The sequence below is a fragment of the Coturnix japonica genome, chromosome 1 (genome assembly GCF_054131305.1).
Source record: "Coturnix japonica strain WE chromosome 1, WE-NBRP24, whole genome shotgun sequence".
NCBI classification, from domain to species: domain Eukaryota; kingdom Metazoa; phylum Chordata; class Aves; order Galliformes; family Phasianidae; genus Coturnix; species Coturnix japonica.
Window position 1 is genome coordinate 59,147,271 of NC_140663.1, and position 144,179 is coordinate 59,291,449.

The 144,179-nt window shown below is 35.9% G+C and overlaps 1 protein-coding gene and 1 long non-coding RNA gene across 3 annotated transcripts in view; one reads left to right on the top strand and one right to left on the bottom strand.

Annotated features, from left to right (window-relative positions):
* Nucleotides 1-5,499: 5,499 nt before the first annotated feature.
* IGF1 (insulin like growth factor 1) lies at nucleotides 5,500-61,075 on the bottom strand. Of its 2 annotated transcripts, XM_085522136.1 has the most exons (5): nucleotides 60,767-61,063; nucleotides 58,259-58,329; nucleotides 56,242-56,398; nucleotides 22,859-23,040; nucleotides 10,960-13,534 (listed from the first exon to the last, which is right to left on the bottom strand). In XM_085522136.1, exons 3-5 carry the CDS (start codon nucleotides 56,390-56,392, stop codon nucleotides 13,475-13,477), a joined length of 393 nt encoding a protein of 130 aa, XP_085378262.1. In that variant the 5' UTR covers nucleotides 56,393-56,398; nucleotides 58,259-58,329; nucleotides 60,767-61,063; the 3' UTR covers nucleotides 10,960-13,474. The 2 variants fall into 2 exon arrangements, with proteins under 2 accessions (XP_015723060.1, XP_085378262.1); XM_015867574.3 differs by lacking the exon at nucleotides 58,259-58,329 and having other exon boundaries at nucleotides 5,500-13,534; nucleotides 60,767-61,075.
* Nucleotides 61,076-137,745: 76,670 nt separating this feature from the next.
* The window catches only part of LOC107316289 (uncharacterized), a 19,339-nt gene continuing 12,905 nt past the window's right edge, over nucleotides 137,746-144,179 (top strand). The window contains exon 1 of the long non-coding RNA XR_014936513.1: nucleotides 137,746-137,808. This is a non-coding gene — a long non-coding RNA (uncharacterized LOC107316289). The remainder of the gene's footprint in view (nucleotides 137,809-144,179) is intronic.

A 144,179-nucleotide genomic window follows, 5' to 3' on the forward strand; every position in this document is an offset into this window, starting at 1 on the left:
TCTCATAAGGTAATTATCTGTACTAGTTGCTGTCATTTTTTCTATGTTACATTCAAATTCTATGGCATGTCACCTTGTTAATATGTTCAGGCTCCAGTAATTTGAGGAACCATGTGACACATATCTAAACTGAGTGTTTTAGAGAGACTTTCACCATAGGGTACTTTGTAATTACTGTTATGTTTCATATTTCACGGTCTTGAATTTGGTCCCTCAGTTTCCTGAAACTGCTGAAGTTTCAGGAAGAATCTGAACTTTTCAGATTTATTCTTTTCCCAAGTATACATGGCTGGATTTATGCTCAAATTGGATGAGTAATTGCAATTTGTGTTAGTGTGTGAGATGGGTAGTTAAGAATCCAATGTATTATTACAAATTCTTGAATGCTTCTTTTAACCAAATATTGAACAGAGTATTTCATAGTTGGAGAAACATTCCAAGTGGATGTTTCATTTGATTGTTCTGTTGTTGACTTGGTAGTTTTATGAACCTTTCAAATTATATCTTGCATGTCACATTTTTACTAGCCTTTTGTGCTGCTGGATAATCCCTCATCTACATAAAATTGTTCTGCATACATCCATGTCATTCTAATAATCTGATAACTTTTACAGTCTCTTGAATTACTCTCTGGAGTTCAGAATCTATTAATCCATCCAAAAACAGGAGCAAGTTAAAGGGGGTTGTCTTCAAGTTATTCTCTTTTAAAATGGAATGAACACAGGACTATAATTTTTATTCCCATTGCTTTTATCGCCAGGCCGTAGTTCTCTACAGTCATGATCCATGAGGGTTTAAAATGTTTCCTTAATACAGAAGTATTAACACTTTCAGTTGTTAGCTAGATATGTTTGAATACAAGAACTTTAGAATCTTGTCTAAAGTAATAGGAAATTTGTGGTGGAAAAAGAGCATGATTCTATGATTAAGTCACCTTATTTAAAACATCTGAAAATCACTAGAATTTTTAAGAAAACCATTCTATATCTTAATATATCATTGTCTTTGAGGACATATATTCTTGTTTTAGTGACTCATTGTATAGATAACAGGAAAAATTCTTGTAATGAAGGATAGTAGGATGGAACCTGCTGGCTACTTGCACTAAGCAGAAAGGAAAGGAGGCTTTAGTATGCATCTGAAAACTCTGTCATTGTCTTTTGCTGTGGAGAAAATATTTTTGAACAAGGCAGAAATATAACAGCCTACCCTCTTGCTTTGCTAGTATTCTTTTGGCAGTAGTGAAGGTAGAGCTATCATAAAGCAACACTGATGCTAGGTGTATCCGAATCAAAATTAATTCTCAAGATTCAGAAAGTCAGAGTCAGAAGTCATAAGATGCTGGAGAAAACAGTGGTGGCATGAATTACCTTTATTTTCTAATCAGGTTCAAGGGAAAATCTGACACCAGTAGGCTGTATGATACTGGGGAATTTATTTTTGTCCATCAAAAAATACAATGAAAATACTGTCATTCATTTTTCTTGAGAGTTTTAATGAGCAGATTTTGGTCATATTCTTTGGAAATTTTGAACTTTAAGCAAATTAATTACTATTTTTGTGATGATGGGAAGCTTGAAGGAGTGGTGGACACTGCAGAGGAGGACAAAGGTTCTTCCTCATGGCCTAGACTTACTGTCTCACTCAGAAACCAGAAAGCATGGAAAATGCTCTCTTGTGGGGTTCCCTGAATGTACAATTGCTAGAGCATGAGGGATGGGGAAAGAATGTTTGGCACTAATATTTTTGTACAAATAAACATGCACAAACATGAATTCTGTTTCAAAAAATTAGCAAATATGTGGGAGTGATGTTTTTTGTACTGGACAAGGGAATAGAAAGGAAGAAGTAGTAAAGTAACAGGGAAAAGATAGACAACATAAAAATGGTAACTAGCAAAAAAAAAAAAAAAGAATCAAGGAGTTTGAATCCTTGCAAGGCAAAAAGAAATAGAAAATAATGAAATATAGGAATCTTTAAGTTCAGTATTTCTTTGAAAGGCATGCAGTAATTTAAAATCATTACTTACAGTGAGGTTTGAAAGTATTATTAAACATTGCTGATATTGTTGAAGAAAGTAAAAAGAATAACTGCAGAGAGAAATGAGAATAAAAGACATTGCATATCTTTCTGTTGATGTAGCAAAGGGCATATCATAGAATAACAGAATCATAGAATGATTTGGGTTGGAAGGGACCACAGGAATCATAGAATCATAGAATTATGGAATTTTAGAATGGCTTGGGTTGAAGAGGACCACAATGATCATCCAGTTTTAATCCCCCTGCTATGTGCAGGGTTGCCAACCACAAGACTAGGCTGCCCAGAGCCGCATCCAGCCTGGCCTTGAATGCCTGCAGGGATGGGGCATCCACAACCTCCTTGGGCAACCTGTTCCAATGTGTTACCACCCTCTGTGTGGAAAAACTTCCTCCTAATATCTAAACTAAACCTTTCCTGCCTCAGTTTAAAGCCATTCCTCCTTCTTCTATCACTATCCATTCTCTTAAACAGCTGTTACTCCTCCTGTTTTACATGCTCCCTTCAAATACTTGAAAGCCTCAATGAGGTCTCTCTAGGGCCTTCTCTTCTTCATGCTAAACAATCCCAGTTCCCTCAACCTTTCCTCATAGGAGAGGTGCTCCAGCCCTCTGATGATCTTAGTGACCCTCCTCTGGACTCCCTCTAAGAGCTCCATGTCAAGTGGATCATCAAGTACCAACTCCCCTTGCCATAGGCATGGCCGCCACCCTATCAATCTGATACTAGACCAGGTTGCCCAGGGCCCCATCCAGCCTCATCTTGAACACCTCCAGGGACGGAGCACCCACAGCCTCTCTGAGCAGCCTGTGCCACGCCACACCACTCTCTGAAGAACTTCACACCCCCCTCCGACATTCAATCTAAATCTTCCCTCCTTGAGCTTAAAAACATTGCCTCTACTCCTATCACTATCTACCATTTTGTAAAGTTAATTTCCCTCCTTATATTCCCCTTTTAAATACTGGAAGGCTGTAATGAGGTCTCTTTGCAGCCTTCTCCAGGCTGAAGAAGCCCAGCTCCCTCAGCTCCTTTTCATAAGAAAGGTGCTCCAGCTCTGTGATCATCATGAGTTGATGAATGAATATATATATTTATATTATATATATATCAATTGACATACAATTCATTGTATAGTCAAGTACTCATGGGGGTATAGTTATAATAATATAAATTTTATTTTTTAAATGATTTAAAGGGGACTAGTTTAAACGACAGTGTCTTGACTTACTGGATTCCTTGGGGAATGGCAGGTTTAGTATATCACAAGTTCAGCTATTATTAAATTACCTTGTGATTACAGATAGTATTGACACTAAAATAAAAGAGAGAAAATATTCCCTAGTGGATAGTGCAGATCCTGAGAATTAGAGTCCTGAAGGGGTTAACGGCTGCCTGAAGACAGTGCGTTTTAATTCAATTGGTTGTTATATTAAAGGTTAAGAACAAACACTCCCCAAACAAAAGACCGCCACCAAAAAGAACCAACAACGACAACAACAACAAAAAACCCCACAACCCAGTGGTAAACTGGAAATCCTGCTTTCATCTTAGTTTAATCTCATTTTGACTAACATATCTCTTCCATTTCTATTGAATTTCTTCTGTACATTTTGGTTGTCAAAATATAGAAATGAGAAATTACTTCAGAAAGCCAGCAAAAAATCTGTATATTGCTCATATTTAGTGCAGCATGTGTAAGTTGTTATAAACATTAATATCTCTGTCACCTTCTCAGTTGGTAAAACATACTTCTCTGAGTTAACTTGCTTTCACTGAGACAGAGGATTGGCTTAGAATCATTGCTAATCAACTTGATCTAAAAATAATGTAACAGAGATAGAATAAGTAAAAATATAAATTCTTATATAAATTCTTAAGTCAAAGTGAAGGAAGTGTGCTAATAAAGATATTTTTAACCAATCAACACTAGTAGGAAAACACTGTAAGAAAATAAAGGAAAAAGCCACATGTCACTGAATAAAGATTTCTGGGAGGTGGGGACAGGGGGAATTCAGTTTAAATTCACACAAAACATCAACTTTGCATTTACACTATAAGAATTTCTTCCATGATGTTCTTTAACGATGCTGTTGATAGTGCTAATTCTTTCCAATTACAAGAGTCCTTTGGCCACCAAGCAGGAACTGATTTGTGGACTGATTTTCTCTTTAGCTGTGACCCAAAACCAAGATAGGGCAATAAATAAGACAATTTCCCTCTAAGCCAACATGAAGGCTTGGTTAATTTGCAATAACTTTTTAATCAGAAGTTCTATGAGTTGACCTACCTTTGTCTGAAGACAAGCACAATTGAAGAGAAGAGCTGGCCGCTGAGGTTTTAGTATTTGTGAACTATTATTCATTTTTAGACTTTTTCTTTAACCCTGGCAAGGGTTTTTTATTTTGATTGTATTGCTGCATGATTGGAAACTTACAGTAATGTGTGTGATACATATGATTAATTTTTTATAAAATTGTGGTTAAGTCTACAGGCAAATATATTTTAAAAATGTTTTACAGCCATGCTGCCAAACCCACCTGCTGTTATTGCCTCTTTTATCTGCATCTTGTCATCAGATGGTAAAGAATATTTTTCAGACTGAAATCTCTATAAATTTCTTGAGTACTATGATAAGACGACGTGAGTTTTGAAATGATTGTCTGTGAATATTTAAATAAAAAACAAAGAATTTTGAGTGAATGATAATATTGTAGGGGTTGTACACTTAGAGAATGTGCACTTAAATTCAAGAGTAGTTATTATGTCAACAGAGTTAATATATAAGAATATGAGAAGTTTGAGTGAAGATGAGATGGGGAAATGAGTGCAGGAAACTGTTTCTTACTGTAGCCAAAATGAATGTCCAGGGAAAAACACTAGAAGAAGGCAATATGAAGAGAAACTTTCCTAATCTCAATTGATTTATAATTCAGGAACTTCCTGAGTCCAACTCTTTTGTTGTTTTTATTTATGTTCGTAGTGGTTAGGCTATCCACAAGCATCCCAGAACCATTGGTCGGCTGGCAGGGACTGTGTATGTAAAGCATTGCTCACAATAGAGAAATACAGAATTACAGGGCAGTTAAGTCAAGTAGACATATCCAAGTTCTTGTGACCAAATGGGATACAGCAGAGATGCTGCATTTAGTTCTCGTATAGCAAGAAGCTTTGGGGTGAGAGATTATACACTGAAATTCAGATACCTATTAGTTCCTGTCATTCACTGATTGTTCATTTTATCTATAGATTAAATAATTTCTTCTACTGACCCTTCATTTTTTCAAGACTCTCAAGCATGTAGTTAACTTTCTGTGTCAGTTTTTGCTTTGTAATGAGCCTTACTCATTGTGTTCTGGTTTTGTTATATTCTGAGAACTGAAATTTGTGTGGTAGGGAAGAGAAAAAGAAGAACGAAAACTACTGCAAAATCAGTGTGGATGAGGAATTTTCAACACATTTTTTTTATTAACCATAATCCTTTATTAGACCTCACAGAGGTGTAAGCTATACATACAAATACATTAGAAAGATACCCTCTTAACAGTAATGCTTCACATTTTGGACCTGATACCAAGAGGGCTGCGAACATTTCAGTACATTCTACAAACCAAAGGGTGCATTAGCCTTTATGTATACAGAGTGACAAAGCCCTTTACTGAAATCAAAGTAGATAAAAGTGAAAAATCAGTCAACTACCTCTTCCAACCTTTACCTACCATAAAAGCATATAAAAGCCTTTAAAAGCATGAATACACTATTATTTATGGAACAAAGTTTTGAGTTGTAGACAGCTCATAGAGACAGGGAAAGAGAATGATCAAAATGACATTACATGAACTGCAAACTAGCAAAAATTCTCTTTTTTTAAGTTTATACATATTAGGAGCTCTGTTTTTTGATTTATTGGTCATTACTAGAAAAGCTTTTAAGTGCTAAATGGGGAGAATAGCGCAACAAAGACATTGTTGAGGTATTTGGGGGATTCTGCAACACGATGATGTTACATACACAGTATGAAATATTATTTGTCATCAAGTAGTGACATTGTATTATGAGTAAGCACAAGAAAATTAAAAAAAGAATAAATCCAGTTAGAACTTTAATAGAGAGTTTAAATTGTTTTTAGTTAATGAACACTTAACAATTGTCACTGTTTCATTTTAATGACTTGAAATGTTAATAGTAGCGTTATTCAGTAGTGAAATCAGAAATTCATGTATCCACATTCATGCCTGCATCATTGAAACCGCAGTATTAGACAGGATACCAATGCAAGTCCAACAGCAAAGGAAGGGATGATAGTTAATTTTTCTATTTGAAAGGGTGATCTCTGAAATTTAAGTGCCACTGATCTCTTCAGTTAGCGCTTTTTGGTGTCTTGTGCAGATAATTTGGTAGGAGAGGAAGCCCATGTGCTGTTTGATGATCAGCACCAGATGGTGCTGCTTCTTCTAGTTTGTTTCCAAAAATTTTGAGGGTTGATAAACATTTAATATTCAACCTATGGACTCCAAGAATTAAGAAACTGTAAAACAGGACTATAGCATTTTGACAGAAGCAACGTGAAGTATCGTACTAGAGGTAAAGCTGTTTAGAACGTTATCAGAATCAATATGCTTTCAGTGGAGAATCTTATGACACTAATTTAATGAGGCAGTTTAATCAGGCAACTATTATGATTATACACTTTTAACAAAGCTTTGTTATTTCATCTTGTAATGGATTTCTATAGAATTCCATTGAGCTAGTTCCTTAGAAATGGTTATAAATCAAAAGGTAAGATTTATCTACTGATCTACTGTGTCATGCAGTGTAGCTTGCATGTGCTTTATTATATTCAAACATGTTTCTAAGTGGAAATAGCGAAAAGTGTCATATGTAGAATTTATATTGAGTCAATTTTGAATTCTAATCTAAAATTTTAAAAAAGAATTATATTTAGGATAGAATTTGTGTCTTTGGATGAAAAAAGTCCGTCTTGTCTCTTTCATTGGCAGCACTTTATTGGTCTTTTTTGCCTTTGATCACTGCAGAAGTGAATTTTTCATACCGCTGACCAGGTTAATGCCAGTAAACCAGAAATAATGGAATATACATTTGATTTTAAAATTTACAAAGTTAGATATTTCACTACAAAATATAAATTTCACATAATTAGTTGTATTTATAGTTATCTGGTTAAACTTTTTCTTTAACACGACAGTACATGAAGTGTGATCTTATTCGCCAAGACAGAGGACAGTCCTGTTTGTTCTGCATTTATTTTGTTGTTGCTTCCCAAGCAATGCGATGGTATTAACACATGTAAAATGTAGTAAGGTGGAATGTCTTTGATTTCATTTAAAAATGGTTCATACCTTTACAATATGAAGAAAAATAATCTTTCAACCATGTTTATGCTGTTTTAAAAACATCTATCAAGTGTGAATATAGGTATTGTAAATGGATATTTATAACATTAGTTGGAAAGAGTGTTTAGCAGCAGAAGTATAACACTGATGATTTTATGAGTTTTGTGAGCCAGGGTGGCAAAATACAGAATCATTGAAGAATACAGATATATCAAAAAAGTTATAATTTTTTTTTTTTTTGGTATATATGAATTTATAGTAGTAAGTCTTTTCCGCTTCTGAAATCACTAAGGGTAATACAGAGAAACATATATTCTACTTTTAAAGAGCATCTAATTGATGAATAATAGAGGAGATATTAAATGACAAAAATCTTAATACCTCTCTGTATCACATGTTATTCTTAATTTGAAAGGATGAACAGTTTAAAAAAAAACCTCTCACCTGACAGAAGTCATACAGAGAAGGATGAAACAAAATTCTTAAGTTCATATTTGAAAATAAGGTACTCAGATTTTGTATTTTACACCCACACTTAAACAGAAAAATAGATTTGCTTGATGACAGCAGAGAAGTGTCTCATGATATAAAAATCACGTGATTTCTTGAGGTGTGAAAAACAAATGTTGGATATAGCTCGTGACACCCATATTATACACTGTTCTTCTAAAATTAGACTCCAGTTGGATTACTGAATATAATCCATGCAAAATATGTTAAAAGCAAGAAATTCAAATTTTACTTGAGAGGAAAAAGAATAAAAACATAATATACGTGCCCACACACGTACACATACCCACATTCTAGTAACTTATAGATACACACATATATATATTATATATGTGTGTATACATATGCACACACAAATACACTCACCCTTTATGTAACTTAGATAAAATTTCCTAATGTAAGATAAGCATCAGGGAGGTCCTTCTTGTTTTGGTCTCTGATAGACTGGTATCTCTTTACTGTACTATATGTAATCAAATTTCAGATATTCTTATAACACCCTTCATGTAAAAAATAAAAGATTTATATCAGATACTGTGCGTGTGGACAGTTTGAGTCCAGTAGAATATTATGATGCTGTGACAAGCAAAATGTATAGTGTAGGATTAGAATGAATAAAAACTTCGTGTTAATGACTGCTTTACTTAATGTAATTTCCATGCATGAATTGGATAATTAGTAATCTCACCAAGGCAAATTCTTATTTGTGGATTGTTCTCAAGTGGAAAAATTTCAGTCACTCAAAGGCCTCATCTCCTCCTCCTTTCTCCTGCTCCCCAAATAAAATCAAGGTGAAGCAAAGCAAAACAATCCCCTAAAGTAACAGGCAAATAATACAAATTCTTTTCTAGTGGTGTTTAAACTAGATTTACTGGGGAAGGAGGAGGGAGGAATTAATGTTTTTTTGTTTGTTGGTTTATTTTAAATATAAGAATGGCATTTGGAAGACTTGTTTTTACTGAATGGTATCCTTAAATGAGGGACCGGCATAGATTGAGTCCCCAAATAAATTAGTACTATTCCTTTTCAAACTAAAAATAAAACATTTTAAATATATTGATTTTTACCTTCATCAGAAAATCAATAATCTAGCTAGCCTACAGGTTCTAAGAATCTCTACTTGGGTTAATCTACCATCATTTAAAAAACAAAACAAAACAATGAAATGTGTAATTTTGCACATTAGGATGCTCATAGTGACCACATGAACTTTTTTTTTTTTTAAAAAAATCACACTGTTAGCCACGTATTTCAACTTTTTTTCACAGTTTGAAACTGGTGAGAATTAATAATAGCAACAGTTTCATTTAAGAATATGTTGTTTCTTCATTCCTTGATAGGGTCAAGTTCATTTTTTGTCCCGCTTTTTAAAAATAGCTACTCCTGTGAGACATGACATGAAAAGTAATCAGCTATATGAGAAAGTAATCAGATATAAACAGAAACTTGCGTTTAATAAGAATCTCAATCACGTAATGCTACTGACTTTAAGCCAAACTCAGCACTGATTTCAGTCTAGAGTGTGTCTTAAAAATCTTAATTGTAGTACAGAATTTTCAGTAATCTGAACATATTTTCAGTCCTATTCATTGTTCTTTGACTTTAAATGCTTTTCTTCATATGTGTTTCAGATTTGAGAAAAGATTCAGAACTGCAGTCCAAGTCTATGAATTCTTACATCATTTTTACTCTACTTTCCTGCTCCATCCCCATTGATTTAGGATTTCTTTGCCATTTTGGAGTGAAAAAAAGTTGAAGATTTATGGCTAGTTGTATTTCTATTTTAATAACCATACCTATATAAGTGTCATTTTCATACATTAAAAAAATATTTACGCTTTCTTTTATATTTTAGTCAAGTACTTTCTTAAACAAAACAATAGCACCACTTTGGCATTGTTGGCCAAATCAGTAAAAGGTAAAGCAAATATACATGCATTTTTCTGATCTTGTCTTCCCATATACTTGATTATTAAAATGGAGAGCCAGGAGGACACAAAGATTGACTTAGAGTCTTTATCAGTCACTGTTTAGCACCGATGCTAACTCAAAACCTACTTTCTGGAGGAGGTGGAACTGGCTGCTAGTTACGAATGGAATTGAATTCTTTAAAGAAAACTGTGATTTTCTTGTCTCTCTATGTTAAACAGTTCCAATCAGCCTCATATCAGTATTTCATCCAGATGTGTGTATATGTAAATACATTTAGAGCAGAATGTTTATTAATTTTCCATTAAAAATCTTAATGATTATTGTTTTTGTGGCTCAAATTTTTCTACCTTTAAAGAGATATATTAACTTCAGAGGGTTTAGAAGTCCTTTTAATGAGGCTTAATTCACTTTTAGATCTGCACTTTAGTACATTCTGTGTAGTAATTGAAGTTTTATGTCAGTTCAAGAATGTAAAAATGTGTGACTTCTGTCATGTGTATTACGTGACACAGAAGGATGGGGAGTGGGATTTTTTTTATTACTTAAGTGATTTATGAGAATAAACTATATCTAGTAGAAGCACTGTTCCTAAATATCTGAAGTGCTTTTGAAAATCTCTAATTAAGAAATATTTCAAGTCAGACTACTTTGTACATTTGGGAGGGAGATGTTTTGGCTTATACTTCAGCTTCTCTAAGCAGCGGATTTATTGAGATTATTAAGCTAATGCAGTCCTTTTTCTTTCTCACTGACTGGCATATCATGTGCTGACTGCCTTATGACTGGAGAATTCTTATGCAATTATGCATACCCCATCTATGGATTTCTCACCTCGACAGTAGCAGATCTAGCCTCTATTTTGTGATTCCAGTTTTTCTCTAGTAATGCCAAGTGTTACCTTTGAAGTTAGAAACTATTCATTATTAAAGCTATTATTCGAGAATTGTGATTTGTTTAGACAGTTGTCAAATTCTAATGTTAAATTTCACTGTCTATGAGAAGTATTTTAGATTATAATTTATCAGCAGGAGAAATATGGTGACATGAATGTGACTGCATGAATCACAAGATGAACACAAAATTTGGAGTAACTTACAGAAGTTAAATGACAAAATTCCCTATGTTTTTTTTTTGTTTGTTTGTTTGTTTTTTTTATTATTTTGAGAAACTCAGATCATTACCTCTGAATCAACAAGATGATATTTATAAAAAACTTGCCAACCACAAATTGTTTTTGTGCTCATATCTTTTCACCCTCCTGTCTTAGAACTTCAGAGCAGTGGAGATGGAAGGAGTCAAGATATGCCAAATGGAAACATGACATATTTATGATTTCAAAATAATGTCTCATTCTTAGCATGCATTTAAGAATTCTTAGCAACCATTTAAATTGGAAAAAAAAAAACTTCGCTCCCACCAAAAAAATAAAAAAAAAAATAAAAAATCCTATTAAAACCATGGCTGATAAAAGATTCGCTGCAATTTTGTATTAAGTTTGTGGTAAGTAATGTAGGTTAGCTTCCCCATCTACTTCTTTGTACCTGCATTTTTCAACATACCTGTCACAGTCAATGACAGCTGTGGCTGATTCTTTTTATTCATGCACTGTTCCATTTTTACAGTGTGATGGTAACCTATTGTGCACATAGACATGCTTTTCATAGATGGATTTAAAGAATTACACGGGAAAATATTGCACTTTTCTTGAAAGAAATATGAAACCCAAATTTCCTAAGAAGAAATAAAGTGGGAACAAGCAAGGAATTTGTGACACTTTTAAGACCTACCTTCCCTGTCTGGTTCACAGGGAACTCACGATGAACTGTACAATATATAATCTACTGAGATTCTTCTGTGTTTTAATCAATTCAGTCAGCTCCCATGAATGTAGTAGAAGGTGAGACAGGTTTGAGCCTTTAAAGAGAAATATTGCCTTTACAGATCTGATCTAACATCTTCCTAATTGCTCCCTTCGTACAGTTCTGCACATGATGGAGCAGTGCATTTTCCCCAGCATTCTCTATCCTTCTCTCATGTTATCTTATTGGATTGGACTTGATGATCTTTGAGGTCTTTTCCAACCTGGGTAATTCTATGATTCACGCTATCTTATTTTTCACTCTAGGACACTGTTGGCTATCTATCCATCTTCACTGCATGGTTAATCTAGCACTGAATTGATATACAAAAATGGATCAGAATAAAGTGTTATTAATGTTAGAATCAGTGCATTACATACCAAGTTTATATGTCAGATGTTATCTGGGAATATATTAAATGTCTCCTACAAGACTGTATGAAAAGCCGTTTTAAGTAGCAGTTTGTAGGACATTGTGGTTTATCTCTCCTTGAAAACATTCTACACTGTAATTTGGTGATTAGCTTAGCTTTTCTGATACACAGAGAGATGCAATGGGCTGATTAACAGCTGCTGATTAATTTGGTCACATTAGATTTTGGGAAGAGTTAAAATGGCAGAGGACCTGATTAACCCTCAGTTATATTTGAATATAAATCTGGTATTTCAGAAAGATTAAGGACTCAATGTGCTACTCTTTAAAATTATTTGAGAACTCTTTTATTAACTGTCTTTCCTGAACCTAGTCATCTATAAATCTGCGTGTCATGTAACTAGGGGAAAACACCATCATTCAAACCATAACCATTTTAGTAATTTAAACCAAATAATCACAAAATTATTTTATTATTTAAAATTCATATATCCATATTTGCTTTTACCTATTACTATTTGGCCAGACCCTTTCATATAACAAACTACAAAATAGCACCGTTGTACTATAAAACAGAGATTTTTACATACTGTTTGATATATGTGTATTACTGATATGCTAAATTTTACATACTGCATTATATGGAGGAAGAAAAGTTACCTATACTGTTGCAAACAATTACCTGGAAGAATCATTAATAGTTTGAGAGCCTATGTTTGCTGTAACTGCTTTTAAAAATCTTTTGTCTTGCAAGTTGCAGTAAACTGCATCTTTGCAAGAGAAGGAAAAATGAAGCTGTCTTAAAACAAATGTATCTGTAACCCATATTCTGTCAAAATGTCACAGATGGAATTAATGGATGTTCAAAACTGTATATGTTACCTTACTGCTGCTGTTACTGGGAATGTCAGACTGTGCAAATATGAAGGGGTAGACAAACAATGTTATCAGACACTGTAGAACAAACAGCCTGTTGCTTGTATAGAAGTGCAAATAAAAAAACACCACTTAGACAAGGCTGATGAATGACTCCAACAGCCAGTGTTCATAGGTTAATTTAGTGCAATTGAATCCATCAAAGGCCCATAAATTTGTAGGCTTTTGAGGAGCACAGGACTTTTAAGAGATTTTGTGCAGGACATCTAAAAGAGGTTAACACGCAGTAATATATCAACCACAAAATTTTTTAGCTTTTAGCTGGTTAAAATGTTCTGTTTTCTAAAAGACTTAATATTGGAATGTTTAGTTGCATTGTTCACTGGGAGAATGCCCATTGGTTGAGATTGCATCAAGCTTATTAAACCATAGGTTTTTTTTTTAGTCTTCCAATTTTAACAAATAATTTATTTACAGCAAAGTATCCTGCAGATGGCACATTCATTCTTCATTCTTGTGGATGGCATGATCTTACATTCTGTAGTTTCTGTTTCCTGTGTTCCCTCTACTTGTATTCTTCAAATGCACTTCCTGAAGATATTAAAAAAAATAAAAAAATAAAAAATAAAAAGAAAAGAAAAGAAAAGAAAAGAAGTTATTCCAGATAGATTTTAATGCTCTATATGACCACACAGGTTAGTAAGAAAAAAGTTATCCTAAATGCTAGAATTTTTAGAGCTCTTCTACCAGATCACTCAGAACTTGACTACCTAAAATTTGTACTGTAGTTTTCCTGTTCTTCTGGGTATAAACATCTTGATTGCTGTCATTGTTGATCTGAGTAGTTGCAACATAACTACATTTTGCATTTTAATGATATTTGGAGAAAGTCGGCCAAATGGAAGCTGTTACTTTGGAGCATTTTTGCAGAAGAAACCTCTATATACAGGAACCTAGATGGGCTTAGACAGACAGTTAGGTGCCACAAATTTTCTTTCTTTCAGAACAAGGACCCTTGCAAAGCAGGATGCAAGGGGGCCAATGGAACTTTAAAGTTGTGTTTGTAGGCTTCATGGAGCATTCTGGGCTTTGGTACCCAGTGAGCAGGTTTTCAAAATTACCAGGGGGAATTCTGCTACCTACATGTTGCATGAGCTGCATATTAGATGTGTAGGTAAGGTCTTTTTTGGCTAATGTGGGTTCACTGCAGGAGCAGCAGCCAAATAATTTGTATTCTCTTAATCAGAGTAATGTGACAAGCAAATCAAGAAGCCTTTAAAATGAATAATGCCCTCAGTTCACTGTCTTTCCATATGCAAGCTAGTTTTTGGAAGCACTAGAAGCTGCTCTATCCAGTTTTTGGTATGATTACTTCCCTTACCATGCTGGTAAATATTAGCTGGACTCCAAACTTCCCGTTTTCTACTGGACTAGATGCAGAATTGATAAGTGACTTTTTATTTTTATAGTCCTCATCAGAAGTGAAATTCTTTGTGAACAGAAATTGTGGCTGCTGTCACAAGAATACCACAAAATACAAAGTCATACTAAGTTAAGGCATATGTATGGAGATGTGCCACTATGCTGTCTTCTATTTTAGCACTAGAAAAAGAAATGTAACCTTCTCTGAAACTTAAAAAGTAGTGAAAACATCTGATGGACAGAAGGAGAATACAAGCTAATTTGGTGTATTACAGTATATATAAATTTTAATGATTTCCTATACAAAGTACTATTTTATATACAACTTTTTACTTTGCTTCTGGTATCTTTTAAATGTAAAATCAGAAACTGATGAAAGATTACAAAACTTTAGTTCATATACAGCTTATTGATTGCCATTGGTTTTGGATTGGGTTCTGATGGATACATGTTGAATTATGCTTTTTAGAATATATAGAAATACCAAATCCAGTGAAACCAGCAAGTCCCAAATTAACTATATGACCAAGCAATATCATTGAGCTAAACTTAAAATTATCATCACTGACAAGACAAATTTGTTAACAGTGAAGTATTCATGAAAAAGATATTTCTTTGCTAGAAATCTTCCTTTATAGATGTTCTTAGCCTAAAGTACAATACTGAATGCCAAAGAGATTAGTTATCTAGTTCTATCAATTCAATAGAATGTGGGCTTACCTCAATCAAATTTTACTAATAGTTATAAAATAATTTTCCTAGAATGGATTGAATACAGAAACAAAAATTTAAACTAAATTCAGCTTTTCCAAAAATTATTACCATTATACTATCACTGATTGGTTGTTTGTTTCTCTCCACCTTTTCTAAAGCTACCTTTTCTTTCTCTAGTTTTCTCTCATTTACACTTAGTTTTCACCCTAAAGTACTAATTCTGGATTTTTCACGATTTTCAGTTATACTATCATTGTAGCACTTCACATGAGTTAAGGATCCTACTTCACACTACAAGTGTTTTATGTAATGCTATTATCAGTGATCTGGATCAAGAGATCAAGTGCATCCTCAGTAAGCTTGCAGTTGTGAACAAACTGAGTGGGAGTGTTGGTCTGCACAAAGGCAGTAGGCTCTGCAGGGGTACCCAGATGGGCTGCTTGATAGGCTGTGTCCAGATGTGTGACATTTAATGAGACTGAATGCTGACTGCTGCACTTGGGTTGTAACGACCCCATGCAGCAGAGCGGAGCTGGAGTGTCTTGAAAATGCATCTAACAGAAAAGAACCTGAGCAGCTGGATAGCAGCCAGATCAGGGGCCAGCTGTAAGTTCAGGTCTTCAAGAAAGCCAGTGGTATCCTGTCCTGCATCAGAAATAGTGTGGCAAGTAGGACTAGTGATTACCTCATTACATGACCACATCTCAAATACTGTGTTCGCTTCTGGGCTCCTTACTACAAGAAGGATTTTGAGTTGTTTGAGTGTGCGCAGAGAAAAGCAATTAAGTTGGCTAAGGGACTAGAAAACAAGTGTTATGAAGAGTGGCAGAGGGACCTGGAGCTGTTTAGTCTGGAGAAAAGGTGGCTGAAGGGGGCATTCATAGCTCTCTACAGCTACAATGAGGAGAGTGCTGGTTTCTTTTTTCAAGTGATAGTGGAAATGGACAGAAGTTGAGACAGGGAGGTTTGAGTTAGATATCAAGAAGAACTGCTTCATGGAGAGGTTGATTAGACATTGGAACAGCCTGTCTAGGGAAGTGTTGGAGTCTTTTCCTTAGAGGTATTTAGGGGGTGCGTGGGCATGGCACTGAAAGATATGTTTTGAAGATGGATCCCAGTATTTCAGGTTGATGGCTGTGCCTTGATGACCTTTAAGGTCTTTTCCAACCTAGGTTCTGTGATTCTATGAAGTGCTTGTATTGTAATAATGCACTAAGAAGATGGGAATTCCTTGACTCATCTGTCTTGTTTTTCCCTCATGGCAACAAAACAAAATAGCCTTGTTACTGCTTGAGGAAATTTTACCAGTATATAAGAAAAGAATTATACACTGTATCCTGTTTGCAACAAAAGTCATATATTCTTAAAGGCTGCACACTCATCATCTACAAGGAAAGTAAGAGCCTTATTATGAAAAACAGCCATTTTCACTTCAGTAATAAATTCTCTCAATTAATGTTGTTGTCTGACTTCAAAATTGCTTAATCACTGAAATAAAGCAAGTACCATGATATAGCAAGCTTTCAGTTACAGCTGTTAATATTCGCATGTATATGGGGAAAGAGCTGTCACAATACCCAGGCTAGCTTTGAAATTGAGGGAAGATGGCAGGTAGCTTTTAGAACAGTTTCTCTTCTGGAATCAGCATTTTGATCCATAAATAGATTAACGTGCATGCCAGAAAGTACTTTGACACATATAACACATTTTATTTCCAAGTATGCAATGTTGAGACTAATGAAAACAAAATATGAATGCCTGAATCAGGATCAGAGATCTACATTTACTCTAGTATACAAAATCTTGCCTAATTTATTTGACTATGAAATTAAGTAATTAAAAAAGATTTTTGTGTGTGTATTTGTTTGTTTGTCTGAACTTTAAAGCTGATATTTAGATATAGACAAATGTAATAAGCATTTTAAGATGCCAGTTGCAAAATGTTAACTTTGCATAAGTCACTTTGTGAACAGAGAAGTTCAGACTTTAAGCCTACCACCTTAAGCATGGATATTTGGAGACTTACGGATAACAACAACCTCAGTGACAGTAAAGGTCATTTAGCTAAGATGAAATGTACTGGGAAGCATGCAACAGCATTCTTATGCTATTAGGATGGACTTCCAAAATTCATATTGGCATTAAAAGATCTCTTGCTTTATTGGTAATAAATGGAAACTCTAATGTTTGTAGTAACACACATGATATCTTAGCTACGGACTCTCTAAGGTCTATTTGAAAGTTTTCTGGTTCTGTGGGCAGTGTGGTTGGTAACAAAATAACAAGGCTGGGAAGTAAGCAATGGGAGAAAATTTTCTGAAGTGAAGAGGCCAAGTCCTTCTATCTCTTACACATAAAAGTTCCCGCGCTGGCTCTGGTAATGTAATATGGATGTAATACGAATTAGGATTAATGCCATTAAGCATATTTTGGTCTGTAAATGTATCTGTGAGTTGATAAAGAGCCAATTACGAAAGATAAAGCCAATCTTAGTAAGATTAATGAGAAATCACGCAATACGCTTTCTGTTTTCTGAGTAAGATTTTCTTAAAGTAAAACCATCATATTTTCACTGTTTCTCAGTCCCATTTAGTATGTTTAAATTCTGAAGATTAAATAAAATCTGAAAGGATGTTGGCTAGTACTTGATCTTTTGAGAGAACCCACTTCCTTCTACTAGTTTGCTGTTAATACATTTGTGTACTTTCAACATATAAATACTAAAGAATAAGGAATAAAAATCTGAGGAAGAGTAAAATCATACCACGTACATCTCTTTGGTCTTCTTGCTTAGGATGGAAGGGAATGGCACTTAATTACATTTATATTTTTCCTGTTCTTTGTCTAGTGAATTTTATAATCAGCCTTATCAGTGCCAAATTCATGTTAAAATAAATAGAAGACAGGGAAGCAGTCTGTGTAGTATTGGCCTCAGTGTTGCAGTGGGATGTAAAATAATTATGTTTCTCTTACCTAAACTGACCAGAACAGTTGGCCCAAACATATTTATTATTATCATTATTATTATTATTTTCAGTCTAAACTTTAAACTGAAAAGCAAGTTCATTCACCTAGTTTTCCTTAAATAACCTATTGGAGAAAATCAATTGAGTTACTTGTAGTTTGCTTATTTAATGACATTTCTGTGTTTCTGGTGAACAGCTGCTATACTGAGGAATCTGAATGGTCATGGAAGTATATTTTAGAGGACATAATTTGAATAAAGATTATATGGATAGATCCTATTCTATTTCAGTTTGTCTTTGAAGGTGAATTGCCTTTGTAGATTGTATTTGGGGGAAGAGAACCAACACGTAAAAAGTACACAGCTTACTGAATTTTAGACAGATACATTGGTTTTGTATAAATTCGTCTGATTGTTACATCTACATATGATGGCTACTCAAAAAGCTGTTTTTACATTTTCTCATTGACCAACCATTGTCCTGTAATAAAAAATAATAGAAAGTTACTTTCTTTTCTGTCAGCTATTAAGCGTTTAAAAAAAAAGCTGATGCTTCTCTATGGACTTTCATGTACTTTAGCCTGGATCAGTTGTTCAGCACTGGAGAAAATATATTTAATGTCTCAAAATGCCTCTCAAATTACAAACATTTTTTCATTACAGACAGTTGCTGACCCAGAGAGGTTTGGTGACCTCTGTAGGCTACAGCTCAAAGGATATCAAATATTGCAGGGAGTTGGGGTGATACTTCTTTTGAAGTAGGACACATATGCTCTAATGAGAGTTTGGTATCCTTCAGATAGATGTCTGAGAAGGATATTTGATTGCTGGGCACTACAGAAAGGACATGTTTCTATAGTTCACAACTTCATTAAGGTCGATAATATTGAAATTCATACTCTGAGTTATCCCATCTGGTTCATGAGAGACTTTGGAGTGGTTAGCCTGAGGCTATAGCATTGTGCTCTTTCATTTCTCTGTGCAAGCAAATATGCATGTCATTGGCTGTACCAGTTTAAGGTAATTTTTTTGCAGGCTGACTGTAAAAGAGCAATTACAGAGATATTGAAAGCTTGGTATCTAACTTAGATAGAGTTAAGGTTGAATATGTGCTCCATTGTATACAGCAGCTATGGCAATAATGAGGCACTTCTAACTGCATTCTTCGTCTTTCTTTTTTTAAAATCTGTAAAGTATGCTGTATGTAAAATATATGTAATATAAGTGTTTATTACTTAGCTTTCAGAAACTTTCATATCTGACTATGAATAAATGCTTTAGAATGGAACAAATAACAATCCCAAAGAAAAAAACATCTTGGTTTTTTGCTAAACAAAAAAACCCAGAAAACTCTACACCTACATTCTCCATAATTGGATTAAAACTCATTCGTGATGCTAGCCTTCTACCACCACAGTCATTTTTGGTTTCCCAGGCCACATAAATCATTCAGTTCCTGCCTCTGTTTATGAGAGAGATTACACAACATGTGCAGGGCAGTCTGGGAATCAGGCCCAGCCAGCATGGGTTCACGAAAGACAGGTTCTGCTTGACCAACCTGATGTCTTTCTATGGGAGAGTGACCCACCTTGTGGATGAGGGAAAGGCTGTTGACATGGTCCACCTAGACTTCAGCAAAGCCTTTGGTGCTATCTCCCACAGTACTTTCATGGGGAAACTGATAGCCTGTGGCTTGCACAGATACACACTTTTCTGGGTAAAGAGCTGGCTGGAAGGCTGGGCCCTAAGGGTGGTGGTGAATGGAAATAAATCCAGATGTTATCAGTCATGATTGGTGTTCCCTACGCATACATATTGGCTCCTGACCTGTTTAATATCTTTTTTGGTCTGGAAGAGGGGATTGAGTGCACCCTCAGTAAGTTTGCAGATGACACCAAGTTGGGAGGAAGTGTTGATCTACCTGGGGATCGCTGGGCTGAGGCCAATAGAATGAAGTTCAGCAAGACTAACTGCTGGGTCCTGCACTTTGGCCACAACAACTTCTGGCAACACTACAGGCTCAGGGAGGAGTGGCTGGAAGAGTCACCATCCCTGGAGGTGATGACTAACAATCTGCATCAGTTTAGCCTATAATCAGAACAACCACCTCCAATGTAGTAAGTTTACTGAGATTCTGTTATTCCTGGAAATTAAAACTACACTGGAAGAATGAATAACAGGAGACACTGATTGTGTACAAAATCCAAGAATGAGAACAACTAATATTACAATTAATCCCTCCTTAGATCCTGTATCTAAGTAAGAATTTACAGAGTTCCTATACATTATCTTATATATTCTTTCTGTATGTTTACGATCTACCTCATATACATGGAAAAATAATCAGAGGGAAAATACTGTAAAGCAGAAAAAAAATATTCAACTTGAAACAAAATATTTTTGTTAAAATCAGTAACATATCAATACAGAATTAACTAAATATATTCATCTTGGAAGAACCTATGCAAAGAAAAGATATGTGCATTGCATTGTCTTTCTTCAGTGGAGGCAGTTACTGTTGCAAAAAGAAAGAGTAAATAATAACATGGAAATATGTACTAGAGTTTTTCAATGTATAAGTTTTTTCTTCTTGCATTCTATTTCTTCTAACTATATGTTCCTCTTATCTAGCATAAATTAGAATTACAGTTTCTCCTACTCCTTTTGTATTTTTGTTTCTTCAATCTAATTTTATCCATTAACAGAGATGAAGGAGAAATTTAGTTTGTTTTTCCCATAAGATTTCTAATATTTTATTGCCAATTTCCCATTGAGAAGCATTTCTGGTTTTTTTGCTTCAGATCATCTCTTTCCTCCTTCTCCTGTACGTTTTCTTTATTGGTATTCTCTTCTTTAATAAAAATCTTTTCTCTAATTTTATTTTCTTTTCCATTTTCTCAAAACTCTGTACTTCATAGTTTGTTCATTTCTTCAGTATTTTTCATCTTATGAGACTCTTTAATCTAATTCCCTTCCTTATTTTTTACTCGGTTTTCATTTCTTTTTACTGTCCTTTTCACCTCTTGTTTTTTCTCCTTTTTGTTTCCTGAATGCTGTCTGCTGTAGCTAGTTCATCTCAGTTAATACAAATTTGCCCTATTTTTTCCCTCTTAAAATAGAATATCCCAGATTGGAAGGGACCAACAAGGATCACTGAGTCCAAAGCCTAACTCCACAGCGGGCAGCCTAGAAGCAATATCTAAAAGCATTGTCCTAAAAGCTTCTTGAAACCTTAAAGTCTGATATCTCATCTCTTCTCTGAGGAAGGGAATACCCTGGCACAGAGTATTCGTTCTCAAACACCTCTTTATCATCTAATGTGCAAAGGTGCAAGGCCTTCTGGCTCTTCCAGTTTGTGAGAGTGTCTTCCTGCACATATTCTTAAAGGGAAAAATAAATCTGATTAAAGAACGACATAATTCCTTGGCCCTCTAAGGAAAGTAGCATGGAGATCTATCATAAAGCTAACAGGTACCTTGTCTCTTTTCACATGGTGTTACAGTACATTTTGCCCATCACCCTCGTAATAAGTATGGGAAGAAGTGCAGAGACTACAGGCCAAGCTTGTTTCCTTCTTTCTCCACAAGCCTTAGATATACGTGTGCCTTGATATGAATAAATTACAGAGTTTTTCTGTCCATAGTTGTGTTCTACATATGTTCTACACACATTTGCGTGGATCTTCTGAGATGTTCATGGCTAAAGTGATGCTTCTCTGGAAGGATCATGCAGCCATTACTTTAAAAGGTTGAAAACCCTTAAGTAAGAGCTGGAAAGGATTCTCTTTCTTTGGTTATTTTGTGGAAGTGAAGTGACACTAGAACAATTACAGTTGTTATCTAATAAAGATAATGTTGAGAAAATTAGTACATAAGACTGGTTTCCTAGTTTCTTTGAAATCTTAGGATTTCATACAGTTTAATTCCGCTTAGGAAAAAGTTTTCAGAAGACTGTAGGAAAGGGACAAGCATATATACAGGAGAGACAAGGTCAACAGCAATAAGATATATCATTGTAGGTTTACAGAAGATAACAGATAACACGTGAAACAGATGCTCAGAATTCAAACAGGAGAGATAGTTGGAAGAGAGCTTAGTGGCAGCCTAGTCAAAGATGTGTTGGCTGAACTATAGGCTCTGTTGAAGATAAAAGAGATTTAACTATGTGTATGTTCAGTATCTACTACAACAGAGGCAGATGTCTGAGTGCTCTGAATTCCATAATTATACAAATTATAACAATGAATATTTACAATTATTGGAGAACACACATATTAAACGTTAAATAGTTAAAATGAAGTATGTAATGACTGGAGCTAAATTATCAATTTAATTTACTTCTGGTAAATAAAAAGAAAAAAAGAAGCCAAAACAATGATGAAAGAAGAAAATGATTTGTTCATTAACACAGTAAAAAGAATACTAGAAGAGCTCTCAGTCACTCAGTCTGCCTCTTCCTTAAAGAAGGATGAGTATTTTCTGGATAAATGAGTATTTAAACACTCAGTGTTTGATTTCTCTTTTGAAAGAGGTTTTAGGTGCTATTTATGATCAGATGACGTAAGTACTTCTCAGTTAATACCCAGAAGCAGGATAAAGCCTGCTACAACTACTAGCTTAGCAATTGCAGGTTTTTATTCAGCATTCTGAGAGATGAATCTGCTCCTTATTTTCTACCATGGATGCTATTTTCCCCAAACCTGGTACATCTCAATGTATCTAGTAGCAGAACACATCAGTTGTTTGCAAAGTTACCAGCCTTGTCATAAATTTCTTTTCCTAAAATAGAGATTTTTGTGTTTTGGCCTGGCCTACCTTTTGTGCTTTTGGCATATCAGTGTGGCGCTGAGCACGTACAGAGCGTGCAGATTTAGGTGGCTTTATTGGAGCACAGTACATCTCCAACCTCCTCAGGTCACAACTCTGGAAGCAGCATTCATCCACTATCCCCTTGTGGTGTAAGCGTCTACTGCTGGATCCATACCCTGTAGGCTTACCTATACAAAACACAAATGGAAAGTTTTCATGTTAGACAGAAAGTGCAAAGATCTCAGCAGCAATCACATTAAGTTGCATTATTTTTACCTGAATTAACTATGGTAGTGGTATCTATGACTATGTCCTTAGATAAGCACTTTCAAAGATACTCCTGGAAATGGCCAGCTTTGACCTCTGTCTATGAGTGGTTGCTGTTTAAGCATTTAAGCAAATATGTATCTTCTTATAAAATTATTATGAAAATATTTTCTTGAATTATCTTGGCATTGAAAATGGAGAGGAAGTAAGCCACGCCCAGGCATTTGGAGGACTTGCAAAAGAGATGTATCCTTTAGTTTTTAGACAAAAGCTGGTCATTGTATTGATATAGGTAGCTGATGATTAAAGACAATGTCTGTGCAGTATTTTCAAGTATTTTCAAATGAGAAACACCACATTAAGCCACAGTGTAAAGTTAGAGTACACTCAAAAGGGAAATGAAAGCTGTGTACAAGTACATAGGTTATAAGATCTGCAAGTCCAAAAACTTGCAGGAGGAAATAAGCTAACACAGTAACTAATGAAATGCAGCAAGAATAGAATTGTGGCTGATGGAGCAGGTAAAGACAGAATAGTTCATACTGTATAGCTTTGCACAGAATGGAAAACTGGACTAACATAACATGGTCTGTCCCATGTTTTGTGTTTATACTGGGAGTCTGTAGAAAATATGTTTTACTACATTTTCAGCTCCAGTGAAGAGTTAAACTTTGATTCACAGAACTCTCACACTGTCAAGGATTTCTGATTTCTTTACTAACTGGAGTTTTCACTGACATATTATGCAAAGATTACAGACCCGTTATTTCCAGGGCTTCTTTGGATAAAGCCCAATTGGATGCATAGTTGCCCTTCTATGACTCTAGAAATGAATGAACATTAAATTCAGAGAAGAAACAAAATAATTTCTGTCTTACTACAACTATTTTTAAATTCTGGTAGAATTTGGTTTCAGACAGTAAAATTCTGAAAAGATTAAATGTTTTGTTTTGACATATTCAGCATTAAATGTTTCCATGTAGACGATCCACATTGGATAAAAACTCAAAATATGGGGAAAAAAAAAGAAAAAAAAAAGAAAAAAAAAAGAAAAAGAATAAAAAGGAAAGAAAAATCACAGAAAGAGCCAAAAAAATGAAGTAACTCAATTCAGTCAGATCAACATTTTATTTTTTTTAATATATTTTTCCTTTTCAGTTTTATCGCTGAGACCAAAACTCTGTTATTCAGTGTTTGGCAGGGAGTTCAGCTTTTAGAAATGACTGAAGCTAAGTACAGGGAAAGGATATATCAACAAAGATGAAAATTCCATTTCTCTCTGAGCAATTCTTATCTCCTATACAGAAATTCTAGGTTAATATCCATGATTCTGGCCTGCAGTTGTCAATTTGAAGACAACACTGCATTTTGCAGTTCCCTGTAATTAAAACATATGTCCACTGATGAAGAACCCATGAGGCCTCAGTACATCCGTAAATGAAAAGACCTCTAGTTGTAAAGTATGTCTAATATTTCAGCCAGCAGTACAATCAACTAAGAACTAACCATCCTCATGAGCTTTGTAAACCCAGACAATAGGTTTTTAAATGTCTTTTTTTCCAGGGACTATAAATTAAACAAAAACATGCTTACTTGGTAGATTGCAATTCACTGAGGGCCTCTATACTGTACATTGTCTGCTAAAAATTATTTGTTTCATAAGACTAAACAGAATAGCATGCCAGGAGTATGTTACGGTAATGTTTTGATTTGTGAGTGTGCATTGTTTTCTGTGTATCACTGAAAAGTATTATGAATAGGAAGATAAAGATTTGTTGTTGGATTTTTTTTCCAGACTATTTTCACTCACTGAGTTATAAGTTACAATTTTTTCACTGGATTTTTATTTTTATTTTTTCCTGGAGCCTATTAATCAGATTGTCTAAGCCTAATAGTTTTAAAATTTAGCTGTCATGATAGCATCTGGAATGTCATTACTGTGTTGGATACCCAGAGCTCTCCCATATTTTGTCTTGCTCCAATTTAGAACATAGAAGGGCAAATTCTGTGATTCTATGAAATTCTGTTCCTTTTCTTAATAGATCCTGCTGAACTGCAGGTACAAACTGTTGATTAGTTAAACATTGTTTTCTCAGTATATCAGTCTTGTATGCAAGCACGCTCAAAAACTTCCTTCAGGATTTTTCTTTTGAGTAGTATTTCATAGGAGTTGACAGGCATGTAGATTGGCTATTGTACCCTTGTAATGCTACTGATAATAGTAGAAATAAGGAGGAACTGTTCATTTGTTGGTTTCAGCTGGCTTATCATGAGCTTTCTATCTAGGAAATAAGTTAAAAAAATCTGTCAAGCCAGTAGGAGACGTTTAGCTCTTCTTGGAACTGTACAGATGTGAGATCCTCTTGACATTCATACTAAACAGATATCATTATATCTAGGTGACAAAATTTAAGGTCAGTAAGATGAAGTATTTCTGCCAGGAACTTCCAAAAGTTATGTACAGAAGCTGATACCTGAAATCTTCCTCCTATGAGAAACAAGACCTCCAATACCTTGAACCTGTAAAGTTGTTTAGCAAAGCAAATGTCCTTTTTCATTATTGAAGCCAGTTATTTACTTGGTAGAGCATTTACTAGGGTAGTTTTCCTTAGTGGAAAATTTTGATCAGAATGTTCTTCCAATAATGACTAATGGCTAATAGTGGCATTTTTATGGGTTCCATTTCTACATGAAAATGTTATAAAGGAATTAATCAAGCAAATGTTCTCAAAAATTTGCAAAATATATTGTTTTTTAACAATGTTTACTTTTAACTTTGTTGTGATTAAACAAGCCAAAGAAGAACTGGTTGATGGAGGTGATATTTTAAAGTTCTTTATCCATTTTATCAATCCATAATTCTTTCCAGTTTGTCCAAACTGAGCATACAACATAGCTGTTGTTTTGACATTTTAAGTTTAGATCAATTATATAATTCAATGCATTCTTTCCTCAATTATCTTTTAGCGCAGTGGGATATGAGGCATTCTGACAATTTATCAGTATTATTTTGATTGTGAAAGGTGTAACTTCGTATGAAATTGAAACTGGTATCACCTTCACTGCTGTTGAGAAGATTAGACAACATAATAGATAAGAATAGGAAAAATTGATTATTTTTAATGTTGTAATCTCGGCTCTACTTTGAGCAATACCTAATGCTTACATTAATTAAAAATTAACAAATTTGAAATTGTTATTGTGCTTTATGTAGTGCAATATATAATGTTATTATGGATAAAGATGAGATGAAGAATTGCAAGGAGCTGTGATAACTTCTGTGGGTCTTATCAGTATTTGTCCTATACTATATTCAGCAGGACAAGGGAGGTGATTGTCCCCCTGCACTTGGCACTGATGAAGCTGAATCTCAAGAACTGTGTACAGTTTTGGGGCCTTCACAACAAGAAAGACACTGAAGCCCTGGAGCGTGTTGAGAGAAGGACAATGGAGCTGCTACGGATCTGGCGCACAAGTCTTAGAGTGGCTGAGGGAACTGGAGTAGGTTAGTGTGGAGAAGAGGCTCAGTTCTGTATAACAACCTGAAATGAATCACAGAATCACACAGAATCACAGAATTACCCGGGTTGGAAGGGACCTCAAGGATCATGTAGCTCCAACCCCCCTGCCCAGCAGGGCCACCAAACAAAAAATAAATGAGTTTATGATGAGGTGGGATTATCATGTTCTCCCAAGTAATAGAGATAGAACAGCAGGCAACGGCCTTGAATTGAACCAGGAAAATTTTAGATTGAATATCAAGAAAGGTTTTTTCTCTGTAAGAATGTTGATGCTGTTGTGGATTCACCATTTTTGGAGGTACTCAAGAGCCATGTGTATGTTGCAATGCATGGTTAGTGTGCATGGTGGGAATGAGTGACTGGATGAACTTAGAGGTCTTTTACAATCTTTATGATTCTATAACTCTGTGATTCTTCTAAAAGGACAGCAGGATTAGATAATCATTATCAAAAGATGTACTTAGATCTAAGCCAGTGTTCAAGCTCCTGCAAAGTAAATTGTAGTAAAGCACTTATTCAACACTCAGCACATGCCCAAATGCCCTTCTGCATTATGACTGATTTAACAGAAAACTTAAGCTGTAAATTAAAATCCATATGAATAAATAAATGGTTGGGAGTTCTGCACATTTTATATCAGTATTCTGTTCCTTAATTTTTGATGATATTGTCTTAAAATACTGACTGATCCTGCTGTGTGAGTATACTGGGCACCTATATCATTTTTTTTCTCATATTTCTCATATTTCTGACATAATTTCAGTGCTGCCCTCCAGCTGTTATCAAAAAAGTTTCTTATATTTACTCAACCTTCAAAGTGCTGCCTGTGGACTTGTAACAATCCTGGGCATTCCTTTTTGCTGTTGTACACTGATTTCCTTGGAGGTTTTTTTTTTTTTTTTTTTTGTCAGTTTCAGGCTCAAAAGAGATTTCATCTTGTGTAGGTCAAAGTTTACTTAATAGAATTTTTGGCTTTCATTTAATCTACTGTACCGAATATGTGAATATTTGTTTCCATGTGCAAGCAGAGACAAAGTTTAGTCACACTATTCTGAAGTTCACTGAAGGCAGGCCAAGTTGCAGAATTCCAATAGTTAAACAGCTGGCTTCTGTACTAACAGCACTTCCCTTTGAACAATGCAAAGCCACTGTAGTAATTCAGTAGGTCTTATTTATGTTTGATTTGTTTGTTTGTTTCCCAATCCCTAAATATTTCATTGATGCTTCTGCTCTACTGACAGTTTCAATGTTAGAATCACTGGTGTAGGTGGATTGCAAAAGTTTCAATTGTCAAACTAACTAGACATTCCTTAGAGAATCAAAATCCACTGTTGTAACATTAAGAGGAAGAAATTACATGTGAAACAGCCTAGAATGAAGAGAAAACAAAACAAAACAAAACAGTTTTTGAGAACTTCAGAAAGAACTGCGGTAACGTGTCCTTTAGGTTTTCTGTGACTTTTCATTTGCAGTACCTTTCAGTGTCTTTTCAGGCCCTACAGTAGAACTTAGGAGTGGTATTTAGACTGTCATTCAGAAATAAATGTCACTCTGAAAGGCACTGAACTATGTTCCTCACTTGCTAATAGTCAACTTTCTGCTATAACTGCAGCATTTAAAGTAATGTAAAAAGCTACTGACATATTAGCATACTGTGGTATTGTATGTAATTTTGACCTGAAAAACATGAAATGTTTCTTTTAAAATACCAGGGTGACATGTTCTGTGCAATTTTGAAACATCAACAGCAGCTTTTTGTTTGTTTGTTTGTTTGTTTTGTCGTTTTCATTTTTTTGATTTTTTTTGAGTGTTTCTTTAAAGTGGTATGATACAAAATTCTTTTTCTCATTTATTAGTGTTTATGCGGATGTGTGTAAGCATACCGTGGAGCAGTAGTTCAGCCACAGAGATCTTTCTGAACCTGAAAAATAAGGATGAGAGTCTATACTGCTATACTGTGATGTAGTAACAGAACAAGAATGTCCTTTGCACTAGATCCAGGCTGGGAGCTCATAGTTGAAGCATTCTTGACTTCTGTTTCCTCACTGCCTCTTTGAGGCTAAGCAGATAAATCTCAGATTTCATTTTAATTATCTTCTTTGTCTGAAAATTAGAGGTCAAGTTTAAGATAGACAATAGGCTGGTGTGTCTGAAGAGTGACTTAGTCTGTTTGGGGGACATTATTAAAAATGAACTGTTCTCTGAAAGGTGTTCTTTATTTCACTACAGAAAAAGCTACCTGATCTACTCTAAGAGTATTTATGCAATGTCTAGATAATTGAAGTAAAGTAAGATGATTTGCATTGTGATTTGTCCTAAATCACAAAACATGCATTGCAGGTGGACTGCAAAGCCATTTTCATTTATTTCCATTTTAGTGATCAAATACGATGACCCATATTTGTTCTAAAAAGCAGTTTAATTATGCATCTCCATGCCTCTTGACCTATGCTCTACATTTATGTATTAAAAATAAATGCATATGCAAAGTAATAGATTGTTGATATTGCTTTTCATCCGAAGATCTTAGACAAATGGTTCAGTATTATATCAATAATACTTCCTGGGAGCGCTGTGGAATTCCTAATCAGAATCTGGAAAATTATAAGTCAATGTTCAATCAGCAGGAAATGTCTGTATTTTGATACTTGTATGAACTAGTGAAACACATGCTCAAACTAATAAACAAGCAAAAAACAAATGCTGTGACCCTTCCTGAAGTCCCTTAGCAGAAGTACCTTATGATTTAAATTTTTCAAAGTAGGCATTCTGATTTTCATGTAAATATTTTGCATGCATTTTGAAGCTACAGTATTTAATATTTAGCTTCCACTTTCCTGCAATGTTTTGTTAGTGCCAAAAAATAATTATGCTTAGGCTGATTTTTGTTTGTGTTCATCAAAATGAGCATATATTAGCATTTATAAATGCTCAATGAATGATGATCTAGCTCTGAAGTCAAATTTAATATGCATGAGAATAGAGGATAAGCTTTATCAGTATGCACAAGTGAAACTTTATGAAAGCATGTGCATTTGTTAATATTGAGATACTGTATGAGAGTTACTGCTTTGTAGAATACTCGGTTGTATTAATTACTCAGTCTAAGACAAGAAGGTCTTTGCTTTTTAACAACCTTGCCATTTAAAATACTAGTTGGTTAGGACAGCAAAAGCATAGGTGCTCAATTAACACTCTTCTGTAAGAGAAATCTATTAGACCTTGACTTCTTGGAGAATTTTCTCTGAGTAATCAACATTTAGAAATTCATGTTAGGGAAAAAATCAACAACAACAAAAAAGAGAGAGCCCTTTAACATTTCAAGTGGATAATAAAAGAACTCTTTGACTTCAGTGAAATTGGTTAGCCAACAAATGTAGATTTATTCAAAAAGTGATCTTAATTTATCTCTCTGTGATTATCAGCTAGTCTGCCACACTGTTGAAGAATGTTTTTTCCCCCCTCCTCTGGAAATATGCTTTCAGGAGCAATTTTATTCTTCAATATTTTTTTAAATTATATGCATATATATCCACCCCTAAACTTATTTCCCAAGTACAGCAGTTGTAGCAATTTTCACTCACACATATTAAGCAACTATACTCCGTTCTCTTCATAGAACTGCTGCTTGAGAGGCCGTTAAGGGTACAAAGCATGTGGTAGACCCATAGAGCCATTATACTTCACACGGTAGTTGCTAAGCCAGATGCAATGTGTAAAGAGAAAGACCTACAGTTCTGTGAAAATTGCACTGGAATACGAAGCAGAAATTTTAGAATTTAGAATTCTTTTGAGGAAAAAAACAAAACAAAACAAAACAAAACAAAAAACACAAAAAAACCCCAGAAAGAGTGGGAAACAGTATAATGTATTATTTTACACCAGTTCAGTGCTCTGGAGGGCGAAATTGTTGCCAACCAAGCACAATTTACAAGCTTACATCAGATTCCAGGGCTGGAAAGTGCAAGATGCTGCCAAATATCTATATACTCTGGCAAGGGAAATGCTTTGCCGGACAGAAATTCACTCTTGCAGGAAGGGGCAGGTTTATCAAGGTTTAGGACAAGATAATTAGAAACCGGGAGGTCATTGTTACATTTGGATATTTCCCACTGTAGTGCAGCCTGGAGTACAATGGTAATACAGTCGTCCATCTGTAATGAGCACACATTCCTTTCTTTTCTTTTCTTTTCTTTTCTTTTCTTTTCTTTTCTTTTCTTTTCTTTTCTTTTCTTTTCTTTTCTTTTCTTTTCTTTTCTTTTCTTTTCTTTTCTTTTCTTCTCTTCTCTTCTCTTCTCTTCTCTTCTCTTCTCTTCTCTTCTCTTCTCTTCTCTTCTCTTCTCTTCTCTTCTCTTCTCTTCTCTTCTTTCCTTTTCCTTACTTTTCTTCTATATGCTCTCACAGTAATTAACAACTGCTTACCCTTGAGCCTAGTAGGAGAATGATAGATCATGTTATTACCTACCTACCCTTCTTACCCCATAGCCAATGCAAAACTCTGATTTATTTTGAATTTCTAAATGAATAAGAATGCAAAAAGCAAAATTGGGTGAAATCCTAGCACACTGATGTCATTAGGAAATCTTTTACCTTCTCCAGGATTATGAATCACGTGCTTGAAGTTACTTATGTAGAACATAATCCAAAATCCATTAAAATCAATTTTAAAACTTCCATTGCCCTCAGTGGGCTCAGCATCAGGCTGATAATGAGTGATCATTTGATTTGCCTTCCAGCCATACAGTTTAGTGAGTAAATACTACCTTTGTGGCATCTGGACAGATTTGCAGGTAGTGGATGTAATGTGATTTGTTGAAGGATGCAAGAACAAAAGTATTCTGATGTACAATATGAAACAGATTGACTGCTTCTCAGAATTAGTTCCTCTGATTGCACAAGAAATGCAATGTCTCACAGTGTGTAATCAGGATTTTATCAAGGTACTCTTTCTCGGATGTATTATGAGAATTGAAAGCAAATAACAAATGACAATCAAGGTACTCTTATTTCTGTGTTACCTAGTTAGAGGCACAAGGTTTGAGTGTCTTTTGCATAACAATGAGACTAAACATCTCCTATCTCATGTCTTTCAAACTATCCACGTGTGCAACTATTATCATATGCTACCAACTGGCAGCAGTCCTTAAAGAGTGTAAGCAATTAGAAGCAGGCCACTGTCATCCAACCTATTATAGAGAAAGATGTCAGCAAGTTTCCTTCCCTTATTAGAAACAAATGTGACAATAGAAAGGAGGGAGAAAGAAGATGTCAGCAAGGGCATGACTTGCTTCTCACACTAGGTTTGTATTTCTCTAACACAGTTCACTTCAGTGCCTTTTGTCTATTACACAGTGTGTTACAGAGCTATAGGCTCTGATTAGTAAGATGTTGCCAAAGGCTTTGTCAGCAACCATCCAACCTTGTATGCTGTTCTGTGCAGTAACTGCGAATAAGAAATGAACAAGATTCAGCCTTGCACCTGTGCAGTAGTTTTTGTTCATAGTCTCTACTATTTAACATTTCTCTAGAAGTCAGAAACACATTATGTTAGAAAAATAAGCAACAGTAAAATACGTTAATGCTTTCAATTGAAGTCTAGCATATATCTTTCTTACAAAATATATTTTAAATGTTAAATATTTTCCACGGATTTTATGTTTTATTGTCTGCTGCTTCTGAGCTACTGATTTTGTTTTATTTGTTGATATTGATTTGGAAAATTTCTAATGACCTGGACAAACTAACCTCTGCATTCTGAAGGGGAATTTAGACAGAAAAATTTAAAGTCAGATTCTTTCATCTTCACTGGTGTTAAACAGTATTTTATCCTAAATTAAGTGAGCACTTTGCAGAGGAAGGTGTTGCTTAGTTTCAATAATATTTGTGTGGTCCATCTATCAGTTATTTGCAGAACAGAAGGCTGTGACAGTGATAGGAATTGAACTTACATCAGCATAAGCACATTTGGTCGAAATCTTAATCATATACCTGTCTTCCATTAACTTTAAGTCAGTAGGGAATATAAAAATAATCTAATCTTGAAAGCAAACATTCCTTTGAGGTCATGATGCTCCTGCTAAGTTTGTCTAACAAGATAAAAGAAAAAGTGAAACTTTCCAGCTAATTACATAGCAATTAGGGAGTGAGGATGAAGTCACTGTGAATTCACCTTTAACTTGCACTGGTTCTCTTCTATCCTTAGTGATTTAATACTGTGAGAGGAGTGGGAAGGTAAGTTCCAGTGACAGGGACAAGAAGCTAGTAGTGAACAATAAGTGAAACTGCTCTTACTCACCTTGACCACCCAGCCCACCTTCTTACCACAGACCTACAGACTGTACGTAATCAAAGTAACACACACACACAGTGCAGGGAGAAATACACTAAAACTGTGTTTTCTGTGGGATCATTGAAGATGGCACTGTTTATAGGCAATAAAGATACATATGAAGCAAATATGTAGTACTACTTATACAAGGTTGAAAATGACCTCTCTAGTCACAATTTCTAAAAGAGACTGCAGTTTTCTAAGAAAATGTTTTAAAGTTCTCATTTGCTGAGTTTCTATGGCTGTTTCAGGGAAGTTCAAAGTTTAGAAAAGTTCATTTCCATTTAAAGAGGTTTTTTTCTTTTTTTCTAAGTACCAAGAATTCTTTTACCATTTCCTTTCCAAATACTTTAAACTTGATTAATGATTGAAACCTCAGCATCAGTTAAAGATGTTTCTTCGGTGCTTCTCGTATTTGGCTGTCATGTCTTTTTTTTTTTTTTTTTTTCCCCCTCTTTGTTCTCAGCGTTAAATTGGAATATTATCAGTATAAAAAGGCTTTGGTAATGTTGAAGTTTTAATCTGAAAAGACCCAAATTTTGATCCTAATTCCTTCTGGAACTGATCTGGCTTCTAAATTTCACACGCTGCTTTTAAAATCTCACAGATTTCTTTTGAACCACAACTTTGTGCATCCACAGGCATTTAAGCAGAGGAATTAATTTCATGAGAAAACAAGACAGATGAGAACGTATGCTTATGATATTGTAGACTTCTTAGTTTATCTTTTTGGTAGAGTAATGTGTAAGCTTAGAAAGCTGTGTCTACAAGATCATTCTTCTCAACATGGCCAGTGGCTTTGTACACCATGAGATCCTCTTCATTAGGCTGAACATATTTTTCCTCAGGAGCTGTACTGTTTATGCGAAAAAAGAAACAAAAACCAAAAACAACATTCTGGAAAAATGAAAAACACCCCACCTACTTGTCTTGAGCATACTTGGCTATTGGAGGGCTCATATGGTACTCTCACAGATCAGAACAAAAAAACAAGCAATTCTTTTGAAGTATATTTCTAAAGAATTCCTTCAGTCTCTGTATTGGTCATTATAAATCACAACCATTTTTAATTCTCATGCCTTCAACACCAGCATGTCCTTGAAACAATAATAAATCTCAAAACTGGAAAGATTTTTTTAAAAAGTTTTTGATTCTCTGAGAGTGTAGATTCTGAGTTGTGTCTGAAGGTATTTCTTGGGCAGAAGTATTCAGGTCTTTTCAAATATTATTGTTGTGACCCTTTACCTATTCTACAGTTGCAAGCTATTATTTGTATCTGAAATTAATAATCTAGTATTCAAACTTGACATTAAGAGTCAAGCTGTAGACAGGAAAGTGGGCATACCCTATAGGTACTCTTTGCCTTAATAAAATCACTAAATTTTTAATATAACTGCTCTTATGTAGTGCACTGTAGATAATCCTAAAATTAAATCTGATATTGATATACTTAATGAAATTGAATAGCTAAAAAGCAACAGTTCCATACCAAAAAGCTGTACTCCTTGTAATGCATTCTTTTGCTTCTTCTGTATCCTTTATACAACTAAAGGAATGAGCTAATGTCCAGGAGATATTAAGTCATTTTCAGGTATCACATATGAAAAGTTAGAAAGTATTTTTACAACATATTCAAAGTTACTTAATTTTTTTACACCCAAATTTCTTAATAAAGTGAAATAATCAAATTCAATTTTGTGATTATACATGCAATCTTCTGCACTTTTAGCAGAAAGTGCTTTTTTTTTTTTTTTTTTTTTTTTTTTGTATACTCAAGAGTGTGGATGCAGATTCTGACAGCATAGTGTTTCTCTCTCAGTCATCAAAACTGCTCAGAGTTCCTTCCATTCAGAGTAATTTTTGGATAAAATGTGATCATTGCTCTCACTGAAACTTTGGTCAAAATGTATACCAAATGAAAGTTCTCTGTGGTTTGGGAAAGTTGGATTAATTTTTTCCCCTTGTTTTTCATTTTTCATTCCTCTGAACTCCTTTCTGCTAGCCAAAAAAGGAGGTGCCGAAATAAACCAAGGAGGCTGCGCAGCCTGGCCGGAGAAGTTCAGCAAGTTTAGCGAGTGTGGCTGATTCTGTGAGGTTTCCAGCTGAAGGGCCTTAGCCATGATGACACTAATTCTGCAGAACTCAATCTTTGTGAAATTCAGAAAAGTTTCAGGTTAGCATCCAGAATAAAGTCATAATAGGAAGTGAAATAAAGTCAGTTTGCCTAAAATGAGTCTGTTTTCTCTTCTAAGTTTCTAAATGATCGTCTAAATTACATCTCTTGTGATTTTGCTTAATTATTTGCAATCTATCCTCATCTATCATTTGCATATGCTTCTCCTACAATACTTCTTGTCTTCTTTTTATGTCACTTAATAACTTTTCTAATGAATTTCCTAAATTCATTCCAGCATTCTAGGTATCATTTGTTTATGCCTCTAGCACTTAGACAGCATGTCATTAAGTAAGTTGTTATCAATTTAAACTTCATAATTGTTTTTACTTTCCATCTAGTATCATAAAATGGTTATACAGTCAACTGTGATCACTCTAAAGATTAAACCACAAAAAGAAACTGTTGTATACAATTTTCTCTATAGAACTTAAGTGACCCTTACATTACTTGTGGACCAGGTCCATCTAACATATCTCATTTAGAATTAGTGATGATAAAAAGCAATCAACATAAACATCATTTTTGCTGTTTTTTTTTTTTTTTTCTTAATCTTAGTGATGCAAAGCATAAGCCAAAGTTTGATGAGGGAAGTAGTTACACAGTATTGACCTGTATGAGACTATTTGCTTGTCTTTCTTTGTGTACATGAGTAGCAGCTATGCTGGTCTGGTGGTTGGCAACCCTGCACATAGTGGGGGGGGTTGAAACTAGATGATCATTGTGATCCTTTTCAACCCAGGCTATTCTGTGATTCTATTATTATTTGAAATGCCTTCTGTGGTGACATCTATCGAAATTATTTAATTAAATAAAGGATAGAGAGAAGGAACTGTTGTAGTGAAGAGGTATCATAGAATCACAGAATGCCTTGAGTTGGAAGGGACCTCAAAGCCCACCATTTCCAGTCTACTGATGTGGGCAGAGCTGCCACCCCTCAGCTCAGGCTGTCCAGGGCCCTATCCAACCTGCTCTGAGAGACTCCAGGAATAGGGCACCCACATCTTCTCTGGGAAGCCTGTGCCTGTTACTCTGGCAAGCTCTGAGCACTTTGGTGGCCACCAACCACAACTAATCATTACTTCTGTGTGCCATGACACAGTAGTGGGACCCATATTTTACAGACTGAAGGAAATACTGCTCTCCCTGCACACTGCAATAGGTTTCCTGACAGTATTTGGATCTTGGACTGCAGTGGCTCAGTTGAAAAACAAGAAGTGAAAAGAAAGTTTAGTTGTTATAGGAAGGCACCTCCATGTGATAATTCCATTTCAGAGTGGAATTTCAGGTCATGACCTGTAAATATAGATTCTACAATTTGAAAATTACATTCATGGAGAATATGAGCAAATCAGGAAGTAACACTTCTCTGATATTTTTCAGGTACTCTGTACTTTGGCCTCCGTTCCATATTATTATCTTCTTAATTGTCTGAGCAGAAATTTCTTAATATTAATCAGGCTAGGTTTTCTTAATTTCTAATTTAAATTAAGCATTGTAGTAAAGAGTCATCAAATGTCTGTGTACTATGGTTCATTAACCCTTTAAGAGTTTCTAAAGTAACCAAAATATATTCTGTGCAACTGCTTGTGTGGTAAATAAACACTGTTGTCTATTCAAGTAATGATATTAGAAATTGCTCTCCATACACAGAGTTCTGTTGATATTTTAAAATACTGCTACTGATCTGCACAGCTTAAGCAGTTAAGCTCTACCCTGCTCTTTGTTAGCTTCATGCTTTGGAAATGTCACTGGAGTGACAGCTGGTGGAGTGAAGGCAAAGAGCAGAGAGGAAGCGCTGAAAAATGCTTGGAACATGTTGCTGTACTGCAGAGAGAAAAGATAACAGAAATACTGAAAACAATATATGGCTTTTAAAATCTACAGTTTGTTCTGTCTGGTGTAAAAGTGAGGACTGGCTGTAAGGAAAAATGCATGCAGTGAGCGGGATATTTATCTGAACTCCTTGCCATTCTTCAGTAATGCAGCAACAAGGAAGATTATCCTACTCCCTACTCCAGGATGACGTCATTGTACTGATAAGTAGGACTTAGAAAAGGTTTATGTTCTCAGCACTAGAATTAAAAAATATAATGCTCTTTTTAATATAATTATTTCTAGATCTAATAACTTTCAATGTTTATCTTGCAAGATCATTAGGAAATTCAGAAATCATTTCTCCTTGGTTTGAGAGAACAGGAGAGGGGTGATCTAAGGATAAACATGCTCCCTGTTAATAGTATTAACTCTTCCACTGTACCACATCTGGAAAGTACCTACAGTGTTTTAGTCCAGTACCCTGTAAAGAAAGTGAAGTCTTTAAAAAATCATATGTACTGTTAACATTTCAGTGTTGAAACTGGTAGTAATTATTGAGTAATACATTTGTTTCCTAGTAGAACAGATGTTATTAATTTATTATTTCACATTCTAAATTTTCACATTAGACACCATACTGGCTGAATGAATGAAAAAATGAATGATAAAATATCTCTGATAGAATACTTGCTCTTTCCTTATGTTCCAAAGAATCTAAGCATTGTTGCACCATGTCCCATATCTCACTCAGACACATTTTGATTCACTGCTTCAAAAACATTGCTGAAATATTTCCAGAGTTCTACATGGGCCATTCGTTCATTATTGTCTCAGTGCTCTGGTATAATTATGTAAAAATCATACTTAGCGAATGTTGAAGAAGAAAAAATGAGGATTAGCTCTTCTGGATATGGCATCTGGTAAAGCTCAAGCTTGAATCAGTGAGGGGCAGCCCAATCCCTAAAGAACAATTCATACTGCCTTACTGCGCAGTGTATGTAAGTGTCTGAAAATTAAATAATTTTACAAAAGCAAACTAAATATCCCACAACACTATAAACAACTGAGCAGCAAAACCAAAAGTCTGTTAATCACACACATAAATTATGACTGTTTGGCACCATAACATTGACAGTGGCACTAATTGCTGGAGCAGGCAGCAACACCTAAATTTTGGATTGCCTGACACTCTCTAATATTAATCTTTGCCTTAAATTTGTTAAAATTTAACCAAACCCAAATGTCTGAGTTCCAGGTATTTTATATTTTAGCTCTTTGATAGGTTTTTGTTTTTCTTCTTTTAAAAGATGGGAGAAAGAAAACAATTGGCTATTTTCTGACAATTACAGTAGAAGAAAGCCCCTATGAAAAATTAATCCCTTCTTCTCTTAACTGTATGGCTGTCTTATTATGTAGCCCTTTTGTTTCCATGTAGTGAAATGCTCAGGCTTCCAAGGTTCTGAACCTTATCAGTAGAGGTAGATGTAAATAGTTATCAATCTGGTGTAAGTATCAGTTCAGTTTTCCAAAAAATTAATTTGCCACAATTTTTGCTTTTATACCTGCCACGTGACAATCTTAAGAACATGTCATCTGGCAACTTTTCTGTTTCTTAGAATGGCTGCTGTCGTTTCTTTTTTACTTCAGCAGTAACTGAAGCAGCCTTCCAATACTGGCTTTTCCCCATCTGGTAGTTGAGGGGAGCTTTCTCTTAACAAAGATTCTTTCTAGGTCTTTGCTGAGATGGAAGTTAAGCAAGATGTGGCTACTTTGTGGTTAGATGGACTGGTGTGAGTACTTCTAAAGAGATCCTTCACAGACTGCTTCACAGTCTGCACCAACCAGGGCTGCAGGACTGATTCTTATATAGCTATCCTCCCACATGCAATTGCTAACACACGGTGCAATCACTGCTCAACCCTGATATCATAAGAAAAATTGGATGCAATTGCAAGTGCTGTGCGTTTGTGAGAGGAGAACTGTCCTTGAAACCTGGTTCAAACATGATTCACCCTCAAAGGAATCAAAGTCCTAGTTCAGGTAAGGTAGCTGCCAAATACAGAGCTTTAATAGCAACTTTCTAAGTCCCCTCTATCTTAATTTATGTTTTCTTCTGATCCATCATTTTTACCCCTTTTGATATTAAACTTTTTCTGCCTTGCTTTTAATGCTTTTCTGTAGATACTTTTTCTCACCTCAACCTCTCACTGTTTCTCGTGCGTGCAATTCTGATGCATAATGATTTTTTAAAGCAAATATTCCACAGTAACGACTCTTATAAATGAAAAATGGAGATTTCAAAACTTGGACTAACGGATCTTTTCATCCTATCAATCTTGTTTTCACAAATGTCGGAAACTTTTGAAGAGTTTCTATTAAATCAAAAAGAGTAAAATGTTTCTCAAATGATTTTCCCAAATCAAAATTACTTTGCAATTAAAAAAAAAAACACAACAAACCTCCAAAGTTAATTAACACAGTGTTGACCTCAAACTAACAGATAGCCTACCTACAGGGAAGTCACTGACTTCAGGGATGTTAACCTGTTGGGAATATTGATGAAAACTGGGCTAGAAAAAGAACGTGCAAGGCAAGTAGGCTCTTCTCTGAGGCAACTCTTGATTTATTGCTTCATCTCTGTGTTAGTGTTGGCAAAATGTTGTGGAGAATGAAAAGAAATTGCTTACTAGGCTCTACCACTTTACTGAGAGGATGCGAGAAAAGTTGTGTGAAGAGTGGAATGTGTGGGGAATTAGAGTGAGAGCACAGTATTTTGTCACTGGCAGATGTCTGCTGGGTTTTACCATTTTACTGGGGTGGTACAATTCAGTTGTTATGACACATCCAGGATGAAAAACAGAAAACACAAGCTGAAGGCTTGGAGAAAAATAAACGATTCTGACTCAGAACTTACACCCCAAAGTAAAATGAAGATTGAAATATTGCATCAGTGTGCTTAGCAGGAGCAACCTGGAGCACACATGAAGAAATGAGCTCCCAATTATTTGAAGATTTGCACTGATCTTCAGATGAAGAGGGTAATATTGGAAAGCCAGTATTCAGGTGAAAGGATGATTATGGACAAATTGCAAACTGATCTTATGTTTTTTACTGCCATTTTCTTCTATGTATACTTTTGTTCAGAGTGTAGTCAGCCCCACATCTGATTCTGCTAAAGTCCAAGGAAAAATGTTTCAGTGCCTGGAAGTGTTATGGTTTTACTTGTTTGGCTAGGAAAGTTGGTCTCATGTAACCTCTGAACCCTGTGCCATATACTTGCAGTAGGCTGTGGGACCTGCTTGGGTGATCTACTTGCTGTTAAGTTTTATATAACTGCTTAAAAAAGGTTTCAGGGATTCTCTGCAGTAATATGACATGTATTAACTTCCAGAAGTAGCCAATTTTTATCCCTATGAAAACAAATGTATTTTTACTGTATTTACTGAACTGTTCTTCTAAGTCAAAGAAACTGTTAATTGCAATTTATTATCTTTATTGCAACGGGTAATTTTGCTTAAAATTTTAACTTTTCCAGAGGTTGAGTTTACCTACAGGTGAGCTTCTAAAAAGTAGTGTTTGGGAAGATCTGAATGGTGACCTTAATCTGTGGATTTTAAAAACGTTTAAAAGGTGAATAAACATCATTGCCTCATTTTCACACGTGGTGAAAGTAAGACAAATACAGATAAAATGGTTTGGTCAAGGTTATTTAAGTTAGCTAATGCTAGAGCTAGAAATAGCCTTAGCCCTCCCAGCTGCTTTATTCAGTCTGTCTAAAGGGTGTTTCATCTGTGCTTTGAAATATGAAAGGTGAGAGTTTACACTTCTAGTGTTCAGAATTCCATTCATGGATTACTCTGAAAGAGACTGTGATAACCATAATTGTGTACTACTGGACTCATACTTTTTAACATCTCTCTGCTTCTTTTTGTGGATGCAAAACTGATAAATTTATTGTATACAAATGAGAAACTGGATAGCAACAAGATCATCTTAGGTAGCTTAGAAAGAAATCAAGTGAATATGAGTTTGATATCGAAAGTAATACAAGTCCAGTAATCTTAAGCCCTTTAAACAGTGGTTATTTCTACATGTTGAAAGACCAGATGTTTTTTTTGTTTTGGTTTGGTTACCATAGATATCCAGTTGCTTTTGTTCATACCAAGGAATCTATAATTCGGTCTGTCCCAGATGATGGTTTTGAAAGGGGCACATCATTCCTTACCTTTTGAAAGGAGAACCTCAAATCACTCTGAATAATATACAGCATTAAGGGGTTTAGTTAGCCTTTATTTTATATTATTTAATTTTCTTATGAATAACAGAGAAAGACACTGTTAGTGTCTCCTTAGTGTATCATCAGCATCTACATAACAACTTCATAGATGACTGTGATCTCACAGATTCTGTCAGGTCAACACAGTGCCTCTGAAGTGCTATACTGATACTCTAGAAGGTTGGGTAATGGGTAGCACCAGACAGTCCCTGCTGTATGTCATTTGAAGCAAACAATACACTTCACTTCCTTTACAAATACCTGGCAGCACTGAATTCTGTTTATCACCAGCCACTTGGCAATGAAAGCACTGTTCAGTGCATTGCTGATGCACAGCAGCAGCTCTGGAATATGCGCAGCTCTCAGGAATGAGATGATTTTTGCAATGGCAGCAGATGATGCTTTGGAAAGATGCTTAGTTTTGAAGAAAAGGAGATGAAGATTATATTCTGAGCATCTGTTCTCCATTGCTTGTTGTTGTTGGGCCTAACCTTTATGATGTTAATTTGGCTGTTTATGCATACCATTTACTCAGCTCTGTAAGATCTTGATGGCATTTGTTACTACGTGCATTTAGGTGCACTTTGTCCTAGTTGTACTGTGAAAGTTCAAACTTACTCTTGTCCATCAAAATGATTGGGATTAGCTTTCCTTCCAGTTGGTGATTCCTGATCATTGTTTGACTCTAGACTTCTAGTATTAACATTGGCTAAACAACCTTTACATTTTTTCTCCCTCCTGAAAAATATAAAGTACTCATATTTCAAAATAAACCTCCTGATCTGCCCATTATTTAATATCTGACAGTTGAGATTTTAAGCTGCTGAATGCACACATAAAGCATTTTGAAAAGTGACACTGAGTTATGAGGTTGTGAATTACGCAAGAACATGATGTCAGCCTTCTGATTGGAGTCATGGTATTTAGCAATGTTCCTTGGGCAGGAAAGTTCACACACAGAAGCCTGTCCAACAGTTCTAAGAATTTTATATCTTTTGAAGTATTTAATGTATTTCTGTACGTGTTAAAGCACTGGACTTCCAAACCCTTGTTTTGGTTTTCCAGTAATCTCAGTGAACTCAGGGTCATTGAATCACATGCTCTCTCACTGGCTGCACTGAAATCAAGTGGCCAGCAGCTAAGTTGCAGTAGTTTAAATGTGTCTAAAATGAATTCAAAGCAGTAGTTTAAAAGAGCATTATGGTTCTGCTTGCAACACAACATATGTATGTGATGGAAACTATAGGGGTAGAAGTGGTTCAAAGAAAAGGTGGATTTTCAGTACTGACTCAAAATAAGAATAACAGGACTTTCAGGTTTCAACTGCCTATTTCATCCAGATTTTTTTTCTGTGATTGTAGTTGTTTCAGTAAGAAAACAACCTGTTGTTTGTACAGAATTACATCAAAGTTTTCCTAGCCATCTATCTGTATTTTGAGACGATGAGAAACCAACAAAACTGGCAATATAGAAGTGACACACTCTCGTTTCCTTTGTCTGAAAATGCTCAGCCAAAGGCAGTTATGGACTTAACCAACAAAATCATATGTACCTGTTTAGATTGTTCAGAATTAACAGTTTTCCTACTGCTGTTTGCAGTACTGGTGATAAAGCGTGGGGAAGCAGGAAGAAAAAACAAATTGTCAAATACCGTGGATTTTTTAAAATGAGATTACTGTCCCTTGGCAGCACAGGTTGACGTGAAAAACAGTTTATTCATATATGAGAACTACAGTGGTGGTCTCTCCTGACACTCACACTGTAAAATTATTTGAATGAATTCCCATCCTGTTGGTAGACTCAGAATACTAGCCATGAATGGATAAGCCTAATTTATGTTGCCGTTACTGGAGACAGGAAGTTACTTATTCCAGCTAGAGGCTTAGCTTGCAACTCTGAGAGGTGTTTCCATAACCACAGCACACTATGAATTTTTGCAAACAACCATAGGGCTTTTCTGTACCAACTTGCTTCAGCTCCTACATTAGCTGCAAATGTTTTATATTCTGTCTTGTTTAAATGTATTCATATAAAATGACATCTCTGGACCAAGAGATTTCCATCAATTACAATTTTAGATGATTTTGCACAGAATTCTGTTTATCACCAGCCACTTGGCAAGGAAAACTATTCCTGGTCAGTGCTTTGCTGATGCACAGCAGCTGCTCTGGAATTTGTGCAGCTCTCAGGAATGAGGTAATTTCTGTTGCCGCAGTGGCAACAGAAGAGGGTAATGATGCTTTGGAAAGATGCTTAGTTTTGAAGAAAGGGAGAGGAAGCTTAGGTTGCTTTTGATTCTAAGTCACTTGTTAAAAGTGTTTTGTTAGTTCAAGTAGAATAGGGCACATTTCCCCTGTAAAAAGGAACAATGCTGCTTGACTCTATCTCTGGGTGAATATCAATGTTATTGTATCTTGTTTTGAATATACAAAGCACGAGCAAAAATTCTAAAATTTCGTTACTGAATCAATCTTTGCCATCTCCCTTCGGAAATACAATTAATAGGTCAAAAAGCCTTATAAATGCTCATAGAAACAAGTAATCTTCTGAGAAGTAGTATGGTGCAATGCATTTCTCTGAGCATAACAAATACTTCTGTGATGACCACTCCAGAAGAGTTTATAAGAAAAATATTAATTCTTTTTGTCTGTAGCATTTGGAACTTGGAAATTAATAGGGCACTAGACCACCCATTAGATAATGAAGAAAAAAGTAAATATTTGACTGGTTTATTCTTTCTCTAAAGAAGCATGCATCCCTGTGTAACTACAAACACAATTTTTATTTAAAAAATCTGTGACATAGTGTAACACTGGTTGACCTGTGACCACTTGAAGTGACAAAATTATGGCTAACATTTCCTGATTTTAAGGGATTTGAAGAACCACAGTTTCAGCCACTAGATTTTTCATTAAGCTCTTCTGTTTTAGCGACTGTACCTATTTAAAAATGCATTCAATTCATACACTCCTATATGATTTGTGGTTACACAAACTAATACTTAAAAGAATCTCTGTGAATTATCTTACTCCTTATAATACAGTGCATTTAACATTATGGTGACAAATTTAGTTGCTGTCAGATGCTCTCATTTCATTGGAAAATGACAAGTGCCTGGAATTTCAAAACAAAATCTCACGTGAACATAACTTCTAAAGAATTCTGAGAGATTTTTAATTACAGTTTCCAGTTTATAGGATAAGCCAAACAATAAAATATGAATTGTCAAACTTCCTGCAATGATTATTACTTTTCTGATGTTCAGTCTTCATCCTATAATAATGTTTGTGATCCACATTCAGACTTTGGCATCTTGCAAATAAGGTTAGTAGAAAGGTAGAATTCATAGTCCTTATTAACCACTGTCTGTTCCAGAATGCATCTTTTGATTACTTATTCAAATTCAGCCTTCATTATTTTTAGCTCACTTGGGAAATTATTAGCTTTCATCTGATGCCTCACATACTTATGCTAGAAATAAGAAGATTTCATCCTAAGCGTATTAGTATGTTTCACGTCAGAGAGGAAGCTAAGTCATTATGCCAACTCTTATTTTAAAGGGCTTTTGATAGTGGTAGCTTTTTCACCAGCATTCGATATGTTCCACAGCTCAAGTAAGGTAAGTAGTTAAAGAACCTGACTCCTGTTTCCAAAATCATTACAGTGACTAAAACCACAGGTATTTGCCTAGAAAGGGACTAAAGAATTGTCTAGGACCATCTATCATTTATTTCAGTGGAAATTTAGATTCATGCTTTCTTCTGAAAATCTCTTGAGTATCTATCTGCCTCTTCATTGCCTACTAAACTTTGTATATATGCTACATTTCCATTTTAGAGTCTTCCAAAGTCTCACTGAGTGAGACTATTTTGAAAATAGGGTATAAACTATTTATTTTGAAAATAGATCAATAGTTCTAAAAAGTTATGTCTCAGTTTTTTAGATGTGGGCATTTAGATGCCACATAACCTAGAACAGTTAAGGCATTTCAAGAAACACCTGAAACAAACTGGTAATCTTAATAGTTTATGTCCCTTACGACTGGTAGATGACTTTAAAAGTATGATACAAATCTCTCAGTTAGCTTTGTAGTGCAACTGCTTGATGTTAAAATGAGCAGTTTCCTGATTTGCATTTTCCCTTTCCTAATCAGGCACAAGAAGTACCTATGGATTGCATAAGATAAATAATATTTACTATTTTTATGACAAAGGGGAAAAAATATCAAAATTTTAGCTGGTAGATCTTAGGAAAAACATGATTGGTTAGAAACCTATGGGAATCCAGTAAAGGGAAAATATCTGTGGTCCAATGATGCTCAGGGCTAAAAGGCCCAGGAAAATCAACGATCAGTGTTTTCTCAGGTGAATATGATTAACTCCCCAAATTAACTTACACTATCCCCACTGCACTGAGCCAAAGCCAATTGAAGTTAGCAGATAACCTTGAGTCAATTGATTCCTAATAGTGGACTGTAAAGTGAAGGAACTCCTGAATAAGGCTTGGCGGGATTATTTAGAGTCACATACTAAAACAAAACAAAACAAAATGATAGAAAGAAGTTGTTTGTTTGTTTGTGAAGCTTTTGTTGTTGTTGTTTTTGTTTTGTTTTTGTTTGTTTTTTATATTTTGAGGATCAACTTCCTCAAACCAACATCCGGACCTGAACATCAGAATTTTAATAAAAATACATGAATATTGTTTCATTATTTTTTCCCTCTAGTACCATATTTCTTCCTTCCTTATTATACTATATAACAGCTTTTCTTTCACAACCTTTTTTTTCCTGCAATGTGAAACTGCAGATACATGCTTTTTTGATATTACAAACCTACAAAAATTAAAACCAGGGCCCTTCCACCTGTTTCATAAAGATAAGTTAGTTGGTTATTTGATTCTTGATAGGGGCTTAATATCTGATTTATTTAATAAATTTTGGTCATTTCACAGATCTGAGATTCACCTGTTTCATAATAGAATATAAATTTATGTTTGAAAAGAGCAGCAGACAATAAGAATATCATCATTTATAATTTCTGCTCATGTTGTAAGTCTTCTTAGTGATAACAGGAAATAGATGTCCTACTGCTTTCAAAAACTAAAATATGATTATGTAGCAAAATTATAGTTGTTCACTCAAAGCCGTTAGAGGTGCTGTTACAGAATTTTGTTTCATTGTTTGCAAAACAAAAATATCCTTGTTATCTTTTGAACACATTAGTTATACTACTCCAGTTTTTGAAACAGTTCTATCTTCAGATAGCTATATTATCTACTATATATAATTCCTTAAATATAGACAGAATTTTATGAGTGTTTGAGTATATTATACAAGATCATTTGAGTATCTTATACAATATCACCTTGCATGACTTTTAAATGTAGAAGTCAATATATAATTGTGAAGTCAGAGAACACTATAGAAACAAGCATGGCCCCCATTTTCAACCATTTTCCCCAAAGTCTGGGAATGGTATAGTGCATAAACCCTGGTTTTTGTTTGTTTGTTTTGTTTTTATGCAGTTCTCTGAATGCTTTAAAATATTTCATCTTAACAGACTGTCAAAATCCAAATGACCTACTAATTCTTACTCTCCTAGCTGGTTTGGAAATTTTATCTGTTTCCAGTGAAGTCATCACTTTAAAGATTATGGAATGCAGCTATCTCTGGAGTGGTCCTATAGAGTTTCTGTATCATCTTGAGTGAAGGGAGAAACTCCGGTGAGGGTGGTAGAGGGGCATTGGGCTGTTGATTCAATGCAGTGAATGGCTAACTACTTCAGGAAGGGTTCTTATTTATTTCAGTTGTGTATTTGCTTTTAAAGTTGATCTTAAAACATCACGAGTAGTTGTAAATTAAGCCTTCAAACTGTCTGATTTATCACTGAGTATCTCAAACCTGTGCTTGAGCATCATTCTGGAATAATTCTCCATCTTGGTACTTCATACATTTCATTGGAGAAACGACTTCTTTAATGAGGTATGATTTTTGTGTTTAGGTATCACTCCAGGTTGCAAATATTGTTATTGTCAGAAAACTGCTGGTCCATGCACATTCATAGCACTAAGAATGAATCACCGTGAATAGCAATATAAAAAATTGTTTCATTTTTTGTTGCACGGAGTGCATCTTGCCTTATTATGAAGGGAATAAAATATGAAGAAGTATTACTTATTTTTCATAGAATAAAATCATAGAATCATTAAGGCTGGAAAGACCTTTAAGATCACCTAGTCTCAAAACACATGCAAAGTGCTTGTCTTTCAGCTAGAGGTTTCAAGTTTTACTCAAATCTTACTAGGTTATCTACAGTTGTACTCGTTTTCCAGAACATCGCTCACAGTAAGAAAAATCCAGTTCCTACATGAATGATCATTAGCAGTTAAGTTAGCAACAATATTTGATATGGATAAATAACAGAGACATAAGAAGCTATTCTTTTCGAGTTTCAGAGTAAATAATGGATTGAACTGAATACAAATTCCTACTTCAGTGTTTCTCAGCAGGCTATTACATACACAGCTAAGACAAAGGCTACTGAATAAAAGTTAATAGCCAGAGCATAAAGGATAAAAGTTTTGGCACTTACCCAATGAAGATGGAAAAATGCTTTTTTATTAGACCTCGTTAACTGCAGCCATGAAACTATTGCTAATAGATTGCAGATAAAATGTTGCTTTTTATTTTTTAATAGGTTTTATTTTTTAATAGGAAATGTATTAATACCATATTTTCATTATCAACACCACTCTTAGTTCCCTTTTATAGATTACCCAGAGTTCTTCCTAAGGAGAAGCCAGACATCTGTCCGGTGAAGGATGTATTAAACATATCTATCATGGGGAACCTTGAGGCAGAGAAAGAACAAGGGGAAGCCCAAGCCTGACACAACATTCCTGTATGATACTTACAAATACACCTTAATGTAGGATTTAATGGAGAGTCATTATTCCACAAACTTAAATAAATTAATGGTGCAGTTGCCATCACTTCCTTACTTAATTTAGAGAGGAAGGAAAGGTCTGTGCTATGGCATATCCATAACTTACAGAGAGCTCTGAAAGCTTCTGACTCCGTTCACCAATTGTAAAATGAGCTTGGTAAGCTCCTCAGTACAATAGCTCATTTAAGAGACTGGAAGTAGATGGAGTAAATGTGAAGAAGAATCTCCTTCTGAACTGGATCAAAGTTTTTTAAATCTTGATCCTTCAGAAAGGTTCAGTCTGTATTTGGATAAATGAAAATGATACATTTGTCACAAATTGTCAAGGAAGAACGTAATTTAAAAGAGACTTTAGTCTGAAAAAAGGCATAAACAACAATAGAATCATAAATCAATATATATGAGAACCTTTCTAATACATCTATTCTCGATAAGAATCACAGAGGAATAACATCACCAATTCTTCCTACACGTTTATTCTCAAAAAGAAGAGGAAAAAAAATCAGCAAGAAAAAGCTTATATTTCTGAATTTGAAAATGTAAATAGGGGCATAATGCAAATGATTTTAGTAATATATCTGTTTTCATTCAGTGCCCATTGATTTAGAGTATAAAGCCAGAAACAATTAGGAAAAAACATAAGTGTTCTAAAAGCAAAGATGAGTGGTGTTTTTGGGTTTAATATTAGCTATATATTTCAGAAATAAACATGGCTTTTATTCAGGACATTTATTTGCCAATAATACATCTGATTAAACTGGGAAAATTAGACATACTATCAGTAGCTTGCTCCCAAATTACACAAGAAGAAATTAGATACATTTTCAGTAGCTTGCTCTCAAATCTCTTCAGTCTATGAGTCACCGCATTCTTCCTGCCAAACTAAATATGTCTGTGAAAGGCTGGAAACTTTAATGGAAAGAAACATAAAACTTGAAATACGTAGGAAAGTTTTTTCATGGAAGACCTGTTGACTAGTAATTCAGGAATTCAGGGGTTGTAGAAACAAATTATTACACCTTACTTGACTACAGCAATTTCAAGGTATGAAGTATATGAATTTTAAGTTTACTATGTTAACCTAAAATAATTGTCCTTATTAGCTTTCACGCAACCTGAAGTAATCAATAAAGAGTTACAAAAAAAAAAAAAAAAAAAAAAGCTATTAAAAATTCATTGTAATAGTAGAAGCTTTTATTCAGTCATTTTGATGGGTCTGAGTTAAAAGAAAACTTCTGTATATTTAATGTATGTCTGCAAAGAAATCTCTCCACTGTAATTCAGGAGCCTTTTATGCAGTACCATAAAGTCATCAGAGCTAATTAGGAATGTTTTCTTCTTTTCAGATTACAACTTCTTCTCTGTACCATTTTCCTCACAACACTTACACTTTTTCTACCATTTATAAATATTCTTTAAAATAGCAAGGTGTGAAGAAAAGAGTTTGTGTGTGGCATATTATGTCCATTACCTTGGTAGTAATAATTACTGATAATGAATATTCTGTTGAAGTCAAAACAGTTTTCAGTATTATCTACTTTCCTTAGAAGCTGCTATTTATAGTGGCTGGGGGTATTAGTTTGGAGATGATAGAAAAAGTTAGGAAGTATTGTTAGAATATTCATTTTCTGAAAGAAAACCATTTTGTTCACAGAGCTGGATTGAGTCAGAATGGTCTGAGCCAGCCCATTCTTTTTCTGCTTACTCACAGCATTGTGTAAATTTCTGCTCATCAAGAAACTGCGCCAATACTATAAACAAATAATTATATATATATATATATAAAAATCATACACTTTCAGGTTTGGGAGTAGGCCATAGTTTTCTACAGAAAGTGTCTTAACAGGATGCTTTCTCTACTCCTACACTTACATGGGCATGTAAGAAAGTGAAAGGGTCTTCTTTGGCAGTTGTTTTTATTCTGTAGCACTTACATTTCATAGATGAGAAAATGAGATCACAGCTGAATTTCAAAAAGAAGATGAGAAATAGATAAATTCCCTGTAGAGTCAGAAAAGAGAAAAATGAGCCCTATCAGGTATAACTTGATATTATTTCTTTGACGTAGAGTTGTTCTAGTTTTTACTAACAAAGGATTTGGTATGAGATAAATAAACATGTTACATTCATTTCTCTTAAGACCACTAAAAGCACATTAGATTTGACTATATTGGATACAGTTAGAAAACACAAGTGTCTAAAACTTTTGTCTCCTTCTGATACAAGCTTATCTAAGGAATTAAAAATAATTCTCTAAGGAATTCCACAATAATTTTCCAGGAATTGGAAGTAATCAGCAAGTTTAACTACAAATTGTTGAGATAAATTTGGCAAGATAAGCTCACCTTTGTAATACTTGAAGATTCTGAAAAGAAGACAGTATTTCACAATTCTCATTTTAGTAGAGTAAGAAAATTGATATATCCTATTATTCTAAAAGTTATGGGTTAAACAGTGTGTAATGTACAGTATTTTAGTTGAAATAGGCAACTTTCACTTACAGTGACAGTGTAGGTGTGCTCCTTTTTTTTGGTATTTTTTAGAATGAGAAACAAATTAACTGTTGGTACCCTTTTCATTTGTTGTCATATTTTTGATCAGTTCAACTTGTACAGTAGGCAAATGTTGGCATTTGAGTACAATTTTATAAATAATTTCAGAGGCATTCTTTTTCAGAAAAGCTCTGAAATGAAAATAACTTTAGGTCTACTTGATTTTCAGTGGTGTGAGAGAGTTACGAACAGATGTGGAAGAGCTAAAATGCCAAATAAGCTTTAGAGAAATGGCTGTATGTATTTCTTTCATTGAATGAGTACTTGCTATAAATTACCTTAGATGCTCACGTAGAGAGGTATTAATTTAGAGGCTGTAGTTCCAGTAAAGTGAACAATTTTCTTTGTGACAGTTCCTGCTGTTGATCAAATATTGAGAACTCATTATTAATACCAGGACAAATGAAGATGTCCACATGCAAAGTTTTGGCATAAAATATATGAACTGAAGTCAGTGAAGGGATTTTTCTTGGTATTTAAGATTCAGTGGAAAAGTAAGAGGGGCAACTATGCCAAGAATAAATGCTGGTCTTGCCAAATGCTTCTTTGAGTGATTTTATCCAACATGAGACTAAACACTGTATTAAATATACATATAGCTAACTGCAGTTGAAGAATCAAATTTCAAATAACAGCTTTCTGTGATTTGAGACCCAATTTGAAACTTTGTCTAGTGCATAGATAAAGGCAAACTTAAAATGCACTAATATGTCCCATGTCTAACACCTAATAGGGACATATGTAAATTGCACTTCTGGAGAAACTACACTTACTTGGCTTTAGTAACCAGGACTTATTTCAGAGATGTTTCAGCATGAACTTTTGATCAATGGCTTGCTTCCGCTCTACTCAAAATTATAAGTATTACTGCAGTCCCTCATGGTGAAAAGGCTGAAAGGTAATGAAATCCTTGGGGACAAAAAAAGAACTAGTTGTAAAGGAGACTTGTACACAGAGTCTAAATTTTGTCTGTGTTAAAAACTAAATCCTACTAGACTCAGTCTCTCATCTATGGATAGAGAGAGCTGAATTTCTATTATTAAAGAGGGAGCTTAAGAATATTAACCTCACTAAATTAAGCCTAGCCTTTTGGAGCCCCTTCAAGTCATTTTTAACATGGTAAATAAGAACAAAATTATCTTTAAAATGGGCTTATTTTCAGAGAATTTACTCAATGGTCAACATAGCGTACTCAAAACATCAATCAATTAGTTGTTTGTACAGCGTTACCACTTTGGAAGCCCCAGCTGTCTTTTGCTTTGTAAATGTGTCAGAAATAGTATCTATAGCTCTGGTTCCCTGAGCACTGATACTCTGAGCTTGGTGGAATTGCACCTTAGCTCCTTTCCAGTCTACAACTTCCATGTAAGATGTAAGGAACCCAAGGATAAAGATTGAGGAATAGATTGAAATATTCCATGGATGCAGGATGTGGACATGGATGAGGCATGTAGCCAAACCAACAAACTTAAATTAAAAACACTCTCAGATCTTGCTGCATAGACATAGCCAAGATAACTAATATTTTTTTGCACTAGTCTAGGACTGTCACTGACACTGTGAACTCTATGTCCACCACAGCTTTTCAGCACTCCATTCCTGTTCTGGTAACATTACAGTTCCTTTCAATCGGGGACACACAGAGGAGCTAGAGATACATAGCTCCTACAGATATGGGGTAGTTAAAGATTCACACTTGTAATATAGAAGCCTATGCTAGGTCATTCTCAATTCTCTGAAGAAAATAAGACAAACTATGTGCTGTCAGGTTTCTAAATTCAGCTCCTCCTTTTCTGTGCAAATGATGCTTTAGAAGATTCAGAAGACTAATTTTAATTCCTGAAGTTGATTCTCTGTGCTATAGCTCTAAGTTACCTCTGTCATTTAACCTGGGCTTTAAAGGTTGGAGTGATCAAAAGTATCTAAAGAAATAAGTGAGCTGTTTCTTTATTGGCATTTGCATATACTGTTAGCCAAATTGCTATCCATGTAATGGGAAAGGAAAATACATATTTTCAAAAGAGAAGAAACTAAATGAAAAGATAATATAGTATTTTCTTGTTAGAGCGTAGTGCACTTGCTGGGTTTTTTTGTTTGTTTACCTTAGGAAACAATGTGAGCTGGAATGAATGTCCGTCAAATTAAATAAAATTCAACATACATGGAAAAAATAATGTTTTATTTTTTTGACTAGAGTAAGAAGTAAATGCTTGTGATAAGACTAGACTATTTCAAACAAAATTTTCCCCCCTCCTGGGTTATCTTTTCTGTACATTTTCCCTAATCCACACTTTCAGTTTTTCCTACATATTTAACTTCAGAATTGTTTTGTAATGGCACAGTAGACCTTTCTGGGCACTAAGGTTCAAATAAAAACAACAGGCTTTCCATTTTGCTTCATGACTGTTAAATGCAGTTTTTGAGAATTGAGAAACTGTAACCGAAAGAGTTATATCTAAGTTCTATCTAGCCACTTGTTTTCTTTGGGAGGTTCACCTCCAAGGAAAAGCAAGTTGTGGCCAGGCTCCCTGTTTGTTGACTTCTCCTAATATGAACTGGTGTGTGTGAAATTCAGTGGCAGAAGTTCAACTAGAGAGAGACAATTCTAGGCACAAGATGGCAAGAAGCTTCATTAATGAATCAAAGTAGGGAAAAATCTGCTCAAGAAAGAGTTCTGGTTGGGGTTAAATATGACCGAGGGAAAAAACAGATCATCTGCTTCAAGATTTGTGCAATGTTCTCCCCTAAATAACTTTAAAAAAATATACTTCTTGCTAATCCACCTCTTGAAGAAAACAAGTGTTAGAAACACCTTTTGATTTCCTCTTGAAGCCAATATTAGTCTTTGTGTGTGGTAAGCAGCTTGGGCATCTCTTCAGAAGCTGTAATGAATTTCCTTTTATAGCTAGGAAGTTAGTTTTCATGAGCAGAGTATATAAAGAAAAATTATTCCAGTCCTAGCAGTAGATGTAGTTATATGGTTGTGGAGTAGTCTTTCAATGTTAAGTATCACAATTAATTCTATCTTCATTCCCACCCACAACTTCCAAGGAATAGTCAGAAACTTTGATCTTGAATCTGAACCAGGAGTTACACCTCAGCTAAAAGGTACATTTCAAGGCTCTAGTGAAGAAAACCTTCCCTCAGAGGTATTTTGTGAGCAATTTGAAGACAAACATAATCACTGATTATGTGTTGTGTAAAGGAACAAGATGACGAGAATTGAGGGTTTAAAATATGATACCCTCTTCACTGTAAAAGAGAAAAGTTCACTGTATTTTTACTTCTGCAAACGATGTAGTCTTCTTAAAAGTACTGTTAGGTTGAGCAGCATTTAAACGTTCAATAATATGTTGCATTCTGTAGTACAGTTGATAAGAGGTTCTGAAGCTGTTTTACCAAAGAACTCACTTTATTTTTTATTATACATTAATATATAAGAGGCAGAACACTAAAACAGATTAAATGGCTACCTCATGAATCAATAGTAGAACTAGGCATGGGACACACGTTACTTGGAACTCAAGGGCCAGATTTTAACTTTATAAATTTCTTGTTGCAGTCTGTGTAAGATTTTATTAAAACACGTTGGTCATTCACTTGTAAAATCTTCCATAGTCTTTCACACAAGATTAAGTAGAACTTCATGGTGTCAACAGTTATATTAATTTCAAGTGAAAACTTAGAATGTAAGCACACAAGAAAGAAATCTAGAGAGGAAGCCTCTACCAATGCCAGCAAAACTCAAGGTTGAATGGGTTATGAACTCCTTTAAAACTTCAGAAACCCATTCTGTTCCACACACAGTTAAGAAAATAAATAAATAAAAACTACGCTGTTCTAACAATAAATTAAATTGTCTCATTCTTTTTTTGATGTAGAAAAAGATGGGAATAAGAAAGTCTTCCTTTGAATTCCTTCAAATCACAAAAAAGAAAGCATATGTATGCTACTCAAATGGTCCATTAAGGGTAACTTGTCTGCTGGTGATTGCAATAGATTGTGGTGTTTAAGTGAGCAAATAAAGAACTGGTGGAAAAATGAAAATTTCTTTCTGAGTGCTTTAATGAATTACAGCGCATACATAAAACTAAGGTGTCCAGATTCAAAGGGTAAGCTTTAATGAATGTATGAAGAAGAAAGTGAAAATGTCAGCAATTTGTATGTAGAGGTAAACCAGATTTTATGTAAATTCAAGGTCCAACAGTCTGGATTTCCCCAGCTCTATTTTTATTCCAAGCAAGGAGATAAATTTTGAAATCAATAAATCCAGGAGTAGAAATGAACAGGAATGGTGTAGGGGAAAATTGATAAGAAAAATGAAAGTGAAATCTTGGAAGGCAAGAATTTTTGGGATAAAACAAGGATTGAAAAAGTTTCTAAAAAAACTGTAGACTTTGCAAATATAAAAATACGTACGAAAATAAAAACAATGCTCAGTTTGATTCTTGTCTTTAAAGCCTAACCATTGCACGTTTCCTTCTCTTAGTTATATTCTTTTTTGGAAGGTGAACTGAGGACCTGAAAGATAGGTAACTTCAGACAAGAATAGACTGAGAAATGATATTTTTATGAGCAAGCACTAATTTCAGAGGCTCTTCGAGCACAATTTCATGTCTGTTTTGAATATATATATACATACATATATATATTCATGAATGAGTTCAGAATGAACATACCCCTAGCTAAAAGTTTCCTTAATCATATAGCATTTGAATAGCAAAAGCTGAAAATTGGAAGTAGACTTCTTTTATTTACATGTTGTGTATTCTTGATTTTGATGGTACTTGTGAGGAGGTACTAAGAGCTTTTCACAAACTAAAACACAGCAAAGGACAGTATTGTGATGTTTATTTTCCAAGTATAGATCTTGCTCCAGAAAGTTACTTGAGTACTAATATATCCACTCTGTTACACACTTAATTTTATCTATTTTCTGTACTGGAATTATTATTTATTATCTCACCATGAAAGCATTTTCCTTCACCTGTACTTAACTGATGTAGCATGTGGATACTTGGATACAGTGCCTTTCTGCTTGCTGCCTTCCAGCTTTTCCATTTTTTTCAAACCAGATGTTGAAGATCTGTGTGTTTTTAATATGATACAATGTGTACTTAAACTGTTTATGAATAGTCTGACATAATAGGTACGTGCAGTTCTTCCCTGTGAATATCTTGGGTCTAGTTTGTCCTTTCATTCACTTATTTTCAGTGGCAGGTCAGGAGAAGCAATAACATAGCAGGTATGATAGTAGCAGCTGGTAAGTAGTTAAAAACAATAATATGTGTGAAAAGTAAAATTCATCAAAATCTCGGAGATTAATATAGGAACATATCTATTCTTAACTGAGATTTAATGGTTGTTGAAGGCATGGATGCCTCTGAGATCGAGGATACCAGTGGTACCTGGCAGCATGGTTGAATAATTCCTGTGCTTGCTTAAAGCAGTTTCAAACTCTAAAGGATGACATGGGAAAACTTAGCATTTGAATGAAAAGGTTGACTTACTGAAGTAGAAGCCTCTGTCTCCACATACGAACTGAAGAGCATCAACCAGCTCAGCACCGCATAGTGTTTCTGGGCCAGCAGCAGCAGAACTGGTTAAGGTAAGCAAACACAGGCCAAGGTAGAAGAAATGAATGTAGGACACAGTGTGCATCTTCACCTGCCAAGGAAACACAAGTATTCTGTCACTTTCCCAAAGAGGTCTTAAAAAAAAAAGAATCCTGCACCTGTATAAACTGATATGTACTGTAATAGTGCATATGTACTGTAATTTGTTCGACACTATGTACAGTATCAGGATAGACTGCAATCTACATATTCTAGACTTAACATTTGGTAAACTGATGACTTAATCTAGCAAGTATTCTTGGTCCACATTCACATGCAGTTAGAAAATCTTGCAGGAATTATGATTTATAGATGCTCTTGTTAGAGGAGAATATGGAATAGTACAATAGAATGATGAAGAAACCCAGGAAGCCCGGAACAGTTAGTGTAAGAAAGACTGGACAGCCTTATGTTGTTTTGTTTGTGCCCAGATAGGCTAATAGGGAAAATCACAGCTGTCTGTCAATGCACTGGACCACTGGGTGGAAATGGTATATAAAAGCTATTTAAACTTAAAAAAAAAATAACAGCGCTGTCATAAAAATAAATGGCTGTTAACTAGATGAAAGGAAATTTTGCCCTGGGGGAAAAAATAAATTATTAGAACTCTGTAGCTGTCCAGACACTTTACAAATGAAAACATTAAGACAAAATAAAAAGCATTTAAGGATAGAACTTGCTGAAGTTACTGAAGAGTTTGTATGGGAACTTCTGTAATAGGGGACTACATTCAGTGGCTCTTCCAGTCTTCTGTTACAGGCAGGTTAACATTTGGAAATTGTTAATTCCATTCAATATTCAAGAAATTATTCAAGATATTCAAGAAATTAAGAGGAGAAATAGTTAAATAATTTTTTGTATCTGATACAAATGCAGAAGCAGGTATGCTTTCTCTGTCTACTTAGTCCAGGTTTGGCTATGAGCTATAAATACAGGTGGTGAATGTTTCCTCACACTTGGAAGCAAAGCATTTTTTTCCAAGTCTTAAGCTTGAAGTAAGGTTGATCCTTAGTGGGTGTAAATTTGCACAATTGTCTACTTCCTTTAGTATCAGTTAATATCAACAGAAGGTCTTACTCAACATAGCATTTTTTTGAGTCCTGGGAAAATCTATGTCTATTTAGTATCAGAAAAGTAGAGAATGTAATTGATGCATTTTCTGACCTGATTTAGATCATTTGACAAAAATGCTGTCATCAAATGATGAAAATCTGCATTTAATTTCATTCTATTTGAAGGTTCATTTTAGTATTGCAGTCAGGTAAGAAGTTATGAATCTTTCTGTTATGTACAGTTAACCTTGGCTTAAAACTTCCTTACTTTAGTAACTGGAGAAAAAGAGATTAGTATTTCCTGAAGTTTTTTCTAGGGACTTGTTCCTTTTATTTTTTCACTGGACTTCTGAAAAACTGATGAAACTATCCATTGTCTGGTCGTACGAGAGCTGATCCAGTGGGGTATTGAGCCTTCTCTCATTTAAGTCAATAATTTGTAAGTATGCTTTTCTTCTTGGCAAGAGATCTTAGCATCTTGCTGGATGAGTCCCCTATTTCAGCTTAAGTCAAAGCTGAGTAAGAAAAAAGTCTATAAATAAGTCAGAATGTACCCCTCTGTTTTTCCTGATAATATTTCCACTGCGAAAATAACAAGCAAATCTAAATCCCAGGTTATATCATAAAAAGAAAGAATAATTATTTTCCCATTCACAACAGTCTTTAGCCAACTTTGCCATGGAAAAACCAACAAGCTTTAATGCATGGACATTACTTTAGTGGCAGATGGAGGAAGGTCACATTATAAATGAATGGTAACACATGGCATTCTTTCCTGTAATTATTCCATATCTTAAAAACATAAACTTCTTTTTTTCCCTTGCCTTATTTTTTTAATTTTAAAGATTAATGTTATGCACCTGTGGTTTAAGATGGTTCCTAGTTCTGAGGAGGTAAAGCAGAGAGCTGTTTAGCACACAGGCTGAGAAGGCTGAAAGATATTATAAATACAAGAATGTTATGTATTTAACAGTTTGTTCTTTTTAAATATTTGAGCCAGAAATAAACATAAATCTCAGACATTTAACAATTTTGTATTTTTCAAGACTTTTCAGCTGGGTTACATTTTAAGATAAATATCAGCACTGGACTACAACAAAACAGATTATCTACTGTTTTTCCTTTACTGGAGGCCAAAAAGGCTGCACAGTATAAACCACAGAGAATTTCTACACTTTATCTCCAAATTTAAAAGCAGTCAAGTACTTGCAAACAGCTAAAAACTTTGGAAGAGAGAAAAGATCAACATGTTTCTGGGACTCAATTACTTTTTAAATTAAATGCTGTTGCATAAGAACTAACTCCAAAACATAGTTTAAGACTTTAACTTTGCTTCATCAATTTAATTAAATACATTAGTTGATTCAATATGTCCACAGTTAAATCAAAGTTCCCATTATGTCTGAAGAGAATAGTCTTAAGAAAAGACAAAGTTATAATCCAGTATTGCTTCAGGTCCTTTGCAAACAGACAGAGTCCTTACAATGTCCCCAGTTTCACTAGAAAGTTGAGACTTTAAAAGAAAATGCATTGGCATGTGGGTGGGGTTTATTGAAGCATCTAATTACATTTGGAAATTGAATACAGGTTCAGGATGAGCCTGGTTAAACACTTCTTTTGGTTGCATAGAATGACTGACCATATTTTCACAGCTGGAATTTCCTCTTTTTTTTTTTTTTCTTTTTCTCTTTTTTTTTCTTTTTTTTTTTTTTTCTTCTCAGTAAAATAACCAGCTTTTGCTGCATTCCTCTTTTAACAGTCCAGAAGAGTGACACCACAGAAGAATGTCATATATGAACAGTCCACATCTCTTTTACATCTAAAATCTTCTATATAAATCCACCCCTTCTGACAAGCTATCAGTTGGCACAAATTGTGCACAGGAATTCTTCACATGCTTTGTCATTTTAATAACATAATGACATTCATAATAATTATAAATACTTTGATGTGACCAAAATTCTTATGGATAGTATATGCTGTAGGAAAAAATAGTTATATTCATTTTGCTACATAGTTTTTGGATCTAATTACCAAGTCATAGTAAAAGTTTAAAATTAGCATTTAATAACAGTATTCCTTAGCTTTTGTTATGTATTAAGCATATGTACTTCAGGATGGATCAAGGTTTAAATACTGCTAATTTTGTTTTAAAAAAATCAGGGCTACATCTTAACCTGAATCAATATGTTCCATTGATTCCAAGGAAGCTTGGCAGGATGTATCAGCTAAAGAACTAGCACATTACTTTTATGTCTCTTAATGCTTTGCTCAACATTAAAAAAAAATACAGCTTCACCTTTCAAGTGGACTGGAAAGGATGCCCATTTGTACATTAAAAGAATGGTTTCATCCATTGCATTTACAGACTTGTTCTTTTGAATCACATTAAGGAAGGGAGTAAGTGTCCTTAAGTGTAAGACTCTCTAAAAAAATAATTAGGCCCTAAGCAATTAAAACAAGAGAATTCTGTCAACTGCATAAGTGTGCCTCAAGCCACTAAAGAGAAAAAGTTCTTGAAGGATATAAATTTCCTGATAATGGAAAGTTGAACAAGAGCCAATTGACAGAAACAGAGGTCAATGCATGTACTGAAGCCAAATTTACCTAATGACAGCTTATATTAATGACTATGAATTCTAGGGTCATAACATGAAACTTCACATGCAAACTTTCATGAATCAGCCCTCCCTACAAGAAAAAAACTTGGAGAACATGTAGGAGAATTTTAATTTTCTTTATATACAGTTGCTTGAGCTATACAAATATGCAAGGTCAGCAAGAGTTGCAGCTGAGTTCTAACACTGAAAACAAACAGAACTTCACATTTACTTTCAACATATGAAAGCAAAAAAACAAGCAAATGCAACAGTGCTGCCAGAAAATTGCTGCAGTGACAACATCCCTTAAAAGTTTCTGTGTGAAAGCAGGAAGATTTTATCTCTAACTGTGTTTAACAAAACTACAGAAACTTAACATGTGTACAATGCCCATTTTCCTGTAAAAATCTGCACCTGCAGAAAGCAGCTAAAAGTTCTTGTACAGAAGCATTAATTAACAATATAGACAATGATGTAGTTGGACTCTTTAATAATGACATAACTGAAATATTGTGAAGATCTCTGAACAGAAGTGACATTTAAGACATGTATCTGCAATAGTTTACCCTTACACTTATCTATGTAATAGCAACTATTACATACAGCCATTTTCCAGATCACATAAAATTGCATGTTCAGCAATTTAGAAATAATTCTTAATACTAAAATAATGCTATTGAAAAGTGCACAATACTCTTCAAAGCAGAAGCAGACAACACACAGTAAAATAAAACTAAAGAATTATTTGAAATAGTAGTAAAGATTTACCTTCAAGAAATCACAAAAGCAGCACTTAACTAATTGTGTTGAAAGACTGTTGATTTTTTCCATTGCTTCTTAAAAGTGCAAAGTCTGGAAATGAATTTGTTAGCAGTAATGATGAGAAAAAAGAAATCCAGAGAGATGTGAGATGTTGAGAGCAATGTCACATTTCAATATTGAGGACTTTATTCCATTGCGCAGGCTCTATCTGCTCTGATTTTAGCAGTGACAGTGAGATTTAGCAAACAGAAGAGGGATTTAGAGAAAATCCTCACATTTATCTACATTACACAGACACTGTAGACAGGAAACAGCTGGGGGAGCATTTGCCTTCTCTCTCTCTCCCTCTTCTGGCAAAGTTACCGAGTAAGGACTTTTTTGGGCATGGTGACAAATAACATCATACCTTTGCATTTTAAAACTAGAGCACAGAAGCATATTTTTTCCCCTTTAAAAGAATGTGAATTAGTGACTGAGGGGTTAGCAGACCAAAAAAAAAAAAAAAAGCTTACGCTGCCACAGAAAATAAGAGAATGTATTCTGGTTAACTTTCGTGTGGCTGTGTGTGTTTTTTCATTTCTGTGTGTATGTGTCTGCTTTTCAAATAGACAAAAACTTCCATAGGTAAAGGCATCGTCTGTATACCTTTGTATTCCTGTGTACATCTGTGCACATTTCATACATGCAGAGACACAGGTATTTAATTTATTTCATTTATTTTAACCTAGAAAGAAGACAGGCAGGCAGTTTACTTTGTTTTAAATGCATCTTTATGTTATTAAACTTGGCACGCCTACATGCTGACTAACAATTAAAACCTCTGACTCTCTGTGCTATTAACCCTAAAATAGCAGTTTGTAATATGCTAAAAGTGAAAGAGTTGTTGAGCCTTGCTTGTAAATAGGGAAAAACAGCTGTGCGATCCTTTAGCAACCACACAGAAGTCATACAATTTCCTAGAATTTACAGTACTATGAATGTAGTAACTCAAGTAGCCCAGTTTGAAGGGCTTCTCTGACTTTTATCTCTCTTGTAATTGTAACATGATTTTCTTCTTTTTAGTAGCAATCTTCATAGTTACTTTTAATAATTTAAGTGACACTGGGAAAGAGAGAATTTAACTTTGTTAGTTCTGTAATACCCAACTTTTGCCTTTTTATTTTTCCTCAATTATGAGTATATTATAAATAACACCAGCTGGCCAGCAGCATGCTCTCACGGGTTATGATGTCATTCAAATCCCTCAACTGTGTTAGTGGCTTGCAATGTGCTCCAAGCCAGCTGTTTTTCTATTTATAATGTATGCTTGCATTTCAATACTTAGCTATTGAGAATAAAATTGAGATGCTGTTTTATGGATACAGTTTGTACTTGTTAGCCTTTGATTTTGGAAGATGACATTTAGAAGTAGAGGATTAATCAAGGCTGCAAACAAATACATGTCACAAACCATTGCAGTTGAGGTGCTGGCTGTTCTCTATTACTGAAAATAATAATTGAGATCAAATTGTTGCAGGTCCTCAGTTTTCAGATCTACTTTGAATCATACTAGCCAGGCAGAAGAGATGTAGTTGGGTATAGTATCCTGTATAAATGGCTAATAGTCTGCTCTGTGTAATGTTAAGCTGGTTATGGTTACCTAAGCTAACTCCTTGGGAGAGACTTTACTGTTGCATAACAGCAAAATTGTAGGTAAATTTGTTTAGTTGAGGCAATACCGTCTACAATTTCAAGTGTACCAATATACATTTATACTGAAGGCACAGTATTTTGTTATCCTGGTATATTTTATTTTTTCCTCTGTGATTCAGAGTTCATTGAACAGTGACATGATTTGAAATACGCCTCGAGGATACCCCAAGGGATACCCCAACTTGCAGCACATATATCACTTATTTCACCATCCTAATAGAAGAATGTGGGAAGAGCAGTACTACAGATGGGTGCATGCGCTTCTTCCTTTAGCTTCCTAAGTATTAAAAGGAATCAGTACATTTATCACATCCTCACTGGCAAGGTTCAAACCCTCATTTTACTCCTGATGGTGGCTCTCTTGGCTGTTTACCAGACCTCTGTTGATCGTGACAGCAACACACAGAAGAAGGTGGAACTTTTGTCTTTCATGGTAGCCAAAGAATTGCAGTGTCTCTCCATAGCATTGATTGTTCTGTACCTTCATTCCAGCCATACAATTTGACTTTCTGAAGCACTTCATTTCTGTCTATTTGTCACTTTCAAGTGATTTTGTGAAAAGACAAGAAACCAAAGACAGATTTTTAGTAATAATTTTTTAGACTTTCTGTTGAACGTGGTGGTACTTTTCTTTCAACTCATTCCATTTTATTTTATTTTTTTTTCCCCTATAGGAAATAAAACATTCCTTAGGACATATTAGTCTAGGGATCACTACTCTCCTAAAATACAGCTTCTCTTCTGATAATCTTATTCTACTCAATATATCAAACTGCTAATTACTAGAGATTTTTCCATTTCTTCATGTTAAAAAGCTTTTAGTTTATAAACCATTTAGAATGAATTACTGTATTATTTACTTCTTAATGACTCTTTATAGGAATATATACACCTTTGAATTAAATGCACCTGTAAACTCCATTATGTATGGTAGTCATAAAAATACTGACAATAATAATAATAATAATAATAATAATAATAATAATAATTTTAAAAAATCAATTGGACAATGCAGAATTACTCTAAAGCAAAAGACACTAGCCTGATTATCTTTGGCTTCTTAACAGAAACCTGGAGCAATGTAAAATTTCTTCCCGACCCCTTCGCTCTTCTCTCCTCCTCTCCTTTTCATCTTTTGAGGTGGCAAACATAAAGCTAAGCATTACAGGCAGTATCTGTTTGCCTAAATCTGGGCATCCAGTGTCATTTTTAGGGCTGTAGGATATCCTGCATGTCTTCCAGCTTCCACTACTGAAGGATATGTAATTCCTCTAGGTCTCTGTGTCAAAGCTGCTGACCCTAGATAGATTTCTCAGATACCTTAGGGCATCTCAAATGGCCTTCAGCAACAGAGTATAGGTAACTGAAACCCACTATAAGACCTTATTTTGGCATGCTGATCTGGGATTCTAGTAAATGCAACCTTTGACCTGAGTATTACCTCTGGCTTCTTCATAAATAGAGATACTATATCTTCTGTCACTTACTATTTCTGTGATCACTTTCTGAAAAGGTTGTAAAGCCAAGAATCAGTGTTTTCATTCTAGCAAAATCTGAATGTATATTTTCCTCATTTTTTGATCAGCATCCAGCTCAAGGTCTTTTGGTTGGAGCATTCTCTTTTTATTGACTCCATTAATCATCTTGCTTGCTTTTGGATAAGATAAAATGTTATTTACAATGTAGCATTATTTCCTGAAAGATAGAAATGACTGCTTAGCTCTTACAGTCTCAAGTGAATTATTTACGTGTTTGCTATTGGAGTTTAGCTTTCTTTTCTAAGAAACAACTTTGGAGAAATAGGTGAAGGTGGGCATTGTATGAATAAGGAATGTTGCACTGAAGTTAGAAGTAAGTCAGGTAGAAAAATCCTTTAATCAAGTGAAAAGAAATTAGGAAAACAGGAAAGAAATGATTTTAGTAATTCATTTGAGTTAGCCAACTGTTTTTTTTTTTTAAATGGACTAACTAAAAAATGGACTACCCTACTTTTTCCCATGGTGACCTAAGTGGTATCATCACTGCATGAAAAACAAGGTACAAATTTGATGGGGAGAATAAGGATGCTAAATTTGAGCTGTCATTACAATGGTAGTATTGAAGAAAGACAAAGGAGAAGAGCAGTGCCATGAAAAGCAGTTTCTCTTTAGGGCAAGACAGGGAAAGTACAAGTTTCCCGTTTAAATGAGAATCAAGGAAATTGAAACCTTTTATGCTCACAGATCAAGAAAAACATGTTTCAAGAGGATGGGTGTGTGAGGACCTCAGTTCAGAGTTTCTTTTATGGGTAGAAGTGATAGAAGGAACTGGTATTAATAACAGTCAAAGTTAACCCACAGGTTCATGAACTGAATGTACTGAGTAATTCTATAAATTTAATTTATCACAGAAATCGCAGTGGCTACCATTTTGAATATCCTTATATTATTGTATTATTTTTTTTCCTGAGATTTAGAAAGCTTCTGCTAAAAATAGTACAAAGTCAAATACTGATCTTACTTTCCATATGAAATATACATCAATTTTTATATATACACTTTTCACAATTTAAATACTGAAATTGATTTAAAAAACAAAATAAAAGAACAACAACAACAAAGCACACAACAAAACACCAGAATAACTTCTATTGTGGAAATTACTTACTGATAATTATTAAGTGACAACAGATAATGTGTAGTTATTTCTGGCAAAACAACAACAACAAGAAAGCAACAACTATAAAACATGAAAAGTAGTGTAAAATCAAACTAAAATGTCCAAAAAAAAATGTGCTTCAGCATTTTTTAAAAGCATAGTTTTTAGGGTATTTTTTCAATTTCTGTTTTGTGGGAAATTTTGAAATAGTTTATTCTGATTCTGAATAATCAGAATACCAGAATTTTCCATTAAACTGGAAATTCCCAGTTTCAGCCGTCTGTAGTCTTGTTCTCCCTTTCCCAATGTTAAGATCATCTGAATAGATCAACTTTGCTCCAGAAAGTTGCTTTTTTTTTTCCTTATTTCTAAAAGAAACAAAAAGTCAGAATTAACAGAGAAAGATAATTGAAAAATATGACTACGTCAGCGCAATGCCTGCATACAGAGAAAGGAGGCAAAAGAAATGGGAATTGCGATAGCCTGCTGAATATGTATGTTTGACTTCCACTGCCACTTAAATGTCTGTGTCTCCCAGAGGTACATGCATGGCCTTAGGTATTTCTCTCATTTCCTAAACTTTATTTCCACAAGTAGATGAATTGTGGAGATATTTGTTTTTCCTGAATGATCTCAAGGATGCATCTGTTGATCATATATTTTTGTACAAGCTAATCTACCAGCTATATGAGGGCTGTTCCAAAAGTTATGCCTCCTCTTGTGTTAGCCCACAACATGAGAGCCTGGATGTTGGTGACATGGCAATAGAGGATGAACCTTCCTGCCAAAATTACATTTTGTTGCCCTGTGACAGATAGCAGCAGAGGGGTACCAAATAGTGAACGTGATGCGGTGTGTTGTGAATTTCAACAGTGGTGACAGTGGGACATTTCCGCTGGCGCGGAAGATGTTCATGAGCATAATATGCAAGCTCTTTTCCATCACTGGCAAAAGCAAAGACAGTGGAGGTGTCTAAGTTCAAAAATAGTGTTTTGTAGCTGAGAATTCTCTCTATCAAATTATTGTTCTCTTTGTTGTAGTTTCTACAAAAATAAATAGGAGACATTACTTTCAGGATGATTTACGTAGTTGATAGTATTTTTCCTTTTCGTAAGTTATGCATGGGAATTCTAATGCCCATATATGTGCTTTCTATTTCTTTTCTTTTTTCTTTTTGTTGTTGTTGTTTTGCTGCCTGAAGAAGGGCTATAAAATAGAACAAACTGAATGTTGTACATTCTGTCATACACTGGTTGCATATTGCCATGCAAATCAGACCACATGAAAGTAAGGCAAAAATATTTATTTCAGATTGACCTGAAGAACTCTTGCATGAGTAACAATAAGGAATGCTCATCCCTACAGTATACCTTTCTTGTAAATAAACATCATTTAGAGATGAAATAATATGGCTTTAAGGAAAAAGAGACAGCCACCTACCCTATTTTTAGTTAATTTAATTTACCACTTATTCTGTTTTCTACAACATTGCTTGGGACTCTTTCTTCTGGGTTCAGTTCTCTTCACTCTCATGATTTACTACACCTAACTGGCTTATCACATAAAATTTATACATTGTTTCCTGGACTTAAGCCTGTATGTTCTCCATCTTCAAAGACTGAGCCCCCCTAATTGACATTTTTCATTAGATTTCTTTCTTCAAAATGAAGATGCTGGTACATCAGTTGCCTCTAATTTGACCTATTAGCTACGATGAGCCTCAGGTGTATTTTTATCAAAACATTAAGAGCTAATGAAAAATTAATGGAAATCCATAAGTAACCCCAGCTAACTATGAGATTTTGATCAACTGTGCTTTCATTAAGAAACTACCGAATCATTTATTTAGCTACTGAGCTAGTAAAATTTCCAGAATTCTAATGACTATACAGAAAGAATCCACATAATAACAAAATTTACACAAATAAATGCTATATTGATTCTTATAGATGTGTGCTTCACTGTAATAAAAAGATAACCGATGTCATTTAAGATCCAGCCTCCATCTAAATATCCGTAGGATACAGCAACTATTTCTGCAACTGTTGTCCTAAGAAGTATTGTCTTGTCAGATGATCAAATTGCCTGTTCCTTTCCTATTTCCTAATAATTTCTAAAATACGTAATGTATTGGACTGTTGCAGAATCACGCTCTGCATTTAGAAGAATAGTAGCTGCAAATCTACCTTAACTCACCCATGGATTCTGTGGTTCTGAACAATAACTGTTTAGTAAGTGTGATGTACTTTTCACCTTTTATTTTTATCAGCCTTTTTTTTTCATAGCATATGTTTTTAAGTTTTCCAAACAGAGATGGCAGCTTATGCTATTAAGATCGTTTTTACAAAACTTTGGTTTCAGATTTTGGTGCATTCTGCTTTTGAAGGCACTGAAACAAATGAAAATGCGTCTTTGATTTCTAATAGATATTAAATATACCGGTGCTGCTCGTATTATCATTTTTTACCCCTGAATGACAGAACTACATTGAGACACTTGAGCCATTACTGCAATCATTTCCATATTTTCCTATCTGTAAAATAGGAAAAAGAGTTCTGAAATATTTTGCAATGTACTCTAAGGATTATAGACGGAAAACAGAGCAAGCCACACTATGTGTTTTTTGGAAAACACTATGGTGGCCAGAGCAACACCTCTCTGTATTTATAGGAAATGACAAGTTACTGTGTAGCCCTGCACATATTATGTCTCTGTCATCTTCCAAAAGTGTTAAGCACAGCTGGAAGAAGCCCCAACAGATGCTTCCTTTTACTCATTTTCTTATTTTTCCCTTTGCACTCTCCACAAGGGTTCTTGTCAAGGATCTTATTTGCAACCCTTCTTTTTTTTTTTTTTTCTTTTTTTTTTTTCTTTTTTTTTCTCTTTCTCCCTTTTCCCCTGGAAATCTTTATCTGTTGACAATATGATAGAAGTATAAGGTTAGTATGATAAAAGTTGTATTACTTGTCATGTACGGGGAGCAGTTAAATTAATAAACAGTAGTCCATGTCTGATTTATAGAACAGTATCCTGATTCTAAGGACAGAACCATTGGCTCTAAACTTTGTTTTTTAGTCCCTAAACCTGCACATGAGTTAAGCCATGATCCTGCACAGGGGAGAAAAAAAAAAAAAGTATGAAGAAGGAAAAGAAACAGCTGGCAGAGAGGCTGCTGCTGGGATTGCTTTCTAGTGGGAAAGAGGAAAATTAGTGTTGGTTGATTTCTTTAGATTCTAATTGGTGGTTGCCATTTAAGATTGCTAGGATTTATTTGAACCTAACTTTCCATAACTGTTTACTTTCCTTCAGTGTAATGTAGAATATTTATTAGATCTTTTTAAAAAAATGATAATAAAATAAAACCCCACAAATCTAAAGTGTTTTGTCACATCCAAAACCACACCAAAAAGTAAGAAAGCAGGTTTTATTGTCATGAAAGAGGGGCAGACTCTGTAAGAAATATCATGGGACAGAAATTTAGATGGTGGAGATAAACAAGACTCACAAGCCAACTGACTTAATTGTTTGGAATTTTAGTATTTTTCCAAAAGACTGAGAGATGGAGTACAAATTCACTTCAAATCTTGTTATCTGTTTAAGTGGAGCTTTCATTTGTCTGTATTTTTGTTCTATAGTTATCTTCAATTTGCTAAATCATTATTTTTCTTGCATGACTTTTTTACATAGGGCATTTTATAGATCAAAGATTATTATTGCTTTTATAGAGAAATGTTGCTGTTTAAAATCATTCTTTTTATGGGCAATAATATCATCATTATAGGATAGATCTGCATACTGATGCAATTTTGAGAGGCTTCAATCAGTGGTTCAAAAAACTTCTTTAATACTTGGAAAATGTAGATGTGTGTGGCAGATTGTATCAGTGGAACAAAAATCTTTGCTTTCTCTTTGATATTAAAAGTTTTATTTATGTATTTTTCTTTCTATCATTGTGTTTCTTGACTAAATAGGAATTATACATACAAAAAGTTGTCCACATTTACTTTGCAATGTTTGTGATGTTTATTTTGTTGCTCTGTGACATGGCAAATGACTCAGATTTTTATCAAGACCAATAAAACAACCTCAGATGCCATAAGTAGACTTTTTGACAACATCAAATTCTATCCACTGGTGATGATAAACATTGCTGACAATCACTCAGTTCTAATGGATCCTTAAATATTATCTGAGCTTCTCTTTACATGTGAAGTGGTTAGGGAATGTTTGTATGATCATTAATACCAAACATATATGCTATTGACTCATACAGAAATGCAAGTCTGAACACAAAATCCTGTTTCTGCTGGACAAGACATAACAGATTTGTTTTGTATTGGATTTAGAAGTAGATATGGCATTTTATTCTTTATAACATTACAGGGATGCCAGTAGTTATGTGAGCTGGCATAAAGACTGCAGGTACAAAATCAAAATTAAAACTAAACCTGTCAAAACGGAAGCAAATTTTAACAAATACAGTGAGTTTCATTTGAAGCTTCATGTCATGTAAACTTGGAATATTTTTGTATAGTATTACAGCTCTAAAATTGAATATACTAATCAATAAACCACGGGCCCTACAGCAAGATTGAAACCTACTATCTTAGAAAGTGTTGGATTTGTGACAATGGGTCACTTCCACTGGTGCAGACGTCTACGAATGTGGCATGTAGGCTTTTTTTCATTGTTGGTGAAAATGCACAGCTAATGGTAATGACAGTGTAGAAAATAGTATTTCATAGGTGAGAACTTGCTCTCTCAAATAGTGTTACCCTGCTTAGTGATTCTGTGATTCTTTGTTATAGTTTCCATGGAAATATAAGAAGCATTACTTTTGGAGCAACATTGCTGTATTTGATTCTTTTCATATTAGAATGCCAGTAAGACATCCCATTCAATTCCTACATCATACATGTGGAACAAGATTTGTTTGCTTCTTTTGCCCCTTCCCTCAAAGTTAGAAAGAAAGACTTTGCAGTTGAAATATCAAGCATATCACACAAGAGAAGAAAAAGAAAAAAAGAAAGAAAAAAAAAAGAGTAAGAACTGTTACTGTTGCACCTGAGTCCTTTAATCAGCCCCCATTGGACATTCTATTTCTTCCATGAATAAAGGAGAACTTAGCTGGGGAAAATTTTATGTGGCCATGTAATTACAGATTAATAAAGTATGGAATCAAGGTTACATGTTTGGCATTGCCCAGATGACTTTCCAGTCTTGTAAAACACCCATCATCTGAATAGCAAAGTGTAATTTCTTGGGCTTTGAGCATGATACACTTCTTCTCCTCATGCTTCTCTCTCTTTGCTGCAAAATTTTTGTTGCTTCTCCATAGCTGCACAGTCTGTATTATTGTGGCCAGTGCCATACTTAACAGTGATACGCCTATAGAGGGTATGCTTATACTTCACAGAGTGAGCAACTTACACACTGCCTGCCTTTGGAAATCACAGCAAAGAAGTGTACACATTCAAGTCTTGGCTCAAGACTCAGGATGTGGACAAGATGCACACCTGAACACGGGAGCTTAGGTCTGCTTCTCAGTTTCACTGCCCAAATGTAGTCACAGAAACTTCAGTCACTAAACACTGTCTGGGAAACAGCTGCCCGTATTTTCACGTGGCTCAGTTTTCTGGAGGGACCAGTTGCACGACCTTGTGTGTAAGAACATCTGAAGTGATCCAGATGCATTGTATATTAACCACTCGTACTTGCCAACTACTACTGGATTTTCATGGCTGTCAGGTTGGTCCAGGCGGCTACAACAGCCTTCTCTCCAAATACAAGAAAACCTTTCAGAGTTCAGCAGCCACCTGGCCTTTGGCTATCATATTAGTATATACAATGAATGGATTGAGGTGTGACCATGATTTACTTGGGAAGCGCTGTCAATAACATCTGTCTGCTGAAAGAAATGTTTTTTAGCTGATGCAGTTATTCTCCATAAAGGTGTACAGGGAGGCACTGGTGTCAAAAATGGTGGTCTGTAACAGATGGTAATGATAGTTCCTAGGTTCCTGATTCTATCTGCAGCTACAGATGTTTTTCTTTCCTTCCTGCCTTTAGATGTGCATCATGCTGTGCATGGTAAATAAAAAAGGCTGTCGCCTTCCATTGGGGTCTAGATGGGTAGACGTTTTTAATATTGTTGCAGACCCTTCAAGACACACAGTGTTTATAACTATTTATTAACTTATTTCAAAATTAATTTAGTCTGAATTTAGTTTTGATTATGTGTGATATTTATTTAAAAGACAGTGTTTGAATAATATGCAAGAGAGAATCATTGAAAAAAAACAACCACCCCGTTTTTGTCTATTCATTCAAAGTGACTGGTGGCTTTACTACTTACAGACCTGTAAATATGTTTAAATATATGCTTAAATACTGTCCAGTGTGGTATGAGTAGTGAAATCTTTCCTCAAACTGACTTCAGGAAAAGGCAAGTAATCCTCAATTTAATGAAAATGTTCTCAAAATCATGTTTTAAAACACAGTATCTTAAACTTGCATTATGTGAACATTTCTGGTTTCAGTTGATTCATGTGTTATAAGAACCAGCTGAAGTTCATGATGTAACCATGTTAACACTTTTTAATAGCTCTTTGAGAACACAACACAATTGTGTTAATGATAATCAGTTAAAGACTCTATTTGTTCCAGATGTTACTTTCCTAGGCAAAAGAAAAAAAAGAAAAAAAAACACACAGAATTTATTATGTGTCCCTGTTTAATATTATCTACTCAAAAAGTCCTAATGCTAACCTAATATTTTTCTTTAGATAACATACAAGGAAGGCATATCTTGAGTTGAATGGGAATTGTGAAAGAAAGAGAGCTGCCTAGAAAAGCATTTTCTTTTTTCAGTCATGGGCCTTTAGTTCCCAGTGGCATACAGTCCCACACCACAAAATCACTATAATTGGCATGGCTGGCAACTCCTTCTCTCATTGTCAAACAGATCCTTTACAGTAAACTTGTAGGAACTCCAAAATTGAGCTAATACCAGAAGTATCAGAAGAGAAAAAGGAAACAAACCACACAAAGACTGAAGCATAGATGTACATGACTGATCTTTGATAAACCATAAAATTAAGTGACCTATATTAACATGCAGAAAAATAATATTTTTACTTGCTTATATTTCAAAGCTTTTTCCAGGAGAAACTTGCCATTCTGTGCTTTGTTGCCAACACTGAGTAAGTACACTTTACTAGTCTTAGATGGACATGTCCTGACTTGTTCAAAATGTTAAATAAACACTGATCTTAAGGGTTATAACTTCAGGGAAGAAACCAAAACATTGTGAGGTGGTGAACTATTATATATTTATATATTTTATGTAACTTCTGTCTTACAGTAGGAGCTGGCAAATATTTTTAATCATTTCAGTAGGCTGGAGGAAATGCCTGTTTTCCAGGACTTACCCTCCCTGGTAACATGGACATGGTGGCCCTTCACTCTCATAGAAAGGAAGAAAGTTATTTCTGAGTCCTAGATTCCTACAATTATATAGGAAATGTTTTGGAAACAGTTTTAATCTAAAAGAGGGGAGATTTAGACTGGACATAAGGAGAAAAGCCGTTTTACAATCACGGTGGTGAGACACTGGCACAGCTTGCTCTGAGAGGTGATGGAAACCCCATCCTTGGGAAACTCAAGACCAGGCTGGAGGGGCTCTGAGCACCTGATCTAGCTGTGGGTGTCCCTGTTCATTGCTGGGGAGTTGGACTGGATAACCCTTAAATGTCTCTTCCAACTCAAACAATTCTATGATTCTTAAATGCTTCAGAGAATCTCCCTGACAAGGGCAGCACAGGGAGAGGATATTTACAAGACTGCAGTGAATATTCACTGATTTTCAACCATTCATTTTTACGCCATATCCTTGGGGTACAGTCTCTTGTAGCACCTATTATAAGTCTAGTTTTCTCTGCTTTATATCAGAAACACTCTATGGCCCATCATGCTGCCTTTCATTAGGGAACTTCATTAGTATATCCCTTTGTCGTTGCCATCGATTTTTCTGTGACTGCATGACATGAGAGGTGCAAGGGAGGAAGCAAAATGATTCAAGGAGGGAGGTGAACCAGCTGCCCAGAAACAAAACAACATAGCATCCTTATGTGTATATGTTCACTGTTTATTGAATACTGTTACCCTATCATTAGTTCATGTTCCATTGAAGTCTGTTTATCTTTTCTGCACCAGGATGATTACAGTGAAATAGTATTTACTCAGTTCTGGGTACGCACCATGAGCATCCTTGGTAATATTAACAAGGAATTTAGATATATGGAGAGACTGTCATGTACCTGTTGAGTTTTTCTCTAGTTTTCTTAATGCACAGAGGCACTGCATATGGAGCAGGTGGATTGGTATTGGTGGAGAGTGCTATGAGGATCATTAAAGACTACGAAATTATTGTAGGGAAAACATGAGCTGTCAATGTTTATTCCAACGCAGTGAAGACTTTGATCTTGGTAGATACTGCTCTTGCATAACAAAGGAAATTTACCATCTGTATCAACATATATTGGGCATTAGATCAAAATAGTAGATTTTTTCTCATGAACAGCAAACCTGGGTTTTGTTCTTATAGTGTAAATTAATTTCTGCTTTTCGATTGAAGCAGATTGTATTTGACTTACATGAAGACAAAACAAAACAAAACAAAAAAACAACCCCAAAACACACAACACTTTAAAAGTAGTAAAACATCAATGGCAGATCTTCTTTGCTCTGTTTTAAAACTAAAAGAGAAGAACACAAAAGACAGAAGATATCCATAATGAATGCAACCAGAACTTACATGAAAAGGCTATCCATGTTAACTGCAGTCAGGATAGGAGCTGACATTTTTACAGAAGCACTACCCTTTATGGGCTGCTTTGTTTGGATGACTGCCAGGTGTTAGTGGATTTTTGAAGGCAGATTAGGGAAAAGCAGAAAATTTAAGTATGAGTTGGGTAGTGACAAGAATTTTCAAAGCTTGAAAGAAAAAAATGTTCCCTAAAACCAACATGTGCTTATGGAACAACAGTGAGCAGAGTGAATGCTACCAGCCTTCTCAGTTGTACTGATTATTTTCTTCTCCACTGTGTATTCATAAAGAAATGTCCATCATCACAGTTTCTCTGTACTAATGCAAACAGGACATCCTGCTTTACCAAAAAATAAAAGATTGGAAACAAACAGGAGTCAAGATGAGATCCTTCTCCTTGTCTGTCATTCATTCTTTGGCAAATCTGTACCTTGCAATCACTTTACTGCTCAGTGTTGAGGACGTTCTGGATGCCTTCTCTGCACTCTTTTGGGGTTAGGTGGATAGAATCACTTGAAATTCACTCAGTGGTGAATGTATAGTACTGAAGTAAACAGAGAGGTGACTTTACTGGAGAAGTGCTACTGTGTGTTTAGTCTCTTTAACAGTCTGCACCCTCTGCTTACTTTTCTGAATGGTTATCTTGCCTGGTGAGGCTGATGTTTTGGCTTAGTGGGAAGGAGATTGTTGATATACAGATAGGAGAGATGCTCCACTGTCAGTACTTGCAATAGAACTGGAGGCCTAGGTGTCTGCCTCATTACATTTCTCTTCACAGGGAATGCTGAAGTCCACTTCCTCTTGCTTATCCCTATGGACATGATCTGATCATACCCTTCTCCTAGCCATGAACATCTTGAATCCAAAAGAAGAATGCTTGCTATATGAATTTGTTCTGTTCAGAATGGTTTTTGAAGGGAGGCATGGAGGTTAGGCTGTCTGATCCACGATTGTATTAGGGCAGGCTCTGCATTCTGATTTGATGTTTTGGAATACAGGGCTATGTGACTGGAGTGTCTGTTACCTAAGGTGTGTAAAGAACTCAGAGAATGCTGAGGGTTTTATTTCTAGACATTAAAAGTGGAATGCTCTAAGTTTGACATAAAGGAGATTCAAAGTGCTAGACAATGTAGCCAGTCAGAGAATTCAGTTTTGAATGTGCTGCTGAAACTGTAACAAGACAAACTTAACTACAACACAGCATTTGACTCCTTCTGGCCATAGCCCTGGCATGGCTGTTTTAACATGTGCCAAGCTGATTATAGTCCGCAGGAGATGATGTGCCAATTGAGAATTGCTGGAAGGCAGGCCAACATCAAAACAGTTAGAGGGTAAACTGCTTGTTGACTTTGTGAGTGACTTCTGGGAAGAGGGGCAGCCTCTGGCAGCCTCTGAAATAGTTGAGAATGGAAGGAAGTAGTGTCCTCTCAGAAATGCAGTTTGGGGTTGTTGTAAAAAAAAAAAAATAAATAACCCTTGTGTCTCTTAGAGAAGAGAGTTGTGGGAAAGATAGAGTGAGTTCATGGACTCAGTGGGGGCAGGGAATGAAGAAACTTGCTGGTTTAGTTAGGAAATTGGTTAGCTTTTTCTTGCTCACTCCAGTTCCACCCAGAGGATTGGGGCCCTATATGAGCCAATGAAGTGAGGGTGGTTTGCATTACATTATGCTTCATTGGCTACAACTGGATAAGGCATAAAAGCAAAGCTTTTAAATCCACACATTTAGTAAATATGGTCACATATCATGCAGATGCCCTTGAATTTTATTCTTTTTGCAAGTAATAGGTTGACCAGTGCCCCTCAAGTTTTCCATGGCTGCTCTTCTTAATGGGACATGAAATTTAAAAGCCATAGCTGTATTTCTTGGCTTTGGTCTGTTCTTAGAAGAGTTACAGTTGCAGTGGGAGGTGGCAGATAAACTTGTGGCACTTAAATCCAGACATTTATTCAATATGAAATGTACTTTATTCATTAAATCAATCTTCCTCTGCATATTTTTTCCTTCTGCCCTCAATTCTCTGTACCACTACAACCAAAAGGAGTTGTAGTGTCTGCATATTTTTAAAATAAACAGAAAAATCCTTGATGGTGCTGTACTAGATGTTCCTGATAACACGTTGCCAACAGAAAAGTTCTCATCCTTTAAGAAAGTTTTTCAAGTGGTCATGACACTCTCGATCATGTAAGCCTTTCTTCAGAACAGACATTCAGTGCCCTCAAATGACTCTTCAGACTTGGCTCAGAAGCAGGCTGACACAAAAGGGGCTAATTAACACACACATTTTCATGTGGAGGGATCTGTTTTCCAAATAGATTTTTACCAGCAATATAGCTGATGAGCTGAATCTGCTAGGGTTGTTTCTTCCATCAAATCTGAATGAAAATGGAAAGGAGGGATTGAAGAGAGACATTTCATTCCAGTGACGAAACAGACATGATGAATTCCTTTGAGCTGAATTTCTGTCATATTAAATTTCTCCTTAAATGGAGCAAGGCACAAAATATAAGAGCAACAATTTAAAATATAGATGAATGTTACATGTGCCATGTAATAGCCACAGGAAATGTCTCATGATTTCTTTCTAGAAAAGAGACAGAAAGGGTAGAAAGGAGGTCCTGAATTATAACACTGGACTAGAATGATGAAGGCAACACTGAATTTTTCATTTCTGCTATAGACTTTACGTCTATAGGCCTCTTTCTGTTACAGAATTCATACTCCCGTGTGCTTCACATCGCAGTGATGACTGCAAATTACTCTGCCTCTACACAACGGTTTAAAGCTACATGCATATCTGCCCAGGTAATTGTGAAAGAAGAGTGAAATCAAAGTGGTAAATTTGGTAGAATTCAGAAACCAAATAGCATCACCTTCACCCCCTCACACACACTCCCCAAACCAGTTATCCAGATATCCTTAATGCGCAGGGCCTCAGGTTCTCCTACTTACTTCCAGATGTTCTCTGCTCTACTGGGATTTACTCTGAAGCAATTATTATTTTACTGTCATCATTATGGGAAATTATATATGACTCTCTTCCCACCGTAGCAACAACTACCAAGTGTTGATAGCTAATTGCTGCAGACTAATCCACAGCATGTACCCTTATATCTGGCTAGGTGTTGCAGTAGCTGCTACTGCAGGGCTCTGAAGATAACAACAGATTTTCACAAGTTTAAGTGCCTCACAAGGAGACCATTGTAACATTGTGCCCTTTGGATTAGCATAAAAGAAATTATTTCTTTTTCAGTTTATCAAAGGAAAATTAAAGTTCCTTAGACATCAGTTACATTAAACCTGAACCTTTAATCATACTGACAAGGAAAGATAGAGAATATGAGCTAAAGAATGTGTTTATAGCCTTAATGTTGGATTGCTGGTATTTAACTCTGAGTAAACTACTAATATGTTAAGGGGAAAAAATTTCTCACTGAAAATATATACTTCTAATCATTTGATTTTATAGCATTCTATCCTATCTATATACATTCATCTCATATGGGAGACTGGATTTTTTTTTTCCTCATTCCAAAAACTATTAAATAATTTTCTAGAAATTGTTAATTCAGAAATCAGCTTCTTTTGCATCCAGCAACACAAGAAACTCAAATACAATCTGATTCTCAGAAACACTACCTAAGTATTTGCAGCATTACCAATCATTAACATACTGATAACTATTATAAATCGGTACTGGCCCATCTCCCAGAAAAACTTTTAAGAAATTCTTAATAAAAAATGGTAAATCTGAAGCTTCTCTATAAGAAAGTAAGGAAATGCTCTGAAAATAATATGCAAACAGAAGGTAATTTTGTTAACAAATGAGTCGATGTGCAGTCATATAATGTATTTATTATACATATGTATAGACTTTATCTACATTTGACCAACAGAAAAATGAACAAGCAGTTAAAGATCTACTAAGAAAGCCTGCTTGACAAACAGCTGGGGGTAATTATAGGACCATGGCAAGCTATCAACAGTGGAGATGTTACTTTAAGTTTGGAGCCAAAGAAAAGGAGGCAGTTAGAAAGATGCTCTTTGAAGGAGTAGGAGAGAGCTGTAAATATAATAACATAAAAAGTAACCTTAAAAGCAGAAAAGGGAGTAAGTAAAATGTATACAATGAACAGAAAATATGTATTTTCTAAAGAAAAGCACATTTTTAGACACAAAAGAGTAGAAATAGTTTAAGAATTGTCCATGGTCAAGCTTTATCAGATGTTACCAAAAATCAAACCCAAGCCACAAATCGAATGTTTGTCTAACTCTTCTCCTCTTCTCTTCCTATTCCTATTAAGTGGTTTTACTGCACCTTTTTTCTCTCTTGCCATGTTGTTTTCTGCTTTCTCCTTCATTGTGCAGCATGGCAAGTAGTTTACGACAATAGTTCTTCTGTGTAATGTGCTCTTATTTTCTTTCATTAGTGGGTATTTTCATGAGTTGTCTCTCTTCTTGACTCCTTTAACATAAATACTCCTTTTCATTGCTATCTCCTTGCTAACTGCAACAAGCTGGAATATTTGAGATGGATGTTTCTAATTACACAATATTTTTTTCCTATGAAGGGTGTCCAGTCATTGAATACCACGGGTGATATCTTTTGCCAGCAAAAGTATTCAGAATTAATGTTAATACTCCAAAGCCCAGCATGAGATAGATTTATATGGTATGACCACTTAAAAAGAAACAGCAAAGATACTGAGGTGTGGAATCCATAGCATAATTAGCCTAGGAAGAAGGACAGCAAAGATTGTACTTTCATGCTGCTTTAAAATAATATAGTGTGCCTTCAATGACATGGTAACAACTTAATCAAAACTAGCATGAAAAATACGCAACAGATATGAATGGTACTTCATGTAACGGTATGTGTATTCAATGAAAGTCTATTATCTACAAATCTTCACTCAGTAGAATATTATTATTGTCAGTAAATAGATATCATTAAATAGTTTAGAAGTGTTTATTCATCTTTTGGTATTCAGTTTTATACATCCTTTTTTTTGTATTCAGTGTTGCAGTGATAGAAGGTGCAGTAAGTCTACGAAGAGATTTAACAGTTTGGGTGATTCAAGATGAGTAACTTTGCTGTGTAAAGTCTTAAAAATGTAAGCAAGAGCAAGCCTAGGCCCTAAAGAAACCATGGGATGACAGTTGGCCTCTTATTTGGAACCAAAAGATAATACTGACGGAGACAAGACCCATACACATCATCACAAGAAAAAGGGGAATGACAAAACTAACCTGAATTTAAGCTTATTTTGAACAGATTTTCTGTTAGATCCTCTACAGTCAAACTAATTCTTTAATTTGTTCTTTCCTTTTCTTAAATTACTTGCCTGTTCAGTTGACACAACAGGATTTTTACCTTTTGGATCCACTGGTTAAATTTCTGAAATCTCACTTTATGATTTAAATAATGGTCAGGAGCATCAGGTATATGTTTGCATATTTTTAGTGTAAGTTCTTATGGAAAACACTATATAAACACCACAAAAGCTTTTGGCAATAAATCTTGAAAATTGTTGAAAGAAAACATTGAGCCATGAGAAAAATAAAAAGGAGTGTTTAACTTTTTGTGTTGGTGTGTACTGAGCATGTATTCGTCTGTTTGTGAGGTGTCAAGTTTAGCATGCTATCTAACCACAGCCTTTTCTAGTGGCTGAGGTCTAAACTTGACCCAAGTGTATGTTTAGCCAGATGTCATTTGCAATTACTGGAATTTGAACTGACTTTCAGATAAACCACAAACCTGGATGAATGAATGTTGTTCCAGATGCATTATCTCGTAATCCTAAAGAAAATACGATTCCAGATGAAAGGACTATAGAACTTTTCTTTGTATTTGTTTTAAAAGCTAAGTCTAATCCTGGGATCATTGAAAAGGTTTAATCTACCACTGTGTGAAATTTTAGCCAAACAGTCTTAAGAGTCTTAACTACATTTAGACTACCATCACATTAGTAAAGGGACATTCAAAATTAATTGAATTTGTTCAACAAACTTGAAATATGTAGAAAGTTCTCACCTTAAGACACTTCAGAATAGCATGATGTGTTTCAACTTAGGTTGTGCTATCAACGTCTTGATAATGTACATACACTGATTACTCCTCATTGTGGGGATCTCTTTGCATAGTGTATTATCTAGAAAGGTCACAGAAGTACTACAGCTCAACTTAAAGACTTCCACTGTATGTCTGGAGGAAAAGGAATTGGGTGGAAAATAGTGTTTTTAGGAGTTTAATCTTCAGTCAATAAATAGCCACTGTACATTTATAAGAATACTATATGTATTTTGCATGAAAGTTACCAGTCCTCATTCTTATTCATCTGTGTTACAGAAGGCAATCCAAGTTATTATTTTAGTTACAAACTTGTAGTTTTCTAGAGATCTTGGGTGACACCTCCTCCCACACAAGGTATCCCTGGTGACACAAAAATAGAACAGCAGTGTAAGCTCTCTATCTTCTGTGCAGCTGGAGGTCCAGTATTGTTAATGACACTCTGTCATCCTTGATTCCAGATTAGGTTACAGTGTGTTAACATGCTATCATCCATCAGCTGAGCTGTGGCAAATATAAACAGAACTTAGTCTGTAGCATGAGGAAAATCGTGTCTCAGTTGAAGTTGTCATCTTTGTCGGTGAACTACCTCACAGTGTTCTCCCTTTGTTTCTGGCTAAGAGTGAATGGGCAGTCTGAGAAGATAGCATATTGTATCATAATTTGACACAGCATCAGGCCCCCATTCTTAATGATGGGACATTTTTCTGTATTATCTGAACCAAAACAGGAAAAAATATGTGTATATATATGCCTTAGAGAGTGTGAGGATCGTAATTGGTTTCCCAAGTGTCACCAAAGTGACTCGTGGTTTTTGGACTACAACTGTGGAAACAGCCATGAAAAAAAATGAACATATTTAGTGGTCTGGGAAACTGTGACAAGGGATAAATATGCATGATGTGCAAATCAGTTGTGCTGAAGACTTTACTCTTAGTACCTTAGGAAAAAATTTGGCAATGTTCATGGTACATGTGTCTTTGAGATACATGTATTAGCCAAATGATGAAAGAATATCAAGCCTCTTTTAGATAGCTAATTTGTACAGGCTTGTGTCAAAAAGAAATGATATTCTTTTCATTTGAGGATTTGACACCTTGTTATAGATATTTTAGAGTGTACGAGAGAACTACACTTTTGATGCCAAATGGCAATCTCCAGTAATGGCCAACAATGTTATAATGAGGATCACAGATCTAAGTAGTTACTCCTTCCAACTATACAGTTTCTGGATGAGAAGTGAAAGTCTGCTAACATGATACTCAGTTATTTGCTTATCCTTCTTAACATTTAACCTGTGGCAGCCAAGTGTACAAACACCTGAAGGGAGAGAGTTAAGCAAATGAAACTAGACTCTTCTCAGCGGTATCCTGTGAAAGGATAGAACTCAACTGGCACAAATTAAAACACAGGAATCTTGATTAAACGTAAGAAAAAAGCTTTTTACAGTGATAGTGTTCGAAGACTGGAGGATGTTGCTCAGAAAGATTATAGACACCTCATCCTTGAGTATATTCATAATCTGACTGGATGAATTTCTAGACAACCTGCTTCTTTCTACCCCACTCAGAGCAAGAAGGTAATGGATGAGAGGAGAGCAGATGATATTATTAGATGATTGACAGTCTCCTGAGGTCCCTTCCAACCTCAATGATTCATTTCTTGGTATTGACTTGTTGGGGACAACATATTCCTTTCTTATATAGATACAAATAGCTGGGAAAAGCATCCTGTTATTATTGAGTTGGCTCAAGTCACAATCATGATGTTCAAAACTAAGCAATACTTTTACAAATATCTTCCTTTTTCAGTATCTGAAGTTTTATGTATTTTAACTTTCTGCAGTAAATGTGTCACTCACCCAGAAGCCTCATCCAAAAGTCTTAGTTGGCACACACTTCATTATACCAAATAATACTAAATAATGAAGAAGAATGGAGACTGATTATTAATGCAAAATGACTTGAAAAAGCAAATGAATAGAATGACAAAAATAGATTAAATAATTGCAACTAGCAAAAAAGATGTTAAAATGTACATCTTACATAAATAAAAAATGAAGTGTGTACGACACAGGATGAGTCATCCTGTGAATAACGGGAAGATGAATTCAAATGTTATTTGCCAGTCGAAATAGATGGTACCACTCTGGTTCTGTCAATTGACTAAATAATAAGGATGGACCCAATACAGGAAGTCTGTAGGAGTTTTGCTTGGCTAAGGAATGTAGCATAGAGCACTAGGAAAGTAATGAATTTAAATAAGAAATATCTATTGTGTTGGTCTGCGTTCTAATTCTGCCTCTAGTGAGTGAATTAGCAAAGAGTTTATTAGCATTTCTGGGAACAGGGAAGACCCCCTCTCAACTGATGCAAATTCATTCTTTTGTTAGCAGCAAAGTAAAATGTAAATTAATCTGCAAATGGCCTGTAATGTGCTATTTTTGCTCAAAATATTAATTTTTAACATACTTTTTAAAGTAATATACATCAGTGAAGGACAAAGTAAGAATATTGCTCATTTCAGAGACAGAAAATTATATGTTTTTCTGTCATATTCAATTGAAATCATGAAAAAAACAAGTCTATAGAATAGGAGAGTTGCAAGAATTAGCATACAGATAATGCCACGTTATCAAATCTGAATGTTTTAAACAGGTGTTGTTACATCCATCACTGCATTTGGATATGACGTTTTACTACTGAATTAGAAACTGGAAGCTTAAAATCAAATGGAAAAATGCATATCAGTATGAATTTCTGGCTAAAGATGAGATACCACTTGCTAGGTCTTGAAAGTTTCTATCGTTTTCAGCAGTGTCTGGATTGACTCCGTTTTTTCAGTCTCTTTCTTTCCTGCTCACACTAGGGTGAAAATACTACCACAAGGGCTTCTATTTTATTGTGTTTGCAAATGTGAGTTCTCAAATTTAAACTTGTAATTGCTCAAGAAATATATATATATATTAACATGCTTTAGTTCACTGAGAGAAAAAAAAAACATCAGAAAATTAGAAAGAAACTAGAAAGACAAAGGGGAAATAAACTTGGCAAAAAATATCTTAAAGTACAGGAAGGTCAGAACAGGAGGGAAAGCTTGGAGGAGGCAGATGTGCTTGGGAACAAAAAGGGTAAATGCAGTTTCTGGAGTAGAGAGAAAGCTTGGACTCATTAAAGCAGAGCAAAACAATCAGGAAGGAGACTTTGGGGAGCAAAGAGAGCAGTCACACCTTGGAAGGAAAAAGAAAGAGAGAAACTGGGAAGTGGGCCTGAAAGAGGAGAGCAGGGGAGAGTTGAGAAATGAGATTTTGGGAAAAAAGATCAAGCTTTGCAAGGATAGAGTTAAGTAAAAAATATTGCTAAAGGCTCCAGCTCCATGAAATGTCAGCCAAGGTGGCCGTTTGTAAATCTTTGGGTTTATTTATTTGTCTTGCCACAATATATAAAGGAATTTCTTTAGTTTGTGAAACACATTTTTATTGCATTCTGCATTCTATTCTCCCTTCCATGTACACACTAATGGGAAATTGTTGAATAAATTAATGGGAGAACATATGTCTCTCAGTAGTTTTCCACCGGCAATTTTTTTTTTTTTTTGGCTATTTAGAATATTTAAGAATGTGCAAGCTTTTGGAAAAAAAAAAAAAAAAAAAAAGAACAAAAAACCCACATAGAATGTGCCTAATTCTTGCAACCTACAAACACAGAAAATCATACCTAGTTGTGAAATATAGAGGGCTGATAAATATGGCCTGACAATGGAGGTGTTTAAAGCCAGATTGGTGGTACCTTGGCAGTCTTATTTATTACTTTATCTATATCTAGCAGTTGGCATCTCTGCTTGTGGTGGAGTGTTGGAACTTGATGATCCTTGAGGTTCCTTCCAACCCAAGCCATTCTATGTTTCTATGATTCTGTTATTCTGTCATATAACTCTGAATCTGATAATCACTAACATGGTCAAATTGGCAGTCTGTGATATTACTCCAAGAGGCGGTGCTCCCCTATGAGAAAAATAATTGCACAATGAATTCTCTGTGTCTTGGACAGTGAACTGAGCAGACTTAGTGATTAATGAATTCAGACAATACTGGAATAAATTAAACAGACTTTGATTATTACGGGTTCAGAGAAATAAAGAACTTAAAGAAAAATTAATGGAGTTGATAATATAGTTCTTTCATCGAAAGCTATTAAGCTCTGTATCTTTCCAGCTATACATATTTAATCTGATGTGTCTCATTAGAAAAAGAGTCTGCTTCCTTTTTTTTTTTTAATAACAATTATTATCTTTCTTCAGATGGGATGACTGAAAATAACAGAGCCCCCTGAGAAGTAATGTATTGTTCTTCATATAAAGATGAGAAAGAAATAATGTGTTAAAAACCTTCTTCCTTTTTCACTGTGTATTACCACAGTGCTTTGAATAGTTCACTCCCTTCTTTAATCTGATTGTTGGCCTCTATCACGCTATATAGAATCATAGAATCACAAGGTTGGAAAGGACCTATAAGATCATCTAGTCCATCCGTCCTCCCTTTACCATACCTACAGAAAACCGCTAAACCATATCTCCTAGCTCCCTATCCAGATGCTTTTTGAACACTTCCAGGGATGGCAACTCTACCAACTCCCTGGAAAGGCTATTCCAGTGCCTGACCACTCTCTGAGAGAAAAAGTTCCTTCTTATGTCCAGTCTAAACCTCATCTGATACAACTTGTGGTCATTTCCTCGGGTCCTTTAGCTTGAGCTAAGCCAAAGCAGACAAAACCCGCAGTGAATCTTCAGTACCTTGTGGATTAATGCTCACGGTTTTGTGGGTTTGTTTTTTTTTTTTTTGAGGGTTTTATACTGGCTAACTATGTGGGAATGCTTTTGTACCAGTTGGTAAATCTGTTGTAGCTCATACATTCTGAACACAGCAATTGTTCAGTTTTAGATAGGAGTGTTACAAATCACAGATTAATGTCCTCCTGTACTTAGAAAACTAAGGAATCCCACCTAACCAAGTTGTCTCTTTCTGTTTTGTAAATATATAGATTCACTTCCATGTCATGAGAGGAATGAAGGATACTGACACTCAAGAAGAGGTAGGTTAAATATGCTGAATCAGCTGCCACAATCAGAGTGATTTCTGTCATCTTTTAAGAAACGTGCTGTTGTCTGGAACGTGCAGTCATATCAAAAAGATGGAAGCTGTGTATTTGGAGTCCATTTAAATACTGACTGTTGAAAAGAGTTCTTGTTTCTCTGTAGCAGGGATTGCAACCCAGGATGAACTATGTCCTGAACTATCAATTTTAAACGTAGCTGCAGGAAAGTGTTTTCGTTATCTTTGACTAGTTTCAGAAAAGTTGAGTGTCATTCCTGTTCTGAATTTCAGCACCTCAGAGAACCTATCCTAAAACCTGCCCCAGCAACTTATGTGTTGTGTGTATGAGAGTAAGTGATGCAAAGGAGACTCATGTATCACACGACTTGCTTTGCAATTGACCTCTGTGAGACTTCATCCACAGCCTCCCATAGGGATCTGAGTGAATACTAGACCCCCTACAGGTCAGAGAGCTCTGCCAACTTGAATCAAGTTTACATTAAAACAAGAAAGGAAAAATAAATTCTCAAGCCTTTCAAACTGGGAAACATTTTTTAAATTAAGATTTATTACTTGGTTTCATAATCTGTAACTTGACAGTGGCTGGCTATACAAAGTGTGGAGCCTATTAGATTAGTTTATATAACAGATTGTTCTGTTTTCAAATTTACTCCAAATGTTCAGATACTTTAGTAAATTAATATTTCCTATCTGATACTATGCCATAGGCTCAGATTTAATGTTTGGTCTTTCAAAAAAAAAAGAGAGTTAATAAAGACAATTGGAAATGATTGACACTTGTTTTGAAAATGACAGTACAGGGAGTGACAGATTTATTGCTAGAAGTAATGGCAATTAAAGTATTGCACTGAGATTTTAGCTAATATCACATATATGCAGTGCTGAAGTTTACTTCTACATAGCTTTAGGGGGAGATTTCAAAATCTGTTGTATGTGTTAGGCAGGAGTGTAAAAATGCAGAAGGAAAGCAGGACCAGACCAATAAATTGATTAGACCTCACAACTAAACTGACTAAAAATAAATAAATAATAAAATACAGAAGGATATGAAGAAAATAGGAATTGCAAACAAGGTTTCTGTTTCAACAAAAAATTTGCATGCTGTACCTACATGGGGTATGATACAAGTTTCAGTTACATAACACTTTTAATTCTACAAACAAATTCTACTTTTCCTGCAGAACTCCAGCCTTATTAAAGCCTATGACAAATGGTGTTCCCTGAAAACTGGTATTTTTTTCAGTTCTTCACAGCCTCATTTTTCAGTGTAGGGCCCTATGCATTATTTATCATGTGCCATCCAAGTCTGATAACACAAGACTTTTGTTGTGGACAGAAATATTTCTGATGGACTCCTGCATTAATATAAGTGAATAAGAACAAAGTAAGTATGTGACCTCATGTTGGAGTCCCAAAAGTTGGAATTATGTGATCAGACCCTGTATCTGTTGGGAATGTAAAGATAGTTCAGAAGATTCTAAACATTAACTATAAAATTCAGTAGGTTTCTAGGATTGCCCCTAGAGGATTATCGAAGACAAAGGTCTTCTCACCTTGGAAAATGTAGAAGACTTTTTCAGTGGTACAGGAAAGCATATCTTTGCCCTTTAAACAAGTCTGCCTGTCATTCCTGGTGCAGTGTGCTACATTCTTACTTCCATTAAAGAGCTAGAAAAATTCTTAGCTAATTTCATCTCTGATGGTGGAATCCAATTTGTACTTCACAGCCATTACACTGTGAAAAATTCATTCATATTTCATTTAATCAGGCAAGAAGGAGTGAAAGGTGGAACAATTTTTTACAGGCACTTAAGGAATGTGTAGTTTAGAATGAGGTAGGAAATGAATGTGCAGCTGCTGCCTAAGATAGGCAATATCTATTTTGATTTTTCTTTTTTTCTCATAAGCAATCTTTTAAAAATATGAAGAACCTACAATGGATTTGAGGACTTTCTAATCCAGCCTGAAGAGTACCTATTCAGAAAATTTACGTGCATCATCATTCCATGCTGCAGCATAGTTTCTGTTGGAAACAGTACCTCTATATTCCCTTTCTAGTATGCCTTGTCAACCTGCAAAGTGAATGTTTGAAGAAAAACCCACTTCAGGAAAACAGGAAAATTTTCTCTATCTATCTCCTACTTCCCTGAGAAATGCTGTACGGAATAGACTACTAGCTAACAGGACGCATCACCGTCTTGGGCAATTAGATTCTATCAGAAGTCAGTGGAGTAAGCTTTCTAATAGGCATAGATAGGAATTTCTCCATTCAAATCAGACTTAGGAGTGATTGCATATTGAATTAAACTCTATTAACAATGACATGCTTCTCTGGGACTCATCATAGAATCATCGAAGTTGCTTGAGTTGGAAAGGCCCTGAAAGATCATTTAGTTCCAACCCCCCTATGGTTGACTGGGTTGCCACTGAATATACAGGGTTGCTTCTGACTATCCAGGAGAATTTTAGATATTTGTTACACTGGGAAATAATTGAGACTGTTGAGGAGACTAGGTGTGGACTGGGGAAACTGAAATACGTATTACAGAACCTCAGAATTAGAAGTAGCTTCTTATTTAACTCCATGTGAAGAACTACTGTAGATATTTTAGTCTTTTCAACCAGTCCATGGCACTTACTAATGATTTTATTTTAGTGACAGTGAAGACTATTATCATCATATTTTATGCAAGGAACTAAGACACAGTCTGCAGCTAAAATAGCCAGAGAACATGGGTGGCCATTCTGACACAGATCAGTTGGCAGTACAGGAATAGGCTAAGTGAAGAGTAGAGCTCATCCTGGGATATTTTTGGTCCCAGTGCCCTCAATTGCAGCAGTGAGAGCTCAGCTCACACTTGCTATGTGATTTCACGAAGGACAAGAAAATAAAACAAAACAAAACAAAACAAAGAAGAAGAACTTTCAGGAACATCATGGACTTGAATTGTTTCCATATACCAATGCTCAAGAGAGGCACGTCAGAACTAAGTAAACCAATTTTAATTTCAGTAACTATACAGGAACAAAGATTAGACCAGAAAACACCCTGAGTATTTAATCTTTTGAAATTTTGCGTATCCTCACATGGATCATCAGTGGGCCTGATTCTTGAAATATCTAAAGGATGTTTAGCATGTTGGCTCATGAAGCAATTTGTATGAGCAGGCGGCTTTTATCTTCCACTAGGGGGGAATGGATACACATACTTTGTTGGTGAGTTTAACAAATTTTTGCTAACTCATGAAGAAATGATGAGGCTTGGGGATAGCAGATTAACTGTTGTCCTAAGGCAAAGATAAGGAAAGTCATAGTCTGGAAATAGAAACAGACCTCTGGTATGATATCTAGGTTTATAATTAAAAGGGGTTTTTAAAGAAAGAAGTCTATGACAAGATTCATAGTAGAAACACCTGAGTAGTTGAAATATAGCAGCATTTTTGATGACAGAGTGAGACCAGAGATATTAGGTCAGAAGTCCTGAGCAATCTCAACCATAGCTAGCAGTACTAGACATAATGCCTAAAAGCCTTTCAGTGCTGCCCAACACTCACGTGCTGTCCATCACTCATGGCAGTCAAGTGCAGCTGACCTGGCATGCTGTCCCAGTGATTTCTGCTTTGAATTATTGTAAAGCAAAGGTGATACAACCTGACATTTTGTAAATAGATTAATAAATAAATAAATAAGAAATGTAAAAAATCACTAATGATGTGAAGAACCCAATTCTGGCATCTCTGATAGCCAAAACTGGGAGGGCTTTTGTCAGTGTGAAAGCTCTAGAATATTGGTCTAAGCCATGTCCTCATTCCTGTGATGTGCAGAGAGCCTTTGGCTCCCTCATAGTCTTGGCTACGCATTCTGTTCTGACTGTCACCTCAGACTTCAATAACTGTTCTCAATTTTTATTTTCCCTACCCTGTTTATTCTTCTATTAATTCCAGTTCTCCTCCCTCTCCCTCCCTTATGGTGATGAATTTTCATTCACTGTGGGCCTCTCCAATTTCCACTGAAGTCAATGAGAGTTTTGCCATTGACTTCCGTGGGAACAAGATCAGGCCCTTCCTATTCTTTCTCTCTCTTCACCCACCCACAGCTGTCGTCTATCTATTCTTATGCTGCTGCTCTAGGTTTTTTAATTCTCTGTCCAATATTATAAACTTCATATTTTTTTAATATTTCTCTGGCCTCTTTATTCACTGTAATCTGAACCTTTTGCTGTTTAACCTCCCTAACATTTCACACACCCATTCCCCTGTCCCTCTTCCATTTTGTTTCTTTTCCAGATTTTGGCTTTCCTTTTTTAACCTCTCTGACTGAAATAGGAAACAGAAAAATAAACGAAAATACTGACAACTTCATACAGTAGCTGGATGAGGCGTTGGGTTAGACTCATCAAAGGGTATTCGTTTTTCAAATTTTAATAGCCTAGATAGGAATCTTCTTCATTATTCATCTGCATTAGAATTGTAGTGAAAAGCTGCAGTGGGGAGAATTAAACTTCTAGACAGATGCTTCATAAATAAAGAAACATTTCATAAATATCAAATTATGCCTGTGTCTTAGCATGTGCAGGTTCTCGGTCATTATAGAAATATGATAATTACCTCTGATTATTCATTATGATTTAAGAATGGATAGTCAGTGTAAAATGAAGGGCAGAAATACCTCCGGCACTGAAATTTTACCCTTTTTTAAAATGTGAGATTTAGAGGACTTTGCAGTATTAACTCAGTACTGATTTCAACAGAGACAATGAGTACGTGGTTAAGCAGTATCTCTCCTCAACAGCACATTTAATTGTATGTTTCACTGAGTTTTCAGTATTGTCTTTTCCTTGCAAAGGGCTCTTTCTCTTTGAGCAGAACTTCATTCCCACTGGTGTTCTTTTAGAAGTAGTCAGTATTGAAGATTATTTTGCTGTTGTTCTCAAATGTTCGATAAACAGAATTAACTAAATTTACAATTTTCTTTTGTATTCCGTACAGGAATAGCTAACTCAGTGCCTAAATATGTTTGTGACAGGCAACAGCAATACAAACTTCTCACACTTTCTCATGCCAAAGTATCTACTTTTTACCTGAGGGGCCATTTGGGAAGTGAGAGATGAGACAAAACTCTAGGGTCCAGCCATTCTGTAAAGTTTCTGTTGGAAAGTATCCCAGTTGTGAAAGTGTTTGGTGTCTTGTAGTACCAGCAACAACATGTATTTGACAGACATCCACCAACATGATAAAGGGAACTGAACTGCTCTCAGGGAGCTATATGATGGGTAATATATTTCTATTATCACCTACCTAATTTAGATCAGAACCAGAATTAGATTTAAAAGATACATGAACACGTAACAAGACCATCAGTACTAAAAAAATTTCATTTGAACAAAGGAGGAAGGTTCCAGAGTAGTGGATGCAGTTTGTTAGGATTCCAGAAGGTATAATATAAGTCCTAAATGGAAAGCAAAGGAATAAGAAAAACATGGTGTAGGGAAAATGCCTCTGCATTCACAAAGAGGTAATAGAATGTGCCAGTTCTTCTGCAGAAGCTCAGTTGAGTTTGGATAGGCAGTACCAGTGACGAAGTAAAAAGCAGTTTGCAGGAATGTGTGCAGCTGTCATTACGTCTGTATCTACGGGGCCAAAAGCTGTCTTCTGTACTTTTAGCACATAGCATACCTATAATCTCTTCCTTCTTCTTCACTCACCTTCAAACATGCAGCCTGTTAGTGTCTATTTATTTATTGATTTTCCAATCTAGAAAAATGAAATGTAACATTTAAAATAGTAGGTGTAAAGTAAGCTTGCATTCTCATGATAGGGTAGACCCCCAGCTTCTGGAGCAGCTAATCAAGAAGAGCTGATAGCTAGCTTTTCTCCTCTTAGCTTAGAGAATGGAACAGCCACTAAGAAACTTGATTCTAGCCTGTTCGTGAGCTGCATTCCATACATTAACCTCACAAGTGAATTTTCAGACTAGAGAGTAGGTTGCATTCACACCACACATACTTAACTTCCACACAAAACCTTGTGTGGCCATCCCTGAATCATCTAATCATGTAATCTGTCAGAATTATGCCCTGTTTACCTATTCCATTTTAAAGAACCAGGCCTAAAATTGCAGTTGGTTACACCTGTCATAAGTGGTCAAGTGTAAATTATCTGTTTAAAAACTGAAACAGAAGCTTAGCTGTGTTAAAATATCAGAACATCTGAACAGGAGGCTCATCACTCCTGGATGTCAGTGTTCTAGAAACTCAGTTTGGAAGAGGCCTGCAGAGACAATCTAGCTATACCCTTTGCAACCAGGTACTATGAATGTCAGATGGTGCACCAAGCAGCTTCATGATTATTCATTTCCGAGTCATGCTGTTGTGAGGCACATAGGAGTTTTTAATGGAAGTTCAGTATTCTTTTCCTCAGTAGATTTCAGTATCCCAAATCAATTTTGGCAGACTTGTTTCAATTTTTTTATCTTTTACATTTACTACATTTCTATTTTATAGCAAAAATTCTTGTCTCTTGTCTTGATGATATCTTAAATGTGAATAGATCTTCCACTTAGGATTTTTAAAGAATACCTGTCTGCAAGCCTTACCATCCACTGTAAGATACCATACAAATGCTGTACGCATATAATATTTTAATATCACATGATCAGACAGAAAACCTAGGTTATCTCTGAACTACTTGGCAAGTAAATAGAGATATAAAAATTCATGTGTGAGAACTGCTATAATGTTTATCTAATATCAAACTGTTATGGAAAGTTATGTTTTGTGAACTGAAGAGAGATTTCAGTTATGCATTTCCTGCAAAATTCCTTTGCCATATTAGTGTATAACTGTAGTACTAGCATTATCCTTGTGTTGTATTAATGTCAAGATTTTGTGTGAGCAGAGGTGTACTTAGATATTCCTTAATTCTAAACCACGTGGTAGGACCAGTCGACACTCTTTTGTGGATTTAAATGCAAATAGTCTGGCATTTAAATTTGTTAAGCATGTAGTACTCTAAACTTTCTCAGAGCCTGATCTTTTCATCCTGAGTTTTTTTGATCTTCATCCAAGTAACTAGCATGATTCAATATTCTCCCAGGATATAATATTATAGTTTGCAAAGTAATTCTTAAATGCGTTAATAATTTCAATGGGATCATTAAGAATGTCTCTTGTCAGTGACCTAGCTTGGATAATAACTTTCTTGTGACTTTCATGAAGTAAAACTTTTTCTGGGGGGCGGGGCCTCCTTTCCAGACATTTCTAGATGTCTTTCAGTTGTTATGCTCTGATTGAAATAGCTTTTAACTGTTGTATGTCCGGAGGCTTGCTTGTTCATTTCCAGTGAAATTTGGTAACTGGTTAACCAGCCATTCCTCTGTAGTTGGTCTGATTGATTAACCTCACAACTCCACCAATATTTCCAGTAAATACAAGTAAACATGAATTTTTTTCATTATAATGTCACATTTTTATAGACAATTAAGACAGCAAGAGTCTATTGACATAAGTCATACAACACTGTTAAAATAGCATGGCAGATAAATCCCTTTTGGAGTGAAAATTAATTTTGGCAAAATTTCAGTTTATAACTTTAGTGTCAACATTGTTAGCGTTTTCATATGGAGATAGTTACCTGATTGCAAAGAGTAATTTTATGGCTGTTGGCTCTTCTTAAAAAAGAACCTCAAAATGCATTGCAACCTGATGAGAGCTACAAATCCTATTTATCTCCCTGTTGTCTGTCACTGGTTTGAGGGACTGCTTTCTTATGTCATTTCATCTTATAGGTCACCCCATCCTCCTGCAATGGTACCAAGCTTCATAGTGGCTAATGCAGTGTTGCCTGTATTGCTTGCTCTTATTTTCCATGTGGAGAATACAGAAAGTCTAACAACTTGTCTGCCCTGCAAAAAGATTGCAGCTGTAAAGGAACAATTATTCTTCCTTCCAGTTTATATACTTTCTCATGCTGTGTAGCAATGGAGCCAAGGACCAAGGTGGCATTCTTTATCAGAGAGCAAATGAAGAAAGTTAGTTAGTCACTAGACAGCATTTGCTCTGATTCTTGTTCAATGAACAGCAAAAAACGCTAATTATAAGTGCAGTGCAATTCATTTTACCACATCATCTGTCTCTCTAAATACAGAAATTTTAATAAAACTTTTCAGATGTATACTGTTATTACTCTCATGTTTATATATAGTAAAATCTGAAAATAAGAATAATCCTTACCATGGAGATCTTAAGAAAGGCACTCTTAAGAAGGCACTTAAATGTAGCAGGAGAATCTACTTAAAAATATTATTAAAATAAGTTCCTTTCCATGGTGATGGGGGTGAGATTTGGAAGTTCTTAGTTTCTTGGGAAAGTATTGAAGAGCTGAGGGCCACAAGCTGAAGAATAAAGCATCGCTTTATTATGAAATTATGATATTATGATATCATATGATAACATAATTATGATATCAAAATTATGATATTATGATATCATATGAAATTATGAAAGCAGTGAGAGAGAAAAAAGTGTGTGCTGCCTAGCAGGATGATGATTCCAGATTGGCAAAGAATTGAGGAGGGAATCACTAGAAGTCAAAGAGATGCAATTGCATGGAGAGACATTTACAACGAGGAAAATAAAATGAAAGAGAATCAGAGCAAATGTTGGAAGAAGGAACTGTCCGTAAACTTTCAAAAAACCTCTGTGGAACAAATAAGTAGACTGCAGTTAATCCTTAAAGAAGATTTAAATGGAAAAGAGTAATTCCAGTTGAGTAGTTCCAGAAACAACAAATTATGAGAGAAGACAAAGCAAAGAAAAAAAACACTTAGCATTTATATGTAATCAGCTCTTTAGAACTGATTCTCTGTCAAGTTGCAGCCTTGAGAGGCCACTTAAATATCAGCAAAAACAGCTTGATTCTCCATTCTAGCTAATGTCATGCTTATCTGGGGGGAAAAAAACAAAAACCAAAAAACAAACCAACAAACAGATTTCAAAGTGGCTTTAACTTTTTTTTAGGTTAAGCTTGGAGTTATTATTCTTCAGTCCATTCTCCAGGTCAAGTCAGAGTCACCCATAAGAGTCTATGTTCAGTCAGCAACCAGTGGGTGTAACTGAGCTGGTTATAACAGCTGGGGAATGCAGGCATTCATACAATGACTGTGTCATTGTATGCGTTGGCATAAGCATCACTCTAGGAACTTTGCCCTGTTGAGCTTAACCTCTTCATTTACCTTTTCCAGAAGAAAAAATATCCTCCATTGGCTGGTTTGGATGTTTCTTTCCTCTTCTGAAACATTCTGGAGAAGACCTAAACATAACAGAAGGGTTCCCAAGTCACTGCAGGCAGATTTTCCTATGAAATAATGCTAGTATAATCATTAGTAGAAGGGAAAGGAGGCTATTAAATCTGACTTGGTGTAATGCAGTTCAATGTAAATTAACAAGATCCTAAACAGCATACTAATTATGCATCATAGCTTCAGTCCTGTTATAAGTCCCATATCCTATAATTTAAAACCTTGTTAACAAGCCAGAAATGTGGGTAGGTGCTTATCTGATCTCTTCAGATAGGAGTCTGAAACTTAGGTTGTTAGTATTACAGAATCATAGAAATTAAAGATGGAAAAATTTTATTAGATCATCTACAGTAGTTCATCATCTTGCCAATACAAGCATTTTACTATAGAACAATGATTCCTTGCCCAAAGCCGCAGAGAGAATCAGCGTCAGAGCCAGGATTAAAACTCAAGGAGTTTCTGGCTCTCTGTCCTCTACTCAGACTGTCAGAGAAACTGTAGAAAAGCAAGATTGTCCAAACATTAACAGAAAACAGCAGGGATGATCTGATTAATTCAATTTAGTTTCTAAAAGTCCTGTAGTGGTCTTGATTAGCCCTTGGGCCCTCACAAGGCTCAGGGGGGTATGTGTGTTAAATTTCCTTTTACTGGTATATTATCTAGAAGATCTTGAAGTGATACATGGTTTTGAGAAATGTGCAGTCAAAACATAACTTCAAGTAAACCCCTTTTGAATATCTGGATCTACATTTTTATGATAAATAGGTCAGACTTCTTCCTGTAAGCTCTTGAAAGCAGGGGCTATGTTTTCAGTATATCCATAGTGTGCCTTACTAGACTCTGTAAGCAATATAGTCATATAAATAAATAATAATTCTTATTTTATGGACTTGAAGGCTTAAGTTTGAGGTTATTTTGGGGGTGTAATTTCATTTGTTTATAAGTAGTTGCATTATGATAATTCTATATGCTTGGGCTACAGGGCTATTTGTGGGTATCAGTTACTCTATAATCCATTTATCTTTACTAAAATAAATAAATTATTATTATTATTACTATCATCATCATTGCTATTATTGCATAGGCCTCAGTATTAGCATATGCTCATGTAGCACCTGTAGGAATAACACTTAAAAGTGTCATCATATACTGCACAATGTTGTTTTCACTACAACGCCAGAAATTTTCACGCATAGGGTTTTACAGAAAAGAAATAATTATTCAGGCTGGAAATCCCACCTAGTATTAAGGTTTTCAGATGCATCTTGTGTAACCTTGTTTTCAGTAGTTAAACTTTCAATTATTTCAGTTAATTTTTGAGGGTATGAATCTGTCTCAGATAAGATTTCTTAGAGCAAATTTTATTCCAAGTAGTTCACTTGTTCTCCCCCCCCCCTCCCCCTCAGAAACGGAGAGAAAAAAAATATTGGACCTATTTTACTGAGAAAACTTAGAAGACTTGAACTTCTATGTTTCAGTGCAGGGATATGAAATTTATCAAAAGGTGTTCTTTATTTTGGATGTCTGTTGGTTTTTTTTTCCTATTTTGACTGAAAGTTTGAGAGCATTATGAGTTATAATGGATGCAGCTTTTCTTAACTTCTTCACAATTTAAAAAAGAAGCTTTCTCATGGTCTGATTCTGTTTACTCTTAACACCAACATTTTTGCCTCTTCAGGGTTCATTTTGTACTTTCCCAGTTGTGAGGTGACTTCTCAGGCACTAGCAGGGGGATGAGAATGAGTGGTTACATGCTGTGGGAGTGCAAAAGCTAATGAGAAGTAGTTTTCTGCATGTAGCTACAGTTTTTCTTTCACAGTCACTTGAAGATGATCTAAATATTTGCTTCTTCCAAAAGTGGTGACCTCATCTATTCTCAGACAACTGTGGGTATATTTGTGCTTTTTGAATTTTAGAGTAGCAACCCAAATGAAGGCTATTAACTTTTTGTCTGAAGTAGTTTACTGACCATGTAGCTATGTGAATGCTAGCACCCAAATGGGAGTAAGAATGCTTATTTACAACAGGGTCAGGAAATGGTGGCTCATACAACCAGCAGTCGAAATTATCTTAATTGAATAATTACTTACTAGTTGTACCCTTCTCATCAATCCTTTTACAATATGTAGTCTTTGAATTCAATCAATAGTCCATTAATGCAGAGATCAGTTGGTAAGACATGACTCTCTCCTCTCTTCAATAGCTTATTCATGGTTTGTTTTGTGTTACATATAATGGACTGACTCACTGGTCTATCTAAATCACCAAGATTAGACAAACTTCAAACATTTAAGCAAAGTGGTAATTTCAATTTGCAGTTCAATTAAATGACATTTTAATATAAAAAGTAGAAATTCATTAATTACAAGTGAGTAACATTTAAGAAATAAGCAGCTGACTTCCTGACTGGTCATTTTCAATCTTAGACATGTAACTAGCAGTAGCTTTAGTGCAATTTAAGTGCATTAGGTTAAGCTCTGTGCAGAGGAACAAGAGATGTAAGAAAAACATAAGCATTAAAATCATAGGAGATGAACGAACAATGGACAGCACATCTGTAAGTATCATATATTGTGAATTCCCTGGCTCCAGCTGCAGATCATGCCATTGTTTCTAAATAGCTTTGTGAGTCTTCCCTGTGTCAGAGCAAAGCATTGTTAAAGTTTAATATTACTTCTGTGGTGCACAGTTTTTGAGTTTTCTTGGCACACACCACTGAGGAAGAGGAATGCTTAGGGCTAAAAATGAATAACTTAATTGGAGTAGGGCCTTCTATTACTGGGCCAAATTCTGGGGCCTTCAACTGAGCAGAACTCCCAGTAATTTGAGAGAACCTTTTGTTCAATTGACTGCATAACTTGAATTGTTGTTCCAGATTAACTTCTGCTAGCTTAACCCCATTGCAAGATACACAGGAAAAGACATCTTAATCCCAAGGAGATGAGTCTTAAAAAGGGCCACCAACAGCCCTCCTCTAAAAGAGCTTTTATGTTCTGACTTCATTTTGATTGAATATTTTCATGTTCTGTTGATTCAGAGTACAGCTTTTATAGTAGCTGAGGATTTGTTTCTGAGTTACTACTGCTGTGTTGTGGGACAGCAAAAGTAAAAGCAAATTCCAGTTGTAAATATCTTGTATATTCTTGTAAAATGATTAGTTCTGTTATCTTGCTGTCTCAAATTCTCAGTAACTTTGTATCAGTGAGACACTGGAACATGCTGAGTTGCACTTGAGGCTGGTTGCATTACATGGATGGATAGAGTAGGGATTTCTAGCTCCATTTCTGTTTTTGACAGCTGATAAGCAATATGATCTGTAATGCTTCAGGAAGAATAGTTTTGCAAGATATATTGTTGTAAAGATTATTTTCTAAGGCTTCAAATGTGATTGTATACATCATTACTTTGCTCTCAGAGCAGAATTACCTTAAGTGAGAATTATTATCAGCATTTATTTGTTTGTTTTTCTTAAGGAACTTGCTATTAAGATAATGTGAAGAATAGCTAACTCCTTGTCAAACATCAGTTTTTTTGCAACAATAAGGGTAAAATATTTCAGAAGTTTTGCTTCTTATTCTGTCTTTCCTAGCCAGCAGGAAAAATCTTATTTACTTTGATGGAATTTAGACCACAGTGGAAACAAGCATCATTAGAAATTTTGTAAAATCAGAAATTTTCAACTTACTTTCTTGTCTCTGTACCTACTAAATGGCTATTTCATAGAATCATAGAATCACCAAGGTTGGAAAAGGCCTAAAAGATCATCCAGTCCAACCGTTCACCTATTACTAATAGCTCCCACTGAACCACGTCCCTCAACACAACATCCAGTCTTTCCTTTATGGGAGTTCTTCCCAATATGTTCTCTGCATTGTGACAGAAGTTATCATAATGTTGTTATTCTGAGCCTTATCTTATTAACCCTAATATAGGAAAAGTGTGTTAAGGCATTACTTTTTCATTTAGCACAATAAAGTGGTAAATAATTTCTCTGTAAGATTTTTACATTATTTGTTAGAGAATTATGATAAGTTGAAATACGCTCATTGATATTATTAATTTTTCAACTTTAATTTCTAGCTTAGTTTTTCCTTTTTTTTCTTTTCTTTCTTTTAATTAAAAACAAACAAACAAAAAACACTATTTAAAGCCTTGTAATTTAATGACTAAAACTACTATCAGGTCACCTAACTGGATAAATGAACTTACTTTGGATAAATTATCATTTTAAGATTAATTTTCCAAATCATGCTTCATTTTTATTTTTCTTTCTGAATCCTATAAATTGTTTAAATATCTTTTAAAAATTATTTTAATAGTGAGCCTCAGAATTACGCACACTATTCCAGTAACAGTCCCAGCTGGTGAGAATACACGTAAAAGTCTCCGTTGAATGTGTTAATCTATGTGATTGTGATAGGGACCAGAAAGCACCTAGATACCCTGACAGATATTCCATTCCATTACATCCTTTTTTTTCCTTAGTTTTGTTTTGATTCCTGTGATTGTACGCACTCATCAGGTTCAGTTTAACATGAGTTTTGGTTGTTTCAAAACTGTAAAGTTAAACTCAGCACAGCCTACATTTCCCTCCCTCCTGGCACATCGATTTTGTTTTGGAACTATGCAAAAATATGCATTTTTGTTATTTTTATTCAAACACAAATACAACTTAGTGCAACTGTGCTGAAAATTTGCTCGTGGCTTGTTCAGAATATTTGCAACCCTTACAAGGAACATCAGCTGTATTTACTGCTTTTAATGAATTCTGGGTTTAACAGGGTTTCAGGTCATAGTTGTGATCACTGTCCTGAGTTGAAGAACTGTGCTTTTTAATATTTCAGAATATGTTGCAGTAAGATAATTCCTTTTCATTTTCTTCTGGGATGTTATTCACTGAAGCTTAAACTTTTTATCCAAATATTTTGATATTTGGAAGGGAAGTGAGAGATTGAATGTGGTACATTTAAATTAAAGTTATTGAATGCAAGAATGACTCTATAGAGAATTAAATTGAGGTCTGCTTTTCAATAACATTTGTCATACTGCTTGCCCCAAAATACTGTTTTATACAAATTGTATTCAGCATGTTCAGGCTTAGCACTCACAATAAAGTCACATTGGCTTGACAAGTAACCATGTAGAGCAGCAGTTAGAGCATGTGAGTAAGTTTTCTGCTTTCTGCTTTCTGCTACAGTTAATTCAAAATGAATTTTTGGGTACATTGCTAGATTATAGAAACTCTGTCCTATCTTTGTAGCTGATCTTGTGTTTCTGCTTATCCTCTATCAGTCATGTACTAACACAGTGTTTAAGCTTCAAGAAAAAAGGTTACATGGATGTGGACATACAGGAGCAAGTCCTGCAAAAGTGAGTTAGGGACTAGACAATCCAAAACATGAAGAGAAAATGAGAGGGCTGGGATTACTTAGCCCTAAAAAGGGAGGTGGATCTTACTGAAGTGTAAAAATACCTGAATGCAGGGAGTAATACAGATGAAGTTACAACTTTCTTGTTGATATTCTGTGAAAAAGGCAATGAACTGAAATTCAGAAAATTCTCATTAAATTCTGATTAAACATATATATATATATATCACTCTCATAAATAATATATATATAAAGTTCTAACTGTATATATATATATATATATATAATGAGAGTGATCAAGCAGGAATAGGTTGCCCAGGAAGTTGTAGACTATTCATCCTTAGAGATATTCAAAACCTGACTGGATATGAGTCTGAGCAGGCTGCTCAAACCCTGTTCTGAGAAGGTTCCTTAGGCAAGGCAGCCATCAGAGCTTCTTTCTGACCTCTGAAATTCTGTCAACCTATGAATTTTGAAGGTGAGAAAACACCACTGTCAAACTTTCACCCCCAGATGAGCAGTTTTCAAAATATTAATGTTGTAAGCATCCCAGGCTCATCTCTTCAGAGATAAACATTTCTTCTTGTATGATGAGTCAGAAAAATCATGAGCCACCTCTTCAATTCTATCTGCAGAAGATGGTAAATGACAGAAATTTTCCTTCATGGAAGTCTGAAATTTGCTGGGATGGTGGAACTACTCATAATATTTGCTAGAGTGATTCAGAAGTTGATCAAATTTAAATGGAAATCCTGAATGTTTACGACTCATGAAAGCAAACATAATAAAGTTTGAATGCTGCAAAAAGCAATCACTCTTTACTTCAGAAAGTGTAAGACATAAGTAGGGATAAATAAAACATGTAGATATGTTGCTCTGCTTTTCTTTCTTCACAGCATCAGCTCAGACTGATGCAACCTATCCTGCTCTCAGATATCAGGAAAAAATATTTCCTTCAATTTCTGAGGCTAGTATTCTGCTTTTAGACATTTTTTATTCTCGTCTCTTAACCTGCTGTTACATTTAACTATCCTTTTTATTGATTCTCATCACTTTGATCAAATGATAATATATTTTCCATTACAGAGTCATTGCTATTTGCTCACTTTGTTGCAATTGTGTTTTGTCTGTTGTCAATAGAACATTCAAATAACAGTCACTGTGATCACCTGCATACTCGGTCCAAACCTGGATGCAATCATAGTTGAGCCCACTACTCTCATGTTTCCCAGCAAATATTTTCAGAAATTAACTATCCAAAGTCCAGGAACATGATTTACAGTGTTAATCAAGTAAAGGGAAACATGCATTTTATTAACATTCAATGCAGTGTTCTGTATTTTTGCTCATGTAATGTTCTTTTCTATGAGAAGGTTTTGTTGTCTCTAGCTAAACTGGCACACTAAATTTGGCACAGACAAATGCCAAATGTTGCACAAATGCTTGTCAACCAGAACCATGGAGGTCTCTTTGTATCTGCTATAATACCTAAACAAAATGAGGTGAGTTGAGGACAGAGTTGCAGCCCTAACTCTGAATTTCCCAGCTTTTGAGGGCTTAAGTCATACTCTTAATGTTATTTGAAAGTTCTCTGTGCTTTTTTTGTGTTGGCTTTTTTTCTTTTTCTTTTTCTTTTTCTTTTTCTTTTTCTTTTTCTTTTTCTTTTTCTTTTTCTTTTTCCTTTTCTTTTTCTTTTTCTTTTTCTTTTTCCTTTTCTTTTTCTTTTTCTTTTTCTTTTTTTTTTTTTTTTTTTTTTTTTTTTTTTTTTTTTTTTTTTTTTCCCTGTGGTTTAATATATACTATAACTTGTTCTTTTGTGACAACTGGATTTTTACTGGCATCATCCCTAATACCACTGGAAACTGGAAGCAGGTCATAGTGTGAGCCTACCTTCCAAATATTCAAAACAGAAAATTGCCATTCTGTACTCACTGCTTTTACTCTCCAGTAAAAGTTCTATGTTCCATATTAGTTAGAATGATGCCTCTTATGTCAATACCACATCCAACTTGTGGACTGTTTATCCTCCTGAATGTTAAAGGTGAACAAATGGACAATGAACAAGTATCTTTTTGTGTTTTTTCTTCTTTCTTTTTTACTCATATGAAAATGTCTGGTTTTAATTAAAGGAAAGAAAAAAAAAAAAGGAGATTTTTTTATTTTTTTTTTTAAATTTTTTGGGGGTAAACTAGAAATTCTGTTCTTGTTTAACTTGATTTTCCTTGGCTGATTCCATAGTTGCTCTACGCTATGTTTGAACTTTTAGTGCTACAGGCTGTGTTCATGTTGACAAAAGTTTGCCTGTGTCTACCTATAAAGAGCTATAAATATGTCCTCATATTAAAAGTGTAGGCCTCTGTTGCCTGAGTTAACATTACATCACAGAGCAAAAAAAGTTCATGGCTACATATGACTGTTGACATAAAACCTGTGTTTAAGTCCTGCCTCTTAATGTTTGCTCAGGCCACAAACCTGAACTTTGCTACTGGAAGTCAAGTTGAGCAGCAGAATGTTCTTCCATGTATGTACAAACATTTGAATTTTTTTAAACTTTGGTTATAATGTCCTCTTGTCACTCCAACTGTATGGGATAGATAGAGTGCCAAACAGAATACATACCAAATCCATGTGCTTCACACAAGAGAAGGAAGATTCAGGATCTTCTAATTGGAAGGAGCACTGTTTCATAAGAACCAAAGAAGTAGAGACATCTGTGGAAGAAAATGACTCAGGAGAACAGGATGGGAAGACTTGAGAAGTAGAAGATCTTGAAGGGGACTTGGTTATTACTTGTTTCCTTATACAGAAAGGAAGTGGTAGTTCCAAACACATGGTTCACTCCACCACTATGGCATAGGCTCTTTCCTTCCCAGGAGTGATTTCGTGACTATTATAATGGAACCTACGTGAAAGACTATAATTGAAATGAGCAGCCTTTCTCTTCCTACTCTTCTGGCTGTGTATTCCTGCCTTGACATCTTCCCTTTACAAAGCATTAGGGAGAGAGCATTTATTCACTATTTCAGCTCAGTGAACTGATCTGAAGATCAGATCTCCATCTGCAGATGGAGATGGACCTTAAAAAAATTTTGCTACATTTTTGGTAGCTTTTTCCCTACCTACTTGCATATGAAGCAGCATAAAAAAGGGTGAAACTTCACCTTCGCTTGAACTGCTATGGCTATCCATGGACACCTTTTTTGTATCTTTGTTTCCATGATATGTAACTAATGTTGGTAAAATTGCATGGTCTCTTATCTTCTCATGAAAGTGTAAATCACCATTTCCATGCAGTGAGACAAGAGATTTTAGGAGCTGTTATTTTCAGACCTGTTCTCAAAAGATCTGGAAGACTCCTCCTTATGCCAGCCACTGACTAAAAGAGGTTACTCAGAACACAATCAGGACAATATTTGCAAGATAAATGCCTTTTGCACAGATTTGGGTCCCAGCTCAGCACTGCCTTATTTTGCTAAGGAATACATAAGGAAGCTTCATATTCGCAGCTGTTTTATGTTGTTTTTATTGATGTTGTTTTTCCCATTAAAACAAGCTAGTATAAAACCATTATTTCTTTGTTGTTAGTTTTAATACTCGCTTTGCAGAACATTTGTAAAGAACAATGCTTTTCTCTTTTCTTTTTCTTCTCCTCTTTTTCTTTTTCTTTTTCTTTTTCTTTTTCTTTTTCTTTTTCTTTTTCTTTTTCTTTTTCTTTTTCTTTTTCTTTTTCTTTTTCTTTTTCTTTTTCTTTTTCTTTTCTTCTTTTTCTTTTTCTTTTTCTTTTTCTTTTTCTTTTTCTTTTTCTTTTTCTTTTTCTTTTTCTTTTTCTTTTTCTTTTTCTTTATCTTTTTCTTTTTCTTTTTCTTTATCTTTTTCTTTTTCTTTTTCTCTTTCTCTTTCTTTTTCTTTTTCTTTTTCTCTTTCTCTTTCTTCTTCTTGAAATTCAGAGTTGTGAATTATGATAGGAGGCGTCTGGCATATTGTGTCAATCACTTGTTGCCTTTTTAAAGCCCAGTTTTCCTCAAGCTCCCAATGCTAAGCCCTTTCATCTTTTCCTTGTACTTTTCTGACAATGCAAAGGCAGTTTTGCTTATTTTGAGGGAGTTCCAAGAAAATATAAAGCCATCATAGTGAACCATATGTTACAGAGCCTACTTCTTCCACCTTTAATCCTGTTTGGAAGCTGGCAGAATGCATCCGAAGCTCTGGCAATCCTAATCTGACCAGATGGCTTCCCAGTAACACTGGTACAAACTATATTAATCATGAAGCTCTTACATCCATATTGTTTGCCGAGAAGAATGAAAGTTCACAGGACTGAATTTACCAAAAATAAAGTGATATCCTACTACAAGGTACATATGCTCATATTCTCAGAATTGGAAGACCACCAAAAATGGCACTGACAGTGGTTGGTTTGCTGCTTCTCTAGGACACAGGTCTTCTCTTTGGTATTGGCAGAAATATTAATCATATATGTATGCATTTCATTTCACTTTTTGTCAACTCCAAACAGGAAAATGCTGAAGACCAAAGGGTTTTGTATTTGCTATTTCAGTGGAAAATACAGAAGGATTTATGTATGTGTGTATGCATGTCTATATATCAATCTGTACACAAACACAAGTACATAAATGCATCCACACAGAGTGGGTAGTTTTAATTTACTTCATAGTGGTTAAGTGAGATGGAAACTAAGAAAATCCAAAATGAAGTCTCAGCTTCTCCTAAGATTTGAGAATAGAAAGTAGTTTTCCAAGCTTTCATGTATGGAAATACCAGATGAGTCAATGGGTGTTCTCCATGCTAGGAGTCTCCAGAACTACTTTCTCTATGTCAGCAGCATTGCCTTATAACTTGTTTTTAAAGGTTGTCCAGCATCCACAGCCACTATTGGTTTAACTGGAACCCTGGGTGCTCAGTACCCTTGAAACTGGAGTTACGGTTTCCATGATACTTCAGGGAAGAAAGTCACACAAAAATGGCTTGGGGAAATTAACATCTGGTATTTGGGTTAATGTAAGATTTGCTCAAGGTGACAATTCCTGGTAAAAATTACCCTGCAGAGGAAAAAAAAAGAGAGAGAGAAAGAAAGCAAGCCTGACTTACTCATAGTGTAATAACACTGTGCTTTTAAAAGGCTTTTAACCACAAACAGTTTGGAGCAACCAACTGCAATCTATTAAGTTTCAGCTCATAGGCATTTTATTTTTTCCTCAACCCTTTCTTGTGCTTTGTGCAAGTATTTAAAAGAAATTCATAGATCTTACTGGATTTAAGAGAAATATCTTAGTTTACATGGGGAAACAAAATAATTTCCAACTATTGCTCCTAGGGTAGTTCTTGGAAATTAAGATTTTTCACTGTTGATACATATGTAAATTATTTTTCATTGCCCTTCTGAGTTATTTCTTTTAATTTCAAGGATAATCCAGCCTCATTTATAAAATGATACTGCATAGGACTCTTGAACTTTTATCATATTTGTTATTTTGGTATGAGTAAATAGACTGAAGAGTTGGGCAGGGAGGAATCTGATGAGCTTTTATGAGAGCAAATGTAAAGTCATCCACCTGAGGGGGAATAACTATAACTGCATTTATCAGTACAGGTTAGGGGATTACCTGCTGGAGAGGACCTCTATGGAGAAGGACCTGGTTGTTCATGTGGACAGCTGGTTGGCCATGAGCCAGCAGTGTGCAATTGTGGTATTCAGAGGTGCATTAAAAAGACTGTGGACAGTAGGTTGAGGGAGGTGGTCCTCCTCCTCTACTCTGCCTTGCTGAGGGCAAATTTAGAATACTGTGTCCAGTTCTGGTCTCCACAGTCCAAAAAATCTACTAGAAGGAGTTCGGTGCAGGGCCACAAAGATGGTAAATGTCCTGGAGCACCTTCCGTATGATGAAAGGCTGAGTAACCTGGATCTGTTCAGCCTGGGGAGAAGGAGACTAAGGGAGAATCTGATTAATGTTTATAAGTATCTAAGGGGAGGCCAGAGGCCAAGTGGATGAGGCCAGGTTCTTCTCAGTGGTGGGAATTCAACAAGGAGTAATGGCCTAAAACTTGAACATAGGAAATTCTGTAAGAACACGTGGAATAACTTCATTATGGTAAAGGTGATAGAGTACTGGCTACCCAGAGGTATGTGGAGTCTCCTATGGAGATATTCAAGACCTATTTGGATGCCTAACTGTGTGATCTATTGTAGGGTACCTACTTTAGGAGGGGACTTGACAATCTCTCAAGGCCCCTTCCACCCTCTGCAATTGTATGACTCTGTGATTCTGCAAAATTAAGCAAAAAAAGTCTTAGTATATCTATGCAGAACCATATATATATATATATATATATTTCCAATGGGCAGCTTACTGGGGGGAGATGTTTACAGGTAAAATGTATTTATTCTTCTTTAATTGTTATATTGGTATATGGGAAATGGGTAATCACAGCCTGAACCTCTGATTAATCAGCAGAGACAAGTGTCAGGTCAGCTGTGGGGGCACTGGTGAGACAATTTAGCTGTGCTCCTGGAAGGGGTGGATCTTGACTCCACCTCCTCTAGACCTCATTTAAGGGCTGACCACCACTAAGACAGCATCTCTTGGAGATTGCTCCTTGGTGGAGATTGCCTCAGTGTTTCCCAGCAGACTGAAGGCTTCCATATGGGTGATTTTTTCCTGTAAATAACCTTTTGGATACTTATTACTGCCTCCCTTGTATCATTACCATCTTTATGTTATTGTCACTGTACAATTGGCAATATTTTGATGCTCTATTGATGCTTATAACCACAGCAATTATTCATTTTTCTACATAGACCTTTCAGAAGTTTCAGTGAGAAATGAAACGTGTTCATTTCAACGACAGTGAAGATAATCTGTTTTTTGGAAATGAATAAAAAATCCAGTGAAATTCGTACTAGAATAACATGCATATACATATATTCATCTCATTTCAGGATGTGTTTATTTACTCTATTGCGCTGTAAGATATGTTCGTGTGTTTAATAGGATTGCTCATTATCTTTAATTCTACTTTTGTGGATTGATTAAATATTTTATGGAGAAAGCTAATTTAACATTGTAACACATTATATTAGGATAGCAGTTCTTGCACCTAGCAATAGGAATCTGCTTAGTGGCAGAAAGTGTATAATGCTGCTTGGAAGATAATGAAAGGGAAATAATGTTTGCTTTGTGATTGTGATATTTTAAAGATTATTAAGGAATTCATATAGTGTTCTTACTCTCCCCATCATTTCTTTTCTTGCTTATGTAGGTTCACAAGATGAACTTTGAAGGCATTTTTTTTAATATTTAATTTTCAGAGTTACTGTAAAAAAATATTGAGTGACGTAAAAATAGATTGAGATATGGCAGCGAGGATTAGGTTTTTTCTAGTGTGGTGGAAATTATGGTCTTCAGCTAACAAGCCTAAGATTACAGGAACAGACAAAGAGAAAGGAGTTGCTCAGTGAAACAAGTGTCAAATAGTATAACACCTGGAAGGAATGGGAGACATTTATTTTGAGAACCACTTCTGATTTTATCATCTAGCCCTGAACAAAGCTGCATTAACCTTATGCCTGGCAACTAAATGCAATAATTTGGTCCTGTGAAGATGTAAAAGAAAATGTAGGTATTAGACTGAAGTACTAGGAAATGTTTCTGCTTACTAGATTTTTCAGAAGAATACTGTTAACCTTGGTTTCTCTGTTAGGTGTACACTGATATTGTATCAGCATTTAAATGGTAGTTATTGTACCTACTGTGTAATCTGGGGATGTGCTAGAATAATCTGTCTTTTTTAAAGCAGAGAGCAAACAGTATATTATTAACTGTGGATAATCAAGCAAATGTGATCACTGTTACAGAAATGAGAGAGTAGCTTTTCTACTACAAGGAACTGAAGCAATTTCAAACTTATTTGAGCTGGTCAAATGTCATCTGTAACATGCGCTACACTTGGAAACAAACCAAGTGTGTTCTTGAGCTTTAGAAATAGTAAATTAGTAATTCAGTCCATGTCTAAATTCTCTTGGTTTCAATGGATTTGAGGTGATTGCAGTATTAGTTCCATTATTTGAAAATACGCAGCTGTAGAAAATCTAGAGATTGCATTAAATAAGTAATAACTAAATTAAGAATGCTATGGCAAAATTCTTACTAGGTTGTTACTGATAATATTTAAGAAGCAAACATATCCTAAATGTTTACTTACATATAGGCATTTGTGAATTTCAAAATTAAATTTTTCAGGAAAAAGAATACAAGTGTTTATTTAAAAAAAAAAAAAAAGTAAAAAAAAATTTCTCATATTTACTGAAATTTGATATATTAATAAAGTAAGTTAACTAAAATTCTTCCAGTAATGAGGATTTTCTAGCATATGTCATTGTCTTACAGTGTTTAGGGCTTAGCATATGGGAGAATGAAAACAATAAAACAGTTCTTTGGGAGCATGGCATATGCAGAACATCAAAGTATTGCTGTAAAGCTAATCTGATACCTCTAAAAGATTCCAAGGAACTGTGTTCCTGTGTACAAAAAGGTGATAAATATTTTTGTGGTGATCATAAGGTTACTGGGGAAAGTTCAGGGACTCAAGGAGACTGTCAGAGTGATTAACCTCAAGGATGAATTGGAGTTTTTGGAAGATTCACTCTGAGAAATAACACTTACTTGATTAAAAAGATATGGTAGATTATAAACATAAAGTACTCTATATGAAACCTTTTGGATGAAAAGGTGACGTATATTCCAAAACAGGATATAAGGCTATGTTAGGGGAAAAAAAAAAAAAAAAAAAAAAAAGATGGTTGAAATGACGTGAAGTAGCTTAATCAGGCTCTCCAATCTTTCCATGAGAGTTCCTTACATAGATGGTTGTTGCCTGCCTCATAATCTAGATTTATGAATTACTTTCTCTTTAGCTCTTATTTGTCTAAGTAGATAACTAAGACTGTGATAGATGTCCATGCACTTATTAGACCTATCATTGTCCCAAAGTGAGCATAGACAGAGATTTGTTCCTGAAGTCATATTTGCAGAGATCATCTCAAAGACCTGCATTCTCAGTCTCTTTCTGGATAGAGAGAGAATAAAGGGTACTGTACCAATAAATAAGTTAATATTAAAAATAGTAATAATAAATAGTGGCATTTCAAGATTTAGGACTAATTTAGGACAACTGAAAGATACACAAATGTGTTAGAGGTGCATTAAACAAAGAAACTGTAAAAAAAGGCACTCTGGGACACATGAATCCATGAAGATTTTGTAATGAGGAGAGATAAAAGTTAAATAGCCCTTCAATGTTCTGAATATGCCTCCCAGTTTTTATAGAATGTTTGAACTGCGCTTAACTCAATTTAAATTTTTACTTTGTGGTTGACCTTTTCCAGATTAATGACACAGTTTCAGTAGTAAGACACAGGAAATTTGCCAGTTTAGCGATTAGGGAAAAACATTAAGAGAAACTATATATATATATTGTTGCCTAGCAGAGAACCAAAACATGTTTTTCATGAATGCCACATGAAATTATTTTCCAGGTCTTAAAAATGGCTGTGCATCAGACATTGATACAAAGGAGCTGGTGAAGAAAACTCATTTGTAGTAGTTAAGGCTTGGAGGACAATGATAATTATTAAAATATTCCCAAATACTTCTCAAATGAAAATAATTATTCTGTTTGAAAAATAGTACCAGAATATTAAGGTCACAATCCAGCTAGATACTTTAAAACATACTTAGCTACTGACTTCAATTACCATCTCTTTCAGATCTTTCTGTCAATTCTGAGATGCTACCTTAAATCTAGAATAGATGAATGAAGACTTAATCTTTTCTCTTTGAATTCACTTTACCTTCTTTCTACAAACAGTGCCCATCTGCTTACTTTGACACAGACCTCAGACATAACATTTGGGTTGGGTTTTATTGCAGACCTTCATATCCAATCTCTATTTTCATCTTTGTCACTGGAGATCTTCCAGTCTGGAATTTATCTGTTTCAGAACACTCCTGTCTGAGAATCCTAATTACACATAGCAAGTAGAAGCAAGTAGTTTAGGTAAAATTATTTTTGGTAGGCCATGGCTGTGGAAGAAAAAGAGGTTATTGTGGAAGAAAAGAATGGTATTAGGAGCAGTCAACACAGATTTGTAGAGGTGGAATCATACCTGGCCAGTCTGGTACCCTTTTATAATACTATTACTGGCTGGGTAGATGAGAGGAGAGCAGTGAATGTTGTCTATTTTGATTTCAGCAAGACTTAATGCAGTGTCTTCCATAACATCATTGTAGGTAAGCCTAGGAGTGTGGAAAAGATGAGTGGACAGTGAGGTAGATTGAGAACTGGCTGACTGGCAGAGCTCAGAGGTTTGTGTAGCACAAAATCTAGCTGAAGGCCTGGAGGCTATCAGTGTTCCTCAAGGGGTCAGTACTGGGTTCATCTTCATCACTGACCTGGATGAAAGGGTTGAATGCACCTTCAGCAAGTTTACTGATGATACAAAGCTAAGAGAAAGCTATGCTGCCATTCAGTGAGACCTGGATAGGCTTGAGAGCGATGCAGAAAGGAACCTGATGAGATTCAACCAGGGCAAGCTCAAGGTCCTACACCCAGGGAGAAATAAATGCATGCATCAGTACGGGTGAGAGCCCTGCCCAAGGCAAGAACTACAACTTCTCTGGGAGAGTACTGTGGGAAACAGAGTCAAAGGCTTTCCTGAAGGTAATGTAGACTACATCAACAGCCTTTCCCTCATCTACCCAGTGTGCTACCTGGTCATAGAAGAAAATGAGGTTGGTCAAGGAGGATCTGTCTTCAATGAACCCACGATGGCTGGACCTGATGTCTGTTCTACTCATGCTGAGTGACTGCACTCAAGATGATCTGCAAAATTTATGTCTGAAAGGAGTAGGGCTTTTAACAATCTTTTTTTTTTTTTTTTTTTTTTCTCCTTTCCCTAGAAGTTAAAAACATAAACTTATTTTCAATCAGAAAGTATTTAATTTGTCTTTTGATTTCTTTGAAACTTGATTCTGAGATCAACTTTCTTTTGCTTTTCTTGAAGTAGCTTGCGGGTTTTTTTTTTTATTTCTTTTGATTGTTGTGGCGATCATGTTAGGAGAATGAAGATATAGTCACTGTATCCATTATAGACATATGTCTACAGTGCATCCATACAAGGGATATATATAGTCTGTACCAGGAATATATCTAGTGTACATTCATATAAGGTGTGAATGGGTGCTGTAATTCCTTTGCATATTGAACTTTTCCTGTTCAAAAAATTACCACTTCAGTGCATGCAGAGGTAATTCTAGGCTGATGGAGACAGAGTTCAATTTCTTCAAGACCAGGGCTATAAATATGAGGTATCGGTTTGCATTTGCAGATCATTTTTAGTTTGCATTGTATGGATTCCAATTACAGCTAAAAAAAGACCCTTATTTATTTGAAAAGGGGCTCTGAATTTTAATAGGTAGATAATCCAAATGGATACAATTTCTTTAGGCAGACAAGGAACATAATTTTATTCTGTATTTCTAGATATTTTCCTATTCTCTGGCAATGTGAAAAATGATGTTCTCATGTGCCATTTTCAGTGTTACTGGTCTCCATCACACTGTGATAAAAAACAAAACAAACCAAAAACAAAAAATACTCAACCCTGCATGGAGTCTGACTTTTTTCTCCTGTTTGAACAAATATTCAAACAAGCTGTGTTGTCTAGATACCCAGAATCTCCATGTGGTATTCACTGCAAAGTTTAACCTGAATTCAAGAGACTGCATTTGTTAGATTTCATGGGAATTACTCAAGTAAAATTGCCATCTAAGTGAAATGAGAAAATATTGCATGAAAAACAAACAAAACTGTCTTGTAAAAAGATGTCTTAAGCCCAAATATAACAAGAATATCATTGAGTCCAGTTAAAAATCGAGGTGAAAAATTGGAAGAAATTTGCAGGGAACTTTGCCATTTTGTTTTACAGAAAATGAATGGATGTGTTCCCATTTCTGTGGAAAATTCTGGAGGTACCTCACATAATTTATAATTGATTTTCCACTAAACTGTTGAAAAATCTCTCTTTTTTGCTTCCGCTGCTAAAGTGCAGCACCAGCAAAAACCTACAGAACATCTTGGCGAATTCTTAAGAAATGATCTCTAACTCAAAAACTTGGAAGTATGATCTCTCTTATTTTTTCTTTTTTCTTTCTTTTTCTTTTTTTTTTTTTAATTTGAAAAAGAGAATACTATGAGTGTATGGAATACACTGACTCCATAATCCAGTAAAATCCCATAGTACTATAATTATAGCTCTACAGTTAGCAGAACATTTCAAATTGCAATTTCATATGTTTTTTTAGGTTTGAAATATAACAGTACCCTTTTGGAGTTCTTGGACCTCATCTACAACTGAAGCACAAGGTATCAGAAAATGTCAAACCTGCAGCTCTTTTGCTATATTCTATCTCTATTTTGACAGAGATCCACAGATAGATATTACCACATTTCCTGAAATCAAAGCATTTAAATACATTCTAGACTATTGCAAAAAAATTCTTATCTGTAATAGCACTGACAATAGCAAATGCATGTGACACCCAAAAAAATGTTGACTATGTTCTGTGTGTAAGTGTTCTTTAAAACATATGAATTATAGTCAACCTTGTACTTCAAACAGAAAATACCTGTTTTAGACATCATCTAGAATTAAGAAATTGAATTTCGCTTTCAAGGTTGATTATTTATTGATCAATTTTGAAAAGATCCCTCTTGATCTTTGGCATCAAATTTAGGTACATTTCCCTTGTAATGACTAGTCGGTCTTCTACACCAGATGCATCTGTTATTTATACCTTCGATCCTAGGAATGTACATTAACTTAAATGAAATTGTTCACTTTCTTAGCTTTATATGTAAATTTATATGATGCAGATCAACTAAGCTTCACTGTATTCAAGATAACTTCTGTCTATATGACATGAAAGGGAAACTATGAAATCAGATCTCAGGATAACAATTTGTTCTGGTATTATTTCAGGCTTCAAACTACTTTTTAGAGATTATCCCACCCCCTAATGCATGTTTTAATGACTCCATGCTTCCATACTCAGACATCTTTTCAGCAGAGTACTTCGGTTGCTGAAAGATTCTCACATTGGTATTTATGAGCATCAGTTGGTTCTATTTCTTAAAACCACACTGAAAGTCCATTTTACTTATGCCTTATTTATAACTATTCAGGATTTAAATTCTATTTCTTTAAGTTTTCTGAGTTGTAATTCTTGATGGGAACCATGAAAATCTTTTTTATATATGAGTTGATTAATTCTGTAGTAATCTAATGTTACTTTGTAATTAAATTGTATGTTCACAAAGACAGTGCTCTAGGGAAAATTAATAGAACTCTCATCCCTTCTCCTCCCTCTGTTTAAAAAAAACATTACATCCATCTTCAAGTTAGCACATCCCAAGGGAAAACTGCTGTGTATCTTCTATTCTCTCGTGCACAAAAAAGCTGCTCAGTCAATTAAAAAGTTAGGGCCAAAACTGCATTCTAGAGGTGCACAGGAATACATACTGGCCTAAATTATCTACCTATTTTACCCCATATTTTCACCTACTCTGTTGTCTCTTGGGCATACAGTGCCTTCCAGTCCAACTCTAATTTCACCTTGCTTTCACCTTTATTACTCTTTTCTGCCACACAGTCTGCAAATGCTATCTACTCTTTTGGAGTCTGCTGTTCTCTTTGACCCAAACTTACACCCCAGATGTCACGGACAGTGGGATACAATTAGAATTTTAAAATTTTGCACTGTGGTTCAAGACACAAAAAGTAAATTGTGTTTTGTACTGAGTCAGAGAAATGTTTAACACTTATTTATGTGATATAGACATTGTAATTAGAGACATCATAAGATCTTTTGTTGTGTTAGAGGTATTGTAAGAAAATTCTGACACTTTTCATTACAGGATTGTTTATTAAAGCATTTATACCTTTTCTAAATATAAACTGTTTGTGTTGGAATTTCACTGTCCGACTGGGACTGGATTAGTTTAATTTTCTCAGAATATGATTTACACATGCTTGTCTTACACTTGCTCCCACGACAATGATCACAAGTCCATACTTTGGAGGAGGGACTTATTATGAGCTAAATGGGTTGTCTCAGTTTTAAATGTGGGCCTTTTACATTACCATTACAATTTGTACAGCTTTGGCCAACTTACATTTCTCTGAGTAATCTTAATGTGCCCATCCTTAGTACAGTTTTGTTAACATTTTTTCACACACAGTTTATGAATATTCCCTATGTCTTAAACATGCCATGGCTGCTTAGTGAACAAATAGACCACTAAAACACCTTGAACCACTTTCAGTCACTTTGAGAAAATTACTTGAACAAATTCCTTGTGTGGTTGTTTCCAAAACTCACCATGATTAACAGTGTTAATACTACACAAAATTTTAGTGATTTCCATGCTAGCTTGAAATCAATATCTATAAATACATCGCACAGTGCAAATATGGCTATTCTTGCTTCTATGTAGGACTGCTGTTGATCCTGGGCTAAGCTGTACCAGTTTAGGTATCTCACCATATTATTCCTTTAATTGCTGCAGGTCCACAGCCCTTCTATATTCTTCAAATGCTTGTTTTAGTTCCTGAAACATCATAGGTGAGGAAAAGGAGAGGAAGGATGTTTGCACTGAGAAGAGCAGGCTAAATGTGAAGTCAGAATCCTGGAGGAGGAGGCGTAGGGACTTAGGGACAGCATGGAGGCATGTTAGGCAGGGAAGACTCTGGAGACTGAGGCAGAAGAGCCTGGAAACAAAAGAGCAAATGTCTTGGAGGTTCTAGTTCCGGCATTCCTGCTCTGTCTGTTAAGTATTTATGGAAACCCTTAACAGACTGAGTCTCTTGACATTTGTTAATATCAAGTGAGAAGTTCTGCCATTTATTATATTAGCTCAGGTTGTAGAGGACTGTGTTGTGATTCCAAAAGTTGTGACTCAGCTGAGAACCAATAGATTACTTCAAGTAGTCTATTTCAGGAAATTACAGTAAAAAAAAATACTACAGTAAAAAAAACCTATTGGAGTCACAAAGTCAAATACTTCAAAGTTGTGTCAAAATTGAAGATATTTCCTCTCTTTCCAGTAGATCTGTGTTTATGTAGTACAGTGATGCTTTTAGCTGTGTTCTGGAATGCTAAACGATTTTCTTAGTTCTACTCATGAGGCAAGCATGTTAATAAATAGAAGAATAAAACTGTATATTTTGACTATTTGAAAGTGTGGATTAGAAAACATTGGGTCTTGCTTTCCCAAATAAAAGGCAGTTTGGATTTTTATAATGAGAACATTGCTTCGCTGTATCTGACAAATAACAGGGAGATTTATTTTATTTTATTATTGTATTGCCATTCATATGATCACCTTTGAGTTTCTGTGTCAACTGCTTTAAATGAACAGGGCAACCCATATTTTTCAGAACTATTGTTTCACAATCCTATTATCTTGAAGAAGAAAAGGAGTGGTTTTGCACAATAGGCTTTTTCAGTACTTAATATTTTGCTAACAGTGAAAACTAGACAAAAACTGAGGTCCTGGTTTGCAACTATGGAAAGTAGAGACTAGAGCAAATCCAGAAGCTACTAGATTGCAAAGCACACAGGCACTCTGTTTTACCAAGTATACACTGCTACATAAGTAGATTAGCAAAGCAGTTTGTGCCAAGGACCCAACTTATGTAAACTTATGTATTATCCACACATACAAGCTCTCACTTTAAACAAGATTAGCCAGGTTACCTGGACTAAACGCATGTAACTCAGAGCAGTTGGAAAGGAAATTTGTAGAACTGTTGCCTTCTGGACTGTGGACCTTTCACTGAGACCCTCTGGTAAACACCATGCTGTCTCTTTCATGAAAATGTTGGTAGTGACTACCTTTCTTCCCATATAACTCATAAATCTTGGCATACATAAGCAACTTTACTTTGACTCTTGTTAGTTTGAAGGGGATGCTTTGGTGTCTGCTGCTTGAAACCTTTTCTGAACCAATGTCAGGTAATTTGCTGAGCACTAATTTGGAGAAGTGTAAGGGCATGGTATGCCTAATCCTCCAAGTGCAACAGCTAATCCAAGGGCCCACACAAACAGACTCCAAACTTTTGGGATGGTTTTAAATTATTATTTTAAAAATTAATTTATTATTATTAATATTTTTTCCTGAGAAAGAAGACATGCAAGATTTTCTGTGTGTCTTTGCTTCTGTGATTAATTTGCTTTTTGTTGAAAGATTATGGACACTGGAGACAGAGTGGTAGGAATACATCAACCTCAGGCATGGGTTGACCAACTGCGGAAAAAAGTCTGGGTATAAAGAAGCTACACCTGCTGCAAATCAGTGCTTCAACTTTCATCGCTGGAAAGGGATGCCAGGACTTCCTTCCAGAGCAAGGAAAGGAAAATTCCTGGCATTTGGGTACCTGTGCAGAACTGGAAACACAGCAGACACTGTTGGATCCTGAGTGTGTAAGCAGATAACATTGTAGCCCATGCGTGGTTTGTATTCTTAACCTGTTTACTTTGAAGTGGAATGAGTTTATGTTTGACAGAGCACACAGAACATAACCACCACCCGATAGATAACAGGTACTTGCTGTGACCCATGCAACCTTTGTGAGGACTGGGTGAGGGTATTTTTAGCAGCAATGTGCATAACTCTTCATAGCAGGTGTGAGTAGGTAGAGCTTTCAGAACGGTACTTACATCTGGAATACTATTTGTGCTTTCACTGCTGGTTGACATAGCCATACTACATGTCCAGGAGCCAAATGAGTGAGATCTGGATCTCTTTTGCTGTGACAAATGACAGTGAATGGAAAGTAATTGCATAGCACATCTCTCCATCTTCAGCTCTCCCCTCCACTGTCCTCTCCCTGGTTTCACTCCAGCCACTATTCCTTTCATGCAATCATCCTCTTCCTCACAGGAATTCTGTTCATCCTGACAAACAGCAGTCAATGTAGCCATTTATGATCCTTCATGTAAACACACATGGTGTGTGACTGCAACTACTGTCTCAGCAGCTCAGAAAGGTTGCAGGCTGAGGCCTGAATATCAGTTGGGGGGGGGAAACAAAACCAACCAAACAAAAAAACAAGCTGCAGAACATCAAGTGGTGCTTATCAGGGAAGGAAGTCAGATGGTGAATGGAGCATTGCTTGCCTTCCTTTTCACTAGAATGTGGCAGGAGAGGTGTAAAGGCAAGGAAGTGGCTTTGTATGACCTTGAGTGAGACTGTAAAAGATAGCTGTGCTGAGTGATCTGATCAGACTCTGTAGAGTGGAAAGGTGCCCTCAAAAAGAAACCTTCTGTACAAGGGCTTCTGTCTTCTTCCCCTTTTTTTCTTCTCTTCAGTAAAATAATAACCTGTCCTGAGCTTATGCTTTTGTCTGAAGCACCTATTCCTAGAGCTGCTACATGCTTCCAAACTAATGATGAAATAATTAACACTGCATGGCGTGCATACCTTACATTAAAGGTCCTCACAGCTGGTACTCTTCAGTCTCAGCACTACCTCCATCCTCCCACTCACAATGCATTCAGCAGCCAAGATCTCTGCATGCCTATTCCCCAGCAAAGTCAGAGACGGACCACTATTCAACAGCCCATGGCCCAGGCACAAATCTTTAAACAATAGCCAAAAATCTGAGTGGGAGGAACACCTGCAGCTCAGCAGAAATGGTTCAGCAAAAGTGTTCAAACAACAACAAATTCTTATTCTCTGAGAGGGCCAACGTGACCCAAAACTAGTCAGGATATGAATAGGAAGGGAGATTTTGGGGTGGGGGAGTGGGTATTAAATGAGACAGGAAAGGAGGTTGTTCTGGTTACAACTGGGACAAGGCTGATTTTTTTCATGGTGTCTGGTAAAATGCTGTGTTTTGGCTTCAGGAGAAAAATAATGCTGATAGCACAGCGATGTTTCTCTGAGCAGTGCTGCACAGAGCCAAGGATGTTTCAGCTTCTTGTACTCTGCTGACAGTGAGAAGGCTAAGGGTGCACAAGAAGCTGTGAGGGGGAAAGAACCAGGGCAACTGACCTAAAATGGCCAAAGGAATATTCCATACCACATGACATTGTGCAAAAACTAAAAAACTGGGAAGAGTTGGCCAGAAACAAACTGATGCCGCTCAGGGACTAGCTGTGCATAGGTAGATGGGTAATGAGCAACTGTTTCGTACATCACTTATTTTATACGTGGATATATGTATGTATATTATCACTGCCATTCTCTCTCTCTTCCTTTTATGTTATAGTAAATAGTTATGACAGACTATGAGTTCTACACTTTTCCCCCTGATTCTCTCCTCAGTCCTACTGGGAGAGAGGAGGAGTGAATGAATGTCTGTGTTGTGCTGAGCTGTCTGCTGAGATAAATGAAGCACTGGAACAGGTTGCTTAGAGAGGTGGTGGATGCTTCGTCCCTGGAGACATCCAAGGTCAGGCTGTAGGTGTCCCAGTTCATTACAGGGGAGTTGGACTAGATGACTTTTAAAGACCCCTTCAAACTTCAACAGTTCTATCATTCTATGGTTCTATGATTTTATGATTGATCCTCCAGGAAGTGGTGGATCTAACATGCTCACCACTCAGAAATTCCTTATTAAAGTGCATGGCTAATTAGGGGCTGAATAAATGGGGGGGAGGGAAGGGGAAAAGAAAAAACAATACAGCAATTATTGTACACTTGTGCTGGAGAGGCCCCAGCAGATGCCCTGCTGTGTGAAGTCTGCCGATATGTCTTGCTCTCCTGAGCCAATTTGGATGCCTAAAAAGTGTTTCTGAGAACTGAATATAAACACCATTCATGTCAAAGAGATGAAGATTTTTGTTATGGTTTAACTGACTTTTCTCCTCTGGTGACTTCTGCAGCTGGCTGACCTGTTTCAGCTGGGGAATGGGATTTTAGAGGTGTGCCACAGGAGGCATTTCCCCAAAGCTTCCTGCTCTCAGGTCTCTGGGCAAGTGTTTAGGTGGCCCAAGCATTTCTGTGGGGTCTGCTATTTCTGTGTCTTCTTCCCACCATCCTCAGCACTCTCAAATCTTGAGTGCTGCTGCAAGGCCTTGGGGAAAGACTTCCGAGATTGCTTCCTACCTGCATCAGTGAGAAGGTAAGGCATCAAGGAGAGAGAAATGGCTGCCAGTAGGAAATCTTCATCAGTGCATTTTGAGGTACTAAGGAAAGTAAGTCTGCTGGTTCTTGATTTTCTGTAAAGATACAACACAGTTATATTGCCTATCATCCATCCCTACAACAACATCAGGTGCTAAAGTTTGTGTCCTGTTGTGCTTGCAAAAGGAAATGGTCTTTGGACAAAAGCCTTAGAGCATTGTATTGACATGGCACACTTTTTGTGTGGCTTTTTCGTTGACTCAGACAAAAAAGGGCAGTCTTACAGAACGAGGGATGAATTTTGACAAGAGAAATTCTTGAAAGCAAGATGTTTGATTCTGATTGACTTATGTGCAAAGATACTGAAGCCTCTGTAGAGAAATAAAAAGTTATAGAATCATAGGATAATTCAGGCTAAAGGAGATCTCAGGAGGTCAAACAGTTCAATGTCTTCCTGAAATATATGCTGTTAATTTAGAAATTTATTCAGTTGATTTCTTTAATACTCCCAAATCTAAGCCTGTGGGCATGTGCTTTCTCACAGAGGGTGCCTTACGTCCTCCTTTGTTATACATGGAAAATTTTCTATCAGTAATACTTTAAGAAGTAGATCCTCAGCTTGATTCATTCCAAATGCCACTGGAATACAGGTAGAGCACTTATTTTCCTTTATTGCTCTTTACCATCTTGCTGTCTGAATCTAGCTACTGACCTATATAATTAATTTGCTGAGTTTGTTTCTTCTGAAATGTTTTTTAAAATACCTTACTGTTTCAATGTTTTTTGTTCTATAATGTATTTGTTTGACTTGTTGACTTCATTACCTACTTATTTCCATTTGTATTTTATTATAATTCTCATTTCATTGGTTTTTAACTCTCTCCATATTTGCATGCATATATGCGTACTTTATGCTCTTGTGTGTATGTAGGTGCAAATACACCGTTTCTGTCATTGCTTCCACCTAGAAAGACAAATTCTTGGCTTAAGTGTCATTTTTTGAATCTGAAAATCTTGTTTTCTTGGGCATCCAGCAAGATATTCCTGAAAAAATCCCAGTAATTTGAGCTCTTCTCTGTTAAATGCATGTTCCCAACTATAATCTCAGCCATTCCTATAACTTTCAATAATTGCAAAAGATACTCGAGATATTTCAGGTTGGTGGCATATCCTGTTTGCACTTAATAAATCAAACCTCATTTCATTAGGCTTTTTTTCAATTTTTATAAAAGCCATTAGCTGTTCCTTATCTATCATAATGAGGCCCATTATGGTAAGTAATTGATAATGGACATTACTGAGTCACTTGATACCCCATGCAGAAATTTCTGTTTTAAGAGAAAAATCATTTCTTTTGGAGATTTCTGGAGTTTTATTATTATCTATGTGGATGGTGAAAACGATCTGCAGGATGAAAGATACTTATGGTAACAGTTGTCCTTCCTACTTTTAATAGCCATATTTTTGAGAGGGGTTGTCTTGTATTATTTTGAAGCGTGGTTGTTTGTTATGGAGGCCACCTAATTGATTTTGTTAGTTTAAATAGTTAGTACATTAACCATAAATGCTAGGGAGTCCACTCCGTTAGCCATGAGTTTCTAATAACAAGTAGGAAATTGGATGTAAATGTCACCACTATCCAAAATAGTTTTCCTCTGTAGCATTTACAGAACACATTAGATGTGAAATGCAATCTTCCAAAACCCATAGGACCTGCCCCCATCAGGTTTATCTGTTAATAATCACATAATTTCTCTTCTAATATATGACTGCTTCCAACTACTGTTTTTGAATATCCATGCTTCAAACAATAGTCTCCATGGTCCTTCTCAACAGACTGCTTTGCTTTTAGGTTTGTAATAAAAAAAATGATGCTTTTAGTAAGCTAATATGCTTGGATAGGTAAATCTTACTCTTTCAACACAGTTCTCTCCTTTCATGTCGTTTGAGTAGATTAAGTCTTCCTGACTACTTTATCTACCAACCAGAAGACTGGTATTATTTTGCTGGGATGGAGAACATCTTTTTTTTTTTTTTTTTTTTTTTTTTTTTGTTAGAGGTTATTTTTCTGTTTTGTAGAACCCAAATCTTCCTTTTCTTCACCTATTGCCTCAACTATTGAACTCTACTATCTTCTGTCCACTTATTAATCTAACTTGAAAAACAACTAACATTTCTGAAGTACGAGCTGGTGCAGCTTTGATCAGCTTTTCTCAGCTCCCTTGTTGATGAATGTTGTTAGAAAATCACCTTCAATAAATAAATATCCTGAACTTCAGTACCTTTGGTGTTTCCTGTTTCATGGGAGAAATCATCCTGCAATCTGTGTTGTATTGTGAAATCCATTTCAGGCACAAGCTGAAGATAGTTCTGGCAGCACTTCTCAGTACTGGTTTGAACTACACATCATGCCTCCAAATTCTCCTCCATCAAACTAATGAATAATTTCTCATGGACAGTTCTTTTCTGATGTCTTATTCAGTATCAGGTAATTATTTGACTCATACATCTGGCACAAGAGACTTTAGAGACTGTTAAAATCAGCAGTGACAACAGGTTAATCTTTGTATCTTCTCATATCAGTCATAACTTCTCATTGGATTACTGGACAATCTGCTGTGATGCAGACCCAGCTGATCCATTGGGAAATCACATATGTATACAGTATATAACCCTTAATATATTGGATTTTTCTTCTCGTTTGGCTCCCAATCTGCACACCAAAAAGATTAAATCATTTCTGTTCACAAGCACAGATAGTACTAGATTTGGTGTTGGTCATAGAAAATGATGACTGTTTAACTGTGTTGCTATAGCAAAACCACATGTATACAACAAAGCTTATAAACAATATTCAGCAAATTCAAATGGAATCTTTTCTGCTAGTTCCTCAGTTTATTCTTCAGTGTCTGCGTTAGCTAGCTTTTATTCATAATTGAAGACAGTCCCATCCTGCATCAAGAATTGTCAGCTAAGTTCAAATAACAGATAGAGATCACATGTCTCTTGTAGAGTGTGTGAAAATCATTGATGCATGCTTGTGATTGTTCATAGAAGATCCAAAGAGTAATATGTTCAAATTCTGTATTTGGTCTGCCTCATCTGATGTCCTGGCTGCCCTAAAGCCTGATTCTGCTCCTTGTTGTGGAAGGTTTTTGAAATCTTCCCTCCTTTGTTTTCTGTGTGGCAAGATTTATAGGGAAGGTAATATCCTTTATTAGACCATTTGGTTCTTTTGGAAAAAATGTACATTCTTGTGGGGTCAGAGTCCCTTCATTACACTTGTTTTTTGCCTGCTTGGTTTTTCCATTTCTGAAAGCTTTACTTAGAGGAAGCAGGCCTGCTCATTTTGTCCTTTTCAGTTGCTACTTTTTCTTCCAGTGTAATAGAGAGAACACATGTACTTGTGTTTTTTTGTGAAGGATTGGGTGCTTGTTTTTCCAAAATCCAAAATAAAAATAATAAAAACAATTTTAGGCCAAACAACTGTATTTTAGCCCCAGTAAATGGAAACCTCACTCCCTTCAGGTTTTTTTGGAAAGTGTCCTGGACTGATATGATTAATTTCTTTTTTCTTAAAGGAAAAATAAAAATTGTATGTACTCATGAGGCAGCAAAGACCCTATGGAGAATAGGAAGATATATGTATTGATTTTAAAATGAAAAATAGAAACATTCCAAATATTTGCAAAGCATTTCTTTAGTTACTTACCCCCCAGGTAATGGAGAAACAATCTGTGTTCAGTAAGAGACTGAATATTGTGAATAATTTTAAGGTCCAGTGCAGCCCTGAATTCCAAACCCATGCAACGTCTCAGATGTCTAGCAGAGTTTATGTAAGTTTTGACTGAGTTAAATATCAATATTTTTTTTTATTTGACAGCATGACCTATACATAGTGGGCAATGAGTTCTTGCACTTTTCTAGTAATCTCATTCTATGCTTTTCTCACTTTGTTTACTTCTCCCTGAAATGACCGTGACCTTCTGCCAGAATTTCTTGAAGGTTATGCTAATCTTTATTGGCAAGAGAAACAGTAGCTGGAGCAAAAAAGTGAAAGAGAATGCCACATGAGAATGAACAGCATGCAGAGCGTGAGAAGTTTCTGCAATAGCTGGAACTGGAGCAGCTTTGTCAGCATGTAGTCTCTGGAGCAGTAAGTGAGGATGTATGGACTTAAATATCCTAGAATGAAATCTTAATTAATTTTCTGGTACTCAGTAAGGTATTTGGGATAAATCCTTTACTAAGCCAGGGGGTGCACCTCAGGTATTTTGTATGAAATTTTGCCCATTTAGTGCAGCCCCTCATTTGACCCCTAAACTTGGTGGTTTTTTGTTTGTTTGTTTCTTTCTTTTTCTTGTTTAAATCAAAATGAATGAGTGCATCTGTCTGAGTGAAAATAAATAAATAAAGGCCTCCATTGCCATGCCTCACTTGCCTGAGAGTTTATGTATAGCCTTACACACATAAATGACAAACGTGTTTATGAGCAAGGTCAAAATAACTTCCCATAAAATTTTCTGACCTGATCTCAAATAACCACAGCTTAAAGCATGACCAGAATTAAGCTACCTCATGTTAAATTCATGCTGACCAATGTATTTAACAAGATGGGAGTAGTCTCAGGGAGTAGGGGAGAGGGATTAGTGCCTCTGTCTTTGAGGGGCTGGAATTACTGCTGCTTCCTATTCCCAGAATTGCAATTTAAGCTACTTCAGGCTCTTCTGCATTACAACATCTGTAGCATGGTTCAGGGCCAAAATACAAACAGTTATGTCACATCTACTTTACAAGATGGAACGTGGTATTACCAAGTTGAGGGACAAGCATGCTGTAACGAGGCCCCACAATATGTTTGTTTTTGTAGAGCAGATGAACCCTAAATTAGTACCAGATGTCAGTACCAGACCTGCTGTATAGGGAACACAGCAGGGAACTAGTAATTATGGAGGAGCCACTGTGAGGCCATATTTAAGGTTGCATTCTGTTTTTCACTTGCAGGGAGATCTCAGTATTTTCCTATTACAGTAAAGCACCATTGTCCTCCTTCCAGTGTATACTCATGTGTATCTACTTCAGCATGCTGAAGTGCCTTGTGCTCTCAGTCCACAGTACGTTTTCCTTTAGAGTACCCAACAGCATATATATTTTCTATTTCTATCTGTGCTCTGCACTGAGATAATGATGAATGGTGTGAACTTCTTCCTTCTTGGTTTGCTTCTACTGCCTTTGGCTTCAGATGTAGCTCTGCTCTCATCACAGGCTGCAATGTTTTTGGCCTTGCAATCATTTTTCTGTCATTTTGCTTGTTAGTTTGTTCATTAGTTACTTAGCAATTTTCTTTGTTTGCCTGGCCTTTTTTTGTTGCCAAGACCTTCCCTCTTGGCAAAAAGTGAAAAAAGGAGATTTTCAGTTTGAGTTAAGCCACGTGTCTTCCAATGGCCTTTTAGTCCTCTGTCTTCCACATAGCTTTCTTTGTGACGAGATCTTCAGACTTGTGCCTTTCATCACATGTGTTGTGGATGTGAGTCCTTATTGTCAGAAAGTATTCTTTGCTTTGGAGATTCTGCTACCTTAAAGTTCTTCTCTGCAGGAGATTTTGACAGCAGGTTCTTAACCTTACATGGAAATCTGTCAGGGCACCTTCAGGTGCCTGTAGGACAATTCTAAATTCAATAATTTCATACTCAGAATGTCTCTTGTGTCTCATTATTATTTTACCAGTTTTACTTTGATGCAAAAGAATGCATGTCTGGGAGCTCAAGAAAGATAACTTTAGCATCCCTTCTTTCTTTGTTTTTAACTCCCACAAATCAATGGTCCTGCAGATTACATCTATAGCAAATTACTGTACAGGGCCAAGATTTAGGATTTGAACATCATTCTCTTACAATTCACTGTGTTTAACTTATAACACACATCTTTGCTCAGTTTTGATATATGTCAAATAGTACTCTTCAAATTAGTGCTCAGTTGAGGTACAGAGGATAGTAAGGCCCAGAGACTATACCCAAAAAACAATATAGATGAAAGCACCTTGTCTCATAGAGGTATAGTGTAGGTGTTGATGGCTGCAGCTTGCTCTTGAGAACACACTCCTTGTTCTGATGACCTGGGCTGTTTTTTTTAGTAGCAAAGCTGCAGCCATATTGTTCCTGAAGGAGCTAAGAAGTATAGTTGCAATAATTCAATCCAGATGTATGGTAGTGGGTTTCTGTTCCTCACCAGGAACAGTAGAAATCCTTTGGTATTGACTGACTGAAGTAAAATGCACACTCCAAGGTTTCACAAAGACCTACTAACGTTGAAAGGCTGGTCTTTATGTTGTTTCAACCACTTGAAATTATTCTTAGCATCATAGAATCATTAAGGTTGGAAAAGACCACTAGGATCACCTACTCCAACCATCAAACAGGAGCCTAGCAGAGGATGGTCTCAATCCATCAGCCTATGGATTAAGGGCCCAGAATGCTCCTACTCTATCACTCTGCTACACAACACATTTCAAGGCATCAGAAAAGCTGCTTTTGCCAGAACCAGCATTTACTTCTCTCTTCACTTTTCCAACCATAAAGAAGAGATTCCTTTGCCATTAACCTTAACTCCTAGGCTACCAAACCTACTGAAGACAGCGGAAAGTCTTTATTGCAATGAGAATTCCATCACTTCCAGTTAGCTTCTGATCTGGCTCCTCCTTGAGCTCAGTCCTTGGGTGGGGAATAAGACTTGTGGCATTCACTAAATCACTAAAGCTGATTCCTTCTCAGCCACTCAGAATTGTCTTTTGCATTTGAGATTCTCAGCAGACAGACCCTAATATTCAGTCTTCAGGGCTCAGTATTCTCTCTTGTGTGTGGCAAAGATCTTACATTACCATAGTCTTTTCTACAAGAATTCAAGCACATTGGTTGTTTGTACAGAACAGTGTTTGGTATATGGTCACAGCCTTGCAAGATGTCACTCATCTTCCTCAGGTCCAGTGAAACATTAGTGCAAAGACTTAGAAAGGTAAGTTACCACCAAATGAAGATCAGTGCTCTGATTCTTCTGTCTTTGTCCCCCTCTGGATTATTTTGTAGTCTCTCATGACAGCCAGGAGATTATTCTAAGTGTTCCCAGGAACTCCTAAGGTAGTCCAGTCTTTTGTGATCGTAATGGAGGACTGTAAGTATCTGCTTAAAACCAATTCAGTCTGTTGTTTTACAATCCAAAGTAGAAAGTTGAAAATTTCTCTCTTTAATCAGTAAGGAAAACCTGAATACTGAGAAGTTTCAGAAAAGTGATCAATAAATTAACTGATTCAAAATTAACTCAGAATTGTCCTTCAATATGCCATGTTCAGAACTGCACACTTTTCCAAGACCATTTGCCTTTGCATTTCAACACTGGAATGAAAGTTTGATAGATTTATGTCATGTTTTTGCTTGTTGTTAAACAACGGTATTTTATTTTTGAGAAGCAATTTTATCTATGCTAATAGTAAGCTAATAGTAAGAATGTTTTGCTCAACTTCGGTTGTCTTGCTCAATTTCAAGAGACAAGAAGGGGAATTTGTAAGCAAAACAAAATGAAACAAAACAGCAAGAAATAAAACCATCATAAAAGTGATATATTATTTTAGTTGTTCTTCCCTTTACCCCTGGGAATAAAAAGCAGATTTTGTCAGGTTGGAGAACAAAAAGCAGTTGAATTACACAAGGCTTACAATTTATGCATACAAACTGGTTATCAAACAACTCAACAGTCATCAAACCTTTTGTTTAGGTAGTAGGCAGGTCTAAATATGCACCAACAGGCAAACCACTTACCCTACTTGTGGGGAGAAAGTTTTGATGAATTTTGAAGAAGGTAGTGTTGAGCAAGCAAAGTTGATTGTAGTACTAGGGAAATGTGCTTCTGCCTTTGGAATAAAGCTGTATCCTACTCATGGCTTTTTTTCCACTTTTTCCACTTTTTTCTCATCTCAGTTTTGGACTAAATGAGTTACAAAAGTAACTATAACATCCTTAAAATATGGTATTATTATACATTATATGGGAGCTATGAAAGCAGAAAGGAAATGGGCTCAGCTTTAACCTAAGAGATGAAAATTTCAAGAATGCAAGATTTTTGATAAATGAGTAATCTTCCTCAAGACTACTCTGAAAAAAAAGACATCTCTAACAAAATTTGAAGGATGCTGTTCTGGAACCACATTTTGATAACAACCTTTTTAGCATGAAAAATGCTTGTTTCCTATTGGAGGTAATTAGGCCTCCCATGCCACAGCCCAGACTGCCAGAGAGATATTGCACAAATGGAATGTCTGTCACTGATGTAGGTTAATTGAAGGTTTTTTTCAGGGTTAGAGAAAAGCATGCATAACACTAATGCTGGTGAAATATATTGTGTGACTCACTCTGAGCAAACACTTCCCAATCAAAGGATTAAAGAGAGGATCTCTGATGAAGGGAGGTTGTATTCTGAATGCTATTCTCTTTAATGATGTTCCAGTTGATAACAGAATCACAAAATCATAGAATTTCAGGGGTTTGAAGGGACCTCTAGAGATCATCAATTCCATCCACCTGCTAAAGCAGGTACCCTGCAATAGGTCACACATGTAGGCATCCAGAGTGGTCTTGAATATCTCCATCGAAGGAGACTCCACAACTTCTCTGGGCAATCTGTTCCAGTGCTCTGTCACCTTTACTGTAAAGAAGTTCCTCCATACACGCTAGTACTTCCTGTGTTTAAGTTTTAGGCCATTGTTCCTTGTCTTATTGCTACAAACCACTGAGATGAGCCTGGCCTCCTCCAATTGCATCCCACCTCCCTTTATAAACATTTATCAGATCCTCATTGGATCACCATGCAGAGGAATGAGATTAGGGAATAGGGGGCATATGTCACAATTACAGTATTCTGTAACATAGAATTAGCCCTGAAAATGTTACAGATTTTGAGCTCACATAACATCTAAGAGCTCACTTGAATTTTGACTCTATGAAAGAGAAAAGAGGAAACTCCCTAAATAGGTTGCAAATAGGTTGCTCTCAGTGTCTCAGATGTTTTTGCTTCAATTACTTTAAGCTTCTTCTGTCTCACCCTATGGCTCCTCTATTCTTTGCCTCACATCTGTCCAAAACATTTCTGCTAAAGTCATATTCATTTCCTTTCACACATTAGCACTCCGTCGATTTCCTGTCACTTGCCATGGCAAATTCAAGCTGTTCATCTTTACCTACAACGCCTTTATTGTGTACCCCCACCTACATATCCAGTTTCATTTCCTCTGGCTGCTCATCCCACATCCCTTATCTGAAATTACTTCAGTTCACAGGATCAATAGCCCACAGAATAAGACAGGAGTGAAATTGCTTTCGACCAAAGCCCAGAGCTCTGTAGTAAGTCATACCTGCTTTTGTGATTTTAGGCCAGTGTAATCAAGCCTGGGCAGCTTTCTTTTGAAGTGTTACTTTCATCAGTTATGACATCTGCATTAGTTTTTACTGGAATGTTGAAACTAGGCTGGTGAAACTGATTTGAGACTAAATATGACTGTAAAAAAATAAGTTTTGTCCACTGTAAATTTTTGATACTTAAAAAAACAACCTAGAACTTCTTTTGAAACAAAGCTCCTGGATCCTTTCTATAAATGAGAAAGACCTACAAAAGAACATAACAATGGAGTTGTGATAGGAAACTTGATTCTTGTAAATCAAGCAGTCAAAAGTTTTGATCCTGGATGTTTTCTTATTTCTCACATTTTGGCTACTTACTAAGTCATTTTTTTGGTCTGGAGTATGGAAGAAGCTGCTTCTTCCTCTCTCATTCAGCTCTACTTCCTAACTTCCCAGCATCTCTTTTCTGTGTTTGTCTTTTCTCTAATTGTATCTATAAGCATGGTACGGAAGAAGTGGGTCATAGGCGACATTAAGACAAGACTGGTATAAGGAAGAGCCTTTACTATTTGTAACTGTATTTTTTGCTCAGGGATTTCTTCCCCTGTAGCAGTCTAATTTCCTTATCCCCTATCTATGCCTGTCTTTATGGACTGGTACACCTGACCTTTCATGTGTCTTGATATATAGTGTACTGTTTGCTGCCCAGCTTTGAGGTGTTGGTGTATCTAGTCAATTTAGAGTAGTAAATAACTTCCAAAATAACTCCAACCTTCATATTCCTTTATCACTTTATTACTTTTCTCACAGTGAAATTTGATCATGTGGGTGATGGGAAGACTGGTCTTTCTGTTATATCTTCTTTGAAACATATGACTACACCCATACATACAGACACTTCAACTCCTGGCCATCCCTGCTCATTTCTATGTACCTAGTCACATCACCTGAATGTTTTTGTATGTAGGCTTTATGTTTAAGAACTGCTCTTTCTTTTTTTTTCATCTTCAAGAAGATACATATTTAGGAAGACTTTTCTTGTTTAGAGAACCTGGAGTCCATTGATGGCAGAATGTATTTGTTGCTGTTTTTCTTAGGAACCACCTGCAAAAATTTTTTATAAGGTATGGGGAAAAAGCCTGCTGTTGTGTTACTGACTCTTGGTAGGGGTAGTTTTCATAGGATCACAGAATCATTTGAGTTGGAAAGGACCTTTAGAGGTCATCCTGTCCTACTTCCCTGCAATGAACAAGGACATACATGTACAGTTCTTCTGAAAGAAAAATGATGAAGGCACAAGCCAAGAATATAGTACACACCACATGTGTGTGCATGTTTCTTTGATGACTGGGGTGTTTTAATCTGAGTGTAAGTATTTGTTCCAAGACTGAAGGTGAAAACAAATGACTCTCTTATTAAAGATACAATAGGTCAATTTTACTCACAGTGTAAAGGTACTTAAAGGTACTTTACCTACATTTGTTCTCCCCACCTGAACTAGAAGTGAGTGTTTTTCCAGCACATTTATTTCATTCTAGTATCAGCAGAGATAAAGCAAGCTGATGAAGAAGGGGTGGGAGATAAAGTAGAGGCCAAGGGCAGGGAGCTTTTCTTGCAGCCTCTTAAACACATTGATTGTAGTTTAGGTTTTTTCAAAGCTGCACATGTTGAGTAGTATCTGCCAATAAACACAGCTCAGTGGGTGAGAAATCTGTCTGCCTCTTGCTGAGGATTAGAAGAGAAAAGACACCAAATGAGCAGTTTCTTCACATGTGGGTCATGCCCCTCACTGGGGTACTTGCCCCTGACCTAATCCTGTTCTACTTTGTCTCTCTCACTCCCTCCTGTCTTCCTTCCCTGTTCTACTCCTCCACTGCTGCACTACTGGTGGTCTGCTGCATGCTGCACAGATGTTTTCCCTATGCTATTATAAGATTATTTTTCAAGTGGCTTCTTGGAACAGATGTTCCAGTGTGTGCACTCTCCTTCCCTTGGCTGAAAATGCTGTGCACAGAGAGCAGATTGCATTGCTGCTCTCCTTTTGATCTAAAGAGCGAGAGAGGAAAAAAATCCCACACAAATGATGCTGGTTTGCGTTTCAGGCTGCTTGGCAATGGTGCACCTGGGTGTGTATCTCCTGCTTCTTTTCTCCCCCATCACTAGTGCTGCTTGCAGATGTTTTTTTCTGTGCCTTTCTTCTTCAGGCCATTTTTTCCCCTCTGTGACCCAATACTTTACTCCCACTGCTTTTATATTTTCTTTCATCTAACATTCTGCTATTCCTGCTTCCAAAATAGTTCTCTGACCCACTGCCAGCATCTCATCTTCATCTTCTCCTTCCTTTGGCAAATCCTGGACTGTTAGGATGGATTAGTCCCATGTGTTTTGGTATAAGACCTGTGCCTTTCTTTGTCTTTTGAGTTCAGATTCATTGCTCAGGTTCTCCTCCATAGACCCAGTGAATTCACCTGAGTGTCACTGTTTCTACCTTTTATTTTATTTCTTCCACTGAGGGAGGAACATTCTCAAGAGTCAGAGGCCCTGAAGTGTCAAGGAAGTATCATTTTCAAGTACTATCTAATACCAACAAAGGTATGACAGAAGGAGGTTGTGAAATATATGCCTCATTGTAGGATACTGTAATTAGGCTTAACTCACTGAAACACATCTTGTGGGATAAAAAAATAAATAAGAAAACAGACAAGTCTTCATTTGATCACATCTAGTCTTTTAAATAGTGTAACAGCTTTAAATCCACATGTTAGTCTTCCTTAAAATAATTTGGCTTACATGAATTCAAACTTTGGAGTGGCAAATAAATATTGTATTTTTTTTTCTAAGCTAATCACATTCAGTTGATACAAATGGATGCACATCAGATGAAAAACTGGTTTACACATATATTCTTATTATTCCTGTTTTGATATAGCTAGCATGAAACCCTTACTTGTTTTTAAAATACTGTCTTATGAAAAAGTCTTGTTAGATTGTGTGGGGACTCATAACCTCACATGAGAATATGTAGGATTCCCTGATAGGAAAATTATTCTCTGTTGCATTCACTGACTGTCCTAGATTGCTCCAGAAATATTAACATTCTTTGTTGATTTATGGGCTTACAGAGAAATTTCTTTAGAACTGGGGTGAAGTATCATAGCTTCCTGGGGAAGATTTAAACAGTACTTCCAACCTTGTGAACCCTTCATTTTCTATCTTCTTGCGCATGGTTGTTCTAATGCATTGCACTGCAGTGTGTATCACTTAAGTAAATAACTAATAATAAATAACAAACCAGTAAATAAATAAATAGGGAGATATACAACCAGTAAATCAAGCCACAGATTAGGCAACATTTCCCATCAGTCAAACTACTCCTCCCTGTGAGCTGAGAGTGCAAGCACAGCTGTGGTTGCATTGTGCTACTCTCCAGTATCTGCAAATCTGAGATAGATCTGTAAATTCACCTACAACCAAAATAATCCATTACAAGTAAACAAGACTGTCTGCAGTCACATTTGGGACCAATCTACCACACATCCTTCATCTCTGAAGTTAGAAAACTGGCCTTTCAATACTATTGAGGGCAGCTTACTTCTTGGAATCCTTGCATACTGCATGGAGTTATTAAAAAGCTATCCTGCCCTTCTCTGTACTGTTTGTGTCTAAATGGGTTGTGGAAGGAAGAAGGCAAGGAGGGAAACCAATTGTTTCAGCGCTGATTTCTGACAGGTTTATGGAAAAAAAAAGAAAAAAGAAAAAAGAAAAAAAAAAGTATGACCTAAAGCATGTGATATCAGGAAACTGGATTTTCAGGGTACAGGAATTTCAGTCCTGTTTCCTCACCTTTCAATGTGTTTGGTGCAGCAAGTGACATTGTAAACACGGTTACATCCAGCACAAACCCAAAGTTTGCAAAAAACACATCAATCTATTATTTCAGCTTTAAAAAAAAATCTAGAAATTATGTTGAAAAACAGTCACATAGCAGCCATCCAGACCATTTCTTCTAACCCAGGGCTAGACCTGGATTTCTGGGACAACTGTTTTTTTGCCTTCCTGAAGTTCTCTGTTGACAGAGATACCATGGGTTTCCCAACCCATTCCAGTACTCAACCACTGCTGTTGTTCACATAGTGAACACACAAGTGTTGAATGACATTTGTGGTTACCAAGTAGCTACAGAAGTCTTCTTTCAAATACTTATGAGGAAGTAGTAGAATTAGCTAGCATATCTCTGATAGGCTTCCTTGAGACTCTGACTTAGGCATAAATCTATTGTTTTAAACATTGCATTGGGAGGTAGGGGTTGCTTTAGTTTGTTTTTCTTTATTTAGATTAACTAATAGGAAAGCCAAGGGTATCAAGATTTCACTTGTGGCTGATCTGTGCAGGTGAAACAGCCATGGAATCGTGGAATTATGGAATCGTAGAATGTCCTGGGATGAAAAGGACTGCAATGATCATCTAGTTTCAAGCCCCCTGCTATGTGCAGGGTTGACAACCACCAGACCAGGCTGTCCAGAGCCACATCCAGCCTGGACTTGAATGACTCCAGGGATGGGGCATCTATAGCCTCTCTGGGCAACCTGTGCCAGAGCTTCACCACCCTCTGAGTGAAAAACTTCCTCCTAATCTCTAACCTAAACCTCCCCTGTCTTAGTTTAAAACCATCCCCCTTGTCCTATCATTATCCACCCATGTAAACAGCTGTTCCCCTTCCTGTTTATATGCCCCCTTCAAATACTGGAAGGCCACAATGAGGTCAACCCGGAGCCTTCTCTTCTCTAAGCTAAACAAGCCCAGTTCCCTCAAACTTTCCTCATAGGAGAGGTGCTCCAGCCCTCTCAACATATTGGTTTGATAATCATTTTCAGGATAAACTGTATTTCTCTACCTGCAGTTGTGACCACCTCAGAATTTCTTGTGGGAGGGAGTGCTAATAGAGTGAGTGAAAAGAAATCAAAAGAAAACGAGACCTCATCTGGAGCACTATGTTCACTTCTGGGCCCCTCAAATGCAGGAGAGATATGCATATACTTAAAGGAGTCCAGTGAAGGGTCACCAAGACGAGGCAGGAATGAATGCACCTCTGCTATGAAGAAAGGCTGAGCGAGCTGGAACTGTGCAGCCTGGAGAAGTTCAAGGGGATCTCATCCCTGTGTACTAATACCTGAAAGAAGGAAGCAGAGAGGACCGAGCTAGGCTTTTTCAGGGTATCCATCACCAGAACAATAGACAACAGTACAAAATGGAACATGAGAGGTTCCATCTGACTGTGCAGGTGATGGATCACTGGCACAGGTTGCCAAGGGAATATATGATGTCTCCCTCCTTGGGGATCTTCAAAAGCCACCTGGATATGATCCTGGGCACTCTGCTGCGTGTGCCCCTGTTTGAACAGGTGTTGGACCAGATACTCCCAGTGGCCTCTTTCAACCCTTAATCATTCTGCAATTCCATGGCTCTGCAAGGTAGCTTTCCAAAAGCACTCCATCAGTGAATAGGAGTTCAGAATGCTGGTAACTGCTGGTCACAAAAATGAAGAGTGTGGATATTAAATGAATTCAGAAAGCACTTGAAGAAAACATTTATGGAGTAAATTCTATGCTCTACCATTCTATTATTTAACAATGTGGGAAAGCAACAATATGGAAAAAAGATCAAGAAAATACTCTTAATCATAAAAGACTGCAGACAGTATCTTGAAGTAACTGTGTATTGGTTAACTGTCAGACTTGATGAGAGCGCTTTGAAAGAAGAAGGCTTTATCTAATTTTACCTGGGAAAGGGAGAAGGGGTGAATCCACCATGGTAAAAGAAGGGAAATGTTGATATAACTTGAAGTTCTGAACTCCAGTCCCTTAAGCACACTGAATAGTCTTCTATAGGACACTTCTATTTACTTTTGCTAATTGCATCAGGCCCTCTGTCTCATGGCCTATGTCACAGTTACTCTTAAAGATATATAGGTACCTTGGACCCTAATCCTGCAATTTACAGGATGTGGGTGAGGTGCAGTCTCAAGGACTTAAACTTGTCTTTCATGATGACTGGTTTCTGTTTGTGGATTGAGATCTTCATCTTATGTCTTTCTAAGTTATCATGAGAACTTTTGCTCCAACCAGCATCGTTACAAATCTGGCATTGAGAATACAACGCTACTGAAAGTACAAGAAAAGACATTTGTTTCTACCACCTATAAGTTTGTCCTTTCTGTTTTTCTATTCTATGAGACACCAGTGTTCTCTCTGTTTCCCACCTGCTTCTGCATACCACATCTTTGTGACATTTATCTCCAGATATTGCTCCTGTTCCTATATTCTTGTACTTAGTCCTGCATAGCTCTGTACATAACTTTGTTCTTTTCTGAGTAATCTGATCTGTTGTCAGTGCTGATGCTAGTCTTACTGGAACAGTGTCACCCCTGGAATTCTGAGGCTGGAACCTAAAGAATAATAGTGCTAAAAGGTATTATGGGGTACACAGGAAATTGTTCTTTGGACAGGAATAAGGCGTATGTAATCTACAGGATGTTCCTGTGTCATTAGTATCTGACATGCTGTCCTACAGTACCAACAGTTATTAAGTTGCTTGATGGGAAATACTTTTAATCACAGAACTTACTCTCTAAGCTTCTGTATCCTTTCTTCCTGAACAAACATATGACAAATGATTAATATTAAACCAAATATTGCTCATTTAAGAGATTATTGGGGGAGGAGGAAAGTAAAAAAAAAAAAAAGTTGTTGCTTAACAACTCTGCTTGAAAGCAGTGTTTTAAAGGAGATCGCGTCATAAAATGGGAGGAAACCCGAGTGGCAACATAGAGCATTGAGGCTGAGGCTGGTAAAAACTGAAGTCAGTTTGCTAGGCAAGGCTGTCAGGATTTACAGAGAGATGAAAACCGGTCTGTTTGATTTGGAGTCAGGTTTTCAGCAATACTTCTTGATTGCACAATCGCCAGGATTTAACTCTTATTTAGCAAATAGACTTGAGCGCTCAAGGTTGCAATGTCCATCTGTTCACTGTCATCTAAGGGGATCTTTTCCTTCTGCCTTGGAAGTCTTAAAAAGTAGTTTTTTGTCACTGCAATGCAGTTGATTTCCAAGGAATTTTAAATGGCACTGTATAAGTCTCTGTTTTTAAGGGACAGCCAAAACTTCCTTGGCTCACCTGCCAGCTCTCTTCTGACTTGTGTGTCACACATCTGTCTGCTGGACAACTACTGAGTTTATGAGAATATTTGTGACTGCTCTTAATTGAGATGAAGTCTACGACTCCAGCAGCCAACAGCAGGCAAATATCATCTGTGCAAAAAAGATATGAGCACTCTCTTTTATAAAAATGCATTATTGTTTCTGGCACATTCTAGATGACTGAGCTCAAGTGCTAGAGAATGTGAGATTGGGACATTGTGACTCAGCTGTTTGCTGTATAGCATTCATGAATATGTTGTGTATTTTCCTGCAAGGACAGTTATAAATAGTTTTGTAGAGGTCAGATGGGAAACACTGAGCACACTCCTTACTCAGCACCACTGGGGAATAGCTTTCTCATCACTCTAGACACTCTTGTGTTTCCCTGACTGCTTTTACTACTGAGATAGTGCCCTCTGCATGTTGCTGGCAGTGAAGGGACTCCTCACCTAAAGAGGTAAATAGGAGGGCAAAGAACCAGAAGGGATGCAAGGAGCTTGACTCTGCCACCATCTCCATGTGCAAGCTAGATTAAAAAGCTATAGGTCTGATTCAGGGTTCCCTGAAGTCCATGCAAATATTTGTATTAATTTCAGCTGCTTTGGATCGACTCTTGTGTACACAGATGAAACAAAGTATTTTTCCCAAAAGGGGACAAAGTCTTATTTTCCTTTCATAGAGAGAAGGCAAGTACCAATGCCATCTTCCCAGCTTTGCTCCATCTATGTGTTGCTGGACATCTTGAGCAGTTGTTAGATTGCTAGCTGATCCCTAGCCAGTCTTCCTCATGTGTACCCCTCCCCTCTTGTCATTACAAGGTGAAGGGAACCTTGTAATGCTGTAAAACTCTAATGCATAGAGTTTTCCACCCAGTAGTTTTGAATGTGGAAGAGATAATCTAAGAACAGAAACTTTCTATGAAATGTGTCAGTTTCAAATGAGGGATAATTTAAGCCTTTATTACCCAAGGCAGCTATAAGTGAGTGTGACAATGCCTTCATTCATTAAAAGCACATTTCATTTGTGCTACTATACAATTATACAATCGTACTTTTTTTTTCTTCGGGGTTTTTTTTTTGTTTTTGTTTTTGTTTTTTTAAGCCCTTGTACCTGAAAGTTTTGTTGTTTAATTGATTTTTTTTCTTGGAAGAATATAGATAAAAAACTTTCAAGCAAATAAACCCTAAGGCTACAATCCAGGTAAGTTCACTGTTTCGTAAACCATTTAAGTTCATGTTCTCACATCTCTTTGTGTGCATTCTCCCTTGACATGATGTAGAATGTAATTTGTCTTCAAGTGTCAGTGCCTGTGGCACATTGCAGGCATCAGCATCAGCACAAGAATATGTAATAAGGTCAAGACACAGGGACCTGCATGATTTAAAAGAAGGGCTTTATCACCCATGTTTTGTCAGTTTCACTGGCTACTGTTGAGGTAATGGTCTGTGTTTATCTTCCTGACTTTTCAAAGTTTCAAAGTCTATCTCAAATGCTGATCAAGGCTCTAACTATAAAACCCTGCTTAGAAATTTCAAACATGACAACATACTTCAATGTGTAGTAAAAATTTTAATCAAATAGAACTTTATAAGATTATGTCAGTAATTACATGGAATTATTTCATGTTATTTTTCAGATTGAAGGAAAAACTGAGAGGCACTGGTTTCTTCTCTTTACTTTTGAAATGCAAAGAAGCTCAGTTATTCTATTCCTGAAGTGCGTTTCTAAAAATCAGTTTTGGTTCATCGGCAAAATAAGTCTTTAGATAAAATGCTTGTAAATAAAAATATTATGGTTTGGAGGTAAAACACACTGTAACAGATTTTACAACTTCTGAAATGTCTCAATAAATGACAGTATTTTGACTCAAATTAATGCACTCACTTTTGGTCAATAATACAAAATCTTCAAGTTTTTCTGGAATGCCAATCATATTTGGGACAAAGTCCTTCTAAGTTGTTACCTTCATGAAAGAGCACTCAGTAAGGGCTACTGGAAGAAGCAGGCAAAGTTCTTTGCACCTCTTATAAACAAGAAAGAAATAGGAAGATTACAACATGCCAGAATATCTCTCTTTACTCCCTTTCTCTGTTTAGTCTGAGAAAAAACATGCCTGGGTGTTGTTTTTTTTTTGCTTCACTGTTTATCTGGTCTCTCTGAAAACATCTGGAGTTCATTTTCAGCAGCCGTAGGAGGAAGAAAGAACCCAGAGAATTGCTTCCTATGCTCTTGTGATAGTAATGAAGGACTGAAGGAGGTAATGAAGGTGGGCACATTTGTGGGCAAAGCAGAAGAAATTAGCGGCATGGTAGCAACAGAAATGCAGAAATGTCAGATATTGAGGTGACGGAATTGTGGAGAGGCAAAGATTGAATAAATTTATGATGAGAGAGAAAAAAAAGCATATGGAAAAACAGTAGTATCACTTTGGAAGTAAGGACTGGTAGGTTAATTACAGAGAGGGAAATGAGTAAATGTGAGAAATGAGATTTCTTGGGTTATAGGCCAAAGCGTCAGTGAACCACACAAGAAACATCAAGGGTGCCTGATGAAGTATTGAATGAATACTTAGAGAAAGCGAGCATGTAGTGTTGTGAGAGAAGGCCTTGAGCAAAGTTGAGAACATGATTTCTTCCAGTTTTCTGAAACAGCAATGGCAGGCATTGCTGTAAAATGTCCTTGCTCTTAGATAGTGTCTATGGACACTTCTCTATATTCTCAAGATATTTGTGAACCTCCATGAAGGTCATGGCAGTAGATAGAATATCTGAGAGGTGTTACTGGTGAGGATAGAACCTGCTGAGGAAAGGAGCGAACATGAAAATCTGGCCTAAAGATTAAAAGATTACTTCATTGTTGATGTTTTTGTTTTTGTTTTTGTCTGTTTGTTTGTGTTTTATTTTATTTTAGCTTTAGTTTTCATGTTAGAGTGTATGTAAGTGTTAGAGCTGGAGAGATTTCTCCTTATTTTGTGTCTTTCCAAGGACAGCTCGCTGAGGGCTCAGCAAGCCTCATTTTTAAGGTCCTACTTCCAGAGAATTATGAAATAAAATAAAATAAAATAAAATAAAATAAAATAAAATAAAATAAAAATTTCCATATGTAATTTCTCCTTTTTTGACTTGGAATCCATAAAACCTACTGCTTCTGGCCGAAGCCTTTTGGTTTCCTCCAAGGAAAAGCTGGTTGTGACACAAATGAGATAGGGCGTTGCTAGACAGCATGGCAGATAGTGATGGTTCCAGTGTCTCAAATGTAGTGTGTAGTTGATTTTACATGTTAGAACAAAGAAACAGTTAATCTTGGGTAATGTTTGTTACCTACATCAGTGTCATGAAACCATAGGGGAGAAGTAGGTAAAGCAGAATGAAGAGCTATAAGCACAGATTTTTCTGCTGTAAAGAGAGGCACACTTTTTTTATAGCCAGCTGTGTAGGCAGTGCAAGCAGAGAATATCTGTGATCTGGCAGTATGTCCAAAATACAGCACTGTTGACTCCATTCCTGGTATCAAGTTTGCTTGGAGAGGGGATGAAGTGTCAAGATCTGCTTGTTGTCATAAACTATGAAGGAAGGGCTCAAGAATGCTTTCATGTGGAGCCTGTCAAAGTAAGTTTTATGTGTTGCCCTTGAAGCTTACTGGTATACCTACCTACCTCATAAAGCATGAGCATGAACCTTGATGTCTAACTTGCCTTGTCCATTAGAGAGTGTTGCTATATGATTAAAGTATCTTGACATTTCAGAGTTGGATCAAAAAAAATTAATACAGGACACAGTCAGGGGTTATTGCAATGGTGAGGTGCAGATATATGAGGGAAAAAAGGCATTGTTAATTGCACAGGAAATATTTGAAAGTATTTATTATACCACCTATCACTGAAAACTAGGTCTAAGCCTGCCTTCACTTAAGGTGTTGTAAAGACCCGTATCATGAATTCAGACAAGATGCTTCAGACAACTACCACAATGCAAACACTGTTTTGGGAACACTGTTTTAACAGTGTGAATGCAACAAAAGGGTAAATCCCTGAGATTTTCATAAAACTAATGCTTTCTAAAGGAGTGATTTTAGAGAGGGGAACAATATATTATTTGTGCAAAATACTTGTGCTGCCTTATCCAGCTGTTTTATCTCACAATTCATTTATGTAATAGGCTAAAATAGAAGATATTAGAAATAATGTAAAAATCTCTAATATATTTCCAAAGATTGTAATAATTATGTAAAGGAAAAGAGAAACATACATTTATCTGAGTATGCAGTTGGAGATTGGAAGAATGGTGACAGACCTGTTGTGTCAAAGAACACACAGCTCATGGTGAGCTGCTAACAGATAATTATACGGTCTTCTGGGAAAAAAAAAAAAATAAATAAAATGAGAGACATGGCTCTAAATTTGGTTCAGGAAGAACACTGAAGATTGGCCAGACATCACAGGATTCTAATCTATCTGTGGTGTGTAGTGCTAAGTTAAATCTGTACTGTACACAGGTGTAATGTAGCCTTGCAGACAAATAGGGATAGCCACACTGTCATTGCTTGTCCCTATGCATAGGCAGGACTGAAATGGAATTACTGACCCATTTCACAAATGAGTGGAAAAGGGAGAGTTTGGAATTTTGTTTACCTCTCACCTTCCCTCATCCAGAGCTGCCTGAATACTTGCAAAATTATATTATCTTCCAGTAAGACTACAGCAACCTTCCACCTTCCTAGTGCTATTCAGTTGTGCACTGGCCATTGCCCCTTTTTCATCTTGGGAAAAGACATTAGTGTTGCCTAAAAGTAAATGTATCTTCAAAATAAGAAGACATAGTCTTTTTTAAAAAGAATTTTGTTTTAAAAAGATGAAAAAGATTTCCATTCCATCAGCATATGTATTTAAAAATTATACCAACCAGAGGTGTCTGTTGGAAGTTCCTGGTACAGTAATGCTATTTTTTAGCATGGAAATTTTCTTCCAAAAATGCAGAAATTAGGATGTTATTTATTTAGTTATTTATTTATTTTCTGGTGAAAGAAGAGTCAGATCTTCAGCAGATACTCTAAAATGTTGAAGTTTTCTGAAGGATGAGTTTGGATGATAGAATAAGAGGGTAGGAAATGAGCTTTTCTAAAATGTATGCCTTAAATAAATAACCATAGAACCATAGAATTGCTTGATTTGGAAGTAACTCTAAAAGGTCCACCTAGTTCAGTTCTCCTGCAATGAACAGGGACATCTACAGCTAGATCAGAGTGATCAGAGCCCTGCTCAGCCTGATCGTGAATGTCTCCAAGAACAGGACTTCCACCTCCCCTCTGGGCAACCTGTTCCAGTGTTTAACCAAATATACTATTAAAAACTTATGATTATTTATAATTATTTAAAAAAAAAAAAGTCCAAATCTCCCCTCTTTTACTTAAAAACCATTATGTCCCCTTGTCCTGTCATAACAGACCCTGCTAAAGTGTCTATCCCTTCTTTCTTATAGCCCCCTTTTAGATACTGAAATGCCTGCCACATAGGGTCCTGCAGCCTCCTCTTCTCTAGGCTGAACAGCCCCATCTCTCTCAGTCTGTCCTGGTAGGGGAGGTGTTCAGTCCTCCAGATCATTCTTGTGGCCCTCCCCTGGACATGCTCCAACAGGTTCATGTCCCTCCTATACTGAGGACTCAACATCTGGACACAGTACTCCAGGCAACCTCCCACCAGTGCAGAGCTGAGATAGACCAAAGTCTACTGTGAAAATATGAGCTAGAAGGTAGTACTGAATGATCAGGACTTATTAGCACAACTTTTAAAAAGAGGCCTTTAAAAAATTCATAATATATTTCATATTTCAAGAATGTCTGAAATAGAAGAACATGGACTGATAAAGCAAGATAAACGCAGGTCTTTGTAGGAAATTAATATTTAGAAATAACATTCCTTCCCCCCCCCCCCCCCCCAACATTCTGTATTTGAGTGAATTATTCCTGGCACTTGTTGGGAAACTAAGGCCCAGAAGTTATTCTTTACTAAATAAATATATTTTTTCTGGGACAATGTTTTGCGATATTGTTACAGGAATTTCATTTTTGAATGTTTTGCCTACCACTTAAATTCCACATATTACATAAAAAAATAATGCAGATATTCTTGGGTGACATGGAACAACAACAACAACAACATAAAATCATAGTATTTAAAATCAAGACTAAGTAATTGGTAATTGCAGCAATTTTTTTCGTGTTGACAAAAAAAATATTTTAGCACATTTTAGACATTAATCAGATATGTAGGAAAATACAGTCTTTCTTACATTCTTCAAAATCTGAATGACTCTTCTTACATTAATAACTACATTTCAGCGTGTAAGACTTCAGTTCTGCAAATGATTCAGACTGCAACTTTGTTTATGAGCATGCAACTTATTTATCTTAAATGAGCTGCATATTTGAGGTTAAATTTCTACAAAGGGGTACAAAAGTTATGAGCTAGTCACGTATATAATGTGTTCACTGTAACTGCTCACATATGGTCAGATATTTATGAGCCTCAAGAATTTGCAGAAAGTGATTGCTAGATCTGGATCTTGCTTTAGATTCTGGCCCAGTTTATTACTGTGTCCAGAAGTTAATGTATGGTTTAGATCTTAGGCCTGAATCTTGCAAACAGTTAATGCATTTTTAAATTCACCATCTCTGAATTTTTTTAAGGTGTATTAATATTAGAAGGATAAAATTCTCTGGCCAAGGCTGAGAACCTGACTTTCTCATTGAAAAATAACTTTCTTTTGACTTTCTCATTGCTGATACCCACTGGTATCAGCAGAGCCAGGATTTACACTAGTATCCATAATACATGAGTTTCCATAAGCCACAAGTATTGTGCACATGCTCTCAAGTTTTCTTACATGTTGCTTTAGATCTTGTTTCAGTCTTTACTTTCTGACATATTCCTACTCTAAAACCAAGAGGCAAAAAGTCTGTAGGAAGTAACAGTTACCTCATTTATTGCTTGGATAGTCATAATAATGGGTCAGTAATTAGAGGAAGAGCACTGCATACTTGTTGTGTAAAAGGGATGCATCTGTGAATAACATTTTAGTTGGCACATCCTTAAAAAACACTCAGGTTGATAGGCACAGCTGATTGCAATAAAGGCTAGCAGCCCCTAGGCATGCTGGGAATGTGAAGTAATTGAGGAGTCCTGTAAGAGAATAGTCCTGTCTGAATCTTTCATGCTTTTCTAACCTTGAAACTAAGGAGTTAGGACTTTCTCACATCTTCAAGCACACAGTTGTGTAATAATTCAAGGAGAAAGGAGCTTCTGAACCTGGGTGAGTTTGTTCTTTGAAAGTTTAATCAGTTCTTGAAGGTCTCCAACTTTCCTCATCATGCTGGCCGGTTGTTTTACTGTTGAACACTTATTTGAGGGCACAGAAACTGCTGAGCAGGTTTTATATGCTCTTTTTGGGTCACACCTGGCTTGCAGGTTTCTGTGCAGAATTCCAGTGATGCACATGACTTTCCAAATCTTTGACTGGAAATAATGATTGGTGATGTGCTTATTTGGAAGAGAAATTGTTGCGTTATAAAAATCTGTGTAATGTGTGCCAGGAAAATAAATCCTTAAATTGAATGAGAACAAATATCTAATTGGGCTATATAAAAATGGTTATTTAAGTAATGTACTATTGTCTGTGTGTTGTGATAAAAGAATTCAACAGAACATAAGTAAGGTAACTGGACAAGTGGAAAGACTTCACAAGAAAAAGGCCACCCAGAAATTCAGTCATATCACTATTTCTGAGTAAACCTTTTCCCTGATTTATTTTAAGTATTCCACTGTGCTTATTGCTAAGGAACAATAGAGAATGCTGCTGTGATTACAGGAGGACAGTCTTGAGGAACTGTCACAGGGAAGCTGAAACTAATTTTTCTCAGTTTAACAAAGAGTCCAAGTTCATATGAGTTTATGTGGATCAGAGACCGCACTACTGAAAGAAGACAGTCTAAGGGCATATCCTTTCCACATGGATTTAACTGCAGCAGAACTACACCCAGACTGAAAAATACAACTACTGGTTATTGGTTTTGTTTATGGGTGGATTCATGAATATGTTTGTAAATCACTTGAGGTAAAAAGAGACCATTTATCATAGTAATCTGTATGAGAGCAACTACTATACAAATTGCCTTTTTTAACCTCAGAAATTGTCCATGAAATTGAAGGGGGAAAAAAAAAAAGAGCTTCAGTTTGAAATCCTGGCTTGAAAAGGGCATGATTAGAATATCCATGATTAGGAGAGGAAATGTGAAGTGGTCTATGAGGGCTCTTTTCAGGAAGATCCTTGCCTAAGCACAGTTTTTGCAAAGTTGTTGGAAGTGTAATGGAACATGCTGAGATCAGGAGGATGTCACTAGGTAGTGTCAACATGTCCCTGTTTGAGAGGTGCTAATGGAACTTTAAATCATATTTTCTGCTCCTTAAGTCTCATAACATGCAGTTTTCTTCACTCCAAGGACCTGAGTGTGTTTTGTAAGTTTAAGCATTAATATATTTCTAGGAAATGGAATACTGAAAAACAGACATGAGGCTGAAATAAGAAGACCTCGCTCACTTCTGTCTAAATTTGATTCTTAATTAGCCTAAATCAA

Coding starts and splice junctions, on each gene's coding strand:
- IGF1 (XM_015867574.3), bottom strand. CDS start 60,829: ATGGAAAAAATCAACAGTCTTTCAACACAATTAGTTAAGTGCTGCTTT. Junction 56,399..60,766: donor GCTTTTGTGATTTCTTGAAG/GTAAATCTTTAC, acceptor TTTCCTTGGCAG/GTGAAGATGCACACTGTGTC. Junction 23,041..56,241: donor AGACAGAGGCTTCTACTTCA/GTAAGTCAACCT, acceptor TGTTTTGTATAG/GTAAGCCTACAGGGTATGGA.